At 40.4% G+C, this 142,875-nt stretch overlaps 9 protein-coding genes across 17 annotated transcripts in view; 5 read left to right on the forward strand and 4 right to left on the reverse strand.

Annotated features, from left to right (window-relative positions):
• The first annotated feature begins 1,940 nt into the window (after nt 1–1,940).
• On the forward strand, nt 1,941–7,744 carry tbxas1 (thromboxane A synthase 1 (platelet)). The gene is made up of 14 exons (XM_072385436.1): nt 1,941–2,003; nt 2,656–2,789; nt 2,915–3,008; nt 3,235–3,287; nt 3,415–3,511; nt 3,899–4,015; nt 4,404–4,492; nt 4,736–4,884; nt 5,126–5,256; nt 5,361–5,717; nt 5,823–5,911; nt 6,075–6,212; nt 6,887–7,049; nt 7,612–7,744. The coding sequence occupies exons 2-14, from the start codon at nt 2,689–2,691 to the stop codon at nt 7,723–7,725; spliced, it is 1,692 nt and encodes a 563-aa protein (XP_072241537.1). The 5' UTR covers nt 1,941–2,003; nt 2,656–2,688; the 3' UTR covers nt 7,726–7,744.
• Nucleotides 7,745–10,243: 2,499 nt separating this feature from the next.
• parp12a (poly (ADP-ribose) polymerase family, member 12a) lies at nt 10,244–16,695 on the reverse strand. Of its 2 annotated transcripts, none has more exons than XM_072385437.1 (11): nt 16,344–16,695; nt 14,956–15,091; nt 14,604–14,868; nt 14,351–14,509; nt 14,062–14,251; nt 13,811–13,985; nt 13,289–13,518; nt 13,109–13,196; nt 12,896–13,026; nt 11,769–11,920; nt 10,244–11,620 (listed from the first exon to the last, which is right to left on the reverse strand). In XM_072385437.1, the coding sequence occupies exons 1-11, from the start codon at nt 16,649–16,651 to the stop codon at nt 11,364–11,366; spliced, it is 2,091 nt and encodes a 696-aa protein (XP_072241538.1). In that variant the 5' UTR covers nt 16,652–16,695; the 3' UTR covers nt 10,244–11,363. The 2 variants fall into 2 exon arrangements, with proteins under 2 accessions (XP_072241538.1, XP_072241539.1); XM_072385438.1 differs by having other exon boundaries at nt 10,245–11,620; nt 13,811–13,973.
• A 454-nt stretch (nt 16,696–17,149) lies between these two features.
• Nucleotides 17,150–20,903, forward strand: cfap263 (cilia and flagella associated protein 263). The gene is made up of 9 exons (XM_072385172.1): nt 17,150–17,243; nt 17,819–17,954; nt 18,345–18,506; nt 18,597–18,743; nt 19,303–19,413; nt 19,675–19,773; nt 19,872–19,979; nt 20,123–20,278; nt 20,464–20,903. Exons 1-9 carry the CDS (start codon nt 17,152–17,154, stop codon nt 20,602–20,604), a joined length of 1,152 nt encoding a protein of 383 aa, XP_072241273.1. The 5' UTR covers nt 17,150–17,151; the 3' UTR covers nt 20,605–20,903.
• A 163-nt stretch (nt 20,904–21,066) lies between these two features.
• srgap1a (SLIT-ROBO Rho GTPase activating protein 1a) lies at nt 21,067–98,411 on the reverse strand. 8 transcript variants are annotated; one of them, XM_072385442.1, is made up of 22 exons: nt 97,777–98,407; nt 71,006–71,201; nt 64,574–64,736; nt 57,042–57,104; nt 53,090–53,269; nt 52,329–52,457; nt 50,189–50,410; nt 49,668–49,769; nt 43,899–44,096; nt 43,363–43,447; nt 42,411–42,438; nt 40,324–40,357; nt 39,057–39,117; nt 38,268–38,345; nt 37,974–38,108; nt 35,966–36,071; nt 35,569–35,793; nt 34,339–34,418; nt 29,643–29,823; nt 27,876–28,013; nt 24,429–24,789; nt 21,067–23,678 (listed from the first exon to the last, which is right to left on the reverse strand). In XM_072385442.1, exons 1-22 carry the CDS (start codon nt 97,838–97,840, stop codon nt 23,271–23,273), a joined length of 3,237 nt encoding a protein of 1,078 aa, XP_072241543.1. In that variant the 5' UTR covers nt 97,841–98,407; the 3' UTR covers nt 21,067–23,270. The 8 variants fall into 8 exon arrangements, with proteins under 8 accessions (XP_072241543.1, XP_072241541.1, XP_072241542.1 ...); XM_072385440.1 differs by lacking the exon at nt 40,324–40,357 and adding an exon at nt 40,992–41,097; XM_072385441.1 differs by having other exon boundaries at nt 24,429–24,792; nt 97,777–98,406.
• Nucleotides 98,412–99,381: 970 nt separating this feature from the next.
• On the reverse strand, nt 99,382–103,464 carry rxylt1 (ribitol xylosyltransferase 1). Its single transcript, XM_072385447.1, has 6 exons — nt 103,255–103,464; nt 102,917–103,099; nt 101,968–102,070; nt 101,510–101,824; nt 101,229–101,399; nt 99,382–100,387 (listed from the first exon to the last, which is right to left on the reverse strand). Exons 1-6 carry the CDS (start codon nt 103,400–103,402, stop codon nt 99,985–99,987), a joined length of 1,323 nt encoding a protein of 440 aa, XP_072241548.1. The 5' UTR covers nt 103,403–103,464; the 3' UTR covers nt 99,382–99,984.
• Nucleotides 103,465–103,703: 239 nt separating this feature from the next.
• Nucleotides 103,704–105,799, forward strand: LOC140306847 (cytochrome b-c1 complex subunit Rieske, mitochondrial-like). The gene is made up of 2 exons (XM_072385458.1): nt 103,704–103,909; nt 105,082–105,799. Exons 1-2 carry the CDS (start codon nt 103,798–103,800, stop codon nt 105,690–105,692), a joined length of 723 nt encoding a protein of 240 aa, XP_072241559.1. The 5' UTR covers nt 103,704–103,797; the 3' UTR covers nt 105,693–105,799.
• Nucleotides 105,800–106,466: 667 nt separating this feature from the next.
• Nucleotides 106,467–108,856, reverse strand: LOC140306837 (protein C19orf12 homolog). Its single transcript, XM_072385448.1, has 3 exons — nt 108,755–108,856; nt 107,326–107,486; nt 106,467–107,220 (listed from the first exon to the last, which is right to left on the reverse strand). The coding sequence occupies exons 2-3, from the start codon at nt 107,483–107,485 to the stop codon at nt 106,955–106,957; spliced, it is 426 nt and encodes a 141-aa protein (XP_072241549.1). The 5' UTR covers nt 107,486; nt 108,755–108,856; the 3' UTR covers nt 106,467–106,954.
• A 2,273-nt stretch (nt 108,857–111,129) lies between these two features.
• Nucleotides 111,130–119,282, forward strand: uri1 (URI1 prefoldin like chaperone). The gene is made up of 11 exons (XM_072385449.1): nt 111,130–111,512; nt 112,390–112,424; nt 115,307–115,385; nt 115,572–115,707; nt 116,724–116,815; nt 116,911–116,974; nt 117,139–117,334; nt 117,425–117,662; nt 117,736–117,887; nt 117,971–118,223; nt 118,547–119,282. Exons 1-11 carry the CDS (start codon nt 111,441–111,443, stop codon nt 118,733–118,735), a joined length of 1,506 nt encoding a protein of 501 aa, XP_072241550.1. The 5' UTR covers nt 111,130–111,440; the 3' UTR covers nt 118,736–119,282.
• Nucleotides 119,283–125,070: 5,788 nt separating this feature from the next.
• The window catches only part of LOC140306840 (uncharacterized), a 24,391-nt gene continuing 6,586 nt past the window's right edge, over nt 125,071–142,875 (forward strand). The window contains exons 1-3 of the mRNA XM_072385450.1: nt 125,071–125,307; nt 133,395–135,223; nt 140,227–141,162. Coding sequence (XP_072241551.1) covers nt 133,600–135,223; nt 140,227–141,162 — 2,560 coding nt within the window. The 5' untranslated portion in view covers nt 125,071–125,307; nt 133,395–133,599. The remainder of the gene's footprint in view (nt 125,308–133,394; nt 135,224–140,226; nt 141,163–142,875) is intronic.

The raw sequence follows: 142,875 nt of genomic DNA on the forward strand, positions 1-142,875 counted from the left end.
CTACTTCTGTAGTACTTCTACTTCTACTTCTCTCCATGATACAGATTCAAATCTGTCAAAAAAATGGTCATGTATTAATTACATGAAGGGTTTTGACCACTGTTTGTTACGGAATAAGATAATTACTGTTATTTTACTCAGTGTTTTATGTTCGGGGTATATATTTTTTATCTAAAAAAAAATCTGAAACTGTGGCACTGTTGTTAGCTGTGTATGTAGAGAGTGGTCGGTACACAGATAATATGATGTGTGAGTGCACTCTATAGACATGTTAAGGAACTGCAAAAGGCAGTTTTGTATTCCTGTTACAGTAAAGTCAAAGTCAAATTATTTTCATGCATGGGCTTTTTACACCAAAGTAACGCCACATGTGTCTTGTGTTACAGGCTAATTGTTATTTTTGCTTAATCTTTAACTGATATGGTATTCCATTTGACAACAACCAAGCCTCAAAAGCAGAAAACAGATTGAATTAGTCTTTTTTACATTTTTAATCCCAAACATTTCTCTTAGCTCCATCGCATTCTCCTCAAAACTTGTAACTAAATATATAAACAAGTGACCAATTGTAAGAATAATTCAGGAGGTTTGAGTGAATTCATATGAGAGCAAATGCTGATAATGTATCTATATTTTTCTTATGATACAACCAGTAAATCCATTTAAGATCCCAATGTGTTTTATGAGTGGTTTAGCAGAATTGCGCTGTTGTGAGTCAGGAGAAGCAACCTATTGTGAACTCCTACTTCAGCCTCATGTATGCCATCCATACAAAACAAAGCTGTTTAAACAGAGACACCATTTTAAATGATGTTCAGGAATCCCACATGGTTTATGAATTATTTATCAAAGAAGAACAACTCCCAACAACAGAAGCCTAAATAGACCAGAATGAAAACAATAACCAGCACACCTGTCCTTTGCAAAACTGAAACAAAGATTGATGGATAAATTAGAGGAATAAAAACCCAGGTTATCCAGATTAGGATCATCAGAGGGCCTGGAGTTTAGCCCAGCTGTCATTGGGCAATAGGCAGGGTACACCCTGTACAGCTTCAGAGTGTCACTGTTGACTTTTTTAAAGTATAGGCTTATCTTGTGTTTTCAGTTATAAGTTATGTTTTTATACATTCTTTTGATCAATTTGTATATCTGAAATCAAATTAAATAAATTATTGACTGGCATTGGTTAAATTGAAACTTTACATTTGTTGGTGTTTCTGTGCTTAACTGAGCATTTTTTACTTCATGCATATATTATTTTGGTTATTAGGAACTTTCTGTAAAGATATAATAACATTTAAAAAAAACAACTTTATTATATCTACAATGTAACTTTTCAAAGAGGGCAGCCATGAGAAATGATAAGTTAACTTCAGGACGTAGACATTTAAATCCCCATCACTGCTTTTTGAAGCACAGCACTTTTTGTCATATTGAAAAATCTTGGATGTTCAGTTGGGATGCTGACTCTTCCATATTCCAAGAGTTGATCTATCTTACGGGCTCTGCTGGATGCAGCTGATGAGAAGCAGAGCCCTCCCCCCTTCCGAGACCGTAAGAACAGACCATTCAGCCATATAAGATGAAAAATTACATTCAAGCAGCAAAAAGCGACTAAACTGAGCAACACAGAATTAAACCTGGATGCCAAATGATAGTCTGAGCTACAAAATAAAAAATGTAAGCAACAAAGATCAACATGAGACACAAATTACATAATATAAAATGCAAAATGACAACAAAGTGTAACAGTATAGCTAGAAGTTGGTGCAAAGAGTGAGATGAGCAAAATTACCAAAATATGTTGTGAAAAGCTGCAGAAGAAATACAAAGTATAGAAATGGAGAAACAGAACGTGCTTTGTGATTGACGTGTCATTCCGCTTCCGTCCAGATGGTGGCGCTGTGCACCACAGCTCTCAGCTGAGTGACGAGCCGACGGCCAGAAGAGGAAGACAGGTGTTCCATAATATTTACCCTGTGAGAGGACTGGAGTTTGAGGTGAGTTTATGTAAGGTTGTCCCCGAATTTAAAGATAGTGTAAATGTTTTTGAGATATAAGAATGTAGCAGACAGTGATACATACAACTGTTACACGACGTAAAACAGAGATTTAACCACCTGCTAGATTTAATTTTCCAGCTAGCCTAGCGTCAATGACCTACTGCAGTGAGCTTTAAATTTCTGGTGTTGTGTAAGAAGCAGCTATGTGGTTGGCTTAGATATTAAAAACATTCATATAATTATTTTTTTTCATTTTGCTGTGTCATTGAAAGGCTTTCAGTGCAGTTTACGTGCATTTAATTCAAGTACAAATACTGGGAATAATCCAAAGCTGATTTTAAATGCAAGTGGAATTAAACCGCATAATCTTCCCAGGCTCGATCCCTATTTCTTTAACAAACCTGTTATTTTCAGATTAGTTTCCACTCCTCCTTTTTAAGTTAACCATCTATTTTGTTATTTGATTTGTGATTAGGGCAACCCTTCTCACGAGTTTCCACAACATATGAATAGAAAACCGAGTAGGAAAGCACTTTTTGTCAGATTCCTTGAATGACCTATAGGGCCAACAGTGATAAGAAACATGGGGTATTTATTACTTAGGTAATAAAACAAAAACAAATAAAAAACTTTTGTGTTTTCCTTTAAGGAGCCTTCCTCTGGATGGAAGTGTTTTAACATCATGGAGTCTGTAGGTGTCCTTCTGAATGTCTTTAACATCGAGGTCAGCAGTTTTTCTGTGACACTCAGCCTCTTTCTCATTTTTTTGGGTCTCCTCTACTGGTAAGTAAGAGCCAAGCGCAATAATAAGTCATAGGAACGGAGCTGGTTTAGTGTTGGATGCATGTTGTTTACCATATTTTGACCTATAATCTTTTGATTAAATGTTCAACCTGTTTTGCCTGCAGGTATTCGGTCTATCCATTCTCGGTGCTCTCTCGATGTGGCATCAAACATCCAAAGCCGGTGCCATTCTATGGCAACATGTTCTTGTTTCGTGAGGTGAGATCTGAATAGTCAGTATAATAGTATAATACAGTATAATACTCAGTATTTTAACTTCTCTTTTGCTGATCCAGTCTTATTCATGTCATGTCTGTTTTATATGTGGTGATTATCTGTCATACTGCCACCTTTTCAGCCACCGTTCAAATATCTGGAAAGCAAAATAGTTTTAAGACTGATTTTAATGTTGCTTTCATGTTGCTTTTCTCAAAAAAATGTTCAGGGTTTTTTTAAACCTCTCAGCGATATCATAAAGACACATGGCAGAGTGTGTGGGTAAGTTCTCACCCGCATTTTCTAATCCAGACAGTTTACTGATATCAAGTCTTGCGTTGTATGAAATTAAATGAAGCGATTGTTTGACTTAATTCCAAGTTTTTTTGGTTTATATGTTATATTTCAGCTATTATTTGGGCCGCAGACCAGTGGTTGTGGTAGCTGACCCTGATATGCTCAGACAAATCATGGTCAGGGACTTCAGTAGCTTCCCTAACAGAATGGTGAGGACAATAATGTGAGATGACAGTTGTGTGAGAGTGTAGGCATGTGTGTATATATAGATAGATATGTGTGTATTGTGTAGATTTATGTGCATGTGTGCATGTGTTGGTGTAGGTATGTATATTTGTATATAGACTAGGGGTACGATTTAATAAGGTTTTTACTTCTTCCTACTTCTTTTCGAACATGATATGGAATGCATTTGGCATTTATTTATATATATTTTATTTTATTTTTTAACATTTCTATCCTGTGTTTTAAATAAAAGAAATCAATCAATCAATCAATCAATAACCAAAGAACGTTGCTGTTTATAAGGTGAAGGAAATCTCACACATCTTCTTTAATGTATTATGATTTTTCTACTGTCCTTTCTTTTCATGCAGACTATTCGCTTTGCCAGCAAGCCCATGACTGACTGTCTGCTCATGTTAAGGAATGAACAGTGGAAGAGAGTGCGGAGCATCCTGACCCCATCCTTCAGTGCTGCTAAGATGAAAGAAGTGAGATAACAGTCAATACCACATCTGTATTTTTCTTCTTATTGCTTCAATTAATATATGCATTGTGTGTTTGACTTTTAAGTTTAATGTCTGCAGCCATAAGTAACTGCACTGCATTCGAAGTACATCACATTATATTATATTATTATCTCTTTTTCATTTCATCAAGCAGTAAGATCCTATGTGTAAATATAGTTGATTTTTTTTAATCTACTGTTCATTTTTAAGCTCTTTCATGTGAGGAGTCTTGATTGTTGTGTCCTGTTTCCCCGTTTGTTTTATGGATCAGTAAAGACTCACAAAAGCAGTATTTTCAGGACATGTTTGTGTCTTGTTTTCCCAACGTCAAGAGCTGGCAATCATGACCTAATCTCTCTGTTTGGTGTAGATGGTTCCGCTTATCAACACAGCTACTAATGCACTGATGAAGAACCTGAATGTCTACGCTGAGTCAGGAGAGGCCTTTGACATCCACAAGTAACCATACACCAGACTGTGCATATGCATTGGTTCTTATTTCATTCCTTTTCTGGGGTTTCACATTTTAATCGTGTGTGTGTGTGTGTGTGTGTGTGTGTGTGTGTGTGTGTGTGTGTGTGTGTGTGTGTGTGTGTGTGTGTGTGTGTGTGTGTGTGTGTGTGTGTGTGTGTGTGTGTGTGTGTGTGTGTGTGTGTGTGTGTGTGTGTGTGTGTGTGTGTGTGTGTGTGTTCGTTCTGGTAGATGTTTTGGCTGCTTTACCATGGATGTTATTGCCAGTGTGGCATTTGCAACTCAGGTGGACTCTCAGAACAACCCAGATGACCCGTTTGTCCGCCATGCTCAGATGTTCTTCACCTTTTCCTTCTTCAGGCCCATCATGTTGTTTTTCAGTAAGTTTAATTTCACAGAGATTTAAGTTAGACGTTTAAAAAGCGAAACCAAATAAATAGTTTAAGCATAGAACAGAAACTGTACTGCGATGCAAAGATTTGAATTAATACTGTTGCAAACTTGAACGAGCACACAGCTTATGATTGTAAAGGCCTTCTACACAACGTGTTAAAGTTGGCCTCTTCCTTTGGGATCGCACCATTTATTCATTCATTTATTTATTTGCAATTGTCTGTACAGTTGCTTTTCCTGCTATCATGAGCCCTATAGCGAGATTCATTCCAAATAAAAGACGAGATCAGATGAATCAGTTCTTCATCAACAACATTCAGAGGATCATCAAACAGAGAGAGGAACAACCCCCCAATCAGGTGGATCTCACCGACATTAAACAATCTCACACGCTTTCTTTGCGGGACAATCTGTGACATTTAATGGATTTGTTTATCTCTTTTTATTTTTTTTTTGCTTGTAGAGGCGTAGAGACTTTCTTCAGCTGATGTTAGATGCTCGAACCAGCAAAGAGTCTGTGTCTTTGGAGCACTTTGACACGGCAAATCACACTGATGACACAGAGCACAGGCACCACCGGACACAGTCGCCAGCTCCAGATCAAGAAAATGGCCATCCTCCCCCGCATGAGTCACCCATCAGGCGTTCACAGAAAAAAATGATGACGGAGGATGAGATTGTGGGTCAGGCTTTTGTCTTCCTCCTGGCTGGCTACGAAACCAGTAGCAACACCCTCGGCTTCACCTGCTACCTACTGGCACTCCACCCTGAATGCCAGCAAAAAGTACACGAGGAGGTGGATGATTTCTTCACCAGACATGTGAGTGTGTTGACCTATTGATCTAATCTAATCTTTTGTTGCCTTTGATACATTTAACATGAGACAGCTGCTGGTTTAAATCAAACCACCTGTTTTTTTTCGTAGGATTCACCAAATTACACAAATGTCCAGGAGCTGAAGTATTTGGACATGGTTGTATGTGAAGCATTACGGCTCTACCCTCCTGGATTCAGGTAAAGGAACATGGTGAAAATATGAAAAAGGAAATGTTTTTTAAAAAAATGTGCAGTTGTCATCATTGTTATGATTATAGTAACCAAAACCATTAAAAAAAAGGGAAAATTAGGATTCAGAGTTTCAGAACTAATCTTTTCTATAACATTTTGTTCCATCAAGGTTTGCTCGAGACATTGACAACGACTGTGTGGTGAACGGCCAGTTTCTTCCCAAAGGGGCAACACTGGAAATCCCAGCAGGCTTCCTCCACTACGACCCAGAGCACTGGCCCGAGCCAGAGAAGTTCATCCCCGAGAGGTGTTTCAGTTGTGTCTGGCGTGCCTCTCTTTACTGAGAAATTATGATGTTGGGGACCAGTCAAAACGATCACATAATAAACACTGCCGTCAGCTCGGTGTCATTCAAACCTGCTCAAAACAGCAGACCATCAACCGCCCGTCAACACAGACATCAAATATCTGTGAATTAGCATGCTACCATGGCAGTGATTTGACATAATTACAGTCTGTCAGCTATGAATCTGCACCAAACAGAAAAAGCAGGTGCTCATTTTTGCTTATTGGTTTTGACATGATATGACTTGCAAATAACCTTTAAAATCACGACTGGCATTGCATCCACTTTGCTCTTCAAATACTTCCTCTTGAGAATGCTTGAACCTTTGGCAACTTGCAGGCAACCAGTTGATCTTGTTGTTAGACCCTGCATCAACACTCAGGCATTCTCTGTTTCCCTTTCGGTTCAGTGTTGGATGTCTTTCATAGTGAGGAGGGATTTTACAAAAGAAAGGGAGTGGAAATCTTGCACTGAACAAAAGCAAAGCATTTGATACATAAAGTGACTGATTGAAGTTATTTTGTTCAAAGAGAGTTTTAAACGTTTGTAGGGGAATGTGATACTTTACTTCCAGCAGTATTTTTTCATTTTTGAAGAACATCTACCTTAAAATCTAACTGGCTGTTGACCCACAGGTTTACCCCAGAGGCAAAGGCGAGTCGGCATCCATTCGTGTACCTGCCGTTTGGGGCTGGACCCCGCAACTGTGTGGGAATGAGACTTGCCCAAATGGAAATCAGAATGGCTTTAGTGCATCTTTTCCGCAGGTTCAGCATCGTGGCCTCCTCTGAGACCAAGGTGGGTTAGTTCAGCTAAATAGATAAGTTACAGTTACACAACTTCACCTCCATGAGTGTCTATGTTGAAGAAAATTTCAATTTCTTTATTTATATCTGTAAATATAAAGTCATTGTTTACATTACAATATATAAATGTATCATTAGAAACTATAAAACAATGATAACATCTGTATTATTCAGCATGAAATAGTTGCTTATTTGAAAATGACTTCACTTTCTGGGGAAATCCAATAAGAAACCACGGTTGGTAATACAACATGTGGTTTAAACAGCCCAATCTTGTTTTTATGAAGTTGACATTATTTTAGATATTTGTCATTAAAGTTACTGTAGGGATGGGCAAAAGCTCATACCTTGCTTACTTAGTATCTAAATGTTCAGACTGTCAATGTTATTGATTAACAAATAATTATAAGTGAGATTATTGGACCTCAGACAGGTACTATAGATTCCATATGCATTATTCAGCTGTTTCCATATCCGCCTGTAAACACCTTACATAGACACAAGAATGTTTGGAAGATGTTTGTTATAATTAGTGCATGTTTCTCATCTCTCAGGTTCCTCTTGAGTTGAAGTCATCGAGCACTCTAGGACCCAAAAATGGCATATTTGTGAAAATCGTAAGACGAGATGGAGGTGAAGAGGGAGGGGATTTGTCAACAGATGAATAGAAACTCAACTTTAATCCTCTTTGAAGGTGGAAGAATTCCATAAAACATTACAACCCATCTTGCAAGATGTGCTGGAATGTCAGTGTTTAAACTTTGCCTTCTCTATTTGCTGAAAAATATTTACGTTGTGACTGAAATCCTGCATACCGTGATTACTGAGCAGGTGCAAAGCAATCTGAGCTGATCATTAAGTTGCTGCTTTAATGATAAATCATGTGAGCACAGCTACTGTTTCTAATTAATCTTGATTTGTCTAAACAGGCAGTGTGGTGGAGAAATGCTCATGAGAATTGTTGCAGTTAAATCATCTTTTTTGGAAGGTTTTGGAAGTTTTTAACTGTAAAATTGGGGTCTCATCAAACAACCCAGTATGAACACACAATTCTTAATATCTACAGTAAAACAGGGTTTTTTCTTAGCCTTTATGGATAACATTGCAGTTTCTACTATGGCACATAAAGAAAGTCTACAGTTGCACAGTGTGGTGGGAGTGCAGTACTTATAAGTACTTATGTCCGGCAAGTACTTATAAATTCTCCTTCACGTCTGTCCTTGAACTCGACAGAAAAAGTCAAATAGTGCTCAGAAAAAGATATAGGACAGCTTGTTTTTCTTCTTACTAAACCTGTTTGACCTGCTAACAGGAATAAAGAATTATAGTGAACAAAGGAATTCTTAAAATATCCATCTGTGGCCTCTTAATATACTGTTCATAGCAGAAATATGAATTAAGGAATGGTGCCAAACAAGCACTGTGACTTATTTATTATTATTACTATTATTTTAGCAAATAACTATTTTTTTTGCACTTAAGATTTTTTTTTATCTATTTATGTTTGCATTTAAATATTTAAATAATTGTAGATAAAAGCAGTAATTGAAACTAGTCAAATTAATTTGGTAAAATGAAAAACTTGCAGAGCTGAGCAGCTACACAGAGCTGCACATCTGATCTGTTACCTCAACCTGATAATTTACCCATTCTGTCTCTAAATGCTTCTTTCAGTTGTTTAACTGAGCAGGTGCTCACTTTGCAATACATCTGCCCATAAAATGAGAAACAACCAGCATAACTGTTCCCACACTGACATTACTTACTATATACCTTTAATCCTGCATGGATCATATCTCCCTGTTGTTATTGTTGAGAGTTTGAAGGAATGCTGATAGGTAGTGGATCCAGTGTTTGCTTCCAGAAAAGATGTCTGTAAAAAAGATGTTTGATTATGTAAAACCTGAAATAATGAAACATGATCAGCCGGTTACAGTATAACAATGTGAATTAACCATCATGCAGCTATACATTTCCACTTGAAAGGAGTTGAACTTACAAGAGAAGGGTACATGTTTTTTTTTGCAATGGACCAATCATTTTTGTTAAGTGTTACTGACAAAAGAAAAAAAATCTTTCCTCATCAATCGCACAAGTCAGACTTATAGGACTCTTTCTCCATCTGACCCAATTACTTCTGTATTTGTCAAACTGTAACACATAGGAGCAAAAGCTGCAGCTGATTTAAACATAACAGTTTCTGACTTGTACCTGGGAGCAAGCAGAGCTGACTGAGAATTTATTTGAACTTTGAATGTACATAATGAGAGTGATTTGCTGATGATTCATTTAAATGTTTACACCAAGCATAGTGTAGCAACTGAGACTTTTTGAATGACAAATATCACTTGTAACAAATTTATGTGAGAAGCACTTAGGAAATAAAAGGGTTGAACTGTCCTGTGTGATGGCATTTCATTATTCATCTGGACACTAGATCGCTTGTTGCCCTCAGAATGAATGCTTTCTAACATAATCCCAGCACCTAATATAAGAAACTGATCTGAAATGACTTATACTTAAAAAATAAATCTACATTCAAAACTCATATTGTGATTCATAAAGAGCACTTTCTAGTATTAAACCAAAAAAAATCCCTGCCAGCGATTAACCATTGAAAAGCCAAGTAAAGTTAGATAAATATTACCAAGCGCCAGCTTCTTGCATCAGTAACCGAAAAATGAAGAGTTGGCATCTTTTTAACAATTGCATTTCCCTCACTGACTAATCTAACCAAATTTACTGAAGCTACTTAAACTACAATGCCAGGTTCTGTCAAATCTGCTACCTTGGATTGATAATAAGCAAATTTCGTCAACAAATGGGGAACCGTTCACCGTGGTATATTTATATGCTACCAGCACTACTGCTCTACATTCTGCATAAGCTTTTTCCTATAAGGGTAAAAAGTAAAGCTGGCAAGAAATGGTTCCTGTGAACACATGAAGTTCAAACACTTATAGAAATACCTAATATTGGGTGTGAGAAGAGCACATGGGATCATGCCCAAGACTTTATTTTCGATTCTGCATCAACAGACCCAGAATAAAAGCTGTTGTCTCAGAGTGATTAAGATAGTTTTGTTAAATGATAAAAAAAATTCTCTCAGACTTTCGTAGGAAACTCTTTTGAGCAAACTGAATGTCTCTGTGCTTAATTAAAAGCATTAAAAACATGGCCATTTTATATATCTTTTTATTTTGTAACAACTTCATTCTTGATATGAACGCTCAATCATGTGTTGACCTTATACTTCCCCATTTAGGTCCCTTTATAAACTATGATGCTTTGTCTTGAATCAAACCAATAAAAAGCAAAGAGATTTATAGAAAGTGGCACTATCTGAAATTGCTGCTTACTTTTTAATCCCTGATAAAGGTCCAATACAGTCATAGTGGTCATTTGCAATGTCATAGTGACCATTTCATTATCAACACTATTCCCAAGTAAATATTCCCATTTACTTAAAATAATGTAATTTCACTTTTGCATTTTACCACCACAATACACAAAAGAAAATGCGTCCCAGCTTTGGAAATTTTACAGGTAAGTGATCAGGAAATATGAGCAACACTAAGCAACAGAGACGTTACATTGATGTAAGAACATTGATCAACCATTATACCATATCGTCACGTAGAAAGTACTGTATTTTTCGGGCTATAAAGCACTACAGGTTATAAGCCGCAATATCAATGATTGACAGCTAACGGGTCTATTTTCATACAGAAAGCGCACCGGGTTATAAGGCGTATTAAATTAAACAAAACTCAGATAAGTCTAACTTTATTCAACTCACTTGTTGTACTGCGTGACTGATAGTGTTGAGTTTGAAATCCGCTTTGTAAGCATGTCTCTTAACAGGAGCCATTTTTGGTGCAGCAGGTATAGAAAATAAATTAATGAATGCACACACCTTAATGTTGAAGCACAGATCGTATTACTCCACCAGGCTCGTGACTACGGTGGCCTGTAATGCTCAATCCATCAAGCAGTGCAGCTTCGAAGCTTACCAAGGCCGTACTAAAACATTTTGACAGATTTTTGAGCGCCTAGTACCACATAAAATCAGTTCTAGGTCAGAAAGCCCAACAAGAAGGAATTCATACATTAGGCGAATGAAAGGATTTTAAGTGCGCCTTATGGTCCGAAAAATACGGTATTTGTTATGGACTTAAAACCATCCTGAAAGATATAAAATGTCATCAATTGCAACTTTTAAAATCTTAAAACAAAGCTGCCTCCACCAGTCTAAGAAGCGTGCCATAATACAGTTATTCCCCCGACTAAAATCTTGTGTAAATCTTTACATGTACTTGATAAGATACTCTGGATAAATCTGCTGTTTTTCAAAGACAACGTATATGCTGGGGTTGCTCTCTGTGTCAACGCAGCTGTCATACAGAGTTCTGCTGCCTCCTTTTGGTGGCGGTTTGACGTAGCTGCTGCGTCCCTTTGTGTACTGCCCCACCAAGACCAGAGCAACAAACATTATCTTGTTTGAGTTGCCTTTGGCCCGGGAATATCTGTCTGAGTAGGATGCATCTCTGGCAAAGTAGCTCCCTAATGAGGTTAAAAGAAAAAAGTGTGAATGAGTCTTCTCTGCTGTTGTATACTGAATTGTAAATACAGCCCAGTGATTTCATTGAAAACACACATTTCTATAATGGCTTGTCCATCCACTGTATCCCTAGAGGCTGCTTTACTGTACCTTTGCCGTAAGCTGTTCCATGGACACCACACATCCTCCAGTCAAAGTTTTGCTCACATATGGCATCTATTAAGGACTCATCTGTCCCATGAAACAAATACTTCTGATCAACAAGTTTCCCTTCATTCCTCTTCTGCATCTGCTCCTTCTGCCTGAACATAAAGCATAGAACATAATAAAATAGGGGCAACAATTAATTGAAACATGCAAATATGAATGGAAATACAGTAGATAAGGCAGAATAAGAGTTTGTACAATTCTAACAAGTTTGAAAGTCAGTGACCACCTTCATTCTTTAACACAGCCTGAACCCTCCAAGACAAACTTTCTAGGGATTTCTATGGGTCTCTTGAAGGACTGGGGCTCTGGGGAGTATCCATCACTCCAGAGGACCTGTTGCCACAGATTTTCATTTAGCAAACCTCTGTTTTTACTCCCTATTTGCATAATTTAGAATGTCTTCTTGACAGCTACCCTTCCATGGAGACCATTTCTGATGAGGCTTCAGTGAAGAGTAGATGGATCAGCTGAAGGTCTTTATGCATCTCTCAGACAAAGATTTTTTTTCTCTCAAGGACATCACTTTCAGATGATAGATAGTTTTTTAGGCCTGCCACTTCCTCTATTGTCCTCCACTTGTTTAGTGTCCTCAAATCTTTTTTAAGAACCTAAGCACTTTAAGCGCTGCTTGCCATGCTGACATTTTCAAATAGCAGCTCTTTGAGGAAATAAAACACTGTTTTGCTTTTCAAACTGCATTATCTCTGCCATTATTTGTAGATACAACTGAAGAAATAATATGCTTGAATGATTTAGGTTGTTGTTAAGAGTCTTAACAAGAAACAAATACTAGACTGAAAAGTAGTGCAAAAAAACAGCCAATGTCCAAATCAAATCCCCTTAGAAAGCCTGGAGACCTGCTGCTAAAGACCACTTAAATCTGGCTGTTTGGAAGCAAAATATAAAGAGATGAGGGGTAAAGTGCTGCTACTTGTACAGGTTAGCTTAATTTTAACTAAGCAGTAGTTTAATAATAAGCATAGAGTGGTATCAACTTTCCAGACTCCAGAGAATTTGTAATAAATTCTTTAATAAAAAAAGAAAGAAAAAAGTAGCCATAGATTTACCATTGAAAGACTTTCCACAAAGAAGGGTTCTGAATTCTCTCAATACTGCTAATTTTACCATGTGGCATGGTCTGCCTGAACAACTTCTCGATCATATTATAATCCTTTGCAGATCCCGAGAGAGACACGAGCTGCAAGAATGAGTAGAGCAAATACGTTGGCAAAGTTGAACAAAAATCAGTCACAGCAGAAAAGTTTGTTTAATAAAGATACCTTGTATCCAAACTCCGGCAGGGCATTCTTGTCCCAGTAGGATGGGACACTCTCTGCGCTGGAGGAGCTGGTGCCACGTGATGGCTCACTAGAGAATATGTATAAAGAAGGTGTTGTGTTGGTGATGCTAACATATCCTAAACCAAATATTAGAATCTGTATTGTGGAGCAATTATTTACCTCCTCAGCTTCATCTCCACGTCAGAAGCAGACACAAAGCGAGGCCTCCTTCTGACCTCCCTCTTAGTTTTGTATTTTACATTCTGCTGATACATCTGTTGGGTTCCAGTTGCATCTTTAAAGTGGAGAACATACTGCTGTTTTCCGGCTCCGAAAGGAATCTCTGTATCTCTGTCTGCCAGATACAGATTCTCCAGGGTTTGAGAAGTGACTGTGCTGTCACCATCACCCTAACGAGAACACAACGAGTGAGGAATAATCAACCAAATCGCTGATTTAAAATTTTCCACTGAAGAAACGACTTTTAAAAATGGAAAGAAGATGATGTTACTCTTAAATACTAAATATTTGTTTCCTAATAAACAGCTAGTGAGGATTGCAGGCTTTTACAACTACATTTTCCAAAAGGTCCAGATGTTGACTGTGAATAAAATCTAAATCTAAATCTAAATCTAGAGCAGAAATCCATGTTTTCACAATTAAGTATTGTTATGCTCTTCCTCTTCTGCATGTTCAACTCACCTGCCCATACTCCAGCCATAACCCACTGCCGTCCTTCCAGTACCAAGTCCACTGTGTTGTCAGAATGAAGTGGGGGGGCTTTGAGACAGTTGAGGCAGTGGACAAGCGACGAACTGGAGACCCTCCATAAGTCATTGTTTTGAAGTCAACATGTTGGTCAACACTGGATGCAGAGCTGAGATAGAAATAAATTCCCTATAAACTTGAGTCATCCTGAGTGAATTACGTCCTGGAGAATAGGAAATATCTACCTCTGTAAAGTCAAATGTCTGAGAAGCCCTAACGTAGCCGATGGTTGATCCATGCAGCTTGTGTCACAGGCTGGATCACAGTATGCCTTCTCGATATCCTCCATACTGGGCAAGTCCTTCCAAGTCTGGCCATCTTTTTCTAAAACCTGCCATCTGTAAGGTAGGTGCCAGTGGACACGAGCACACTTCTCTGTGAAAGAACGCACAAGGCATTCATAAACAAAGAGGGACACATATGACAAGTTACAGCACTGTACATGCAACAGGTCAGTTCTCCCAACAATGCCACCTTTGAAACTGCAGTGTCTGCGAATGAAAAAGAGGCAGATTTCATTCTTCTCAACATCACTCATGGGTTTAGTGGGACAGGTGGAACTGGTGGGAGATCCAGGTTTTTTTTTATAAGATAGCTGATGGGAAGGCTGATCAGTGCCGATCTCTGGAAGCACTGCAGGAGACACACAGTTAATTATGCTGTGTTCATTATCACTCTCATTATGGGACAAAAATTAAGACGTTTTTAATAATAAGAAACCCTTTACCTGGGAGAACAGGGGCTTGTCTGGTTTGTTGATCCATGATGATGTATTTACTTCTGTAAAACTTGTGAAAGTTTTGAAGATTCTCCTGACTAAATCCTCGGAAAAGATTTCTTCCTTGTGTATCAACAGTATGGGATCTCTTACATGTTGTGCCAAACTTACAGTCACCCTGGAGGAAGTGCAGGCAGATATGGAGCTTGGTGCAGGAGGTGGCGAATTTGCAGGAGCCAAATGGACCGTCCCCCTTGTTGTAATGTGGGCATACCTAGAGGGCATAATAGAGAAGGATGATTTTACCTAGAGAGTAGCAAGGGGATCCTAACTTCCACTTCTGTCCTCTACTGAAACCTACCTCAGGAAGCAGATAGGGATCATTCTGCAGTAACAGTTGAAACAGCTGCTTCTCTGTCAAATCACAAAGACCATGTCTTCGCAAAAGCTCTGCATTGTATGGATTAGCCAAGCTGTGTGGATTTTTACACTTTTGTCTAAAAAAGACAGCACAAACTCTCATTTAGAAGCGTTACTTTCAGTGAATCATTTAATCAAAATAAGATTTATCTAGTTTCTGTGTGGCCTCTCAATATTCAAAACTCTGCACAAGCTGTGTGGAATCTAGCTGGAATACATCCATGTGCAGGTTAAAATGCAAAAAAAAGGAAAAATCTTTATTTTTCTTAATATCTTATAATAAAAGTTTTAAATGACTCTAATTGATGGTTGGTTTGTGATCCTACATGTCGTCATACAGATTGAGCTCCCTTAGACAAAACTTATCTCAGGAGTCATTCTGCTCTATATATACAACAAGATGAGGATCAAGGTTTTTGAATACTGCCATCTTCTGGACAAAATCCCGCAGTAACAAATTTGTGTCTTTTAGCCTTTCTGCTCCGTGATAGATGGATTTTACAAGTCATAAAATGAATAAATGATTTTGAATAAGTTATAGCTTTCTCTGTTCTTAGTGTGGCCTGCTGATGGTTGGTCATTAATTTCAAACAAATAGCATTTTTATAATCTTGTAAAAACAGTGAAATATCAAAAATACTTTGTTGTACTGAATTAGAAAACATCCAAATACACCCATCAGCATGAACAGATTTACATAAACTGACTCTAGGTCAGGCTCTTTCAAAGATAATTTCATTAAAGAAACACCATCCAACTCTTACACGTGACTGTATTCGGTATAATAGTCACTCGACACTCCCACTCAGGCATTTTTATGTAATCTCTTTGGTGAAACTGTGGTTAGATACAGTAAGATCGGGGAACCTGTTTCATTAAAGGAAAGTTATCACTTTCCAATTAATCTCAATAGGATCTTTCCTCTAAATGAAAAACATTTGTGTGAGTGTGCGCAGTTTTAAAATTTAAATGTCCCTTAACTCCTTGTGACCTACATTTGTTTCTCTCCTCAACATTTTGTCTGCACACATCGGTTGATAAAGACTATAAAAAAGCATTCACTTGTACTAAAGTCGAAACAACAAGGCACACCCACAGCTGGGAGCTAATGCAAATGGACTCTTGCCAATATTTTTCCTTTTTTTTCATTTTGTCTCGTTTAAAAGTTTTCCCTTTTCTTTAGTTACGAGGCTCAAATATAATTTAATTATGGGAGCTCTATTCGGGATAACACTAGACTAATTATGGTTAAGTTAATATATTATCACTGCGACTGAGGAACTGTTTGTTCAAACAAATAATCACAAACTGTACAAGATGGTAACTTACCCAAAAGTGCAGCTGCCGCAAACATAATACCTACACAAGTGTAACCCATCGCAGCGCATACATTCCCCAGCTTTTTTCTGGCAGATCCTCAGTCTAGTTTTTGCCACTACCACACTATCTGGCCCGACAAGACAGTCTGTGGCCAGCTTTTTGCCCTCTCGAATGGCTATTTTACCGTCGTCAAAAAGAATAGACCGGAGGTCTGTTTTCGCAACTGAACTCAGTGAGAGCTCCTCGTTCAGCCGCTTAAAGTCCAAACTTCCATGGTTATCGCACAGGGTCTTTATAATTAATTTCGAGATTTCCATTCTGGAAACAATTTCACATGAGCTCTAACCAAGAAAATCTGATGAGCTATTCAGCTGACTTCTCAAATAATAGCGACGCCTACTTACACAGAAATGAAACCGAAACTTCTTCAGATTTCATGTTAAAAGAAACAGTTTCACCAAATGTCTGCTCTTAAATCATCACATGCTCATCAATATATATATTTATGCTAAATGCAAATGAGATCAGGGTTCCTTTAGGAATTATGATGGGGAGTGAATTTTGTCCCCGTATGGATGTTGTAACGTTAATGTAAGTTAAAACATCTGAAAACAGAAATATCGCCCTGAAATTAAAAAAGACAACAAAATGCAACAATAGATGTGAAATAAATTTACAATCGTTACTTGATTTTCCTACTTGAATGGGAATGTTTACGTAATAGACATATATATACATCTGTATGGTTTACGTACGTCAGTGAAGGCAACGCAAGTCCATAGCAACCACTGATGATATTAAGTGCACCTTAGCAACCATGGACCAAGAGCTTTCGTTGATCCGCGAAAAAGACAAGAATGTCACAGAAGAACAGAAAGAACTCCTTCACAACCGGGTTGAAGAACTAAGGTAATAATAATTCATATTTAGGACACTTTAGCGCAGATATTCAGTTTGTTAGACTTAACTTGTTATGTTCAACCTGCTAACGCTACTTGCTAATGCTAACAGCAGTTTTCTTACTGAGTCATAAAAGCAGCGAAATATTACTAAAACCTTACTTCTATATTCTTCGACCATTTTAATACATAATTAAAAGGTGTGAGGTTTTACTGCTCAGGTTAAATGAGAGCAGATTACATGGCTCACACATTTTATTACTAAGCATAAAATGTTAAAATAACTTAATTCAGTTTGGTTTTGTAGCTTCAGATAACAACAAAAGTAAACTCATGACATTTTAAAGAGAAAGCAAAGACGTTCAATACAAGTGCAATAAGATACAGTCCAATTAAAATTAATAAATTAAAATCATATTCAAATTTAATCCAATAGTCCTCGGGCAGCCTATGCTCGTATAACTCCAACATGGTCCAGGGTCATCAAAGCTTTAAATGCCCCGAAAAGAAAAGAAAAGTGGAGAAAGAGTATTAGGAAAGAGTATTGCTAGCTTATCTGCAATCCTATCTCGAATTTTACCCAAGGTATTCCAATGCAGCCCTCCTGGCAGAGACTGACATGTTTGCACGGTTCATTGGCCGCCTGGATCCAAAGGACCTGGAGTCCCAGTTTGGGGCAGAAGGTTCACGGGTAGCAGGAGACTCTCAGCTGGATGTTGGGGTGAGTGGGGTGCTATCCATGTTAGTATCAGTCAGCCATAACGATAAACTACTAAAAGGTGATGGGCAATGCACCTTTCCACATTACAAAAGCAATTTAGGAAGACTATGACTAAAAATAAGAACTACGTCAAGATTTTTTTTCACAGGGTTAGAGAATTATTCTTTTTAGGAGCAACGATGTCAGCATTTCATAAGCAGTTTGCTGTATCCATGATTTTAGGTGCACTGAAATGATCTTTTAAGAGTACTAAAAGGGTTTTCATGACCTTTTTGGGACGTACATGCCAAAACATTGAATTTTTTTGTGGTTCTGTTCCAACAACAAAACACCTCAACACAATGGCCTTGCACTTCTGACAGACCTACGTTATTCTGTGTGAGCCCTCAGGATGTTGGATCGAGGCAGAAGCCCCGCTCCAACATATCAGATCGCCCCCAGCTGTTGACCTTGGAGCAAAAACTTTATGTTGCACAGAGAGAAGTAGCAGAGACTCGGCAAGATCAGGAGAAACTCAAACAGAAATATGAGAGAATCCAGGACAACTACAAGGTTACAACCTGCTCTTTCAGAAACACAGACACTGCACTGATACACACAGATCATTTGTTAGATCGTCAGGGGTTCTGCTTTGCTTTCCAGGCATCAACGAATGAAGCAGAACTACGACTAAGTGAAATAAGGAAAGCCAAGAACAAATTCGAACGCAGATTTTTCAAATCTATGGAAGACCGACTGGAAGTGAATCAGCCAGAGAAGGTACTGCAGTACCTTGAAGACAGGTTAAAGGTAAAAAAAAAAAAATGGTCATTACATCAATTTATGTAAAGGAGTATGTTTGAATAGATTTTTAACTGGTCATAACTACTAATTTTGATTTCTACATGATTCTTCCAATAGCTGATGAATGTCTTTTAAGGAGGTGTTCACTGCTCATGGACTAAACACTTACATTTTATTTTCACCCTAGTGTTCTTTATAGCAATATATTTGATATATATATATATTTGATATATATATTGATATTTTGAATTGTTCCTCTTTGTCCATGTCACAATTAAAGTGGAAATGTCAGGGATTCTAACATGAGGAACAGCAGCTCTTTAATATTCAGGTCTCTCTTGCAAATGAGACCCTGGGTCTCAATGAGATTTTACCTGTATAAATAAAGGTTAATAAAAAAAAAATCCATTTATCTTTAAATGTGAAAGGTATATTGCTGAGATGTTGACTCCCCTTTAAAGATCACTGCCTGGGATAGTGTACATTCTTACCGTTTATAATCACCATTTCCCCTTTTCTCTTAATTTTGTGCTGTGTTTGGACATATTGAAACAAACTGAAACAGGTCACCCAGCTGGAGAAGTTTAATCTAAAGAATCAGGCACTAAAGGTCCAAGAGAAGAAGCTCCTGCAGCAGCTCCAACAGAAAAAAGAGATGGGAAAAGCAGATTATGAGGTAGAGCGTGGAAGTGAGGGTACTGACAGAGGCTGATAATTCTGTAAAAGAGGATTATTTTTTTAAATTATGTCTTAAAAGATTGTTCTCTGATTTGTTGTAAGGAAAGAGAGCAATGAATCAGTCAGCTTTTTGCTTTTTGTAGGAAGTGCTATTTGTTGTGAATTTCTGAATGTTCATCTCATCTTTTTTTTCACTTTATTAAAGATTATATTTTCTTTGTTTTTGTTAGAAATTGATTTTGTTGTTGGCTGTATGTAGGTATTTTTCCAGGAGCACAATGAGCCCATAATCGACAGAAACCTCGATGAACTTCAAGTCAACAGTTTTAAAGTACAACGGGTCCTCAGCACACACAAGGTCACCAGATAATATCGCTTGTGTTATCGTGTGTCAATTTGCAAAACTTTTAAGTTGATCAATATCAGTTATCTTCATGTCTGTGTCTTTGTGAGCAGGAGGAGCTGCAAAGGGTTACATTGGAGTCCGTGGAGCTGAGCAACAACATCGCGAAAAAGATTCAAATGCTTGCTAAAATTGAGGAGGAGATTCAGCATGCTGAGAAGGTGAGCTGTTTAGAAGCCTGAATCTCTATGACCTTCCAAACCAAAATAAAGTAGTAATTTAGAAATAGTTGATCATTGGGTGCAAAAGAGGAACCGAATTAGCTCGCTGCTCTCCACTTTTTCACCTTTTTTTCTGTTCTCAGGAACGTTTAAAGGCAGAGGCCCTCAACCAACATCTGCACAGACAGCTCACAGATTATCGGGTTCCTGATATCATTGAGTATGTGCATGCCAAGGACAAACACAGGAAGCTGCAGCAGAGCATTCACACTTGGGAGAGAAAGCTTGGGATTGCCGAGGTAAAATGATATCAAAACCGCTTTCCCCTAAATTAATTATCTCTCCAATTAATGTGGAGGGAAATGTTTTTTAAAGTGCTGTGTCCTCTTTTCAGCTTTAATTATGCAACACAGTTATCTGGCAGATGAAAAAAAGCAAAGTTTTGTTATGGTTTCCAAAACATTGCAATCTCTGTTTTCACTAGATGACCTTGAAGACCCAAACCAGAGAGCGGAGCAAATACAGAGCCACTCAGACTCCTGCAAACAGTGCTGGGCCTGGAACCAGGTCTGAGGAACACAAGGGTCCCGTGAAGTTCCCACATATAGCAGAACACAACACTTAGAAAAGCAGATAATGAGAACAAACACTGGAACTACATCAAGCTGTAGTGCAACAATAAAAGAACATTTCCTCTCTTGCAAAGGCTAATTTTCCCCATATTAGATAACCAGCACATCATTTCTTGTAAATGTGCTGATTTCTTGTAAATATAGGAACAAACAAAAGATTGTCAGGATAAGACTTGCATCTTTATAATGAAATTATCTGTTTGCTGAAAGTTTTTACTACTCAAAATCAAGAAGAAAGATGTAGAGTTTATATTAAATAAAGGCTAAGGTCCATCTGTCCACTTTTTGTTAAATACAGAGCTTGTACATGTGGAGTATCTGAAATAAAAAGGATTAAATTCAGTGCACTTGCGTGTCTTAAGTGTTCACGGTCCTTAGTTTATGTTAAACTACAAATAAACCGGAGCTGAGATTACTCATAAAATATGAGCAGAAAAAGAAAATCCACCACAAACTCAACAAACTATCTTGTTTATTCAAAAGAAATCCTTGAAAGAAAGAACTCTAAACATTATGATGTTAACATGCCGTATCTACAGTTATATACATAAAAGTGCAATGTCACAATGAGTAAGCGGTTTATTATTTATCCTGCTTTATAACTATTTGGAAATTGTCATAATGTCTACTTCCTGCACTGCATTTTGTCAAAAACACAGCATCTAATATGAAAATGCAACAGGACAGAATGTCTGAAGTTCCTCTAAAACATTTTCAAAGGCACTTTCACAAGTACATACTACAGATGTACATAACACCACAGAGTAGCTTAAAGCCTACAGACGGCAAAATTGAGTCCTATTGATGATATTATATAGTGACAAGGGCGCACATTCTTTTATACAACTGACTTCAACCTGCATCTCTAGATATTTCGTCTACACCAAAAGGCTCTAAAGTCATTTCTACCCAGAAACGCAACAAAATAAAAATGATTATAAAAATAATGAAAGTTAGTAATTCAAAAAATTAACTTCTGATTATTATACACACAATATTTATCAAGTCAAAAATAGTGTAAACCTGCTGTTAGAGAGCATTGCTTATTCATTGCAAACCAAGTATTTTCTATATGTCATAATTATGCTAGCCTTATATTCCAAAGACATGCACCCAGTTGTTATATGTCTACAGGACAGGGGCTAAAACAGACATACAACTGGAGCAATGGCACAAACAATTCTAGGAGGCTGTTGCGTCTTGAAATTGTTTTACACAGGAACAAATCGCCAATGGGCTGCTACTTCCTGTTCCACATCAGGTTGCTTGTTGTCATCCACACAAACCAGTAAATCCACTCAGAGAGCCTCACTGCCAGCCCAAGAGCAATATAAAATCATAAGTGACATTCTCACAAAAGAAAACAGGGCTCAAAGCAATTTGCTGTTTTCAGACCTGCTCACAGAAAGAAGCAGATGGAGCAGAGGGAACGTATGAGGAGGATTTTACACTAACAGTCATTAGGTCCATGGCTACTGGTAGCACTCCCACAGGGCGCCGCCTCGAGTCAGTACAAATGGAAATGAAGTATCAACATCCATGCTTTAACTTATACACTCATGTCTTTGGGTAGATAAAGCCAAGCAAGGCATACAGAAGGCTATGGCACGTGGCCCACACTCTATCACAAAACATGTTTGTCATCACCACTATTCACACTTCTCCCTATTGTTTATACAGGTGCAAAGGCATACATACAGTATTAGGTATTGATGCAGAAACTGAAGGATGCATCAAAATGTTCAAAGTTCAAAATAAAGTAGTGGTTTTATCCAATCATCATATGTCTTTCCAGGCAATACAGAATACTGTTTAAATAAATCTGAGTGAGCGCACGAATCAACTTTATAGATCGACACAACCGATGGTATGCATTGCCAAAGAGAGCAGCAGTTTACATGCTATATTAAAAAAGCATAGTGGTGTCAGTACTAATAATTTATTAACAGAGTACCGTTAATAAATAGATTGTATAGTGCTCTTCTTGCACCTTTTCAGTCCAACTTTCAAACCATTTCTGCCCATGTTGTCACAGCACCGTAATAGTAATGAACATTTGAAACCCGGTAAATCTCAAAGTTAATAAGGCCTTTGAAGCGATTCACAATACCTTCAAAGGCCCTCCCTGGTAAAAGCAAAAATCACCGTCTAGTTTTTGCCGCTTTGGTCACAACAGATCTACTCAATCTCCCTTTCAGGTTTAGTGGTAAACCGAGACTGCTGCACACAGTATTTTGTTCAAATCATTAATATCTCTAAACTAAACTCAAAGGTACATTTTCTACACTCTCGAGGAAGCCTTTGTGATTTGTTGTTCAAATTCAGTTTTCAAAAAACAACAAACGTTAGATAGCATTAACCGAAGCATATTAACACATAAATCTGCACATTATCGAAACAGGAGATTTGTTTGGCTTTTGTCTACGTTACCACTACAGCCTATAAAGGTCTCTCAGATCACTTCAGAGTCCTTTTTTACAATCTAGTTTTCAGCTTCAAAACACGACCAAAAAAAAAGTCTTCTCCTTTCCAGGTCCAAGAAGGTTTTAGAAATGATTTGAACTACATCTATAAACTGTTGACACTGGCAGAATTTCACAGCCCCCCTGGAAGCGGAGTGATATCTTTAGCTTTACATCTCTGCTTCCTGTCTCAGAGGCTACATGGTGCAGGACTTGTCCAGGGGGTCCTGAGCAGAGGCAGCAGGAGGCTGTGGGGCCTGGCTGGTCTTCGGCAGGACCATGGGTTTGGGCCTCAGAGCAGGCGGTTTGAGCTGCACCCCCATGCGTGGTGCCACCAGAGGCTTGAAGGTGCTCATGGCATCGCTGGAGGAGCTTGTGCTGCGGCGGATGGGTGGCTCAGTGTTGGCAGTTGACCTCAGCATGACACCGTGGATGGGGCTCAGGGACTCGCTGGAGCTGGCTGGCGTGGGACCCCCACCGCTGCTGCCGGAGGTCTGCCGCTGCTCCAGGGTGTCCAGCACCACGTCGGGGGCGTGCTTGGCTGAGCTCTGCCGCTCCAGCTCACGCAGCTCATTCAGAGCAGTGTTCATAGTTTCCTCTATGTCCTGCAAGACATAAAAACAGGGTGTAAGAGAGGGGAGGAAAAGAAGGATATCGGAGGAAGGTTGACTATAAAATAAAGGAAAAATAAAGAAAGAATTGGACACAGAAATGAGTGGTGTGAAAAAATAAGACAACAGCAACAAAGATGAGAGAAAGAGGTGAAATGAGGTAAGAAATGGATCACAGAGGAACACAGTAAACACTGAGCATGCATTATACATGCAGAGGGTTAGTATAAACATGACTTTACGCTGGCACTCCCTGCATTCTAATGAGTTTGGATAGCAAAGGATATGCAGAGATGGAAAAATATTAAAAGAGTTCATCTGAGCATGCTCCTAGTTGGCAGACAGACAGCCCAGCAGTTTAAGTGCTCTCTGTGACCTCTGCATGCTGGTTTGAGCCTCTGTACAGAAGCCATTTATGGCTTCACTCTTCATATGTCTGTGATAAGAGTCAAATTAGAGAGCTGCAAAGTGAATTCTACAGTCTGATAATAATATATTTTGCAATGACTTTTAGAGTTTTGGGAATTTCCTGAGCTAGTTTACAGTAAACATTCTGAGTCCCATTGTTAAGCTAAGCTCCCTGCTGTCTGCCTGTGAAGCTAGTCTTTTGCGTGTATTTAGCACACAGACACAGTTGCAGCCAGAGGAAGCAGAAGACAGGGACTGACTATGTTTTTACAGGGCGGGGCAGGGCTTTGATGGTGAAGGGAGCTGCGGTCGGGTCGCCGCTCGTCCCACGCTGACCTGTGCGATGGTCTCCGGATCCAGGGGCTTGCCACCGTGGTGGTGATGTGCGTCAGTAAAGCCTGAGTACTGGCCCGAAGAGGTGGAGCGCCGGATCGGTGGGCTTTCCATTTTCTTCAGGGACTCGTGACGGCTGATGTTAGTGAGACTGCCGTGGCCAGTGCGGCGCCGTCGCTCTGGGCTGTCCATGGGCAAATGATTGCGACTTCGCAGCATGTCACGTGGGCTGAAGTGGCCGAGAACTGGAGAGCCCATCTCCGGGGTCCCGCCGTGACCCTGATGGGAGGTATGCACCATGCAGTGGACATCACCAGGACGGGCGGGGGGCCGCCGAGATGGTGGGTCTGATCTTTTTCTGTGCCTGCTATGAAAGAAATGTTGGATAGAAAAAAACAACAAGGAGGCATATTTATTCACTGCATATCAGCTTCACAGTAACTTCTTTAAATATCAAATCCAAACATTGCACAAGTTACGCAACTAAAAAACAGCTTTCCTTTAAACTGACTGCTCCATTTAATAACTTTAAACTGCTGAATTTTCACGGCCAGGATTTCTTTTTCTTTATCAGGCTTGACAAAACCTAAACCCTAAGCCACAGATAATCATCAACTTTCTTTGTTGAAGATATATGTGTATTTATATACATATATATGAGTGTGTGTGTAAGAATGTGTGTACTCATGGATAGTATATTCATAAAATAATTGGCAAAAGAGTGGATTCTTTTCAAAGGTGGCTTTAGGCATAAGAAACCTCACTAACCCATCAATCTTACTTTCTAGTACACTCCTTTAATTTCCATTAAGGTTTTTTGGATGGAGGCAGTGAGGACCTGGCTGTTAGCCAGAGGAGGAAGGCCTGAGGTTCATCAAAGCACCAAAACAGGCCCTATCTGAGAAGCTGCAGCTGCCTCAGCAATACGCCTGTCCTCTTTCTGAACCTGGACCAGCTTACACCATGCGCCCCTAATCTGACACGCACACAACTGTAACACAGAGAAACAAACCTGAGCATCAACGCTCCTTCATATTGACACATACTATGCATGGTGCTGCTCCACATTAACATCTACTACCCTGACGCAGTTCTATTGCTCCATAAAAGGCAAATTGAGCAACACATCCTCCTAAATATGGCTCAAACCGGCTCTGTATTTTTATGACCAGCAATACAGAAGTCTGCGTAAAGAGCTGTAATGTTTGATAAAAGCTGCCATTATCACTGTCATCGCTTAAAGTCAAGCATCATGTTGACTGACCTAATTTAATAAAACATGACAAATGAATCAGAATTGAATCATTTTCATTACATGACTGTAAAAATTGAGATATCATTTCTACTCAAAAACAACCAAAAAAGTAACATAACGCAGTCCTCTTTCAGAAAAGAAAAAGCAACAAATTTAAAAAATAAATCAATAATATCTGGAACATGTCAGATCAATGATTTTAATTAGTGCTCTGTAATGAACAAAAAGTTAATTACTCATCCCTTAATCACTTCTCAAAGATAAATAGCTTCAATTTGAGAGTTTACATCTGCCTAATGAGTGCTGTCTGAGCCATAATCATTACTTTATTACTTCTCTACAGAAAAAGCAATAATGAGCATGGATGTAAAGGGCCACGAGCGTCCTGCAGAACATCATTTCTGCTCTTCCTGCAAAGCTACAGAGCTGTAATAGCATCCCAATCGTGCCATATGATTACACAGAGACTTGTAATCAAAATCAAGCAGGAAGTCTCAAAACAGACATTTGAGTGTGTGAAAGTAAGAAACTCATAGATGCAAGTACATACTTTGAAAATGAAGACGTAGAGACTTAAGGGCGGTTTCTCATTTCAAATTTAGGTCCTCTACCAGATGCATATATATATATATAGATAGATAGATAGATAGATATATTTTCTCTCTGGCTGCAGTGAGAAAGTGCAGGAACCACTCACAAACTGCAGGTGGAGCAGTGTACATTCATAGCACCACCTCCCTCTGGGACAGAGTGTACTACAACAACAACAAACTGTAGGCTGTCACCACACAGACAGCTCACCCTTTGCTTCTTATGGCTTTTGCTAAAATGTGATGAAGATACCTTCAGCTTCCTTTACATCAAACCAGGAAACCATTAAAAACTCATCCGGGTTCATCTTACCCACTAAGAGTAGTTTAGTGAGCTCTTCTAGATGTCCATCTAGTGAATGTAGATGTAGAGGAAACTATCTACACTTGAACACTTGTTTTTTATGGCTGGAAGGGCACAGACTAAGTGGAGGGTAGACAAAAGAAGAAGAGATGTGGCAATCACCTGGGACAAGACAACAGGATGAGTGTTGCAGACAGAAGGTCAGGGAGTATGAAGAGGTTCATTAATGTTAAAGAGATGATTCACTGAGCTGTGCACTTCATCCACATACGAATAGCTGCAGTGGTGTAAATATTGCCTCCAGTATGAATCATCAACATTTCAGCACTCAGGAAGAGGGAGTAAGTATGGCTCTGAATAAAATAGCAGTTGTTCGTGTTTGGCAGGAGTGGGAAGCAGTCAGACATTTCAAGGTCACTAAATCTACCAGCAGAAATCCAGCAATGAAGAAAAGAACAGGAGACTAAATACTGGCACAAAACCAAGGAAAAGCTGCCAAAAAGAAGTGTGATCAGATATGTCCGCCTCATCTCTGTATGTGCATTCTAGCAGATATTAAATAGTCATGGCATTATAAAAAGAACTGTCTGTGAAATTGAGCCCTTCAGTGACAATTAGGCTTAGAGAGGTGAGCCGAGGATACAAAACAACAGGTGGAAGATCAGGTGCATTCTGTCCAACTCTTTCCTGCTATCAAAGTGTTCTATTTGAGGTGAAAGATTAAATACCATACTGTTCTTTTCAGGGACATATCATAGTCACATTCAAATATACAATGTCTAAAAATAAAATAAAAAATGACAACAGCTGATGGGAGCTTTTAACAGCAAAAGAAAAAAGCAAAGAGTTTCAACCTCCCACTTCTGAAGGACAGTGAACACAGCATGATTTCAATTTGAAGTTGGGTGGAAATAAAAATGGGAAAGCAAATAATTCTACTCTGAGCTGGAAGTGTGACACAACAGCACCCTGCAAATCTGAGCAGCTAACTGAATTATATATTTCAGAGCTTGGTGACGCCCAAAAATGTGAGCGGTTGTGTTTTTTAATTTGTTGTCACTTCAGACACCAAAAAATGCTCCAAAGCACAACAAAATTGATTTTTTTTTGCATTTGTGATGCAATATTTGTATATTAGACTAGTTTTAGTACTTTTAAGTGTTGTGGCATTCTCTCAGATTAAGGGTAAACACTGTGAAGTGTATTTTAACATTGGAAAAAAGAGTTTTAACAGGAGTCTTTTTTTTTTTTTAAATGCCTACAGCCTTACGGTTTAGCTTCATAGCTGTTAAGAAACCCACCTGGAGATGTAGGCCTCAGAGATTCTGGTGTCACTGGGTGAGCTGATATCTTTTCCTGTGCATTTGTCCTCTCCAGCATGGCCGCTGCTGGCCTCGCTGTCAGCTTTCTGACTCAGGGTGTCTGAGAAGTTGTCATCTCTAGACACAGAGACAATGCCACTTTAAGACATAGGAAAAGGAAAAGGAGGCAGGAGACAAACCCAACAGAATAAAAAGGAGGAAATCAGCAAATCAGTCAATCTTTCATATTTGCACTGTTCTTAGATAACAGTCTTTGATGTCTGTTTCCTGCGAGTCAGCATGTGTCCTCTTCTCCCCTCCAAGGTCCAGAGACTCAGATGAGTCATGGTGCTTAACCTTTCAGTATTCTGGTGATGCACTGTGGCAGTGACATGTACACACAATCACACACAAGACAGCTGGATGGATTTCAGTGAGGTATGTAACTGGACATCGGGTACAGTTGGTGCCTGTCAGGTGGCAGTAATCAGACCTGCACTGAGAGCTGCTCTGCTGGCTCTGATCATGTGTAGAAGCTAATATAAAATACATTCACTTATTTAGTCCATCAAAAGGATTGCACACAGACAGCAACAGAGCAAGGACAAGCACGTCAAACAGTAAACAACTCTTACAGGCAAACACAAGGGGGTCTGAACAGCCTGACAGTTGAGTTTTGAGTGGAGATAATTTGTTTTTCAAATGTCTCTTTGCATGTTTATTCTGGGCTATTTTATGGGACAAGCAAAGATCCCAATCCTGTGTGCTCCCGCACTCCTCAGACTGCCCTGTTTAAGAAGAGAGCAGGATGTTACAGCACTCGGGTACAACCGGTACAGCTGTAAATTCCCCTGCACTTTCATTAACTAAGAAGACACCCCATCAGCAGTGCCCCTTCTGGTGAATTATTGATAGAGGCGCACACTGACGGGACAGCAGCAGGCTAGAGAGGAGGAAGGAGCAAGAAGGAATTCTAAATGGCCATTTTGTCAGCCAGCTACTAAGTGATTGGAGTGATTCTGTTCCACTCCTAACGAGACAGCGAATCCGGTCCATTAGGCACCAACAGTTACTGAGACAGGAGTGTACGCTTGTTAGGGTGAGAGCACCAGACGGTGACAGCAGGGCTGGTGAAGGACCTCGGAGATGGAGAACACTCCACAGCTGAGCAGGGATAAGGGTGGTGGGCAAGACAAATGAGGCTGAAGGTGCTCTATGCATGACCCTGTGGTCAACTGATGGCCTGCAGCCTCTTTAGGAGCAAAATAAACAAAGACAAGTGAGCTGTTTAACCCACTGGGATACAATTTTTTGTTCAGTAGAACTATGTAGTTGCTACAACAGCGTGTGTAGATATACATTTGCTGTGTTTTATAGGCTAAAAATCAAAACACTGTAAGGCACAAGATAATACTTGGTTATCTTACATTGAGGTTTTTACATTGATTAAATCAAACAAGATGTTTAATAAGACTTTGTGTTCAGTTAGCCAGCAGCTGGCAGCAGATTCATATATACAGAATGTACTGTATGACTTTTTTCTTTTAATCTTGGCATGAAAGCTAATATCACAAAGTCAAATTTTTCCTTTATAAATGCCCAAAGGAAGATATGTGGTCATTAGAGTTGACCTGACTAGTTAGTATTCCCTGTGTGTGCAACCTCTGTGCATGACGCAGCTCTTTGACTTGCATTCAAAACAAGAATGGGGAAAAACAGACTAAAATTCAATGATTAAAATCCATCTATGCAACTTAAATCACTCACATGTCCTGGACTACAATGTACTGGTGTGGCACCAGGCCATCAATGCCGTTGTGCCGTCCCTCCCACCAGTCTTCAGACGCCCGCTGATAAAGCAGTAGGGAGGCGCCCTTCTTGAAGGACAACTCTCGAGAGGAGCGCCCAACGTAGTCAAACTTGGCAATGGCTTCAATGGGCTCACCCTCTGTCAACAGAAAGAGGATTAAACAGGTCAGGTATCTCAGACAAGGCAAATACATCAAGTAGAGACGGCCACTATCTCTGGTGCAGACATTTAACAGTGATTGATCCCAGTGTTGCGGTCTTGCAACAGAAAGCAAAACATGTGGTTCTACAAGTGCGTGTTAGCTGGAAAATCCTGCTTGTTTGTACACATGTCAGCACATTTACAGCACATGGTGTTCAAGTGTTCTAAGCTAGTTGCCTATTTAAGTTGTGGTCAATAGTAACCCAACTCTATCAGACCTGGGCCACAACAGGCCCTGAGGAGCTTTAACAGGATATTTATAGATCCCTGAGAGAGAGGATCTATATGACTCAGGGGCACGTCAGTCACAATATGGATCATTAGACTGGCGTGATAACTACTCAATAATAGTACAAGTAGAGCCCTGGATCAGTGGGAACGGAAATAAACATAAGGGAGACCTGGAAAGAATACAACTAACCACTAAATTGGTAATGCTTTCTTTGAGATTATCTGCACAGTAAAGCTCCAAACTGAGCATAACAGTACCTCCAGTCGACTTTTGTATTCAAAAGGTACACATCGCCAAGCCCCTATGCACGCACTACAGCAACAGGGATCTAAAAATAGCATCTTTATTCCTCCCTCACTCCTACCTCTGCTCTCCTCCCAACACTCTTTCTCATTTCAAGTCAGACAGGGGGTCCCTGGGCAGACACAGCCACACCCTAGCACAATTTCTCTCTCTATATATATATCTACTGCTAGGAAGACGGCAAAGTAAATGGATGACACTTGTCTAAGGTGTGAGAAGGCACCGTGACATATCTTTCTCAGGAGGGTGAGATTAACTTCCAGATCAGTCCATGTAAGAAAAGAAAGAACGAGACTGGCTCTGAGCAGAGTGGAGATTTTTGCATTTCTGCGATTATCCTTTTTTTAAATTATGTATTTTTATTCTATTTTTTCCACCATTAACTTTCCATCGTCCTTGCATCGCTGGGTTGTCAGGATCGACAGTATGGATGTGATGTGGCTCAGATGAAATGTGACAAGCAGGAATTTACTGTCTGAATTAATTGGACTGCACTACAGCCGACAAGGCCGTTAATAAGGCTAAGGGCAGGCAGCCTGATCCATGCAGAGGAATTTTCTGCCTCTCTGTTTCCTTCAACCCTTTCATTCGCTTCAATATATCCATTTTCTGATCTGCAAATGTTTATCCAAGGCGCACACATGCTAGCACTGCAGTGACGTGACTGAGGCTCGAAGCAGAACACTATAAACTCAAATCTCAGTGCGGTAAAGGATCCCCCAAGTCATGCTATAAAATTATAACTCCTTCAGACTGAACCTTCCAAGATTGCACACAAACATACACACATGCAAGCTGAGACTGGAGGGAAAGAGAAGTTGGAACAGTGAGAGTTGGAGGCCTGTGGTGTAAGAGATATGAACTGTCAGACGTCCTGCACAAGCCAGTGGAGCGCAGTCTCTGTGGATGCTGCTGTACTGCAATGTTCATATATAGAAAGCAGAAACCTGGTGTGAAATGTAGTTGGGATCAATGCAAAAAAAGAAGGCATAAAATGCTGTGATTAACCCTTTTTTTCTGAATGCAAATATTAATCTTTATAGGGGTCACTGTGCTTGACTTGAGAAATAAATATGGCTTTTATGGGAAAAGGGATGACTTGTTCCTCACAGTAACATTTATTTCCCTTTAACACGTGCAATCCAATATGTACAGTATGCCTGTGAGGGAATCTGACAACAAGGACATCCAGATGGATCTCGCAAAGTGATAGATAATCAATATGCCAGTTAGTTCATCTCTGACCTTGCAGTGAATTTACCAGCAGATTGTACATCAAGGTATTGAGGGTGCATAAGAAATGCCATTCTAATAACAGAACGTTAATCTCCCTGCATGACAGCCATGCTCCATGACAGAATTATGCCAAGTCTCAGAGCATTTGTCTCTTGTGTATCAACTTCATTGTTGTTTTAATCAGTTGGTGGTTAGAGGAGGAAATAAAAATGGACAGCTGTGTGGAGGACAGTTGACTTTTAACCTGTTTAACAGCCACTCCCAAAACACAAAGTGCACTTGAGGATAATAGGAATACCAATAGCTAATCATACATCAAAGTATTTGCAAAAAATGTCCCAATATAAATAAAAACTTTGTGCCAGTACCAGAGGCAGGAAAGCCGATTGTGCCAGTGAACATATCAGATGGGAATCACTCTCTGGGGACCATTAATATCTGCTGGAAATCTCACGGCTGACAATTATTATGATAGTTCCTTTTAGGGAAAAAAGCAACACAGGCTGATACCATTACTTTCTCGGTTAAAATTGTATAATTATATATTTCTAATGATATTAGGATGTCAGTCTGACACAGGCATCCTGGCTTTGATTAAAAAAAAAGAAGAAAAAAAGAAAACCGAGGTCAGGGCACATATTTACACTTTTAAATAGTTTCAGAATAATCAAAGGCTCATCTAAATAAGAAGGTATTTTCTTTTTTTTTCAAACAAAACAAAAAGGAGCACAAAACAAGATTTTTAAAAAAGGGGTCAACCCAACGTAAAGACCAAGGAGAGAAAAAGCAGGTGGTGTGTGTCTGTTGCTTTCTGCTTTGCTGTGATCAACCAAACCATAAAATTAGAAAAATGTAACTTTTGATAGTTTTGGCATAAGAAGTTTTCCTCATAGCAGCTGCAGAGCAGAAGTTATAGAAACTACTGAACCATAGAAAAGACTCAGGACCTCCACTTTTAACCCAAATAGTTTCTCTAATGGACATTCCCTTAAATTAAATTAAAAAACAACCAACACCCCCCGACACCTGATAAAAGCAACATGACATATGGTTTGCTTTACTTATGGGGCTGTGCAAATCTGGCCTGTCCAGATCATCTATCTCTGATAATGAGCTCTAACACTCAACACTCATGTGTGCCAATAAGACAAAGACTTCCAGACCGCTAGTTAGACTCTTTCTTTCCCTGCCTGTGCTGTATTCACTTAATTAAAAAGGGGGAAAAGGAATAAGCACATCTTGAGCCTTGCTAAAACAGGAAAGAAAAAAGGATTCAAGTCTGCAGGAACAGAGCATTGGTAACTCAACAGGAAAAGACGTTTGCTTTTGTGTCTGAAATCCAAATGAGGTCATGGGGATCTAAAAATAACTGATGACAATCACTTGACCACAGTTCAAGACTCCACCAGGAGGGACCCGGTCAGTGAGAACATCCTCCTCCCAGTCTGCCCGGAGAAGCTTTTGGAACAAAACCATGGTTGAGAAAAAATAGTCTTTTAGTAATTAACAAGTCTATAGTTTCCATCTGTGTTTCACAGTGAAGATTTCAACATGCAGAGGTGTCAAGGTCTTGTCATGTAGTAGAACATTATAATGATGGCCTTAGCTTGAAAAAGAGTGGTTGACTGCTAATATCATGAGTTATTTTTCAAACTTTTCCAATGGAGACTGATGATGAGTGTTGATGGGGAGTCCCGAAGCCAGTCGCTGGGTGTGAAATGGAGAATCGCAGCCATAGTGGAGCCTGGTTAGGAAAGTCTGTCATAAAGTGTGACGACTCGGTTTAACTACAGGTTTTTCCCCCCCATCTTTAATAGTCTTTTTATGCTTTTCATTATGAAACAAATAGCAACTTTTGGCTGCCTCTGAACATCTGGTTTCAACTAATTCACTCAATATTTAAACCTGACCTGACTGAATGGTATCCATTTCATGCAAACAATGGACCACACGCATGCTCACACAACTTATCCCACATCCCTCAAAAGTCTACACAGGCCTGGGCTTTTAATATTTCATCATATTCCTCTTTGACATATGGAAATGTAATTAAGCACTGAGGAAAAATCCTTCATTTCTAAACACGCAAGGAACATCTGAAACTTTTGACAAATTCCAAACATTTCACAAACTACTTTAACACCGATTATTGTCAAAGAACTGAAAGAAGAAAAAACTCATGGGAACTTGGAAAAAAAAAAAAAAGAATCCAAGACCAAGACCTTTAAAAAACAATGTTTTTCTCCCAAGGGGCCAAGAGGGTGCAGACCACCTTGGATTTTATAAAATGTGGATGTGGAGATGTCCTGAGGCCCAAAGGAGAAGCAGAGCCATTAGAATATGAATGCTTGTCCATCACTCTGAGCTCAGTTCCCTGGCCACTCAATGTTAATGCATTTAACAGGCAGAAAGGGAGGATTAGCCACCCAGAGCTGAGAGCTGATGAGAACTTGGTTTAAACCTCCAAACACCACAGACAGGGATGAAAGCTGAAATTGGGACAAAGCATGGGGGCAGCGCAGTACATGTGAGTTCATGTCAGGAGCTTTTTTTAATCTTAATAAAGGTTTTCCATTAATGGCTTTGCTCAAAACTCAGTTCACTTGAAACGTTCAGTGCAATGGAAGTCTATAAGGACACATTTCTACACAGATCTTGCTGGATTATTATTAGTCACTCACCATCCTCGCTGGTGTGTGTCTCTGTCCCTCCCTCATTGTCCACTTCCTCAAGGGCTCCATGCTCACTGTAGGGGCTCTCACTGTGGGGAAAAACATGTAAAACATCAGTTACAACAGGGGTCAAATCAAGGTTCCAATACGCTTTTCCCCCTATTGTGCGGTTGTTACCGTCACTTCTTCTTTCACTATTTTTTCCTGTATCAGTTTTCCCCCTAAAATCTCCACAGTCACTGAAGATGACATTAATGAGACATAGAGGAAGTTCAAACAGCCATCATTATTAGGGCTCTGTGAGAGTCTTAGAGCCTCCGTCGATGATTGGCCCTCTTTTTTTTTTTTTAAAACGCTGCTCTTCTGGCATCGTGCTGTGAGAGCTGGCAGTAAGACGACAAACCCATCTCCACAGATTACCTCTGCCAGGAATGGAGCCTCTCCTCCCATGCTAACATGTCAGTTGCCACCTCCTCTTCACCAAGAAAGAGAGGAGAGGCTGCCAAGACAACAAATCTCTCAAGGGCTTCTTATGCATTGCCAAGGGATAAGGCCACGTTGAGACGGGTGATTAGTTCTAGCCCCCCCCCCTCCGTCACCAGTCAGCCTCGATAAAGACAGGAAGAAATATGCTATAAGTCCCACGTACAGATGTGGAGCTGGCAAGGAGCCTTGAGTTTCACTTGTTTGACTTGAGTATGTGCTGCATTTTGCTTAATCATTACTTCCTTGCCAGGAGACCTCGCTCTATTTCTCCTGCTGTGAACGACGTAATCACAGTGTTTGTTTCAGCCTGTCGCACCTAAAAAGATGTCCATCTAAAGTCTGTGCTAATACACATTATACAAGCATACTTCGTCATGTTTCTTAACCATAGCTGCCCTTTTAGTGAGTATAATTAGTGAGTATAACTAGTGAGAAAGCTACAGTGCTAACAACTCATGCAGACTTACAAGTTTAGTGAGACCCAAATGAAAAAAGTCTGGCTGCATGCCTTCATTACATTTACAAGAACAATAATGGAATAAGGACACCGCCATCTGTCAAACTTTAAACCATCTCGTCTGGGAATTCTGAGCAGCTGCATGATGTGATTTCATCTGAATGTTTTCTACCTTTGCCTTTAATAATAGATAATCTACTACTTGACTCATAGATAGCTGTGATGCACACTAACTAAAGCCCAACAATTATTTGATTTGTAATATAGTCAATGTAGGATGTTGATGCGTTTCTCACCAGTAGTCTCCCCCAGCCATGCACTTCTCATAGATGGGCCCATCCAGTTCTTTGGAATCAGGAAAGATGCTCTCGTGATGGATGATGATGGTCTTGATGATCTCATTCACGTGAGCTTGGCATGAGACCTGGTCTTGGCTGTCTGGCGTGGGCATGAGGGTGGGGCCAAAACATATGGCCAAGTTGTACGGATCCATCATGTTCTCATCACTATACTGGGACAGACTGGAAAGAGAGAAAATGGTGGAGGAAGAAACATGTTAGCAATAAACAGGCATCACAAATTGTAGTAGCAAATCATGACATCCAGGAGACCTCATAAGTTAGGGTTACATCTTATCAAGACTTGAACAGTGAGGGTTTCAATAAATTTGCTGGTTATTGTCTAAAGACTTACTGGTTGAGGAAGGCGAATAGATAGCGCATCACAATCAGAACTGATCTGGGAATGGTAAGCAGGATCTTACGGATGTACAGCGCCCTCTCATACAGGTTTTCTATTCCTATTAGAGCAATAAAAGGAAACATGTACATTATTCATCAAATAATAACGTTGTCTCGTAGACCTTCTAGCTTTATTTCTGTATATTTCTTGCAAACTTATGTTGAAAGCACTGATCTAAAGAGCTGATATGATTTATCAAAAGGTAAAACAATTTAAGCCTCTTCCATCGAAAGTGGCTGACTTGGTGTGTCACATCAGTTAATTCTTTGTGAATTAACAAAGAATGAACTGAAGAGCAGAAATGTAAAGTGTGTGTGTGTGTGTGTGTGTGTGTGTGTGTCTGTGGTTTTATGTCTGTTCAGGCAACAGGAAATGTATTTACCGTGCTCATACCACGCAGGAAGAGGAAAGAGAAAAGGAAGTTTAAACTCTTCGTTAGCCCCTGAAAAGGACACCAAGCAGTTTACCCTGCTTTAAAGTAAACAGCATGTCCTGAAACGTAATTCACAAAAAACCTCTTCCCCTTCTTTCTCACCCTTACAGAAATAAGTATGATACCCACAAAAAAACTTCTTTGCAGTAAACTTCACCAATGTATCTTAATTTGTCGGCCAGACATTTTGACTCTTTCTGCAGCTGCTTTTTTGCAACATGTAAATATTTGTGTCTTTCATTACCGTATCATTTGTTCCACCTGAAGCAACCCGTTTTACTTGGCTAAGCTGGGGCTGTGCAGGCTGCTAAAAATAGTCATATCACCCTCTCGCCACTCTGTGCCATCTGGGATTTAGGCTTCTGGGATACTTGTGATGCATTTCATTCTGCATGACTACCTAACTAGGATCTTGTTTGGCTATTGAGCACTTCAGAAGCTACTATTTAAAGATATGTTCTAAAATACAATTACATACTGTGATGAGTATGAAAAAAACAACAGTGACGTGAGAGGAGTTTAATGGAAAAGTGATCTTGTAGCTGGTTTGAAATGGAGCCTGCTGGGCGCTCAGCCCACACTGCAGTCACTGGCATGTTGAGTTGGGGAATGTAAACAGGGAATCCCCATCACTCATCCAGCATAAATGTGTGAAGGTACACCGAGGAAACACACACAGAAAATTTTACACACACTTTACAGTACACAAACGTTTGCTTCAACACACAAACTGCGCATGCAAACACACAGAAACAGGCACCGCAGCACATGTGCCCATGTGACTGTGGATATTCAACCGTTTGGTAATCAAACTGAACCCAAACATTTTGCACATTTTAGTTTAAAAATGCTGTAAAACACCAAAGAAGAAGAACAAGCACAAGAAGTAGGAGAAAGGTTAAGTAGTCCCAAAGTTATACTAACTTAACACTGTGTTGTTGTGGAGTGGAACTTTCCAGAAAGCACAACTTGATCTAATACACACGGTGTATAAAATATGCCATTTGCAACATATGGATAATACAACTAATGTGAAGAAACACCTTGGATGTTTCCATTCAGATCTAACATAAGCTGTTTGGAACACAGCAAATGAGGTGCTGTAAACTTTGTGCTTCAAATCTGAGAGAGGGAAGAGAATCACCAAATCTGTGGCAGCTCTCAAAGCTACAGTAGGAATCAATTGGCTCCTTGGATATGGACAACTCCAAGTGTTACAAGCTGTGTAAGACATTGGAGCTGAAGAATAAACTTCACTTTGCAGAAACAGCTGCAAAACAGCTCAGTTTTGATGGATGAAAGAGAAGGGGAAAAGGACATTTTTTTAGAATTGCTGTATGACTAAAGTTAATTTGCCAGCAGGGATGTGTGAGAACGTGTGAGAGCGTCTTAAGCCATACAAATTTGATTCATATGTCTTTTGAATGCAAAAAAACTAGAAGATTAAACAGCCAACCAATTATTTTATGACATGATAAACAACAAAGAGAGAATCTCAGACAAAGCGCTTCACTGATGTGTTCTTACTGATGCAAGAGAGCAGATCATTGAATCTCTCTTTGGGGAAAAGAGGGTTCTCCAGTCCACGGAAATACAGTTTGAGAACGCCAGCCACTGAATTGATGTCATGATTATTTTCATCATCTGTCAGAGGGTCGTTTCCTAAAACACAGAAATGTGATCAAGTCAGTTGGACATCTTGATTTATCAAAAATACGGCTGGTGTTTTGTGAAACAGAAATAGCTAAAATACAAGAAGAAGAAGAAAAAGTGGTTAAAATGGTCCATTTAATGGGTCATAGTTAGTTGTGGATCTGATACCTCTTTCAAATGAGTTCTTGATGTCATTTACTTCCAGCTGGGATCCGGAAACACGAAATATTCCTTGATGCTGGAGGCCTTTAGAAGCAAAGAGAAAGACAGAGACAGAGCACAATGACAAGGAGAAACAGGAGGACACAAAATGTCCACGGTGGCAGTCATGCATTTATACATATATAAAAGTTTCTTCACTTGGAGCTAAAAAGCACATCCTGTCCGTTAAGCGCCTTTGCTTTGCTAATTAAAGATAATAATGAGTCTGGGAGACCGCAATCAAGCTGAAGTGTGTTCCAGCTGGAATTAAAACTTAATGAGGGGTGAGGTCAAGAGTTAGAACAAAGCAAAATTAGTTTGCGGTTCGTCTCCTTTTAGTTTTCTCCCTGAACCTCATTGGTTGGCGACCCAGCAAACGCACAGCTGTCTTCACACCTTAGACTCAAAATTCTTTGGGGTGTCTTTTCAAATATCTATTAAAAACCAATTTCCACTTGTTTCAAGCTACTGTCAGCTGTCTGTCATGTATAAGAAGTTGGGTGGAAAAGAATGCATTGCTGTAAACAAAATGAAATCTGAATTTTCCCATAACACATTCACTGACTAAAGTGAAGCAAACCCCAGCTTAACAAAATACAGTATGAACACAACCAAACAATAAATGTCTCCTGAAGCATTACTTTTCACTAGAAATGGAAAGACTCCAAAATCCTAAAGGTCACAGTTAGGTTATGAGACTAATTAATCAACAAAAACATAGATCAATGATTGGCTAAGTTGTGGCAAGTGACTCACCATAAAGATTTATGTAGCGAATAGAGCTTTCAACCACACGGGGTATAGCTTGTCCAGAATCCTTTGGAGGCAAAGTAAACAAAAACATGCACTTCAGATTATGTATAATCTATTCTTTTTGTCACATGAATATGAGCTAGAGTTTGACCAATATCACATTACTGATAATGATTTTAGATATATTTAACAGCTGAAAACATCATTTATTTTAAAACCAGTAAATGACCAGTAATTTTAGCAGTTAATAATTTGAATGATTGTAAATCGAAACGGAATAAAAACAAATAATTAAATCAAAATAGTCTACTGCCATCCTATAATTTCCTGTTGCACACCTGCCATGTGTCTAACGAACATGGTGAAACTGGGACATTGTGATAACTGCATCGGGACCTGCTAATGCATTAGCTGGGCTCTAACATGTGATGATCAAGAAAGTCCCGCGAGTTTAAAAAAGCTAACATGCACATTTTCAGTGTCGGTACAGTCTGGATGTTTAAATCTGCCTGAGACAGACTGAGTTGACTTCCTCTCATTTGTTTTATTCTACCCAGTTTCTCATGAAAATGCAATAAAAAAATAACAAGCATGTACATAAACGTTTGTCAATTCATTTCAGTTGGTCTCCAGGGTTGGTAAATTCTGTCCGAATGCTTTAAACGAAGCACATATTAGGTTTCATTTAAATAAAAGCTTATGTAAAGATCCACACTTCCAAAGTCCGTGTTGATGAGAGGTAGATGTGCTTTCTCCTCTCGTGTACTTAGATGTGCACGGTTCTGTTCTTTCTCAGTGGCAGCTGCTCCTGTGAGTCAGTGCTGGACTGGGACTCAGTACATGCTTTTATTGTTACAGTGGATCTGTTTACAGCCCTCAGGGATGTACAATGGGCCCAAACACAACAACCATGCCAAAATTGACCGAAGTGAAGTTGTGAGGGTTGATGCACAGGTCTGGATGTTATGTAATGCAATCTCTTTCGACATGTGAGACCAGGCTGACTGCTTTTTAACTGGAAAATTCAATCAGAATTTGGAAATGGGAGTGTTTCTTCTTGGAAATTTGCAGAAAGAAACTAAAGATCATTTTGATTGAATATCTCTTTGGAAGGAGGGAATGTTCAATTCAGTCTGTCAAAGTCTGATTAGAGACAAACAAAATAACACACGAGCAGCATGAGGTGAAACTCTATTTAATGCAGGAGAGATAGAAGAAAAGAGTGAAGGCAAGCAGCACAAGCCCCCCCAACATGCCTCAGAGTGTGTACCTGATGTCGAGTGTGTGAGTTCCGTCGTCCACGGCTACAGAGGAATACCAGAAGAGTTACAGATGGAGAGAAGAGAGAAAGAAAAGAGAAAAAAAGCAAGATCCAGATTAGGACCAAAGCAGCTGCCCACCAAAGCCTTTACTGAGAAAAGCCCCATCATTCCACTATATGCCAGCACCAAACCCCAAAGTGAACAATGTGAAATGGACAGGACCAGGCAGGAATCGACACGGCCACCAGTGAGAGAGGATGAGGAGGCCGGAGGAGGGAGGCAGCGCACCTTATCAGTTTAGAGTTCTCTCCCTGACTGCCATTTATCTCTGGATGAGAATATCTCTGCCAGAGCAGCTCAGTGATGCCAGGTCAGCAGTGAGTCAGGGGAGCTGACGGACACAAATATCTATCCCTCCAACTGCTCCTCCTTCCCTCCTGCAAGCCTTTTAATCTATTAATGCCACCCTACATCTCAGACAGACTGCCAAAGCTCACTGACTCGTGAGGAAGGTTTCTAGAATCCATCTTAGCATTATGCTGTTGTTTGATGGCTAATGATAAATCAAACCTAAGATGTTTTAGAGGAACCCACCAAAATGGTCATAAAGCCAGAGCAAGACAAAGAAGTAGATAAGAGAGGGAACAGAGTCAAACAGCAGATAGTAAATCAGTACCTTGATAAATGATTCCAAATTACCATTAAATAATCTAACATTAAAGACAGAGCGGGGTCTAGCCCGCCGGGTGCCTGTGAGGGTTTTGAACAGCCCATTGGGATGTCTAGGATACAAAGAAAATATTAGAAAAAGCAAACAATTCAGTTTTCAATTTAAATATTCTCATCTCTTTGTGCCTCATCTTCAGTCATTGTCACGTCCTTCAAAAACCTGAACTGAAGTTGTGGCTGATGTATCTTTAAAACCCCTCTCTACTCCACATGATGGACAGGTGAATAAGTGTATTTTCAGGCATCTCTGAAACCCATGAATTCACTTTTTTTCATTTTATGTAATCTTTTTTTTCCTCCCCTTCCTCCACATGATATCACAGGCCACAGTGAAATGTCAGACCCGCTGGGAGTATCACATGTGTCAGCATTCAGCTCATGACAGGCCCTGCAGGGGACAGCCTCTTTTAGTTTGTGTGAATATGTGTGTTGGTGTGAATGACATAATGCAGTTTGGCTTCTTGTGACCTGTAGGACAGAGATGAAAAGAGCCCAGGACTTGGCTTGGCTCGGCCCTGCTGCTTAATCAGAGCGGCGAAACTTTTTAAATGGATTGCCTGAAGAGGTTTTTTTAAAAAAAAAATCCTATTAACACAGCAGATCTATCTTGTTATTATACATAACACTGAAATGAATTAACAAATGAGTTTCCAAAGTAGACCTTTTTACATAATTACAGATACAAGTCTTAATCCCTATTATGGCAGGGCTGCACCTAACTAATCAATCTTGCCAATGATTAATCTGCTGATAAATACTTTTTCAGCAGGGAAAAAAAAAAGACAAATGTTCAACAGTTTCCTAGAACACATAGTGACATATTTTATTGTATTATTTCTGTCTGAGAAGTAAAAATGTCTGTTGCACAATGTTAACAATCGCCCATAGCTGAAAACTAATGGTCTGTGCATGTTCCAGCTAATATCCAAAATATACATTTTTCACTGTTATGTTGGTCAAACATGCACTGACACGCCTCCAGACAGGAAAACTACAAATCATTAAGGCTGCAAACCTTCAAACAAAAATCAATCACTAAATTGGGCCTCTGAAAATAAAAACTTGTTGAATAATCCTGTTAAAGAATACTAAAAACACACAAACCAAATTAAGCAAATTTCTGGCTTGACAGATGGATATTGCTCTCTTTTTGAGCCCTGAAAGTTAATTTGAACATAATGATGATATACCTTAAGATGTGATAATATTTGCTATGCTATATTATTCCTCTGCTTTTATGGTCATGGATGAGATCCATTATCTCGTGTTTCGAGTTTCTGTCACTGGTAAAAGAACATTGAGTGTAAACTGAACATTCAGTATCCACAGGTGCTGATGTGTGTGCACGTAGCAGTGTGTGTTTTACCTTGTGGTCATGTAGTCAGCTCTGTGGCCTGCAGCAAGGAGAAAAACAGAGATGTGAGCTTGAAGCCAGACATGCCAGGACCTGTCTCTGAGGTCCCTGCGGTGAAATGTGCATACGGCTAGAGAAGCATTTGAAGCCTGCCATCTGTCCACAACCACTGGCCTCTTGAGCAGCACTAACAAAACCCATACACACTCCATCAAGTGCACCCTCGCATACACACTTTGCCTTGTAGCTTGCATGGAATTTAACACTATCTATATTGCAATTATGGTACAAACACCTCCTAGCATGTAAAACTACCATGCATGCAGACACAATAATCCTCACAGGACAACACAAAGATACACGTTTTGACAGGTAAGATTAAGTACAATACAGCTTTCACACAGGAGAAGTTTCAAACTGGTTGCCATCTGGTCCTATGAACAGGATATGACCTGTGTCTGAGTGACTCTGTACAACAATATGAGTAAGAAGAATGAGGGAGAAGCAGAAGGCTTTTCTCTCCCTCGTTCGCTCACGGCTCCATTACTTATCAAGAGGGTAATTTGACAGAGACCACCAGGCCTGGAGGTTAGTGCAATGACTGACAGATACTAACTGAGATCCCACCAATGTAGAACAAGGAGAGAACACTGAAATGACCCCCATCCATTTAATACATGGCAGTGCAGTAAATGGGTAGCAAATCAGTCACTAAGATGGATAATAAAAGTTCACAATCCTACTTAGTTTGACTTGACTGACTAAAACCCAGATTAACATCTAATGTAAGAGATTTCAGTTGTGGAAAAAAGAGGCAATTATTTGTTATGTTGGCTGTGTGAAAACAGATTAGGGTTAATGAGTCCTGGGGAAAGACTGGAGGACGAACCGTACCCAAAACGGAGCGAGAACAAGAACACTGAGAAGTCTGAGAGGAGAGTAAGTGAAGGGATTGTGACCGTACCGTCACCAAGCGTCCTCTTCAGCAAGTCGTGTTTGGCCTGCAGTTTGGAGATGAGATTACTGCCGTCCAGAAACTCACGGAATTTCTGTGGAGAATTGAGAGTAATTACACGGCGGCTCTGAGTGCCAGCCAGAGAGCCAGCTCTCAAGACAGCAATCTACAATAAGACAGCCCAGGGCAGAGGACGCACTGAGAGCCTTTTAAAGCCTTTATCAAAGCATGTCCATCATCCCGCTGGAACAAGATAGCACTTTGCTTTACAAAATGGAAACATTTTGGGGAGGGTAACCCCTTTGCCAGCTGGTCAAAGAGTTCACAAGTGTTGGGTGCATAAGAGTTGAAGTTCAAATCCAATTCACCAAAAAAAAACCAAATTAATTGATTAGAGAAATGCGTTTACACTTCTTTTAGAATGAAATCCCAGAATAAAAAGCAGAAACAGGCATCAAAGACATTTTGTGCAGATATAAAACACATCTATGACATCATCACTTTCTCTTTTAGCACAACTGAAGCAGTGCTCTTCCTGCACTCACCATGAAGTAGAACTGTTCCGTCTCTTGCTGGTTGGCCCTCCTCTTGGCGATGCTGGGTTTGCTAAGGTACGTCTCTGACACAGTGGACTTGACCGATTCGGTGGACCGGCTGTGGTGGAAGCACTCAGACACGTCATAGTCTTCAATGGTTACCATGTCCTGGATGGTGGTCAGGGTGGCCTCTGATGTCTTTTTGACCTATTGAAGCAAAGAGGAGCTTAAAAGCTTGATGTCATCTCTTCACTATCACGTAACCATAACACTATTCACACCAGATGTTTCGTTGCATTCCCTTAAAACCACACTCTCCATCCTCTGACACTCTGAAAGATTCAGGTGCTTTCTGACGGATCCACTGGCTGCTGAACATGACTCCCAGCCAAAGCAATCAATTAGCATGCACTCAAAAGGGACAGACCTGGCTGGAGATGGCACTTTCACTCAGAGGCTTTTAAGATTTGTTTTTGTATCTGCCTCTACCCTGTCAACTGTGCTTCTCCCCAAGCATAAACACATCAGGACTTGGCCTTGCTTGCGTGTCCGCCCCACCGACTACAAAAGATCATCAACCAGTCCAAGTGCAGCAGACGGAGACTGTTACCATTACTAATATTATATAATGACATAAGATGACACAGAGAATGACGTACAAACAAGAAAAAAGAAGAACAAAAATTAGATATGGACATGGAATATTAAAATAATTTTTAGAAGAAAAAAAATACGTAAAAAGTCATTCATAATAAGAATTATCAATAATGTATGAATTGTATTAGTGCTGCATTATAATGTACTGCTGCTACTGCTGTCCCAGCTTCATTCATTCTTTGATCTAGATTTCTACAGCAAATAAGCACAACATAATAGATTTGGATTTGGATATGGAGATTTCAAGTAGCCGGATACTAAGGTTTCCACCAGGTGAAAATGGTCCCTTATTATAAAAGAGCCACTGCCATAGTGTCTGTGCTCTCCACTGAGTACGGAGGCTTTGAGGAGGACATTCTGAGGGGAACTCCCCCACTTCACTCCATCCACAACAAACTGTCCAGCACTGCACACCTTTGTCAGTTAGTCAGTGATATTTGTGTTACAAGCTGTGCTTTGGTTTCCAAAGGAAACAACTTAAAGGCCTTGACCATGAGTTTCTCTGACAGGATACCATAATCAATAATTATTCAAACTGAAGTTTAAGATTGTGACTGTTCAGTCGGACCATAAGAACCAGCAAAATCATTCACAAACATGACTTTGGATGTATACCTGTATGGTAAAAGGCCCTTAGCAGCTTAAGGAGAAATAACAATGGAAAGAGAGGAAGAAAAAAGGCAGACAAGGAGGAGGAGTGTAGAAACTATCAAGTGTGAGTATGAGTCACTGATGTGGAAAAGCTGCAGCGGAAAAGAAACCCAGCTGATGTAGAAACAATAACAGGCACCTTTCTGGAAAAATCCAGCAAAATGCCTCTTTGACTAGTTGATATGGAGACACTGGTGGAAAATAAAGTGCTGTGATTGTATCAGCCCTGTTGTGGAAGCTCCAAAGATCAAGGAAGTACTGAGTGACATGAAGCTAGAGTTTCTCCTAATTATTCTTAATGATCACAAGGGAATCAAGCTTAATGGTAGTGATCCGATTTCTCAGAAATGGTCTAACCTCGGTGCTAATGAGAAAACAAGGTGGATTCCTGGTCAAAAAGACAAACTGAGACAACAAAGTCACAGTTTGTTACTTTTAAAACTGCTTGACTTGTGAGTCAGATAGCCATCAAAAAAAGAAAAAAAAAACACCCAAAACTTACAGAGTACTTCCATGTGTTGTTGTAATGGATTACATCGCTGACATACACATTTGGGCACACAATAAGGATGTAGGTACTATGTTATCCAACCTGTCATTAAACAGAAAAACACTGTGGGTCGGAGCATAGATAATGACAGCAAGCAGGAAGGAAGGAAATGGATGCTTCTACAACCTTAAAGTATATTTCTTTAAATAGCTAAATAAACACATTTGAGTGTCATGGCAGGTCCTTAGAATAGGTAACTTATTGTGACATTCAGTCACTAGTTACACGTTTTGAGTGTGTTTGGGCTCTTTTGCCCCCTGGCAGTCTCATCCCGGGTGGCCACATAGAGGCGAGAGGCCAGCTGTCATATGAAGACAGAAGCCATGCATGCAAGAGAACTGCTCCAAGTGAAAAAGCTGCTGAGTTTATCCATTATTCAGCAGACCAAAAGTTACCAGTGTTAACTTCTGGGCTCAATTACAAGTGAGCTCTCGGAAAAACCTGCCAGATATGCCCATCAGTTCCTGCATCTGCACAACAGACCTGATCTATGTCCATTGGGATGAAATTTAAGCAGATTTGCTTATTTTTTCATATGCAACTCAACTATTTCCGACGGTTTGATATCCATATTTCACCAGTCAACAGAAAATCAGTGTAAAATCAGTGTGAAAATCAAGTTTTTATCCAGCCAGAAAATAACTTCCCTGCTGTCAAAAGCCGAAACTATTCCCCTCACCACATGAATAAGTGTGGTTCAGCAGGTCAGAAGTAACACATCACTCAACAGTTATTACAACATTGATTATCACATCTCAGAAATCAGACTGCTGCCCAATAGTTTTCAACAGACCCTGCAGTTAAGTGAGTAATCTGTAGATTATCAAGCAATGAACATACACCCCCCACACACACTCAGAGGCTTTGATGTGCCTCCCTGATATTTATCTGGAGAAAAACAAACACTCCCTGCAAAGGAGATGGTATTAGATTGCCAGAGTTAAGTGTGAAGCATCTTGAGAATAACATCTCAGTGTGCTTGTATATTTGCTGAGAAGATGACAGACACCAGAGGAAGAAAATTAGTCAGTGTAAGCTCTGGGTCATAAAGAGGCAAATGGGAACTAAATGGGCAGATTATTAAATCTGAAAATGAGACAAAGCACACTGGTGGGCTGAGGACTTGAAACTAATTATGGGTTTGAAGATAAGACTTCTTCAATGTTACAAAAAGACAGCGAGGCCTCCAACAGGGGTACGTTGACCCAAACAACATAACCAAAAAAAAATGTAGTCATACTGGGGAAAGAAAATGTCAATTATTCAGTACGTTTTCTTTCCCATTTCATAGGAGTCAAAGACGTTCGAGGAAGCAGCTGCTCTTTTATTGAGCTCTGCCCTGTAGCTTTTCCTGTCCAGATAAAGACAGATCCCCCTTCCCTCTCATACGTTGACAGTGGAGCTTGTAGGTCGCAGCGGTGCTTTGAAAGTTCATTTTTCAAGGATGTATCTGGCACGCCATGCCCAGGAAGAGAGGCCATCTGGTGATCCTAACATGAGGCAGCAGCGCCCTCCAATTCTGAACCATCAGGACATCCGCTTCAGCAAGGAAGGCAGACAAGGACGTGAAGCAACCAGTGCTTGCCAGCTCACACACACACACACACACACACACACACACACACACACACACATATTGACGGGTGCATTTGTATGTGCTCAGAAATACTGTAAATACTGCAGGCTGTGTGAAGTGTGATGGCACCAACAGGACCCAGACCAATCTGCTCTACAACAACACATTCTGTGTTCCTACTATAACAGGGCTGCAGCTGATTATTTTCACTACTCAGTACTATAAAGTGGCGTAAACTCTGTCTGAAACATTTATAAAAGGTATTTTTTGATCTGATAGAAATGAACTCAGATTATTTTCTTTTTACATGCATAAACACCCTTATTGTGTTAGTCTAGCCAAAGCAAAACTTTCATACTGCAGGTTCAAACATGTTACTCTGACCGAAATTGTACAAGATGGAGCTTCTTAAAACCGGGTTAACACAAACAGACAATACAGTTGGAGTTCAAATCACTCGTATGCTAAGCTAAACTCAAATGGGCCTCAGTGCTTTGCACGTGCTCCAAAGTTATATTTTTCTGTAAAAAACAATTAAAGGGTAAGTGTACATTAGTACAGCTGAATTCCAAATAAAGCTGCATATAAATAAAGCTGCAATAAATAAAGCTGCAATAAATCTTCACGTATTGGTTTTATTTTTTTCTGAGCCCAGTAAAAATGACTTGTTGACTCGTGGTCACTTGAAGCACTCGAAGCAGCAGCAGAATGCCATTTTCTCAGACACATCGTCACAGCATCAAACATACTTTAGCCAGTAGCTCAAATCTGCTGCCATACATGTTTTACTTGGACAAAGGAGAGTAGTTAAATAGTCCAAGATTAGCTGGAAACATAGATCGTGGTACGGTTCAAACTCCACATAAAAAGAAAGAAACAGAACGTAGTCGTAAAAGTGATACCACCAGTGCATCCTTCTGCTCTCCTTAAAAACACAGACAGAAAAAATATGTGTAGGAAAACATGATTCATGCGTCCTTGAGCTTTGGACAACTGCCACACTGTCAGCATTAAACCCTCATTGGACCACGTTTAATAGTTACTGTACAAACCAATGCATATCAGCAACACCCCACAAGAGTTACCGTTTGTTTTCCCCCTGCTGCCACATCCAACGTGTCAACTTCAAGAGCTGATTGTTAACTTGTTGCATTACAGCTAAGGCTGTAATAAAATAACCAGTATCATTAACTTAATCTGTATGTGGTTAAAATGTTACTGTTGACTCGTGCATAACTGAGCATTACAGTTGAGTGTATCTCACCCACATCATGCTCCTCACTGATTATTCTTCCACAGCTGCATCAGAGTTGCACTAAATTAAATCAAAAACAACTGCTACTTCACATAAAGACCACTCAACTGGTGAAAAACCGAAGCATAAACACGACGGTTGCCAGTTCTTTGTCTACATCTCTCTGGCAGCTCTTTTAAATATTTTGGGGAATGACCTAACCAGAGAGCCAGAGAGGTTGATTGATTCGAAAGTTCGAATTTTGTATTTAGCATTTTAAATTATATCCCGAGGAACAACAATGATACATTTATGACAGTCATGATTATTTTAGGTTAGTTTCACAAAAGATCCGACAGTTCGATCAGCAAGGAAACAAAATCGTGGTGAATTTCAAGGGAGTTAGGTGATGTGTTTCTGCCTCTTTGTAGAAGAATAAAAGAGAAAAAAAGTGCAGCATGTCGGGGGGGGGGGAAGAAACGAGGAGAAAATCGGCAGTGTGAGCTTAAAGAGGGAAAACAGGTCAGATGTGATACAAAAAGCAGCATGATGGACGTGACTGCACTCTGAAACAGCAGCACTCACAGCCTTTCTTCCCATTGTTCCATAACAAATGTAGAGTTACTTGAGCATCCTGCAAACACATTAAAACAGTGCCACCTGTGAAGAAAGATGCACCTCTAATGTCAAAAAAGAGCAGCACGGGGCAGGTTTGTGCAAATAAAAGCAAGAAAGTGAATTCAAGCAGTGGGTGCAAAAAAAAGGTATCACAACGAGGATTTGAGAGAACCCCCTACAGGGCATGAGAGAAGAAAACATATGGTGTATAAAGGTGTGCGTCAGTCTGTGTTGTGTATATGCAACAAAAACTGGAAGATTTTCAAAGATAATCAACATCCATTTCATGTCTCACCATGGATGACTTCTGGGAAAAGTTAACTTTCTTTAGTAGCTTTAATTCTCTGCAGCTGTCTTCCAACCAACAATCGGCAACATAATTAAACTCCCAGACAACAAAACTGAAATGAAGAGATAAGTTTTGCATACCTAAACCGTCCTGCACCACACATACCTGAATTCTGATTTAAAATGTTTGTGGTATTATTTTACCTCTTCGTTTTCAATCTTCAGGGTCGCCAGGCGAGACTGCAGCTGCTGGAACCTCAGGATGAGCTCTCCGTTCACTGGTTGCTGCACCGAGATTTGACAAACCTGGAAAAAATAAGGGAAAACACATTGTCATTGACCAGAATTTGAACATGTTCACAGCTGGAACGAGGTCACGTAAGCTGCTCTTGTACGTAGGCATCCAAATTCTTCTTCAATTGCAGAGCAAACCACAGTAACGTCTGCCAACTGAGGGCAGACAGCCATGGAGCAACAGCCACTAAACAGACACGATATCAGGGAAGTGCCAGCCAAACAATAAAACTCTTCACATGTGTTGAGCTACATGATTGCAGGGGAAGAAACAACACATGATTTGTCAAATTCAGTGCCCCGTAAAACCTGACCCAGCAGCCCAGACACAATAAAAAAAATTGTATTGCAAAGATTCAACCAATAAAATGATGAAGACTACAACAACTCTAACTATCAGATGTGATCACTACAAGAAGTGCAGCACATACTTCGTCCCCCATGTGAGACTGGAACTCAAATTTTGTCGGAGGGCAGAAGGCCGTAGGGTACATCTCCATGAACCTCTGACGGTCACTTCGTGGGTCCAGACTGTCCACTGCATTTTCAATGATGTCGAGACCCTCGTGGCGGGACGTTTCCAGGTTGTATTCTGCTGACAGGTAGGTCCGCAAGGCCCGATTTAGACTAGCGTGGTAGCCCAAATCGCAGCACTGGAAAAAAAGAAAAAAGAAAGTTGATCAACATCAGAAGGGTGGATTTCAACACTCGACACATGCGGGTTTAACTGATGACAGTTTTTTATGATGTCTCCTGAAAAAAAATCACAAAGAAAGAAAATTATTACTATTTATTATTACTATAACAATTATTATTATTAGGTGGATCAACTGATGTAACAATACCTACATTAAATGTGAAAAATCAGCAAATGACCCATCTTCTCAGTAACTACCATCAGCCTTCAAACCATGAAGTTAAAACATGAAATCCTGCCGACAGATCATGGCCTTCTTAAAAGGATAAAACATCTTCCAGGAAATGGCAGAAAAAAGGGTCCAAATACTGTGTCTCATCCAGCAATACCTCAATAGCAGCATGGGCTCATTCATCTGCTCCATCAGGAGTCCCTCTCATTACATCTCTCCCGAATATCTGTTTTCAGGTACTTTGTGGCCCAATCTTGACAGCAAAGCTTCTGAATCTCATTGTTCAATCTCATGTTCCCGTTTCAGCCATTATTACTTTGTCTCTGAGCACTTAACACAACTTGTACATATAGGAAATCTAAGCAGATTCCAATTAGTAAGAATGTAGCTTTTATCATTTTATTGTCTGGTGCTGTTACATCTACTTGATAGTAGACTTTTCACTGCCAGTTAAATCTCTGGTTTTGGACCATTTTATCTCAAGTACTGAAGTAAAAAATCAACACATCCTAATGTACAGTGTTAATCACTTAAGGCCACAGCAAACACAACACAAATTTTCACATACTGTGAAAATAATACAATACAAATTTGAGTTTATATGGTTTGGAGTTGGATATGATGTAAAGAATGAATGAATACCTTATATTCACAAGGTACATGGTAAAAAATTCATATCTTGATCTTTAAATAAGTTAAGTTTCCATTTCAGTGCTTCCTGAGTGACTAGTATAACCTAACCTGAATGTTATCTTCAGAGTGATGCTAATTTTGAAAAACCTGAGAACAAACGCAAGCCCCGGACACAAAGTCAAACCCACACACACAAACACACACACACACACACACACACACACACACACAACCACAGCCCGAATGATCTGCAAACACAATGCAGCCACTGACCTGCTTTCACATTTTGTTTTCAGCTATAAAAAGTCTCCTCATCAATAAACAAATGTGTGTGAGTCTGCACATACAGCTCATGCAGAGTGCATCCCACACAGCATCACTCACTCACACGCATACACACACCCTGGAGAGATGTGAGGGCTTGTGAGCAAAGCGGGAAGAGGGGTAATTTCAGCACACAGCATGTCGCTCAGGAGAGGCTGCACGTCTCCCCCCTCCTTCAGACCTGCCTGGAATATAAACTCCCAAATTCTTGCTAAAACCCGACCTGCTCCTGTTACCTTAGAAACGCAAGTAAAATACCACAACTTTATTTCTTGAAACAACAATAACAACCCAGGTGAGCCAAATCACGAATAAGTAGTGTTTATTGGTCTAATGGCACAGAGGTCCGACCAAAACAATTCAACGTAAGGCAGATAAAAAAGGCATGAATGCTGGAGTCAACAGAGGTGTCCTCTACTCTTAAGTCAGATCATCTGGAAAATGTGGAAAAAACTATTTAAAAACAGTGACATAATCTTAAAAAAAGAGAGTATGGATGCTTCAATCCTGTCTGATGATCGAAAAGCTTTAAATTAGACCAAGCTGCAAAATCCATCAGTATCCTAGCTGATTATGAGATTAAATATCATCTAAAGGTCAGTTAAGACACCGGATTAGTTAAGACATAGGATTCTTCTGCATGAAGAGGACAAAAAAATATGACATCATTGGAAACTGACTCCATATGTCCCATATGTCTGAAAACAAGGCTGATGAAAAAAGAATCACATGGTTTCATACTTACATCAATCAAGTCAGGCAAGTCGTGGATGTAGTATTTGAAAACAGATGAGTTTGTCGCTTCTAGTGTCAGCAGGTACTCGTTCCGTGCTTTGATCGACTTCAGCTTGTTTTCAGAGTACTTGGCTTGACGCTGATGAGGGAATTAGAGGTAAAAATGAGAAACATCAGAGCGAGTGAGACAGAGTGAATTTAATGAGTGGTGAGTTGCCTTTTGACAAATGATTATGCTTTTATGTCTCTGCGTGCACACTGAGCCACAGAACCGGGGCTGGATTACTGGCAAAACAACATTTTCAAAACACTGAAGGAGAAATAAGATCCATTCCGTTTTAAATAACAAAAGAATAGTAAAAAGAAAGACTCTGTCCTTCGCTTTAACGAGAAATTCTGAGTATGAGCCATATGTCTTCATCCTACACCAGACCAACATGAGACTGTTAGTCACCATCCACAGACTGACCAGTGGGTCCTGACTCACACTTCCAGATCGTTCACGTTAGCATTTCCTAATGCATTCCTGGAAAAGTTGCGTTGAAACAATCCATTCCCCTAATATTGCATTATGTTCCACGAAATCTTAACAAATTTCAGGCCTCTTCTGTGAATTCAAAGCCTGTTCACTTGACTGTACAGTACACAGGTCAGATGCTTTTTAGCCTTTAAATTACTTAAAGACGCCTATAGAAAGAGTGAACAGAGGGCCATTGATTTCATTTTCATGCTGGATCAAAACATTTCCAGACTGTAAAAGCTGGTATTTACCTTCTCTTTCATCTTCTCAATCTTCTTCACAGAGCTGCGTCTCTGGTATTTGTCCTCCATGCGTATGCTGAAGACAGGGTCACCCCTGCCAATCTGCTTCTCCTCCTGCTTCTCAGCCTCCTTCAGCTTGCTCTCAGCATTAATGCTCTCTGAGTGGTACATGTGGTAGGTCTTCATCACCTGCACATGTGCAGAAGTTGACATAATGAATAGAAAACAATCTTTGAGGCCAGTCTGTCTTTATTCTATTTTCAAAGCCAGAAAAATGGCAACATCATGAAACTGGGTTTAGGTAAATCTTGAGTGACTGGTCAGTTTCTGTGAGGTCAAAGGTCAGAATAATCTATCCGCACAGTCGTGACTGACCTTTTACGACCCACAACTAAGGCTTCCGTCCTTTGACCCGCTCGTTCATCATGGCTTATCGATTCAACTCATCTTGCAGCTGTCTCTCCTTAAGCCAGCAACCAAAGACAGATTCTCTCCAGCCTTCTTATGTGAGGCACTTATATGACCATAATAACCACAAATCACTAGAAGCTAAATCTAACACACTGCCTATAATGATTAATGTTAAAAGAAGGCTCTGAAAGGAAATTAAGATGGAAGTTGACTGCTCCTTTTAGAGTGTTTGAGGTCGGCACAAATAAACTCGATATAAGTAAAGGGGTTCAACAGCAAATGTGATAATGAGTGTTAGAAAGACTTTCTGGCATTGAGGGTTGACATGATCTTGTATTTAGCATATTACTTTATTTCTTATCCCCAAGTTATTAAGCTTCATGTCAATTTATCTATTTTTTTCCTTTTAGTTGAAGTAATAATGTAAAAGGAGCTGAACCCCTCCAACTCTGCTTAACCGCATTGTAACTATTGAGAAACGCATCATGTCAGCAGCGGACTTCCTAAAGTTTGAGTCATCATGCTTAATTGAAGTGTACTCATGTGTTACTCATACTGCTTCACAGATCCATTAGGCAGTGACTCATTTCTAAGGAGCAGGTGAACTGGGGGTGGCTGTGGCTCAGCTGTAAGAGCGCTTGGCTTCTAACCGGAAGGTCAGCAATTCAATCCCCAACAAGATTAAAAGGGTGGAACTTTTACAAACAAAAGCAATGAGTTTAAAGAAGAACAGTGTTATAATGCAGCAGGGAGGCAGTCTCTGAGTTTTAAGGATGAGTCACCGGCCGTGGGAGAAATCTTGAGGCAAATTCGTAATACTAATGGGAGGCCATAAGTATAAGTCACCAACTGACCCATAAAGATGAGAATTTGGAAGGAAACTGGGGGAGTGGACAGACGGAACAAAAACGATGTTGGTGAAAAGATTAAAAGAAATGTGAAAAAAATTAAGCAGATTGGGGACAAAAAGAGAGAATGAAACAGGAGAAGAAGAGAGGAGATGAGGATAAACAAAAAGACAACATGATATAATAAGAAAGGTAGACATGGTGGAGACAGGAAGAGAGGAAATGAGCAGGGAAAATGTTTGAACAGAGAAGTCTAAAAAAATGTTTAAAAGCTCCATTTGTAGCTTCTTTAGACTCGTTTGCTTTGTGTGCAATATATCAGCTAAAAAGCCTTTCCTACAATGTGTAAATCTCTTATACGGTCCTAACTTTTCATGATACATATTTGGTCATCTATGAAGCTAAATAAGCTCTGGTTTATGGCACTGAAGTCAGTGCAAGGGCAGAAAATACATTCAAACGCCCAGGGGAAGACAGCAATATAGAGCACAAGTGGTTTCACCTGGAATGAACCTACTCTGGCAAATTACAGATCCACAACCTGTGTATAAAACGCGCTTGTCGGCACAAAACCTCAACTTCAGAACAAACAGACTCACCCAACTTGGAATCTAAACATCTTATCCCCAAACTGAGTTATTTCTGTATGACTGGAACAACAGAGAAAACCCTGATTTGTCTGGAGCTCTTTTTCCTATGGCGGGGTTTGGCCTAACTGGAACCAGTTTAGAAAAGGGCGACTGACCTTGGGTCCTGTACTCCTCACTTACTGGTCTGGAGTCTGCCACGGCTGTGTTTACTTAACTGCTCTTTTTAGAGGGACATATTTAGAGACGACCAGACCTGTTATTTCACTGGCAGAGGCCAACACTGGGACTGTGGCTGTCTGATGCAATAGCTACACAGTGTGTGTGTGTGTGTGTGTGTGTGAGCATGTGCAGCTTCTGTCACTGGAGGCTAAACCAGGTCAAATCAGCAGTGTGGACAGTGGTGAGAGTGACACTCTGAGAGTTTAGAGTAACACGTTGCAGTGCTTGGAACAACAGAAGCATGGAGTGGAAGTGTAAACACAGTGGCTCTCTACAGTGAGCAACTGGAGACTCTATGAGCGAACTGAAGAGCTTTTCACTCCATCTCTGGCGAAGGCACAACAACTGCCTCAACTTGTATTTCCATCAGTGTACATCCCAGGTTACTATGGCAATCAGTGGGGAGTCTAACACAATGCTATTGATTGTTAGTCAGGAATGGCATCATTATTGACTAATGACACAAAACCACACAAAAGCAGATTTGCTGAAACCTGATGGACTGTTTGTAACATGTAAATAACATGCTGTATGCTTTTTAAGAACAATCAAGCACCCACTTCTTTAATTCACCATGTCTGTGTAACGACTGCATCATTGTCCACAGCATGTGTGACGCATTAAACTAAGGTAGTGGACCAGTGGGGCTGATGGTGGTAGTTAAAGCTGTGGAACTAGGTACTGATTCATGATTGAGTTTGTGCACCAGCAAGGTCAGAGTTAAACACAGATGGTTACTTATAGAAAAGGCATTGGACATCTTAGATGGAACAGCTTTTATAGAGTCAGGACAGCAGATGTGCAGCCTGTCAACGTAGGAGTTTGATGGTCCAGTGAAATGTAACTAGGGTTTTAAAAAAAATGTAACCTCTAAGTTCAGAAGTTTGTTTCCACAAATGCTTTTGGTATTTTGTGCTGCTCAAAATATAGACAGCAGCCACAACATCAAAACCACTGTCAGATGAAGCAAATAAAACCGATCATCCTCTAACAATAGAATGTTTTGCAGGGAAAGCTTGAGTCCTGGCATTCATATGGGTGTTACTGTGGTATGTGCTAGCCACCTTAACATTGTGGCAGATCAAAGACAACCCCTGCCCCCACCTCTCAACAGCAGCAGACTCTCCCAGCGCGACAATGCCCCCGGCCACCAAACACCCCAGATCCAAATCTACTTGAGCATCCGGGGGAAGCCTGATCCACGGAAGCCCCACCCCACAACCCACAGGACTTATCTTGAGCCAGTATCTCATCTCACCACAGGACAACCCTAGAGGCCCAATGTCCATACCACGGCAGGTCAGAGCTGTTGTAGTGAAATGCTGGGAACTTGGATGATATCAGCATAGTGGGTTCAATGCTGTGGCTTATTGTTGGATATGGAGGTTACCATTGCAGACTAGTGGTCTTCAGTGGTACCATCCATGGAACTTTCTTACATATAACACCTTTCCTTCTTTTCCCAGGGTCCTTACTAGCTCTAACCAACGAAAAATTGCACAGACTCAAACACACATAATAAAAAATCCATACAGCAAGTGAGTATTTGGCTCAAACCTCCCTCTGTGGGAGCAGAGAGCACAGCTGATGAGGGCCATTAAAAACAGAACATGAACTCTAATGAGTCAAGCAAGCATGAACGTGATACTTTGCAGCTTTAACAGCTAGCTCATGATGGGTGAAGGGGATTCGCTTTGTGTGGCGGATTCTGTCTTCCTGAAAGTTAAGTATACAGAAAGATCTGTGACATAGCAGAGTTAAAGATGTAGCAAATGCTCTTTTAGCTCAGAATGCTGGTTAATCTGGTTATCAATGCATGGTCTCAAACACTGTCAAGATGAACGTACTTAAGAGGATTAGTAAAAAAAGAAAAGGGCAGTCATTAGTACTTACTGTGTATAGCTCATTTAGGACTTTCATTAAGTCTTCTTGGAGCTGGAAAGCTATTTCCTTGCTCTGAAAAATAGACAAAAGAGGAAAAAATTAGACAAAACAGAAACACTCTAATATGCTACAAGAAATAAGTAGAAAGCTTTTTTTTTCCCCAAATAGAGCTAGAAAGGAAGCCTGCTTTAATAAACATACATGTGTCTTCTCATTAAATACAAAATGTTTACTGAACATAGAAATGACCACAAACTGACCCGAAACTACAATCTGGTTTAAAAAGGCACAGAAACAAAACAGAACAGTTCATTTATCGTACTTTGTCAAATACAGGGTTTCTGTGTGAAAGTGGTATCAATGTCTTGGTAGTTTTTCCACTGAAATCATCGAACACAGCTCAAGTTTCACTGCCCACATGCTCAACACATTAACTGGCTAAAACGACTAAGATTTGTTCCCAGTATGTTAACTCAATCAGCCATGCCACAAGGCTGACTCAGTAATGCAATCACACACATGCCCACATTAATGCATCTCACGGTTGTGGGATACAGTTTAGCAGTGGTGGTGTGATGGATTTAGAGGAGCTTTTCCTATCAATTTAGTGGTGGCACCTCCATATTTCTTTCACACCGACTTGTATACAGCATTATGACTCATGACAATGAATTTTTTATCTCCCTGCTACAGTTGATACCATGTGCAGCTACTTGGATGATGTTACAGCTTTGGCCCACACGTCAGGTCTTTCTCTAACCCAATCATCCACAGACAAATCTCATTTTGGGAGCGGCTCACAGCAAAAGGCTGTATGACGGTTCTGAGGAGCATCAAAACTCCGGCTGTCAAATAATTTTACTCCTGATCGAGAAACGGAGCATCCTTTCTTTTTTAAATGACAATGTATCAAAGACTTGAAGAAAACATAGAACTGATGTAAAATGAAGGATTGAAATGATTTCAAATATTGTTTTATGCATTCAACTTATTTGTCAAAACTGAATTTGTAAAACTTCTTTTCTTTACATAATTTCACAGATCCTGAACAATAAGTTCTTAAAAGCAGTCGTAGAATTGGAATGAATATTGATTGCTGAACAGTTAGATTGTGCATAAAATATTAAATGCATATTTTACATGCATTAAACAGATTTCATGCATTAGTTATATAAGATCAATATTTCATTGTAATTAATTTATGAATGAAGAGTTAAGACATTTCTTCATTTGAAGCCATGTTTTTATTATGGAAGCAATTCACTGCAGGGGAATTTGAGTGTAGTTCATTTGCTGCCATTAACCAGGATCCAATGCACGCATACTGAATCTAAAACTTCTATTTAACATTGTTTTTGGTGGGTTTTTTTATATTTTTTTTACAAATTAATCAAACATTATGACAAAAGTACATAATATTCAGTTTACTGGTCATACACAGACATACGAAAAGGAAGTGGATCCTCTTTTCAATTTTTTATGTGTCACACCATAATACAAAAATATAATCTAGTCTTTACCATATTTCCCGAATTATTATGTAAACCAACCAATAAATAACAGCCCCGTCCAAACTTTTCTCCTCTGGTTTTATCTGCGATAACTCAGCTATAACTAAGTCGTTTATTTTCAGCCTCTGAGCCAAATGAATGAGAGAAAACTATTGAAAAGTCTCAACAGGGTTTTTAATAAAATGCAGCATGTTTCTTAGCTTTATAAGAATCTTTATGACAAAACAAGGTGTTGTAACAAGACTGTAACTGTAACTAGTGCTTTGTGTGTGTGGTGCAGCTGATCTGGTGAACACGGACAGTTCAAGAAGCTTAAAGAAGTCGAAAAGTGATATTTTCAGCTGTTTTACACAAGCACTGCACGCTTAGTGGTCAATGCCATCTGTTTGGGTGATACAACAATGATGTGAGGCATCTGAGGCACTATGTGAACTTTGTTCTTATAACTTACTTCATGTATCGTTCAATCTTGCCTGAATGGCAAACACTGCAAATTCATCAGGGCTCTCTCCACCATGTTTGCATGTATGTTTGAATGAAGCGTGAGGAAGATTAACAGGAATCTTCCTCACGGTCATCACGGTCTGAATGCTGTCAATTAAACTGAGTGACGAAGCCACTGATGTTATGAATATCGTGTCTGAAAAGGGGCTTGAGATCTGATGGCTTTCCTTATTGGCCTTTACACACCTGCATGCTCCAAACCAGCACACTGCCAAACCTTCTGCTTTTATAGAAGCACTCACACTTGCTGATGATCAATAAATCAAGTGCATTTGACTATCCTCAGATTTCATATTGGCATTTTGGCTTAGTTTTTGTTAAATCAATAGCAAGGTGTAATCTGTTATGAATTGTTGTGTATCATAAGCTGTATTTACCTGATTTTAGCACCTGGTGAGACCCAGTAGATCTTTTTTATTACATACATAACCTCAGAATTGAAAGAGATTGTACTTTCTTTCTCTTTTGCCTTGCACACGTGTGGTTTCTTGTTGCCTTAGTGATCCATGTGAGCCCAGAGACATGATCGTCTTCGCATAAAAAATAAATTACACCAATTTTATTAGCAAAGGAGCTCTTCTGAATTGTGAATATGCAACAGCCCAGCGTGAAAAGTGAACACACTCTTCCTCACGCACATGTAAAGCTGCAGAAGCATGTGAGCAGACAGTAAAGAGGATTACACTCTCAATTACCGTCTTCCAGGCTGGTGTCTGAAATTAAAGGGTCTCTCTGGGTGACCTGGACGATCAGCAACACCTACCAAACCACCACCTGGAGTGTAAGTTACCTGATTTGCGGCTCTTACTTAATCAGGGGGAAAACAGACTATAAGCCTGGATAATCAGAACCTGAAGGAACCATATCTGGCACAAGGTTACCTTGGGAATGTTTAGGAATATAGTGAAGATAAGGAATGAAAAAAAGTCCCTTTAAAGCTTTGGTTTATGCGAGCCAAGTAAATTGCATATAAACTGTAAAATTCTTCTGGGAAAATTCATCAGCAACTATCATTTAAGTGGACAAAACCTTTGACTATCTGTCAAATCTAACACACATCAGCTCTTCGCCGTTGAGAAGACTGGGAAGTGATCCAGAGCTCAATGAAAAGCTTTCTCAGGGATCACATGAGCTGCAGGACTGTGTGTGTGTGTGTGTGTGTGTGTGTGAGACACATAAAGACAGACGTGGCAGCACAAGAGCATTACATTCAAGGCAAGTTTACCATGCTTTTTAAAAAGGTACATTTAAAAAAATGCTTGGAGCTCGGGGGAATGGTCTCCCCTTTTAAGCTGCTGTTACACGTCTAACTCAGGGTACCTCACATTACGAGCTGTGATGGTTGTTTACCAAATGCTGTGTTATGGAACTAATGTCGTTGATTTAATTTACAAAACTCATCCCTTTCATTTGAAAGGAATCTTAGTTGGGGGGTTTCCAATTCAGTCTAATTCATTAAAAGGCTCCTACAAATGGGTTTCCCCTTTTAAAGTTCATACCATCTGTATTCCAACCACATTAGACAGATGAAAAGCACCCGAGAGGAGGGACCAAAGCAGCCTTAAGGCAGTGGTGGGTTTCATGTTGCCGCTGACATTAATCACAGAGTAGAAATGGCGACACCATACCCTGCAGTGTATGTGGAATTCAGTGCACATCACTGTCCCGTCACTGCAACACAGACTTAGATCAAATGACATATGTACTATATATGTAATACTTGTATTTATGTCAGCAGAATAGTTTGAATTTTTGAGAAATCAAGCAGTTGATCCAGCTGTTGTCTATTCCATGCAGCATCTGTGGATATAACTGAGGTCTTTGAAGGCAGACCTTGGTGTCAAGACAGAGTGAGCAGTTTGCAAGCTCAGCATGTCCTGCAATCTGTGATGGAGGCAAATATTCACACCGCTGATGGATTACAGAAAAGTGTCTCCATTTGATCAAACTGAAGGATCAACCACTATCTGTAGTGGAAAAGGTTGGATTTCACAAATGTTGGAAAACTTTGAAGCCAAGGTAGACTTTATTTACCGTCCCGGAAACACACGGGGGAACGCTCAGTGTTCTGATGTTTCCAGGCGGGTTCGGGGCATAACTACTTTACACGAGGAAGTTAAAATTCTGTTAAAGACTTTGGAAAATATAAATTCCCATCAGCACTTGTGTTGGAACATCCAATTGGACTTATTTGAGTCAGATTAAACAAAATATTCGTCAATCTGACCACAGCTGTATGACATATTGTGCAGATGTCATCTTGAGCAAAGATCAAACACCTGATATAAGCAGCCGTTCTTCACACCAGACTGTCTGAGTTGTCAAAATAGGAAATGTACAAGTGCTGCAATTAACATTACTGACATACCAGGCCCTGAAGCGGATGAATGGAAGTAATTCTGTTATTTACACATGTGCCTTTTCTATTATACACATTATATCATACACATTTTTCCTTTTGGAAAGGTTCAAAACTTCTGCAAGCTTTGGCAACTCCAGCTCGTGGCTGCGTCCAAAGAAAGTGACTTTCATAAATAAAACAGGACGGAATAAAACAAAGAGCCAGTCGTATGAATAATGAAAACTGAAAAACTACATTTGATAAGATCTTTTCAAGCATAAAGAAAACAAGAACGAAAGAAAGGTAGGTCCATTGTCTGACTCCTACATAAAAACAGAAAAAAAAAGGAAAATGGGGTCTCGCTAAATGAAATTTCGGTTGCTGTTGACATTAAAAGTGTCCACAATGCAGCACTGAAGACATAAATATGCATGCAAAACAGCAAACAGGTCAACCAGGGAATGGTGATGAAGACACTGAGGCCACTATGGGGTTCGTTTTGTGGTTGCAACAAACAGAAAGAATCCTGAACATACAAGGAAATAAAAGCACAGGTCTTTGATGTGCTGGAAGGATGACAACAGTACAGCTGTCTCCTCAACGCTGCGAGGGGGCCGCGTAAAGTGGGGGACTTCTCTGTTGTTTGTGCCTCATTATTGAAGCTGTGCTGAGATCAAAGGCTCAGGGAAGCTTTAATTAGAGGGTGAGCTGTGACCTCCCACCAGGCTGCTGCTTGCCTACACAATGTCACCTGGATCCGCAAAGAAACTGCAAACTTTAAAGGAACAAACATTCCTTGACAGTGGATAGATATTGCACATTCCACAGCAGTGGTGATGCAGGTGGAGTAATGACAGGACACGACACTGTTTAATGAGGCAAAGCTCCTTCAGAGTAAATGAACATTTAAGGAAGTTTATCATTAGGCTTATCGAGGAATGTTGAGCAAGAGAAGGGAACAAGGCTAACCACCAGAAACGTACTCTAATTTTCACATCTGGCTTCCTTAGAAGAACCGTGAGCCTTTAAATACTCTCAAAAGGAAATGACTGCAGCAGCTTCCTGTTTGTGTGCTGGGGGTTTGGGCGAGTATTAAAACTCCTATATGACCAGTAGAGACCACAGCCATCAAGAAATGCTGAAAGTGAATGAGGGAGCATAATTTGAACTTTTTTAAACATGTGAGCAAAATGTGAAGGAGTGTGGTGCCGCGAGAAAGAACAGAGAGACTGAAAGAGAAAAAGTTCAACTGACACAAAGGCACTCCTCTAAATAAAGGATACTTTGTAATTTAGCCCTGTGGTAAGTTCCTGCAGTTTAGGAGCTCATAATCTGTAAGGGAGTTGTCATCTTTGTGGTAGTAAAGGCAGCAGACTGGTTTTGGTCATGAAGCCATGGGAGTGGGAAGGCATACTGATCTGAAGCTATGGTGCCCAAGGTTCAACTGCATTACTTCAACACATTAAACTAAACCACCGGGGCTCAAACAGGGCTTAATCACATCAAACACAGACATGAATTCCCTTTCCTTCATATCATATGACTAAATATACACCACTGTCAAATGAATGGGTTAATTGAAAATAAGAGACTGTTTACAGAGCGTGAGGGACTGGAAGATGCTGGAGACTGTGACCAACATGAAAATCTGGATTGTGTTAGTGGCAAGTTCAGCTGTTTTGCTGATCAAAGAAAAAGTTGCACGCAACCTCTTCAAGTTAAGGTCAAACATCAGCATTTTTAAGAAGAACTTTAAAAAAAAAACCAAAAGCGCTCATATAGAGACTTTTGGGATTGAAACAGACAAGGAAATGGTGAACCTTTGAGGCAGGCTGCAGTCACATAGTGCTTGCTATTGGGAATTGCATTAACTCATAAAAGTAAATTTGTGCTAAATACAATACACATGACAGCAGAGAAAAAAAGGTTGAGATTTCTCATGATTTCCTCTGCAAATTTGCTGTCACCAAATAATTAATTTGGAGTTTTACCAGACTTCTTTCCATCTGTTGAACTTATTTATTCAATAAACCCTGTTTTTTTCCTCTGTAGAATCACATCACAACAGAAATTTAAAAAGAACCATCACTCACAAAAGGAGAGCATTTTAGTTGAGGAATACAGCTGCGAGTTCAAGGCCATAATGTGGGTAAATATGTCTTGGCACTTGGTACATTTACATAACGTAGAATAAATCAAATTATTGTATTTTCTCGACCAAGTCTGGGAAAATACTTGCTTTTAGTTGTGTGTCCGCATGTTAATGATGGCTACCATCTGTTGTGCACATCGTCAGAAATAATGCTACAAATACACAAGATGATGTTTGGAGATGGCTGGTTGAGAAAGTGCAGAAGGTGCGAGCACAAGGTTAAAAAGTAAGTATATTCTCAGACCAAAGCCAGACTTTAGGCTTATATACAACACATTTAAACACACCCCGATCATTTTGTTAGGAGTCGAATTTCTTCTCCATGTCTGCGTTTAATTGGACTCAAACAGGCCCAGGTGCTCCAACATTTCTGATCCCAGACTCTGACTCAGAAGAGGATAAAAAGTAAAGCATACAGCACATACAAAATTTACCGCTCAATATGGTACAAATTCGCTGTTTGTCAATTGTTTTGGTACATGGCATAAAAGGGGAACAGGCTCCATTCTTACACAGTAAAAATATGCTCAGCCAGTAACCTGTAGTGTTAACGGGTTAACCAACAGGAAAAAGCACAGGTTTGTGCACCCATACTTTAAAGTTACGATGCAACATCAAAGATGAGTCGATCTCTAAAACTTTTCAGTGTGGGGTTAGATTTATTTAGCTTTAGGCTTGTGTTTCAGCCAATGACACAAATAACATTTCACTAAAAGACAAAAAAATAAAAAGATGAATTTAAACATGACAAAATTGTGAGAGAGTGGATTCTACAGCATGATATTGATCTGAGTCCATTTTTAGTCACAACACCCAACCTACACATCAAAAGATGAGTGAAAATCAACCACAAAAGAGAACTGTAAGCAGATGACCCGAGAATCTAAAAGCCTTTTAAAACCCACTTGCTCCACTTCCTCCCCACCACCACAAGATTAAGTGTGAATAAATAATAACTTTTACCTGCTTAGCTATTCAGAGTACCAGATACTTTGACGAAACTCTTGCAATTCACAGTGTTTTGTACCCTCACCTTCTTGAGGAGCCGTGTAGAGTCCTCACTGATCTGCATAAACCTCATGATGACATTGTTGAGGTAGATGTCACTCAGAGTTGCATGATCCTTACTCTCCCTCCTCACCTGGTTCAGCAGCAGGTACCAACAGTTGACCGGTGACAGCAGGTTCTGGTCTTTTCTGAAGGGATGACAAGAAAAAGTCAGATGTCAAGAAATACATTTAATTTAATGGCTTTGAAAATTTTACAGGAAGTCTGTGCCTGCGTCAGCCTTTTGATTGCGACAGTTCTTTCACAAGCAATATGTTCAAATATGTCATGGCCACCAGAGTCTATCATAAAGCCAAGGGAGGAGTGTGACAGGTATCCCTCGGTGTTATATACCCCACATACATCTGTGCATAAAAGGTTCTCCATACCGAACAAAGACAACAAAGTCAAGTTGCAAATGCTTTGTATCAATGACATTTTTGGTTCAGAGCTCTTGCAGTGATCTGATCCAAGACGACTTTGTGAAAGCAAAAAAAGGGTGCCACAGAATTTGAACAGACATTGGGGAATAAAGTTAGAGAAGCCATAGATGTATTTTAAGATAGGCAGAAAAAAAGAATTACGCACAACCTGTGACAGCAGAAGACAAGGATGGGAAGAGAAGTTGCAGTAAAGGAGTAAGAATAGAAAAGCGTAGAAAAAATAGAGCCTGAGAGACATTTCCTGCACTGTGTGCAGGCTGCTTCCAATCTAACTGTAGGACATTGTCCAGGCCAGAGCGAGCTGGGGCCCTGTGTAAGCACTGGCCTGCAGGCAGACTTCCTCTGGGTTAATCTATAACATTCCTCCTCCCTGCAAAAACGTAGCAAAGAATATGAATGTGCGTGCGTGCGTGCGTGTGTGTGTGTATTTTGGAGGGGTTTTAAAGCTGGGTCTTGGGTTAAGTCCTGCAGGAACCATATGGAGATTCGCCTCTGCTCCCCTTCACAAAGTTAGTTTGCATAGACAGGCAGCACTTTTCAGCACAACAGGTGAAACCTTGCACTCTGCAACTGACCCAACCCTGAACTAATCTTCAGTACTACTGACACATCTGCTGGAGTAGCAAAAAGTGTAATAAAATAACAGAGATTCCAGACAGCTAAATGTTTCCTGAGACTGCACAAAAACAGGAAGCAAACTACATCTGATAAAGGCCATACACGCAGATATGAAAAACATCCGAGAGCGTTCATTTTTCAGACACCAGGAAAACAGCATGTTAAAAAAACTTATTTGGTTAAAAGCTGAATGCTGCACCCGCGCCACATGAGTAGGTGACAGGACATGAGGAAAGGATGAGAAAGCTACAGAAATAGAAAGTGAGTGAAGTTGTCCCAGAGCTGCAGCGGTAGCTCTGCTGGACAGCATCACACACACACTGTCAAAGAGCAATTACCATAATCCTTTCTGCATTATGTATCAGGAGAGTGCAATACTTGTCTGTATCTCGACATGTGAAGACTGCACGTGAGTGCATGAGATGCAGTGTTCAGGCAGTGAAGCTGGAGATGGCACAAAAATGAATAAAACAAGCTCCTGGACCTCAGCAGTCCTTTGCTTTTTCTCAAGGATCCTCAGTCCATGTTGCCACTATTGTACAGAAATGTACTTTTCTGTGATGGGATGCTAACTGGAAAAGCTGGTAAGCAGCCTACTGGCTAGATTTTTTAAAGTAAACATGACTGATTGGTTTTAATCTTTTGCTTTAACTTATTTTTTTTGCTCAGAATAAAACAGCAGGACAACATGTACACATGGCTCATGAATTCTGTGCGTCATAAAACAAACTGAAAAGGAAAAGGAGCAGCACTCCCCCTTCCGAGTCCAGGAAGGACCCAAAATACACATCAAAATTAACTTTGGCCTGAATAGATGCTGATTTCCATACATATATAAACAGTTCTATAAGTCCTTGTGTTTTTTATAAATAAACTGGCCTAACTAAATCCAACTATCAACCAGGATTAAAAAGAGGACAGACAGAGAAAGCCAGTGGGGGACTCACAAAAGCTGCGACTGCTTAACCCCCTCTGAGAGTTGCTTACCCCACATAATGGCAGGAAAATCTCTCAATGTCATCATTTCCTCCTCAGCCAGGGCAGGAACTGGGTCAGACAGACTCACCAAAGGATAGTCAGGCCCCCAAGAGGCTCAAAGACAGGTATGAAAGAGCAAAATAATGTCAAGGATAGGCAGGGAAGAAGATGACTGAAGCAAGAGCTCCTTAGCAACCTTTCTCCTATCCATGTGTGCATGTGTGGAGGTTCCATCCATTCATGCTGTGTAAATAAATGAGTAACCGGGTCAATACATACAGCTGATGGATGCTGACAAGGAAGGATAATTACCACTTAAGTATGCAGAGTACTGAAACAGGAGCTCTTATCAAGATGTAAAGAAAAGTCCTCTAGTGACGTGCTAATAATTACATTATTGTTAAACTGCAGTGGAGGCATCTATAATGACTGACTTACAATGTGGCCTTATAGCTGTTCCAGAAGCAGTTATATTAAACTCATCCACTGAAAAAGTTTGGATTTTCAAAGCAGGCAACAATCTGTTGTCAATATGCTGAGGAAATGTTGAATTCTTAATCATCCATGTATCACCTGTCCCAACAAAGTTGAGGTTTTGATGAAATAAAGACACTTTTTTTCTTCTCACCATTGAAATAAAATGATAGGACAGTGCAGAAAGTCATGTGTGCCATTATATACACGGTGCAGCCACAACCTGTTCCACAGCTTCTTTTAATCCTAAGAGACCAAGTGACGAAGTCCTGAAACCAGAAGCTTAATTCTTGACAAAAGCATCCTATTTAAGACCATCCCACATGTGACTTCAGCAATATAAATAATTCAATGGTTCTTCAGTGACCATGTCCCTTCCTGAACAAACTTTGCATTATACAATATCTGGCTGCTTGTGTGTGCGTTGAAGAGGGAGTGGAAGAGAAAGGGGAATCTTTGCCCGCATTTGTTCATTTGTGTGTGTCTGTTGTGCAAACCGCCATTGAAACACAAATGAATGGCTTCTGAACAGGAGTTTTTCTGTGTGCTGGGCATTGTGATGTCTGTCCTGCTTGTTTGTCTTCTAAAGAAATAAAAGGGAAAACACTAGTAGCACCAAACATTTTGTCTGTAAGATTATTGGCAACTGACTAATGCATCTATAAATGTTTATAGCCTAATGCAGGCTGCTTTGACCAGCTGTGTGTTATGTAGAGTTTCCAAACTTAACTGCAGAATCAATTATTTTGCAGTTTACAAGTTTTTTTCCCACTAATGCTTTTTGAGTATCTCTCTGGTGATGGTGAGGAGAAAGAATACATATGAGGCAGATGTCCTCGTTGACTACGAAGTGCAGAATGTATTGCAGTCATAATTGTACATAAGCCATAACAAAATTAAGCTAAAGCATGTTACAGAAGGGAGTGTGTTTGTCGGTGAAGCTGTGCGTCTCTGTAGCAGTTTCCATAGCTTTCTAAAGACAAGTGGAGAACATGAATTCTGAGCATGTGACACAAAGCTGCTCATGAACAGTCTGCAGTGGCTTAAGTGTTAAGGCTGCTCAGAAGCAGTAAGAGATCATACTGACCTGTTGCATTACAAATTCTTATGTCATAGCGAACTACTATCATTTCTGCTCAGGGGTGAAAAAAATCCATATTGCTACAGTCACCATCTAGAACTTCTATGATTACAAAGAGATTTATTTCTCGGTGAGCTATTTTTAATGTGCAGCTCGACTCTTTAGAGAACCTTTTGCATTCGCATCATCCATCTTCTGCGGCAGTCTTACCACCAGTCCTTCAGATTTTACACAAGTACAGCTCAGCAAGAGCTCCCCTGAAGGCAGATCTATTCCTCTCCAGCAGTGAGTCACTGCAATACCCCACAGGTAACAGAGTCTGCGAAGTCTCGCAAACTTCATTTCACTCTTGAGATGGATTATGGACTGAACTCCTACTGAGTCCAAATGTTTTCCTTACGCTTCGACGTGTGAGAAAGATGCAGCTTTAGCCCTTTATGGAAGCATTAAAAAACAGTTTAGGAACAATTTCTTGTCCAAGAAATTTTAGGAGGGGTGTGGGACCACAGAGGGATAAGCATCGGCCTCCACCTGTGTTTTGCCTTGTAACCCAGTTGCAACTTAAACAAACACCCATAAGAGGAGGAATACAGTAGCTGTCTAAAGGCAAAGTGGGCACATTCCAAATGTTGTCCAAACAAGGGAAGCATTATACAAATCCTGCATATTAATGCGGTTTTAACAAAGAGAAAAATGTCAACTTGTCTCAACATCAGTTCTGTAAAATTCTGCCTGACTGTCAGCTACAGCAGCAGCCCCTCGTGCTAAATGCAGCTCGTCTAAATTAATTACCAGATTTAGCTGCTCATTTTAATGCTATTTTTGCATTTTGGTGCTGTACCATGACAACCTGACATATGAAAACTGGCTCGAGGCTCCAGAAAAAACACGGAAACACGTTTTCACACCACAGATAAATCTGTCCAATGAAAACAACCCCCAAGAGTATGGAGGCCTTACTGTACTCGTGTTTATGTGAACCCAAACTATGAGCCACATGATTTAAAACTCACAGGAAGGTTTTCAATGTTTTTCCAAACGCCCTATATTTACTAAAGAAACACTCCCATTGCCACTTGACAAATGTTTACCCTGTGAAAGGAGTGACCAGACTGCACATGACACAATGAAAACCACAGAGCCATACTGGATCCTCGACAGCAGTTATACACATGGACGCACGCAGCTGTTAGAGCCATCGGGGCTTCAGCAGGAGAGCTGAGGCTTTTTTGAGGCAGCAAAAACGTTTTGCTCCCTCCACAAGATTAAACAATATGCTAATGTCTGTTTTTCCGTGAGCAGCCTTCTAGAGCGCAATAAGGCCAAAAACTGCATGTTTAACGGTGTCAAGATCTATAAAAAGGCTCCGAGTGGAAATGTTGCACATTTAACAGAGGAAAGACTGAGGCAGGAAGAAAGAGCCCAGGATGATTTTATCTTGTTTTCATTTTCCTCCACAGCTAGGAAAACCGTATATCAAATTAAATTCAATGTCTTCTAGTAGCATGTCTTCTATAATTTGTTCATGGTGACAGAACCAGAGAAAACTTTGTTGTGTAGAGGTACATACCCAACCCATATATCTCGACTACTGAAAGGTGGATGTCTCAAGTGTCATAAGTTGGATATGAAACCTACAATTTTGCATTGGCACAGGTGTCAAAACAATACCCAAGCCCAGGGAAAAGCCACCAGATAACACATATATTCATATTTCCACATTTTGTCATGTCTCAGACTTACTGGTCTAAACCAAATACTCAATAATGACAAAACCAAAATAGGCATTTGGTTAATTCATTTGGTAATAAATACTGAAATGTCATATTTCCATAAAGGTTTTCACAGCCATATTCTACTTCTTGGTTTAAACACCATTTGCAGTCCTCACCACTTGCAGTATTTTTTGTTTAAAATGTCTATTTCTCCAACTATCCCATCTCTCTTTCTGCAGAGAAAAAAAATCCCACTTAATAATGTTGCCATTGCCATGTTACAGTGGCTGGAGGGTATTAATGAGATGATGAATAGTTCCTGTGGTAATTCACACATGCCATTAAAACACAAGCTTTTGGGCAAACTCCCAGCAGCCTATCATGTGGCTTTTAGTGAGGAATGGCTTCCAACCAGCCAATCTACCATAAATACCTGATAGGTTGAATGGTGCATTGATGGCTGCTTTCTGTGTCATTCACCCATCTTTACAAAGGAACTCTGGGTCTCATCCACAGTGATCACTGACTTGCTGGCTGAGGTCTACTGTGCCTAATTACTCAGTTTACTTGGAGAGCCACATCTACAAAGTTTTTCAATGATCCTAAACTTCTAGAATTTCAGAATAATGGAGGCTGTTGTTCAGTTCAGTATTTAAATGCTACAGAAACATTCATATATCCTTACCCAGATCTGCTCCTTAACACAATCCGTTCTCAAAGGTGCAAGATCATTCTTTATTGCTTTGCTTTTACTCCAGTGTACCTTCTCAGCTTTGTGGCTTAATGAGCACAGGTGTGTGGGTTTCCTACATGCACAGGAGCCCCATCATGAGAGGCAAAACAAGGGGTCTAAATGCTTATGCAAATGGAATATTTTCATTTTTTGTGATTGCAAACCAAAAAATAATGTGTCTGAGCAAGTCAGATGAAATAGCAGAATGTAACCGTTTTGTCTAGATTAATCTTTATACAAAATGTAACTACTGGCTTGCTCTTTTGTTTTTGTTGGATTTAAGGCATACATGGCTGCCTGCGGCCGGTTACTTTCTGGCCTATATTAGCAAACACCCTGAGGTCAGAGCAACATTAAGAAGACAGCGTGTCCTTACTTGTACTGCTGATGATCCTTGGTGCTGCGAGTCTTTGCCATGAAGCGTTCAGCCAGTTTCTCAAGGTTTCTGGAGTACTCCATCTCTATTTCCGCCTTCTTTCTGAAGAAGTCCTGAAGGTCCTGCAGCAGCTGGACCCTCATTTCTGTCTGCTGGTCCAGACATTTCTGCTGCTCCACCAACTGGGCCCTGATCTCTGACAAAACGAAGGAATGAAAGAAAAAAAGAAATTAGGATGAAAACTTTAGGAGAGTTAAATAAGTAGAAAGCACAGAAAGATCAGCCAAACATTGACATCGGCCGATATTCAGCTTGTTGACTGCAGGAGGCCTATTGGCAAATAGAATAACATCAATCAATTACAGTGACTGACATAAGGAATACTTTGATATGCAAAGCAAGACAAAAGTTGAGATCAGTATTATTATTTTTTTGGTTTGACAAATCATTTCCATTTGAAATGGTCACAATCATTCAACAATTGAGAGTGTGAAATCCAGCTTTACAAATCAACATACAGACATGTGGAAATGATTGATGAGCAAAAAGGACGAATGATCAGCATGAAGGGGAATTTCAACACAGGTCTTATGCACAGGAATACGACTGAACAGCCCAGTGCAGCTTATTATTTCTTAATTAATCTGCCGAATGCCTGTAGAGAGGTTGTCAAAGTTGACAAAATTGGTCTCGGGTGTTTCAGTTATAGCTAAAATAAACTGACTCCAATCACCCTGAGTTAAAGCACAAACCTGAACAGCCACACAGATGCATCTATGAAGGCCTTATCTAAAGAAGCCTTATGAGCATGCTGCATTACTATCAATGCTCTTTTCAGAGGAAACACACCAGTCAGAGTGCTCTTCATTTAAATCTCCATGCTCATCATGATAAGGCTGATCTAACAAACACACACACACTCACTTGCATAGCAGCAGCCACTCACATATTGCTTCTTCTGTGTGCTCCATCTTGCCAGGCCTTGTATAATTGATTTCTACTAAAGGAAAGTACACTCAGTCAGACGTCTTGAGCAGAGGAGACAGATTAATGAGGTGATTTAGAGCTACACAGACACCAATTGAGGCAGGTGATTCCTCATTTTAAAGGTGAGGCTAAAAGTTGCAACATGCCTTCACAAACCATTTGTACAACTCACTGCACAAAGTCTCATTAAAAGTAACTATTTTTTTTTAGTTTAAGCTGTTTATTAGTGCACTGCAATGAAATCACAGAAACGGAACAAGGATAATCGTTTCCGGACAGTTTAATGGGCACTGTGTTTTCTCCACTAACAACTATTGATGTTAAGATAATAACAACATCAATACCTAAAGATCAAATTGTTAATATTGTATGATATCAAATCCATGCTGAAGAAGAATCATAATTGCAATCTAATCTGGCTGAGGTTTACATGTGCTGATTGTTGAAGCCATAAAATAGACGTATTAGGCTCCACTCTGTTGAGAGAGCGAGATGTGGAGCACTGTCGTCCTGGAATTAATGGGACATCGCAGCTGGGTAATCTTATTACTTGTTCTTTATTAAGAAAGAGAAGGAGCTGCAGTTATACGAAGAAAATGTAAAATGTAGCAATGGTTCAAAGCCAGTTCTATAATAATAAAGGGGGGAAACATACATATTGCAGGCTCAACACATAGAAACAATAAATACCCACTTTGGGTATTTTTCAATTGTCTGGAGGACAACAACTCATTGGACTAAGCTCTCCACTGTTGACTTAATTAACATTATATATAAAACGATCCTTGAAATCTAAATCACTAGCTGATCGTTTAATTCATCCAGGTAAACTTGAAGTACTCTTAGCAGTTGTTTTCCTCACAAATGCAGGAAGTCGGATCTTACACCATGTGCTGCTCGTTTGGGAAGAAAAAAAAAAAAGCACAGCAGTGTTTGAAGAATTAAATCGTATTTCCACTTCATGAGGAAAGCTTCTCGTCTTTTAAAACTTCAAAATTACACTTTTAAACAACAAAACAATGGCAACACAATCCACCACATCCCCGAATACATGAAGTCATATAAAGTGTGCCACTTCATGGCCGATCAGATGATACAGCTCATTTATTTTATAGCACTCACTGCGACCACCCAATGACCTGCAGAATGTAGGATTATTTATTTTTTGTGATCAAATTCCCTCCAACCAGAAACCATTAGGAAACCAGAGCTAAAAGCTTGAATCTTGTCAGCCTGCTACTTAATGAATACAGCCATTAATGCTGAAGTACAGTGGACTAAAACAAAGATAATAATGTGATGAGACAATTAAAGAGCAGCAAATGCCTCTGGAAAAAAAGAGACAGAAAGATCCCTGAGAAGTCTTTCAGGAGACCATCAATATTTAGTCAATCAAGCTACTTAATGGCCAGAAGAGGGCTGAGAGGTACATGTGGACAAGTGTCTTAATGTAGTGATCAAATCTTAAAAAGCATCTGCTGCATTTATCAGCCTTAAAGGTTCAAACAATCCAAATAAATTAGAGGCAATACTAAAGAGAAGGAATGTTTATCACAGCAGTTCGATTCTCAACCACAACAAAGCAAATTATCAATGTTGACAGTGAGATTTCTAAAGAACACATTAATATAAAGAACTTCAGGCCACTGTCAAACTGTGCTAAGAAGGAGGTTCTGACTCTAAATGTAAAGTCCAGGCTTTCTGATGAATAGGTGAAGTTTGTTTCCATCTCAAGAGGGTCTGAGGATTAAAACAAAGCTACCGTGGCTTTGACGCAATGAGGAGTACTGGATCATTTGACTCAATTACACTCTCGACTGCACAAGGAAACTCATTAAATCATTCATTTTCCAAGTCAAGCATTTGCCACAGGAGCTGCAGCACAAAGTTGACATATCAGGAAATTAATGACAGAAGGTAACCACCTGTCAGAGGAAACTACAGGACGGGTGCTGTCGACAACTGAGAGGTTTCTACCACATTAAGATATATATATATATATATATATATATATATATAGATATATATATATATATGTAGTTAAATGTATATACAGAAACAAGTGAAACTGTCACAAAGAAGAATATTATGGGTTAACAATAAGTTCACAGGAACCAAACCCACATCTCCCAAGCTCAGTGTCTCTGGGGGATGAGCTCATCAAAAGCCATGTTCACTCTCTGAACTCTTTGTGGGAGACAAGTTGGAAACACAAAGGAAAATAAATGTTGATGCTGTAAAAACTGACCCCGGAAAACAGACGGAGACATGCGGATGTTTCAAAACAATCCCCTTGTCTAGTCGTTTCATGGTGGTTCCAAAAAAAGAAGCTTAACTCTCTTTTCATATTGACATTGGAAGTTTATAGAAGGGAGAAAAAGTTTTCACGGTTATCCTTCCTATTGTGAGCATAATCTAAGATCTGACAGTTACACGAGAGAGAGTGAGTCATCTAATCCCACAGGCAAATATTTGAAATGAGGGACTAAGTTACTTTTGTGCTCGAGCCTCATCAAGCTTCTCCTTTTGATCATAGCGAGGCTTGATGTAAATGCCGTGCTAAGAACGACGTCAGGTGTCTGACGGTTTCTGTCAAAGCAAACAGAACGAGCAGAGGCACAGTAGCTCTTCAATGCATTTAAAAAGCCTGAAATCCAAAGTTTTACGAAAGCTTAGTGATTATTACATACTGCATTCCTGCCATTCTGAGGTAATATTGATGGAAAACACAAGTGGAGGCCTCAATGCTGGAGGGATATGAGATTAGGGGGATCTGTAGGGGGGGTGGGCCATCAAAGCGCTCTCTGCTCCCTTTCATAGCACTAAGTTCACAGTTAAAATATCAAGTCTGTGCTTCAATTTCTCTCTCAACATCAACAAAGCAAGCAAACAATCCACAAAGCTGCATAGATTTATAGGCATATCCAACCACGTGCTGGCCGGACTGGTAGCTTGCAGAATTGATGCAAAGCCTATAAAGTTGTCAGCAACAAATCCAGCTGACTGATGGACATCCAGGCAGTGTGGCCTAGAAAGCACATGGCGCTGATATGGACAATGAGAAAGTGCTTTGCAGCCTTTGTGGCAAACAGTTTGGTCCAAAGCCCTTTTGTTTCTCAGTTGGATGTTATCCAAGTGCTCCTTTGGAGGACACATTGCATGCTTCCCATAGCCCCATTCATGGTAACAAATATATACAAAGTTGCAGTTCAGAAGAGCTTCTGATTTGCCAGATAGGCCTGTTCTATTGTCAAAGAAAGTGTGTGGTAAGCAGGACAGGTACTGAGCCACAGTGTCGATCCTCTGAGAGAGAAACTAGGCTTCAGTATAAACAACTCTGCTGCTGTCAGAGAGCCAGAGAGATGCAAATGGTTGATTTTCTCTCTTGAACCCAACAATATTCAACTTTTCTATGGATCAATCTCTCTGTATCTGTCACCTTTGCTGAATGCATTTCTCTAAACTCTCAGAGTTTCTACATTTTTCCTAGTTGATTACAGTTTCCTTCAACAACTATCTGGGACATGCTGTACCGCATCAGTCCCAGGGCTGCATTTCTACATGCAGAGTGGCTCATCAGCAGCACCTGAAATAGCAGCTGAGGCCTGGGGAGGAATGATACAGGAGGGTGCCCGGCCTCACCATCTGCTTCAGATCTAGGTTTTGGGACTCGGGGAGTTGTCTGTGCCTCTTCTGGAGGCTGGATACAAGACAGGATAAATACCATCAAAGGTAATTACGAAAAGGCCGATCAGTTTTTAAAAGAGCACAGGCTTTCAATTACCGATGGAGCGGGATCACATGCCAGAAAGAGCTCAACGTCTATGGCATGTAATCTTCTGACGTTTTGTGTGGTTTGACAACCCAACAAGGCCCTACTGCCATACTTAATTACAGTGGGGCTATCACTCATAATGGTGCTTCTCTGGGAAATGCATACCATATGACAAAAATTACACACAAAGTATCTTTATTCAAGCAACTGAATTGCTAAAAGATGTGCCGGCCTCACTGTTAATTTTGACGAAGCATGACTCATCATGGTAACCCGGGGCTGCATGGTCATGAACAGATGAAAAACGGGTATCCAGGATGGACAGATGGAAACCTGGAGTTATCAGTTTAACTTCTAATTACTGAACACGTTTGGTCTTCAGAACATGATACACTGAATTTACATTTCTGTCTGTAAAGAACATCGACGTGTTTAAAGCTGCAGTACCAAGAGGATCTTGGATTTGAAAGAATTAACGCAAACTATATAACAAGGACATGTTCAGATAAGACAGTATGAGAAAAAAGATGAAAGATGAAAGAGACACTAAATAATGGAATATGGAATTATTAAGTTGGATTCATGAGAAAGGCACTGTGTTCAACACAGTCCAAGTCACTGTAAGTTGGATGTAAACCCAGATGTAAAATTCACCACAATTATCCCGCTGAACCTATTATCCATCCACAGCTCGTCATCTGACTCTCTTTTAACTGACTTCTCCTACCACAGGGTTAATGAGAAGCAGACGGATGTGAACAATGGGCCTGCAGGGTGACTGACTCTTCATAAAACTTGCCATGGTATGCAAGGCCCTGGACCAAATAGGATCACTTGAAGGACACCTACTACGTGCACTGGAAAAGGTCTGTTCTGTTATTTTTAAGAAATAGAGGAACAGACGAAACGCATAGGGGTGGCCAACTGTTACTGAATAAATTGAAAAACTGGTATCTGGACTTTCAAATTGACACATTTTTTTTCTCATGCCAGGTTCAGTGAATAAGTTCTTTAAAAAAGATATCACCCAACCCTAAAGACAAATGCCAAGGTTGACAAAAAAAAAAAAAAAAACAAGATTAGTCACAACAAGCATGATTAAAAAATACATTTTGGTCCTGCATTTTACATTTCTCCAACATTAGAGCCTGCCAGCTCAGCAGTTCAAGGTTTGATGTGTTATTCTCTCCAGCTATCTTAATCCCTTAGTGTAGAAACTAAAAGAATTTAGAGGAAGAAGTTTCTAAATTTGACAACTTGACTCAGGCCAACAAGTCATGACCCAGAGTGTCATACACAAAGCCCTGCGCACTTTAGTCCCTGAGAAGTGAGTCACTGAGGAGTGACTAAAGCTAAAGAAGTCACAAGTATTTTTGGGATGCAGAGCTTGTGTAAAGAATCGAGTTGGCTAGTGGAGCCAGTAAAGGTTTGCAATACTGTGGTATTTTATACACTGTTAGACCTCCAACCCTGTCTGCCTTCCACCTGGAAATGACTGCTGGAATATGTTGCTGTTATGTGTTACTGTTACTGCATTATTGATATCAATGTCTCCCTCTTCTTGTCATTACATCTCCATCTGTGATAAGTAGAAAAGACAGAAAATCAACTCTTCAGATAAAATAAAGCCATCAGGAATACAGGATAACCTGAGGAATAGTCAGCTCAGCATAAAGTAGAGACTTGCCAAAAAGATCACTTCAAGCACAGCCAAATTACACACAACATATTGCCAGCTTTGCTAAAGCATTTTATCTCAAAATAATACAGAATGTGGTCCCCATTACAACATCTGACTGACATGCTGGCAGTTTCCAAAACCACAGACGGGTTTCCAATGGAAGTACTGTAGGCTACTGTGATCCAAAGAATAGCTGTTCATTCAGAATGGAAAAGAGCCTCTGCTTCTTAAAAACATTGTAAGCTGAACCAACTCTACTGGGTTTTCTTTTTTTTTTGGTGGGGGGGCGGGTTGTTTTGTTTTTGAGGAATTTTATTTCATCTTCACGTCACGCTCCTGCTCATGGTTGGGTGCAGTTTGTGCTTAAATGTTCGATTTCAGAGCAAAGTTTGGATCGTTTTTTTTACAGCTCTGTCTTAAGGAAAATTCTCTTCCCTTCCTCCTTATACAAATAAAACCTGAAACATTTTCCTGAAGCTCAACTGTATGAGAAAAATATTATTAAATATGCACAACTTGCTAACTCCCATAAACACACATGAAATGCAGTAGGAGTTGTGTTTTCACATGAGACTGTGGGGTACTGCGGCAAACCCAATGAGTTAAGGGACCTATATGTGCTTTTTATAGTCTGATACAGAAACAACTCAACCATGAAGGCTAACTGTTTGTGCTGTTCACAAAAAATCCCAGAGGTCAAAAAACACATGTTGGAGTAGAAGATCCTAACAGAGAAAAAATGACCCTTTAATCTGTGTCGGTCCCATTCAACGAGGTCATATTCTAATGGGCACTTTCAATAACTGAAATGTAATCATCGCTGCCAATTACATTCAGCTCCACTAAAAGGCAGATGAGCCAAAAGCCACAGTTGCTAAGGCAACACCCCCACAGAGGAGAGGCCTACAGCAAGCGGGAGAGAGATCAATCATGTCTGACTTTATAGTGGCCAGTGAGGACCATCATTCTGATCCAAACAAAATAAAAGAATGAGGAGCTCGGTGCTGGAGGAGGAAAGCAGATTTTAAGAGTCAGAGCTGTGTGTTCAGCTGCTGGTTAACATCGAGACGTTTTGTTTGATCTGGACACCGGTCTGGTGTGTTGGTCTGTTAGATGGACTGGCTGAGATTTGTGTGGTTGAATTTCTGCTTGTGTGTGTGTGTGTGAGAGTCATTATTTGTTGTTGTGAGTGAATGTGTTAATACATGCGTACTTAAAATAATGTCCCACCAAAAATATCCAATCCTAACGCAAGATTATGAAAAAATAATAGAAATTCAAAGTTGTTCAAACATCGCAGAAAGTAATATTTGTTTCTCTGTATTTCAAGATTATGTAAAGAATGTTACAGATGCTAAAAACACTTCTCATTTGTTGGCTGTTGCCAGTCTTAATGTCAGTGGCTGGGTTTCTACCCAGTGGCGAAGCCAATCTGAGGAACATTTTTAAATGTTCTTCAGGTTTAGCTGGCTCTGAATAAATAAACAAGTCAGAATTACTTTCTATTGTTGTGACACACGAGTTCACAAAGCTTAAACTTAACACAAAAATGTTGAGTCAATGTTCATTTCCCCTGCGAGTGAATCCACACAATGCAGCGAGTTACGATATAAAACGCTGGTATGATCAAGCCTGATGTTTGGAGAGAATCCTGTAAATCAAAGGCCCTTCTGCCACCCCCCTCCAGAGGAACACACTACAAACACTTCACATTTTTGAAGCCTACACAGATGAGCATTTGACACTTTAAAAAAATTCCATGTTCCCAAACAGAAAGATTCAAAGTAGACAAGCAACGCTACGGACTGGAAGCTGCTGCTCAACATCAAAGAGAGGAGAATCTGTGATAAATACATTCATCTCTTTCATTCTCTTGGCAAGATCTCGCCCACTTGTCTTATTCATCTTCAGAAAATACCCAGCTGCTCTGTCTGCTGCCCTGGGGGACCAAGACCACTACTTTTGGTTTTTTTAATGATATGAAGACAATCTGTTTGCTGAAAACCGATCCAGGCGAAGCTCCTCAACTTGCCTGGATTTAACCGATAACTTTGACGAACATACAACATAGACAAGTTCTAACTTTTGTTTTGTGTTTTCTCAAATGAAACATGACACTCCACCTTGCATCTGGTATGCCTTTGTGCTTTTGTTTGAGGATATTAGTGACGTGAGAGATAAAGGAGCTAAAGCTCTGGTGTCAAGGAAGCCACTCGTTCTCAATAAAGCTAACCTCAGGTGAAAGACTTGGCTGGGCATGCCTACCTGTCTTACAGCTGGGATGTTTGTTTGGGGTAACAATACTATGAAAACTATGTGGTCAGAGAGCTGAATGGTTGGTTTAGCATCAGAAAGATACACCTGCACAAGCTTTCATCTCCAGTAATATATACATGCCCTTGCAGCAAACAAAGGTAAACTACAGCATGCTAGCAGAGACTTGAGTAATACTAATTTTTAAAGATGAACCTAAAGAATGGCAAAGGAGTTGTGTGACCGAGGAGTTGCTTAAAGGTGACTGAATCAACTCCCTTTGCATGGGCCCCAAGGAGCTGTGAAGGAAAGGAAACACGCAGGTGGGGCTTCTTTCACGTGTGGTTTATTACATTGTAGGTACGGAAAGACCAGACACACAAGATAATCTCATTGGGACACGTTTTCCAAGTATGTCAGGAAAATATACAGTGACTTTGATTGTGATAAATTCAAAATCGCAAAATGCCTGCTCAAGAGAAGGGGTTTGGTTGGTGACTCATGGGGTACTGTTTAAACAAGGCAGTGCCGCCTGGCAGAGGTGGACGGACTCGTCAGGACCCACTGACTCGCAGCAACTTTGAATAGAAATTCTACATTCAAACTTAAAGAAAATAATAATCCTTTTGTTAAACCTTTAAATGAAGCACTCTATATTATGTTCATTTGAGAAAAACAGCAGCTTGATAAAGATCCAAAGTGATCTTTTAATGAGCTGCATATCGATTGACAAACTAATCTAACCGGGAATATGTCTGGTGTGCAAACATTAACGTATTAAAACATTGCATTTAATAAGTAATTGCACTCAAAGCAAATTCCCCCTGATTCTGTGAATGTTTGTCCTCATACTGTCCCTTCAGCCTGTTGGACCGGGAGAGGCGGGGAGCCTCTGTTGGCAACAGTTTTGTTGTTCTCGGCCCAGAATCTATATCGGTGGCTTTCTAAGCCTTCCGTTTATTCGTCTGTCTATTGACCTGATGCATTTGTACATCTGCCTTCCTTCATCTTATGTAAACCCCAATTTCAAAGGCCTTTTGTAAAAGTGACTTTTGCTACAGGAGACATCAGAGCTGGGTAGGGACACCAGATCTGTGTCCCAGAGCCAACAGGAGCTGCAGAAGGCTTGGGTTAACAATGAGTTCCCAACGTCGGGACACAGAGGAGAAGTGAAGGGGGAAGAGGAGATGGCAGTGCATTCTAATAGCTAATGTGTCATTGATATATGCTGAAACACTACACCAAAATGCCGAGCTTAACCAGAGGAAAAAGGTCAGGAACATAACAGAACTCGGACAGAATAATTGGCTATTTGGACATTTATTCATTGGTAACTATATGGTTTGAAAGTTTGGCAGTAGTCAGGTCGGTTGCTACCTGTTGTCAAGGTAGCAAATTTCTTGACTTAGTGAAATAAGTGTTTACACAGTTTTGTGCAAGAACACATGGGATAAAATATAAGATGGTCCACTATTTCTGAATTTCTGTAATGCAAAAATGTTTCTTGCAAAGGAGCAAATTGTGACCAATTCCAATTCAGAAGGTTGCGATTCAATTTGATTTCTGATTCGATTCAATGTTGTTTAAAAAAATATTCAGGTTTAGTACAATTTTGGCTTGGTGGTGAAAATGGTTTTCAATGGTTGCCAACGCAGGTGATGCAGAAAATGGAATAAAAACAGATTCAAGGATTTTAGTTTTAATAGTGTGTTTATAAAAATCTAAATTGGAAAATTGATTATTTTGTTTTGAGTCTAAATTGTGACATAAATTGTTGCCATGCGAGAAACTAAGAGCGTACAGGATTCATTACTGTGTGCTGGGCCGTGTTCAGGTTAGAACGACACCTCAACTCCAGAGATTGGTAACATTTACACAGAAGTTTCTCTTTCAGTAAACCTCCATATGTCACCTCAGGCCATTTAGAAAGCTTGAGGCCCTTAATGTAATTTTTGAGGACTGCTCGTAAATTAATTCTTAAAACAAGCACAGGAGAGGAAGGGGAAACAGACCCGGGGGTGATTTTCTGTTTTTCATCTTCGTCCTCATGCTCAAATAGCTTCCCTTTCAACCTAATGAAAACAAATACCACCGAGAAGACGAGATGTTATTAGGTTAATTTGTTTTTGATGATTACAAGAAAAGATGGGGGTGGGAGACTATATGCTGCAAAATGATGTCAAATACAGGAAAAAATTGAAATCTGGGAACAAACCAACATTCAAAAATACAGAAATGCAACTCGAGACACAAAACAAAATGGACAGCATATTCCAAGGTGGAAACTCTTTGAGTCTTGGTGATAAACCAAGGAGCTAAACTAAATGAACATAGAAGCCTGATGACATGGCCTCACCAAACTGTATGGTAGATAGTCTGATAGCTTTGGAAACTCCTACGCATTTCAGACAGTCAACAGCAGGAGCATCATCATTTTTCTGAAAACAGTCATTTGATATCCGTACCCAGTTCACATAATGGTTCACTAGGTGTGTAAAGAAGTATGGTGAAGTATGGCAAAGTATGGCGGTATGCATCAGTTTAGCTTTCTAATACAGTGCATATACACACACACACATATCTTTCTGTAATGGACAGCATGTCTTATAAAAAAGCCCTAAAAGACCGTGCCAAAACATTATGACCACCAATGGAGTGAGTAGCATTGTCCATCTTTTAACCAGCTGGAATTCACATGGATTTTACTTTGACACATGCCACCTACCTTAACAGCGACTCCCCTACAGTAGCATCCTCCCCCAGAAGGGCAGCAAAGGCACTCACAAAAACTGCTTAGGGCTCAGAGAACACAAAAAAGACCCTGGCTCCATCCGATGGCATCTGTGGCAAGCATGCCCCAAAGACTCCCCCGAACACTCATAGGGCCAAAAGGACAAGAGGACTGACTCAAAAGTCTGCAGGTGGTCATAATGTAATGGCTCTTATGTTCATTTTACAGGAAGAAAGAAGAGGGGCGTAGCATGAGAAAAATCCCAAAAAAGAAAGAAAGAAAGGGCCATTCGTTTGGGATTTGTTTAAGATTTGAACAGTATCCACTAAACAGCAAAGAAGTGCATCATCTTCTCATCTTGCGTTTCCCTTCTTGTCACTGACCATGTGTCACCATACCACAGAAAATAGCACCTTGCAGGACGCGTGGTTTCGGAGTCTTTGATTGGGTTGAGCCTGCAGAGGAGTTGGAGGGGCAGCAGAGGAACAACCCTACTATTCAAGACCAGCCCTGTAATTCCAAAGGGAAGGACATGCTATCCCACAGGGAGGAGAGAAGGAGCAAGAGAAACAGAGAGGGGAAGCAAAGCAGGAGTGGAATGAGGCTGATTATTAGTTGAGAAAGTGCTGCCAAGGACAGCTGAGGGCTTTTAAAGCTCTCAGACAGAGAGAAGACTTGTACGATTTGTTGGGAATGCTTCAAGCACTGTTCGAAATTCCAATAAGATTAACTCTAAGACGGAATAAACATTTGATGCTACTTTTCTGTTGGGGAGACATTAACATTCTGTATAACAACAATGCAAACTAACAAAAAAAGACATGTAGGGAAGTTTTCCATGAGCAAGAATCTGTGCTAAAGAGCTCAATAGAGCGTTACCAGGACTGCACATGTTAACGTTCACCCACAAGAAACAATGCAGTCTTTTCTTGATTGTACACAAAGACTTCCATCTGTTGCTCTCTTTTAGCTCACGTGCAAATCCGAGGATTACTCTTTAGTATACTTTTTTGTTTGGTCTTCGTTTGTCATCACGCTTATCTCCTCCTTCAAAGCTATGGCTTCTTGAATGAAAGATTAAATCAATTTAATCAATTTAAGCCACACATCCTTTTCAATTAGCTCCAGAGGAGAAAAACAACACACACATGGATTATATGAAGATGACTTTCAAACTTAGCAGCTCTAGTGTCCCACTAAGCTCTTCCAGTGGACAAAAGACTTATTTTAAGGTCCAAGACGATGGATAACTTGTCTTATCTCCAAGGAAGCAGCTGGCTGAGACAGAGGACAAATAAAAGTTTGTACTTATGTGGATGTTCTACACACCCCCACCCACACACATACCCATTCAGTCTTTTCTAAAAATATCTTTACAAACCCTACTGTGTGTACACACAGGCGGTATTGATTACTAGGGTAATGTCTTTAATGAAATTCTAAGTAGCACAGGGCATCCTTGTGTGCCAGTCGAGAGAATGTCAATAGATGTGTTAATGTTTGTGTAACAATGTGCTCTGTATCCATGGGCCATTTATCTCTGCTTCTTTGTCTGTATATGCCCATCTGTCATCTTTTCAATCTTTCCGCTTGATTATATTACTGGTGATTTGATCTAAAGGCATTTACAGGTCATGACTTCAAACCTAAAGTGGGGTAGTGTTGGTATATCCCCCCACTGCCTCTGCCTGATTGTCTTCATCCCATGAAGCAGCTGAATTCATGTAAAAAATGTGAGTACACAATCAGGATAGAACCCACGATGCCAGGCTCCAAGATATCCCTTCTGTGGCCAAACCACAACATTTTGGGACCAATCAGCATCCTGTACTAGTAGCTATGGGCAGGTTTTATGTGTGGTAACAATCAACAAGGCCTCATCATATTCACTGGCTGGTTCTGTTCGGTTAATCTGACTGGTTGGGGTTTGCTTCTGACTCGGAGAGGCAGATGCTTCCTTTTTTCAAACAGCTTCTGTCGAGAACTACTAGATGGATAGTTCTGTGGGTTGTCAAGTTACTGACTATCCACAAGGTACATAAGAAAACACAATTTGTCAGAAGAGACCACATTTTTCATTGGTCCACTTGTTATTTCTTTACCAAGCCCACAGTAGACACTTCTTACTGTGGAAAGGTGTCAGTCTGGCTCTTCTATTCAGCCCAATTTGAAACATGTTATGATGGACAGTGTGTTCCATTCGGGGTTTTCAGGAGTTCTTGTGTGGGGCCAGAACACAGAGGCCAACCTTTGCTCCCCCCTTGCCTGAATTAGCCTTAGGTGGCCATGACCCTGTCACCTGATAGCCAGTTGTCCTTCCTACTTTTGGAAGGTGCTAACTGCACAAGACCTACAATTTCAGAGATGTCCCACTGTTGGCACATCAAACAGGATTTACTTCAAGAACGTACGGTTTAGTTACTGCCTAATTCCCACAGTATAACAGATTAAACTGTAATTATATAGTAGTTCATAATCATTTCACATTCAAGTGGTTTCACTGTTGTGGCTAATTGTTTTAAATACATATTCACTAATCACATAATGATGTTCATTAATCAATCGCTTGATAATACAAATTAATTTCTACAGGAGCAGGAATACTGCAAAAAACGCAGTATTTAATACAATAATCTCATATAAACTTAATATCAAAAAAGCATTTAGTTTAGCAGTTAAAGGAAGTTAATATATAAGTAGAGTCCTTAATGCTCCATTCCAGCTGATGGACATTACTTCTATTGCAAGAAGCAATTCTGCAGAGACAGGGTGGGACAAAAAGACAACATCATAACTTTGACTCAACTGAGGAACTGTTTTTATTTCTGAGGCAGTGAACATAGTGGACAGGACCTAAGCTGGAGCCTGTGCCTATCTCAACACTTTATAAGTAATCTAGTTACCTCTGTCAGCATGCTCCTGACAGCTGAAGCTAGAGAAAAAAAGTTGCCGCACACATACATTCCCACAACAACTATGTCACAACAAGGTTAGCCACAAGGCCACCTTCTTCAGCCAGACTGAAGGCCTTATAATTGAATGTGAAAGGACATTATAATGAACAAGATAAATGCAAAACCATCTGCCGTCAAGTAAAGAGGTGCAATGTAAACAGGAAAAGCACTCCCATGTGCAAACCCACACCAGAAAAAGAGAAACAGAAAACTATGAAAGCACAAGTGGCGCAAACTTCATACAAACACCTCAGAGAAAAAATGTTGAGTTTTTTTTCCAACCTGCCACTCACAGCAGTGACAGCTTAAATAATCCACAAAGAGCATTTTATCCTCGTGTGAATACGTCCTGTTCTCTTGAAAGTGGAGATTTATCTCCAGCACGAAGATTCAGTACATTCAGTGTTTCAGATGTCCAAGTGCAAAGACATTTTGTTACTGAGATTATACTGAAGCAACCTTCCACAGATAGTCAAGTGAGAAGATCTAAAGAAAACATAAAAACTCAGGCGCATCTAAGGGTTAGAGACGTCTGCTTTTTTAATGATCAAACTGAAGACCTGAGTCTGCTTCAGTACGCTGGACCCGTTTACAGGTAACACCATCTTCTGAAAACAACTAAAAATGTTGGACTTCTACATCAATTCCCACTGAGGTTACTTGTGTTACAGGCTACATGGTCATCCCAGCACACAGGAGGTAAATCAAACACCAGATAAACCTCAACAGCTGACATGCCATGGGGAGAATGGTAGCTTTGGAGCCAAAGTCCCAAAAGCCAATTGAGTCAAATGATGTTGCTTTCTGTTTATCTATCTCACTCTCTTAAGAGTATCTTTAAATGTGACACTGAAGTCACAATGCTTCAACAAAGGAAAATATACTCATTGCATTACTAGAATTGCAATGTTGAGCTGTACACGACATTTGTCTGGTCTTTATAAGTGCACTCTAGGTTTATTTGTGCTGTGTTTGACTGCATACATTAACGCAGAAGCCCTGTAAATGTGCAACAGATGCAAATGTTATCAACAGCTGTTGAAATAAGTACTGCAACATGCACAGTCTGGTCAAGAAATACAGTACTGAATTGTCCATAGGTGTAGATTTCAAGAACACTGTGATAAGTGTGGACGCATGACTAGTTTTTCATTCCAAACATTACCCAGCCTCTACACAGTCAACTTCTATAGTCGTCCGAATTGCTGGTTCAACAGCTCAAGAAATCATCAAGAGCATCAATGTGACCCTGGCCTTCAGTTTGGCTGGTCTCAAGCTAAAGATTGAGGGCATCGGTTTGGGGCTAAGCTGGGCAGGCTGACTGTTAGAGTGATGGATGGATGGTGCATGGATGGTTGCGCTAAAACTAGGATTGAAGATTGAGGGTAGAGAATTAAGGGCAGGTGGAGGATGAGGGGGGTCTTTGCCTAAGAGCTTGACTTTAAGCTGAGAGGAGATTCATTTTACATCCACATCTGCTACAAAGTTCCCTTGCTCTCAAAGCCAAATGATCTCACCGATTTAAACAATGATATCACAAGCCAAGGCCCCAAATTTACATAGCGACATAAAACACAAAGTCGTTTTGTTTCATTTCAAGACATTAAAGTTATTCATGTTAGTGATGACAAAATGGAAATCCAAGAAAGTAACTAAAATTTAAACTGAAGCCAGTTCCCACCAGCATGCCATTTGTAGATGTATTTTCCTGCAGCCACAGGAAACTGCATTAGGAATTTTGCCAAGAGCCAAACTTCAAAGCAAAAGCTTCATCAAAAATCACAGAGTTATAATTATGCTGATATTATACACTTTTCCAGTTTCATCCAAAAATGCACACATGTATTTTTAATGGCTATTTAAGGGCTGTGAATGAATCATCAGAGTGCAGAAGTAAAAGGTCCAACTTAAGCCTACAATCATTATCAATTTATCATCATGCAAGTTACAAACATTCCCAGAATTGAGTAAAATATTTTGTAGAGCCTCATGTCTCTTAAGCAGTAACTAACCAACCTGACAGCTCAAAGCAAACACTAAAGGAGAGCGGTAATTTAATGCTATACCAGAGGTTTCAAATTATTTGCTCCGAGCCTGATGCAACAAAATCTGTTAGGCCAAAGTCGCACTGCTAGGGCATAATAATGAGGCTGCCTTGCCTGAGAAAGTTCTCTGCATTGCAGTTGAGTTTGGATGTTTAAAGTGGGGCACAGACAAATATCTCCTCCACTTGCTTCTTCCCAAACCAAAATACAAACTTGAGAAATCCTTTCCTGGCAAAGGAATCAAAATAGACGGGTGAGAAGAGACTGAAGACAAAACACTGAAAAGTGAGCAGAAAAATTCTCACTTGTACCCGTTCCATTATTCAAGGAAAAACTGGTTATGCCTTTGTCATTGTCTTAGAGACACTATAAGGCCGAAGTTTAAGATGTTCTTATACTAATGTTCCTCTAAAAAGGAACCTAAATATGTGACTTAATGTTGTCTCAACATCCGGTCAAATCTTAATTATTTCATGGCCAAACATCTCATGTCTGAACATCTGATAACATAAATGACACTAATGTTGGAAATGGTGTTGTAGCAAAACAGTTTTGTGCATGTGCACATCACTAATTCCAAAATATGTGCCCTCGATTGTCAAATCACATCTTAATCTTTCTCCTCGCTCAGGGTTCAACCGGAACCTCCTCACAGAGTGCCAAACTGTAGCCTGAGGACCAATCAGTTATCTTGTCACGGTCCCAGTCACGGCCAGCAAGGACCGATTTGCTCCAAGGTATCTGGCAGTGAAAGCCAAGCTGTGAAGAAGGAGGAAATCCTCATTGACCTCCACCCCACAGGGCACTGAAGGCCAAGACAGGCTAACGTGATCAGCTCCAACATATAGCAATAGAGGTGAAGACGAGCAAATGAGGAGGCCTTGCAAAGACCACATAATTATAGTGGAGGCCAATATGGAGGAAGTGAGAGAGTTACGTGCTCTTATCTCCTGAAACTCACCCTCAGGCGGGCTTTAACTGTCAGTCCACTGCAACTTTTCTAAGTGGCAGTGGTTGACTCTGAGAGCGGGCTCTCAGTCTAGCTCTCAGGCGCTGAGATGACATGTCTTCCACTAAAAAATGTCCGTCAGAATATCTAATTAAAAGCCTTTGTTATTTTCCTGTGTGAAAGAAACATTGACATGTCTGGACAGGTGAAACCAAATGCCAGTTTAGCCTGCAGGAGGCAACACCAACAGGAGCCACCCAATGCTTTAGGATTAGCACACGAGCCCTGATCTGAGAACAACCAGTGAATGTGATGGACCTTAGGGCAGCTGCTCAGAGAGCCACAGCAAGGGACAAAGAGAGTGAGAGAACAAAAGAAGAGACAGATCAGCTTTCACTGCTCTTTGTTTTTCTACACTAGAGCAAGCAGGACTGGGGCTTTCTCTTTTCTATCTCCCACAGTGCCGGAAGATGGAGGCCACCCTTTTCACATGTAAGAGATGACAGTCCGGCCAAACATGTGCCACACACCCAGCCAGGTTACTATGCACCGCATCCCTCTGACACGCCATTAACCAGGACAAATCACATGGCCCCAGGGCAGAAGAGCGCTTCCTCCACACTGCCTGATTAAAAAGTAAGACATATGAGCCATGTCCACAGTGTGGGTGTGCATGCTGAGCAGCTGACGGAGCAAATTTATGCAGACATATAGAAACACACACAAACACACTGATCTTATTTCCCAGCCATGTTTGCTTCAGCTACTTCTGTCATTGTGCTCCATCAGCTGATCACTATCTATAAGTATGGAGATTTAAAGCTTATTCTGTGGAATTTGCTCCACTATGAGAAACAGAACGGGTCAGGACAGTATGACGCTTGTTCCACTTCCAGACCAGCCTGATCTAAAAAACTAACTTTGCTTTGCAGCTCACCCCGCTCTTATTAAACTATAATAACATGGGCTGTCAGGAATCTGCGGGGACTTCTACCAGACAGCAACGTGCTCCATTTCATCCTAACCTAAAAAAAAAATCAACCAGAAAAAGAAATGGCATAGCAGAGTCTTCCAAAATAACAGGAATAGCTACCGACAGTTCTGCGCTCCGTCAGGGGATATTCTCATATAAGCATCATTAAAACAACTGCAATTAGAGAGCTTTAATAGCTCAGTAGTGTGAAAGATTAGTTTCAAGCTTAATCGGAACAAGCAGTTATTTCAGGTACTTAACTTGCATTTTGACCCAGGTTTCGAGTTGCTTTTCCATGGTTCCAGTTGGCAAAAACACCCCGATGCTGCCAAGAGCTGAAACTCTGGGATTTTTAGCAGTAAAGTAAATCTAAATGTTGCTGACTGGTGTAACACAAAACTTGTGTACAGCTTAATGAACAGCCGGCAGCTATGAACCCAAGCAACTGATAAAAGAAACAGACTTTTCTCATTTTTTCATTAGGACAAATACAAATGTTTAAGGATTTGTTCTTACATGTATCCAAACATCAGAGTAGTTTCCCAATGACTAAAAAATATACATACTTTTAAAATTCTTTCATTTTCCTTTAAACAGGTTATCCCAAAGATATCCCTGACCTTTGCAGTTCTTTGGATGTGGTGGAAACAAACAGGACAGCACAAATGACAAAGCAGTTTCTTGTTTAGTTCCTGCTACTTCCTGGAACAATATGGTTTAAAAAAAAGGTTCCCATAACTTCTATAATTAGGTTTGTCAGTTTCAAAATACAGCGTTAGTCATATGGCCACTAGGAGTCCACAACCCCTGCAGACCCCTGCAGACTACAAGACAGGCACCGTGCAAAAGAGCTGGCACGGCTGAGACTCTAGTTTTTCAGGTCAGAGCAGAGGTTAGTGGTTTGCTGATCAACAGATTAGGTTGTCCTCAGACAGAAAGCTGCCAGCTGAGGGCTGGTGAGAGAAAAAAGGGCAAGTCTCGATACCCGATGCATCCTAGGCCGGCCACAATAATTTCATTGTCATTTAATGTTGATTATTTGAAAAGATCTCATTCATTTTGCGTAGTCGTAACAGTGGTGTTCTTTCATCTGTGTAAAAACCGCTGGGTAAAGCCTCCATCCTGCACAGCTGAGCTGAGCCTGGAGTCTTCTCTTCCATTTGACTGTAAACTGCAGGCAAGAAGAAGCTACAGAGAAATGTTTATTTCACTTATTGCATAATAACCGCATGACGTGAGGCCTCATGACAATAGAATAATTGTAGTATTTATGGAAAAAGCTGACCAATGCTGGAGAGAATCAAGGAGACTTTTCATAGGAAGAAAAAGCTTCAGAACTGTCAAAAAAGGATAAAAGAGAACTATTAATATAAATTCATGTCCATCTATCATCACTTTAAGTTTATTGTATTATCTCACTTTAGATGGCGTCTATGAAGAAACTCAATTGGAAGCTTTGAAAATCTTTCTTCATGTGACCACCGACAACACCGTCACAAGGGGCAAGAGAGATCTTTATCCGTAAATGGCTTTATTATATGCTTCTTTTTTTTTTTTTTTTTTTTTTAAAGCACTGCATATATCTGTGGCTGGAGCCATAGTTGTGGCTTCTGTTTCCATCTAAAGTTAGGGTGACGAAGAGTTCAGACTGGAGCTTACAAGACCTGCCTGGGGCTGATCACACAGCAGCCCTGACTGCTGTGCACTCAGTTCGGACCGCCGCCTGCTGCAACTGACAATGGGCCTTTATTGTGCAGCTGATAAGTTGAGAGCTGAGACCATGGGAAACTCTTTCTAGCACTCTGCATTACACTAAGCATTACTAAAAATGACTAAAACCGAGCCCACTGAGGAAAATATAGGCAGTGAGAGGGGTGACCACATCAAACGGTGTAGACATTTTGTGGTGTCCACAGCAGCAGAAAGACTCCATTACGCAGCATTTTGAAATACAAAATGGAGTTGGCTTCTTGACTTTAAGCTATATTCAATCAGACCAACAGATCCAAAGGAGACTGTAGATGACATTTTACACACCATTGTTTTTTTTCTTCTTTAAAACTACCCCCACATGCCCAAATATCTCCTTCTGGCAGTTGTGCCTTAAGAGGTGGTCTTTGGCTATTGATTAGGTGGGCAGCAGGCTCAATGGCTGCTTCCCCAGGTCATGAGGTTAAGGCCAAATAAAAGAAAATGGGGGAGGGGACAAGGAGGAGCTGTGAGATAAGTAAATTAAACTTCTCTTTGTCTGTGTTAAGGGTGCACAGGAAAGACAGGCTTTGACAGCGGGTGAAGGGAAGAACTGTTTAGGAAAAATGTCAAAACTTACACAATGAATGCTACATTTTTGCCTTCCATTTATCACACTCACCGTTTCCTTTTGTTTAGTATTTTTTTTGTCTAACCCCATAGATACTCCTGAAAAAAGGTCTAATTGGTCAATCCCTGATCATCATCAACAAATAGTTAAAAATGATTTAATAGGTGGTCTCTAAAAGGGCAGTTTGAAAAAACAGCTTCACAATCTCTTCTTTTCAAAGTTTTGCATTAAGTTTGCTGTAAATCAAGTTCAGATCTGTAGCATCACAGAAAGCAGCATGTAGACATGAAAATCAATCACATTTGAACTGAAGGAAAATGTTTTAATGTTTCAGCTTCGAGAAGCAGGGTACACCCTGGACAGGTCGCCGGTCCCTCACAGGGCCACACAGACAACCATCCACGCTCACACGCGCACAATGTAGAGTCACCAATTAACCTGACATGCATGTTCTTTTGGGACAGTGGGAGGAAGCCGCAGGGCCCATGCATACACGGGGAGAACATGCAAACTCTGCTGTAGTTCCTCACGGAGCCTCATCCTGTTCATTTAGAAGGTGTGCTTGCCGTAAGGATCACATCAATTATCAAACAAGTGCAACTTGCTCACATCTAAGTGAGAAAAGGTCTCTTGCTTGCTGTTAACAATGCCAGTCAAGGCAGCTACAGGATGCTCATGCTCGCCTCCAAATGCTGACTCGTGCTACTAAAGTCTCCCGATTTTAACAATGATATAAATTAATGTCGCCCTCATTAACACATCTGGCTTTATGATTTTAATATTGTGCTTGATAATATTGCAATAAAATAGATTTTTCCATATATTGTGTAGCTCTACTTACGATTACACACCTAAGATGAGTAGGTTTGACTTGAAGTTACAGTGTGTAACAGTAACAAAGATCTATGAGAAAAACCTTGATTATATTATTCAAATTTCACTTAGCAGGCTATGTAATTGTTTTGATAAAAGGATGAGTGGAAGATACCCACAACACTCAGCTGCAGTTGCTAGAAGATTCAGAAGTACCTGTGCCTGACGGAAAACCAGCTAATTAATAGATTCAATATGGTCAGTCAAACATTTGACAAAGAAAAAAGTGAATGCAGGAAGCAAGAATGAGCAAAAGACTTCCTTTGGAGAAAGTTTGCACTCAGCTTCAAACACTTTAACTTCCACAAACTACATTAACGACTTAAATCTGGCAAAATTGTCTGAACACACACAGTCACAGACTAAAACAAGTCAGAGCATATCCATGTTCACTTGTTCCTGACTGACCTCCTGCCATCCTCTCCCATCCCCCAATCGCTTTCCTCCTAATCCAGTCCTACTTGGAGGCTTGCAGCAGCATGGCCTGATGGTCAAACTGTGCCTGTCTGCCTTGCTGTCTGTCCATCTGGGCCACAGTAGTGCTTCAAAGGAATTAAAACTGTCCCGAAAGAAAGCCGAATTCTTCCCAAATCCCCTTTCAACCTCCCTCTCATTTCACTTTTGCCCCTCAGATTTTTTATTACTGTCCTTAAGCGCGGCCCAATTCTATTTACACCCTGAGCTTCCTATTAGCTAATGTAGTACAGCTACACAGTGAATCTCATCCAGCTCATTAACATGCACCCAACAGAGATCCTTCTCTATGCCTCAGCATTACCAACAGAGTGGGGGAGAAAAGAGCAGCAGAACGTGGCAAGTGCAACAATTTAGCTGAAAACTTCACTTTTGAAGCCATGCATGATTCATTCACAGTCTGGACCGCTACAGTCGAGTTCACGCTGCTGTGGGTTGGGTTTGATCCTCTCTGGGAGGAAAATGAATCAGCCAGTGCTGGGTACAACTGGAAACAATACACCAGACTTCTTGTTTGTTTGTTTGTTTTTGGGGATACAGGGACATGGATACAGGGATGCTAAGGGTTGGGGGCTGCAGTGATGTCCTTGTGGCCTTTGTGGCTACAATGAAAAGCACGGCAGGGAACGTGAAGCCTTGCTTATGCTCAGCACTGTTTATTAAAACTGCAAAAAGGGTGAGTGGGCCACAGATGGTGCTGTCAATAACAATTCACCCAGCCATGCAAAGGCACACTCATAGATAAACGCCACACCCCGTGCTATACCGCCGCATGGAAGCACAGCACAGACCCACAAACAGTTAGAAAAGGAGTGGGCAGTAAAAACAGATGGCAAGTGTGTGAATGGACGTGAAGCAGTGCTCCAGAAGGCGTTAGAATTCCATTAGTCTTTCAAGCTCTAACCTCCATCAACACTTTGAGATGCCAGCTCGAATGGAGCATCACAGCTCCACCAGGTTCCACCCTGGAGAAATAGTTGCAATTTAACTGAAAAAAAGCTTGTTGTAGTGGCAAAAATGGCAACATCTGTTTATGAGAAACTGTTTATGATGATTAATGAGCAGAGGTCAGCGAGGGAAGGCAGACATTTAGAGGGAAGTGTGTAGTTTGAAGATTGCAAATTGACAGAGATGCACTCCATCACAGGACTCCTGCGAGGTGTGAATGGGACAAAATGTCACATCACAAAAACGACATTATCATGACAGCTAGCTTCAAATCGCTCTCACACCTCTGAACCCACAACTAGCTCGAACTCTTACAACACCAGAGAAGCAAAGGAGCATGACATGGAAATCTGACAGCTGCTCTAGTTTTCATTCGTCTCTCTTATCAATCTATTAGTAAAAGGACTTTTTTTAAATGACCAAGCGATTAAAGATTGGCAGATTGAATCTGTAGCTGCATTCGGACATTAGGCGCATTCATGGTTGCCTAAAGCATTTCCGTACCGTCGCTCTGCTCTAATGAACGCCTGATTTTTATAACTGCAGCGTCATCTGACAAAATTATCATTCCAGTAACTCAATGACAACATCTCTGCGGTGTCCGTCATGCTGTTAATGACTCGATTCTCACCCTGTGCATGGACACTGGGACAGAGACGGTCGTCCAGCTACATTTTTCAGGTCAAAATCTCAACTTTTCACATCACTTTACTGTGCATTTCTTTTCCAGCAACAAAAACACTGAAAAATATTTCTAAATAAAAAGATGACAGTTTCAGAAGACAAAACTCTCCATTCTAGCTTATAATACAAGTCTGGTAACATACTGCAATTATTTAAAAATAATTTAAAAAACAGCAAAAACAGAATTCTAGCAAGAGTTTTGACTCTATATGATCTGCTCCAATCACATCTGGATCGTGTAATGGACAGACATCTGTGCGTGCGCATTTCTGTCTGCAATTAGACTGCAACAATGTAGCTTTAAATAAATAAATGTAAATAGACCAATTATACCTCAAACCACAAGACACACCCCACTCATTTGAAAGATAATCAGACCGTATCACCTCAGAGCAGTTTTCTGCTTTTAATCTCCAAGTGTGCAAACATGATCAGACTGCTCTCTTTGAGTATGCTGAGGGGCATTGCTCTGATTTCAAACAGTGATGAAGGGAGGTCAAGGGCCAGTCTTTATAACGATCCGAGAGAGAACGCCTGTCAGAGGCTCAAGGCGTCCTGCCATCGGAGTCACGACTCCCAGTGCACAAACATGAAACCAACACCTCCACTGAGGAGAAAAAAGAAAGCCACGGCAGCCGTGACCTTCCCCTGGCTTGTTCGAAACAGCTTTAATTGACTGCAACTGATGTCCACAATAAAGTGCCAACAAATTCCACTGTTATAACCAAATCCTATATTAATGAATACTTTCCTTCACATCCAAAATGACATCCATGAGAAGTATGAGAGGGCTGCAGGAGAGTATTTAAGGAGTGAATGTCAGCTGAATGACAAGCGGCCAGAGAACAGTAGTGTCAGCCACGGTAGAAAAGCTTTCAGACAGTCATAGGAAACTGCATTAAGCACATCACACCTCCTGACTTGAATTGCAATCACTTAGCACAACGATGTTGTTGTAGCAAAAATCAGAAAGGAGAACATATGTAAAAGTGATGTTTCTCATGGAAAACAGGAATTATTGGTGTAAACACTGTGTGCTGTTTACCTGCCGTCAAGATCAAGACTGAAAGCTTCTCACTACATATCGGTGCAGTTATGTAACAAAAGCAAAACTGGCTGCCAGATATTTGTCAAAATATTGTGAAGATTAGACAAAGTTTTAAGCTGTGAGACAAGGGGAATGCAGGGTAGAAGATCAAACACCGGCTCCGGCTGCTTTCCAGGCTGCTTGTTGTTGAACTTCTTGAGTAATCAGTGTCTGCTCACCAGAATCTGCCTCTGGCTGTCCACTGCAGATGTGATCCCACGCATTATCACCACAAACTCCACTCATAAAAAGCTTTATAACTGCAATATCAGGAGCTGATGAAAACACAGAACTTATTGACTGCATGCAAATAATGCCCCGCATGTTTTCCTAATGAGTCTGGCAGCTAGCATTCCAAAACAAACAGGGTTTGCATTAAGAGTTCACTGACCTACAAACAAACATAACTCAAAAGGAACTGGAGAGATTATTCAGTTATTCAGTAAAATGACCTCATGTTTCTCTGCAGTTAATCACACTTAAGATTAACATTTGCAATACTTTCCTCAAAACCTTTTCAGCCTAAACATATATTTGAATGATGAGAAATAGAGCAACTCTCACATAAAATGCCTGCAGGTTATTTACAACCCATAATATGTAGAGTGTTTGATGCAAACAGCGGGGGACTGCCTGTGATGTCAACTCCCTTACAGTCGAATTCTGCATCCTCAATAAAATGCATTAACACAGCTCTACTAAAGTCCCAGCTATCCTATCAAGCAACAGCCATTCTCAGCATCAGGTTGCTTTGTATCATCCCTCTGGGTTCTGCATGGCAAATTGGAGCCTACTTCATGTCTCATTCAGCACCCCCCATGATGGAGCATCATCATCCATTATAGGTTGAAAGCCCTGAGTCATGCTCACTGGGAAAAGAAAGAACATTCCTTGTAAAATGAGAGCTTGTGCTCAGCCACACGTAATCTTGTAATTCCTCATGCAGCACTGGTCCCTTCTTTTCACAAGCCCCCTCCTTAAAACCCCACCAACCTCTGCTAACCTCCCCTCTTTAAGGTTGGAAACACGGATGTGAATAGGTGGTATTTGAGCATACTAAGGGCACTGAAGAACAGAGCTGGTTGGCCAGGGGCCAAATCCCCATGGTTACTCTGGAGCAGCAACTGCCTCTTTCCTGTGTGTGTGTCTGTCTGGGACTAAACCACCTCTGCTCTGCATGCACAGAGGACTTGAGGCAGACTGGATAAGTTAGGGTGGCATCATTGCAGTGTCTTGCACATCTCTAAATCCCCTCCCTAAATCAGTGCACGAAGCAGATTTATGCTTAAAAAGTGAGTGTCCGCCTGTGACATTAAACAGGATACACACAGGGTATAGAATAGAGAGAGGGACCCGAGCGCAAGCCACTGGCTCTTCTTAAGTGTCCCTGAGCAAGATGCTGAGTTTAGATGCATGTGAGCTGCCAGAACTTGTGCTTGTTCCCTCTTCACTTACGTAATCTTGCTGTGATGCTGTGGTAACAATCCTGTCACTAAAATCTCACGTCAGCTGTGTCAGATGGAGAAAAGCTCAGACACCTAATAGTAACAGGTTGCTCAACACATCAACATAGCCTGAATACAAAAGACGGCCTTTGCTTTAGTCGTTTATTTGATTTAACACTGGACATCAACATGTTGGCAGAAGTATTTGATAGATTGGGATCTCTTCTTTGGACCTTAGACAAATCTGATGAGCACTTTCACTAGCTTAAAAACAACGACAACGAAATTGACAATTAAATATTTTATTGAGCAAATCATGCTTAGAAGTTTGATATAACTGCAACTCAACTGACCGGATCAGCGTTTCAAAGGTCCTTATTATTTGCATACCGTGTGCTTGTTTGCCTTGCAGTGTATGCCAATAGGAGGTCATATTTTAACAACTTTTTTAGTCCAACGCACAGCCATCGCCGGCTATGACTCATATACAGGTTGAGATGAACTAGCTTGGTCCCATTTAATCTTTTCTCGGCGCTCCCAGCAGTTCCAACAAGCCCAACAAACCCCAGCGACACACTTCTCCCGTCCTTACCTTTTACTTGGCTCTCGTACTCCACGATTATCTCTTTATCCTTTTTGAACCTCGGCGTGGACATTTTCTGTCTTCCTGTGCCCGAAGCTCGTTGTAAACTTCTTGCAGAAAGTGTTTGTCAACAAGCGGGATCCTACAGCAGCGGACGCATCCCAAAAACGGTCGAAATGAACGCCAGATGACGAAGAAGCGCGACACACATCGACCGATTAACAGGATTTAACTCTGCAACAAGACTTGGAGCAAGAGGGAGAACGTTTACTATTTCATTGTTCCCGTTCCCTCTGGATACAAGGTGGATACACAGCAGGGCCAATGCGCAATCCTGCTCCAACCAATGACTCTCCTCAACTATCTGAGCAGTCGGCACGGAGCAACAGCACCGCCGCTGCTACCACAGAAGAAGAAAAAACAATCTTTCAAGTTTGAGGGTCTCCGGAGCGGCTTTCACAGAAGTACTGCCAACAGCCCGGCCAAATGGCATGGACGTCGACTTCTGTCGTAAGTATGTGTGCTTTCTGGAAGTGGTTTCCAGATTGGGACACGCACACACGAACCCCCCCGCCCCCCCTATTGCTAGCTCTCAGCTCCACGGTTGCTCTCCCAGAACTCTCAGCACGCTCCGAAGCCGACAGGGCCGGCCGACTGCAGCACAGCAGCTGGACGGAGAGGAGAGGAGAGGAGAGGAAGGAGGGAGGGACCTGCTCGTCCTCAGCTAGTGGACACCAGTGGACTGACACACACGCTCCCAAATGGTTTTTTTATTTTAAATCCAGAGAAGGTCGCTGCTGGGACAAAATTAAACCGAATCGTCTCCCCCCACTATACTTATAATGAAAACAGTTCATGCGCAGGAACAGTTACTGACGCCCATGCGCCTATGACTGAAGTCACTGTGAATATTTCGAAGGGACTAAAGACGCAACGATGGAAAAGAGGTGCAAAAGAAAGGCAAAAAAGAGAAGAAACGTTACATGTTCATAAAACAACGTAATTTCTTTAAAGACATGCAAATGTAATACAAAGAGACTAAATGAACAGTAAGAGATTAAAACGACAACACAGAGAAGAAACCCCACCACAAAGAAGTGGCTTGATTCAACAGACTCATGTAACAGCAAAAAAACCCACAAAATAATCACCACATGGCCCAGAGAAAATCTCAGTTTTGTAATACTTAAGGGACAGTTGTCTCATAATCTGAAAATATTAAGCAAAGAAGATTTTCCCTTAATCTATACAGTTCACTGGGATGTTTTTGGGATAAAAAGTTGTTGCGTCACAGTTTTAAAGGGACGTTGAAAGTTTAATTTGAAACACAACCAGAAAACCCCAAATTCCTGGTTCCACTGTACTAACTGAAGGCTAATATAAAGGTATAGCTCATTCCTGCTCCCTATTCATTGGCTCTTTGAGTTCCAAATGATACCATAAATGCATTAGCGTTTGTTGATATCATGCTTTGTGTGACCTGATGAAGTCAAAAGTTCCAAGTTTTCTCTAACAGCCTCTGCATCGCATTCCAGCTGAGATCACTGCATCCACTGAAATTTAACTGTTCCACAGCGCCATCTGCAGGAAGAAAACAAGCACAATACCACCACATCCTCTTCCAGACAACACTCCATTTTACTTTATTGCACCGTTTTAAAAAGTGCATGCAGGACAGCACTGAAATAAATAGAACAAAAACTAAATTCTCAGTCAGGATCTGAACAGAAAAGCAGGACAAATCACACCAATTACATTTCTAAGCTGCTCAAAATACAAAATTGATTTGCTTGACATACCGTTTTCAAACAAAGCCTTAAAACACATTTTCGTCTTATTCTACTCATCATGTCCAATGCCGAGCAGTCCAATCGTCTCTTAAAAGAAAGATTTTTTTTTGTGTGTATAAAAACAGAGGTACAAAACGTGCTCAAAGTAAATGTGGGATTCAAAATGTAAAGGCAGTTTATAATCTTAGATCTTTTAATGCCTGTACATTCCATTGTTGTAAACGTTTCAATGAAAAACATCCAGAAATGCTACTTAATAATAGCTTCACAACTTGACTACATCATTAATGGTTTTATAATAACCTGCACCAGAAAGTATTTCACTGAACATCACCAGGTTCACTATGCCAGCAGTACGTCACACATTTCCACAGACCACTAAATAAATTAAAGCAGTGTTAACTGTCTTGATATTTGAAAGGAAAAGTTAGCCGCTTTTGAAGAAATTCTCCTCGATGACCTCAGTGAACCTCTCCTTCATCTGCTGTCTGAAGCTGGAGTACCACTCCAGCAGCCTCCTCCTCCTGTCCACCCTCAGCTCCTGGCTCATCCCTCTCTCCCTCTCCAAGATGGCCGGCAGTTCCTTCCAGTCGCTGATGAAGATGAAGGGTGCTCCTGCGGCTTTTAAGAGACGCAGCGGGGAGCTGGGCCCCGCTGCACAGCTCCCGGGTGTCAGAACATCTTCCACCACAGGCACTGAGCCGTAGGAGCAGGCCTCATAGATGCGATAACACTCAGTGTTCACCCCCACAGGGCTGAGAGTGAGCTCGCTCTGGGCCAAAGCGCTTTGATAGCGTTTTAAACTGTCGGCTGTTTCCTGAGGGAGCCACCTGTGGCAAAGAGTGAGGAAAGAATCCTTAAACCAAGAGGTCAAACCATCATAAGAAATAGGCAAAGTGGAGTCAAGTGTTGTTTCTTTAAGATATAGTTATCTCACCTGTCACATTTGAACTGTAACAGTATAAAGCACAAACTGAAATTCTGTGCTTAAAAACGTCCAACAAATTAAATATAGCAACTGATAATGCTGGGGATATTTCTACGAGTCACTGTTTATTGACTTGTACAAGCTCTGGCAAAGCTTGTAAAACAGTGTTGAAATACTGAAAAAGTAAAAACTCATTTACCACATAAAAGAGTAAATCTAGCTCTAAGAACAGAAGTTACCGACAGCATCATGGAAAAGTTCTAAAGTTACTTTTTAGGATAAACTTATCTGAAATTATAAAATAATTTATCCCAACAGATTAGGTCACTGACAAAAGGGGATCCAAGAAAGGATCAATATTTCAAGTAAACAGCTGAGGGGTTCACCTCTGTGTGAAAGATTCTGTGGGCGAGAAGCTCAAGAACATCATTAACATATTCAGAGAGTCCAGTGAAATCTCTGCATAAGGGGCAGTATTAAAAACTAGAACAGAGAGGCTGTGATCTTCAGGCCATCACTTCAGTGGAAATCACTTCCTGAGCTCAAGAGAACTGCTGAGAACCATAGTTAGCAAACACAGATCTCTACAGTGTGAAGGTACCATTAAAGCTAAAGCAAATAAATAGGTTTTAGAGCAACAAACTCCATGCTGCCATCGAGAAAATTCATTGTCAATAAAGGCTTTGCTTATTTCAGGTTATTAAAGGTTTCATTCCTCAATAAAATGGTTAGCAGAGACTTACTTATCCCTGCCAGCTGTGATGCATTCCTTATCAAAGCCAGACTTTTTCAGCACGTGCATTAGTGTTTCTCTGGAGGAATTTTTGTAAACAGTCCCCAAGAAATTGCAGAGGTATGGCCGGTTAGATGTAATCAGCTCCGTGTTAGGCCTCATCATAGGAAACTGTCTGTATCTGCACAGAAACCAAACGAAACAGCGGTAGTTTAGGAAGCATTTTTCAATTCTGCCTCATACATTTGTGAGGCACACACTCATTAATAAGACTGATAAGAGGTGACATACGTGGCAACACCAAGAGGCCACTGGAAGACGTCCTTGTCGTTGACCCACGAGCTGTCGTAAACCAGAAAGAGAAGATCTACAAAGCCACCATTTCTCTTTAAGTGTGGGGCGATCCAGTCATTATTGCATTGCTCATTGCCCAGCAGGATCACAGCCACATGAGACACTGTGTGGGACTGAACCAGAGCTTGGACATGCTCCAACCACCGTGTGGAGTAAGAGACCTTCTGCTGCTCGCGACCATTGAGAACCAGAACAAGGCTGTTCATTTCAAGAGGGACGTGACCCTGAACCACAGCAGGACCAGTGTAGAAACTAAAGAGAGAGAGGCCAGCAAGAAAAGAAGCAAAAATGAGTTTCATAGTCTGTCGTCTTCAATAGTTACAATACAAACTGCCATTTGTCATGGAGTGTCAAATGCAGACTTTATAACTGCATTACATCTGTTACCTAGTTACCTAAAATCAATTTTTCCTGACTGCAGCTCCCCTTCTCTCCATTGTGCTACCTTGTCAGTTGGGTTCAGGGGTCCTTCTAAAATATGTTCCCAAAGATAGAGGCCTGGGGAGAAAAAAAAAAGTTTCATTGTTGCATTTAATCCCAATAACAAGACTTAATCAAATGTATTGTATCCTTAAGTTGTAACTAAGGCTGTCAAGATATCAGATTTTCACATCTACTATATTACCGAGGCCAAAATAATTAAAAATAAAATAAATGTGATGTGATCTCAGAAATTCTCCATATGAATGCCATCATTAAAAACCCATCTTTAACTTTGTGTATTATTTTTCTTTGTTTGCAAACAATGAATAAGGAGATTGATGTTAAAGCTAATCATAATTTATTTATGGACATGCCACTAAATCACTGAGTGAAACAATTATCTTTTCATTTCCCCCTACAAATAGTGTTTTACAATAAATGCTTACAAATTCTCTTTTTAATAAATATCAATAATGCCTAAACAAAGAAGGTTTTTCTTAAGTTTTGTGTTAAGTATGCGTTGATTGATTTTCATTTTTACAGAAAATATTAATTAGTTCCAATGATCAGATACAGATCCTTTGATTGCTAATATATTGAGAATGACTAACAAAACAAGGACAATAGAAATCAAAATTTGTATGGCCAATAGTCTCAAGGACAATTTTATAACAGTGTGTGAAACTGTAAGTAAAAGCCAAACAAAGCTGAACTCCCTTACACATTATGATGAGCTCCTATTTTACTTTAATACATCAAGTAATGTAGAGCCCATAAAACGAAATCCTTTAAATTAAATCGACATGTTTTGATTCATATCACTTCTTTAAATAGCATTGTCATTTTGTGATGACAGCACAGACTTATTCTGCTGGCTGTAACAGAATCATGAAATGTTTTAGTAATTTTATCCTAACTTACCTATGGCAGCTTTCCCCCAGATTTGGACTTTGTATCTTTTGGGTTTGTTCTTGTTCATTCTGTCCATGTACTTTTTGAAGGCATCTCTCTTTTTGTTCAGAGCAGAGTTGTACTCCACCTCCTCATCTTCCCACGGATTCCAGTCATCTGCCAGAAATGGAGCGCCGCCATCTCTGACACCACCTGCAAACATATCACCGTTTCCACTAAGCTCATTGGTACACCCTTTATGTATTAACAAAACACCACCAAGAAACAAAAAATATCCATCGGTTAATGTGTCTTCGGAGACCTTCCTGTAACGGAGATAATATAGCGATTGTAATGTGTGAAATTACCCGATGGTGCCCCGGTTTCCTTCTTCACCACCCTATGAACGCGGGATATTACTTTGTTACTGAAGAAAACATTATACGCAGCATAGAGTGAAAATGCCACATATGCGAAAATAATGAGAAGAAATAGTTTTCTTTTTGGTATTTTCATTTTTCTTCTCTTATCTCAGGTTACCATTGTGTGGCTTCTCCCCTTATATTTTCTACGAGGACCCTTGTTTACATCAGATGGACCCCGAGACACAGATGACTTTGATATTTGCCTGTTTAAATTAAACTATTTTACTGGTTTTTTATTTTAATATCAAATTATCATCATGTTTTGACATTGATATTCGTCGAAGGCACTGTCACTAACCCATAAGAATGTAATTTATTTAGGGAAGAAAAACACGGGAGGCGCTATGGTCAGACCCGCTTACACAACAGGAACGTTATAAAGTTAGGGACAGTTTCTCGTAGGGCAGATTAGAGTAGTGCGCGCAAGGTTTGTACACGAAAGGTCGCGTCCCCAACTGCGGGGTTGAGGTTTTAATTTGGTCAAAGATGATGTCTGCAGTCGTTCGCCCCGGGGTTCTTTCCCCGTACTATCAAGCATCGAAGCACACAGTTAAAAGCTTGGTCTTCCCCGGAGCCAAGGAGCTGTTGCCTGCTGCCGGTAAGGCCGAATAGCGGACATGAGCAACGTTAGCCAGAGTTGCTATGTGTGGCTGCGTGATGTAACAATAAACCTGGAGATATTGTCTTCTCACTTAATATTTAACTCCATACATTTATTTAATGGGTGCAAGCGATATTTATTTAATAGAAGGTTGCGTATTGTCTATAAACAGACGCTTCATAACGGCCACATGTGTCTGTCTGGAAGTCAATGTGCTTTCGTAAGTTAACTCTGTGACCTGACAGAGAACGTAAACAATGTCCCGAAGCATAAGATTGAATAGAAAAAAGTTCAATAAACGGGTCTTATCGCTGCTGTAGAGCAGATTACATCAAAAACGTTTTACTGTGTTATACATTAACTGTACAGAGGCTTGGAAGTCTAAAGGTACGGTATGTAACCGTCATTATGCAAAGGTTTGCATCGGCATGTCGGCACAGGAGACTCTCCTTCACAGGTCAAAGAAGAACTCCAGTTTTAAAAAGCAAAGGAGGAAGTATCCAAAGTCGCGATAATCATCATTATCCAACATCTGTCTTTATTACTGCCAAAACACCACGAATCAAATTGTTTTCCAGATTTTGAATTTCAATTTATCCAACTACTGCTGTAGGTTGTGTTGCTGGAAAAACATAATTTTAGTTTGATTTCGTTTTCTGAGTCACAAAACAAGCAAACTTAAGATGTCAGACTGGAATTTAGGAATTAATAATTACAAAGAAATTTATTTTTAAAATCTTATTTCTTGTATGTGTGTGTATGTATACATGCTATTGTTTATGTCCATATATATATATATAGTTAGTAGCATATATAGAGGCATAAAATTAACTTGAAGCCTGATCTGATACCCCAATATGTAATTCTTGATTTTCATTATCTTTATGAAAGTAAAGTATATTTAGTGATTCGCACAGTATTTAATCAAAAATAGAGAATATTGTCCATGCTTGAAAAAACGTCCTCCAATTTCAAAGGTCATTTAAATGTAACAGAAAATCAAAGTCATAGGGTCATCTTTTAAGTTTCTAATAATGGAGAGAAATCATACAAACACTTTAAAATTAGCTAAGACACAGAGATCTGAAAGTCTATTTGCTCCTTCAGTTTGCAAATCTACTCTACTGCCCTGTCTCCAGAAGGTGCTAATGTCTCATATCTTTGCTCAGCTCCTGCAGGAACCCGTCTTGCCCATACAGACATCAAGATTCCAGACTTCTCAGATTACCGTCGGCCTGAGGTGTTGGACCCCAACAAGTCCTCCCAAGACAGCAGTGAGAACAGGAGGGTGTTCTCCTACCTGGTGACTGGAGCGACCACTGTGGTTGGGGTCTATACAGCCAAGACAGTTGTCACCCAGTTCGTCTCCTCCATGAGTGCGTCAGCTGATGTCCTGGCTTTATCCAAGATTGAGATCAAGCTGGCTGACATCCCCGAGGGAAAAAACATGACCTTCAAATGGAGAGGAAAGCCCTTATTTGTCCGTCATCGCACAGAAAAGGAAATCTCAGCAGAAGGGGCTGTGAATCTCGGAGAGCTTCGTGACCCCCAGCACGACAAGGATAGAGCGATCAACCCTAAGTGGGTCATTGTTCTCGGAGTGTGCACCCATTTGGGTTGCGTGCCCATCGCTAACGCCGGAGACTTCGGGGGCTACTACTGCCCATGCCATGGCTCCCACTATGATGCTTCTGGAAGAATAAGAAAGGGACCAGCTCCCCTGAACCTTGAGGTTCCATTCTACGAGTTCCCTGATGAAGACACGGTTGTGGTGGGATAAATACAGGAGCTTTTTCAGTTCCTCCCTCTTATGTGTATTTCTGGTTTAAGAGTTTTGGGGGGGACACTTCATGTTTGCTTGCTAATAAAGATGTATTTACAACTGCACTTTTGAGTTAAGGCTTATTTTCAGTCTTAAGTGAGTTTATGTCTTCTGCTCTACATTTATCTTGGCTTCTTTGAGTCATTGCAATTGCATCATTGAGATAAATAAAGCACCTTATCCATCCCAATATATTTCTCTCATTTCTTGCTGTATCTAGTTGAGTGCTTCACAGAAGAAGGAAGCAAACTGAACCAAATGGCTAAAAACAGGAGCACAGCTGCATGACGGGGGGGAAACTGAAAAACCATAAATTACCAGCGTGGGCTTTCATACGTAGTCATGTACATATTAACAGTGACAGGCAAACCATTTAAGGGATATTTAAGGATGCAAAAATCTTCGAAGGTAATGGGCTAAAGTGCATGTGACCATAAATTAAAGCAGGACTAAAAAACAAATATGAATCTAACAGACTGGAGTCTGTTAGTTAGATGATAGAGACGCCAACCGTGTTCATACACATGTATTTACCAAGAAGACTACAACATGCTACAGACTGGCTAACTGCCTAATGTCTCCTACTCAGTCATCAACGCCAGGTGAGTGCAGTTAATTGTAACTGGAGTTCATGCTCAAAGTGCCACAGAAGTGTGAACACAACAGCAGAATGAGCAAATATAAAACAACTTCTGGCGTATATGGCTGCAACACGACGTAAAACGCAAGCAGTAAGATGTCCGCCTTTTTTTATTGATATGATCCAACACTCCACTGTACACATGTTCACGCTACAATGCAGACAAGCTAATATTTCACATTTTTGTATCAAGATATACAACAGCAATTTGGCTTGTTCAGCTCATAGCAGGTGCAGTTTTTAACTACATTTTTCAGTTTGGCCTCAAATGAACCAATTTATCAACTTTTAAAGCCAGACATCATCACATTATCAGTACTATTAACCACAAAATGTATTTTAAAAAACGATTCAACTGATAAATGCACTTCCATTGTGTGACTGCAGTTGTACATCTGCTTTTAATGATATGTTTAAAGTGCAAACCTGTTTTTCCTGTTAACAGGATTGTGATGGCACCTTTGTGTTTTACAAGGCATGATCGCAGTCTCTCCAGTTTCACAAGCATTGATCATATTGTCCTCAAAGTTCTTTTGAGTATGGGGATCTTTGACCCAGGTTATTCACTTTTTACCCAAATTTAATCCACATAGTGCACCTCAGCCTGGAGCTCCTTAGTGATGTACCCCAGAAGAGCGGCTGTGAGCTGCTGCTTCAGTGCGACGTTGCCCATCACCAGAGCTGTCAGCTGAACCAGATCTGTCCACTGGACGTCTCCCAGGATGGCCATGAGATCGTCATAAAGCTTACGCTGCTGCTGGGGGTTCAGCTCCATTATGATCTGAGGCAGCGGTTTGAATTGTCCGCTGGTCATCCAGCAGCCCAGGAGCCCTCCCACTGCACCGCCTGCAGGGGAGGAGAGATTCAAGGTTGTGAAATGACGATTCAGTACTGATTAGATTACAAACGGTTATCCACAAGTAAGAGAATATGTTGTATTTGTCCACTCACCCACAGCAATACCCAGGGGACCCCCAATCAATCCTCCAGCAAAGGCAAGTCCTCCAGCGGCTGCTGCTCCCTTCCCCGAGCCTTTCACAGTGGCCTTAATCTGCTGATTGGCAGATAACTCGCAACAAAGCTTCATGACATCATTAATTCGTTGGCCCATGCTGTGAATCAGAGTTAATATTTTAAACAGGATTTAACTCTCTTTCTGTAACAGCAGATCTCAACAGCTCGATGTTGGACAGTGAATGAGAAATGAGTAAAATAGTTTGCTAATTGGATCAGTTAGTGCCAACTCAGCTGAGCAAAGTTCACAAGACCTTGTAAAAACCGAAAGTTCTACTTCAAATTAACTTTTAGCCATGATTTGGCTGCCACAGATCTGGTCAAATATAGTTTTTGAAATCCTTTGTTTTTATATATACATACCATTTTAGTAGAGTATATGTCCACATATTTCCAGAAATAAATAATATTCTAAACTCCATGAAACTTTTTCACGTTAAAGTTTTTCTTTCACAGCAAACACAGATTTCCAGAACATTATATTTCTCTTTATTTCTTTTTCTGTTTTTCGAGAACTGATTTTTTCCCCCAGACTAGTTGTAATATTAAATCTATTTCACAGGTAGGTTTTTTTTTTCTATGTTTCTATGTGCTGCTGCACTGAACTGCAGAAGACATCATAGGTATGTGAAAAACTGTAGCTGATGTGCAAAGGTGCAGCACCCACCCATTAAATAAAAGCCTTTTATTTTCACTTTCATTTACTGCCAGGTAAAAGCAGACAAAAAACAGTCATCAACAAAGGTGTAACTACAACTTATTTCACTCTTTATATGTTGTCAGTGACTAGCAGTCCTTCCCCTAACCTTTTTTCTTTTTCTTTTGAGGACCATATAACTTATAGATGTGATAAAAACCATGCTGATACTACACAATTACATAAACTACAAAACAATTCAATGAAAGCGGTAAGAACTTGCTGAGATAATCATTTTAGAAAATTCAAGGTCTTCTTTTAGGAAGAAAACTGTTTAGGGGATTATGAATTTGATAAACAATGTACCGTGAAAAAGAAGCGATTAATGAGGTTCAGAAGCAAATGAAAAGGTAATTAACTTTGACTCAAATGGTCAAACATTATGTCTACAGATCTCTCATATCTCAAAAACAAGCTAATAAAGATCACTTTGTGTTATCCACAGAGCAATGTGTAAAAGACATGGGACTAGTCATACTGCATATATCAAAATACAACGCACTGAGATCAATTCTAATGTTAATCTACTAATAAACAACATGTTATTAGCTCTTATTGCATCAGAAAACATTTCAAAGGCTAACTCAAACGATTCTGCAGCTTCTTTTTACAAAGTAACACTGCTAGTTCAGAGTGCGGTAGAAACCAAAGAAAACTATATTTACATACCTTATTCTATAACGAAATCCTCATCGATATCTAAAGAGCTTATTTCTTGTATATTATTGGAAATTTGACTCTGTACTAGCGGCCGAACATGATTTTTGAGCTTGTTACCTTTATCAGGGTAACATGCCGCAATGCCTGATGGGAGCAACTACAATGCTGCATTCATGGAAATCTGACTATTTCTAAATTTTGCCTCAGAGCCTTGATGTGCATTAGCGCTCAAGTAATAAGTTGATATTTTTTTGTTCTGATATAACACAACTTTAATCTTATATCATAACAGCTGTAACTGATCAAACTCATTCAGCCATTTGTTTTCACCTGTATAACAAAGGCTTTACCTTTTGTTAAAGCCTAATGTGTTGCCTGAAGTGCTATATCGGTGTTGAAAAGTAGATAAAACAATGAATAGTTAATCTTTTTAAAGAGTATCTAAGGCTTTCTATCAACCCCCTTCATATTTACCTTTACTTTTATGTTGATGCGTTGAATGTATAAACAGAATACAAGTACAGTGAATGTCATATGTGAAAGTGAAAGTAGAAAAACAGGAATAATGTCAGTACTCTCACACGCAGAGACCAGGAAGATCAGTGATTTGTTTTAATAAAAGAACACAAGATAAAACTGTCCAATAAAGACAAGCCAGTTAAGACGTTTGTTTTCAGGATGAATTAAGAATGAACTTGAATTAACAAGTTATTGTTAATTAATCAATTAATTTGTATGTCTTCTTTTGATATATAATATGAATTTAGAGTTATTGACTGATAGCTTTGGGAATCAAGAGAGACATAAAATATACATATTTTCTTTGTAAACTGTATGTTAAAGGCAGTATCTGAAAATGCAACTCCAAGTGACCAATGATGATTTAAAGTTACAATTATTACTAATATGTTGATCAACATTTTCTGAAAGATTTTTATTTTAAGAAACATTTGATTGCTCTTGACTTTCTTATAGTCATTTTAAGATCTCTACACCACAATAAACGGCCAATTGTTGGTATGTCTTAAAGGGTGTATTTATAATAAGGCTGACATTTTTTCTGTTTAAAAATCACTCGACAGATCTCGTTCACTCACTGGGTTGTTTATAGCCTCTGTGCGTGATATTTCCGACGGCAATCAAAAGCAACAACAACAGCCAATGAACATTAAACAATAAGGGGGCTGGACTCATGGATGGTTTTTAAACTACACGAGCTTGTCACAACGGTTCAGGCTTTTATTTTAAGGGTTAGGCTTATTTTAAACTATGCTTCTAAACATTGTATGTGACCCATTTTGTGTTTATATCCTTAAATATTACCCGTAAATGTTTGTGAAGCTCACAGGGCAAGTCGAGTCGGACAAATTTAAAGCCTTCTCAGTGTTTGCTGACGGCTAAAGTTTACGGTGATTGGCACCGTGCGTAACTGCGTGTGTTGGTTTGTGCAGGTTTGAATTCACTAGAGTGTTTACATACGTGCAAGCGGTCACATTTACCCAGGGTACACCGGGAGACACAGAGGAGCAGCGGCGTCAAGCTCTGCTTATTACGTTGTCAAACGGAAATGAGTTTGGTGTTTTTTAATATAAAATACGTAAAGAGAGCTCAAGTGTAAAATTCTACAAATACTAATCGATAAATTCATATATGCTCTATTACATTAATTTGGAAGCTGTACTCATTATGCAGCACTATAGTTGGTTAATTATCAGGATTTTGAAAATATAATGGCATCAATTTGTTTTTCCTATTTCACTGTGATTGGAATTATGTACTTTATTTTGTGATGGTAAGGCTGCACATTTAAAATTAAGTCTCTAAAGTATCCCAAATCCATCAGCTTGAATGGCTCATGATATATTTAGGCTCATTATTGTTGTTTCCGTCATGATTTATATGAAATTTTTTCAAGCATCACATTTTAAAGGTTAATGGAAAAAGCATGATTAAAAGAAAATCTCCAAAATGTTTTTAAAGTTGAGTGGGGGGGACCTTCTGTAAAACATGTTAATCATCATTACGGGAGTGGCAATATCTTTTGGGGAGATATTTCGGGGGTGGCAACTTCTGAAGTATGGAGGCAATGGCTCAGGGCCAAATCACGTTTCCATGTGTCAACAAGGGCCACTTTCATGGTATCTTCATCCTCTTTCCTTGACTGGGAGACTCCTGTGAATCCCTCTCAATGTGCATGCACAGTTCAAAGTGTGCATATAACATCTGCTCAGCCAACAGCTGTCAACACAACACTTTTTTTGCAGCATTTCAATTCAGTTGAAGTGGTTTTAGTTTTACATGACATACATTTTTTTTGTTTATTCAAAAACGAGATATGAATGTTTTATTTTGAAAGTGGTACCCGGATGTATCGTTGCTGCTGTTGTTGTCTTGGTGACGGACTGAGGTACATGGCGCAGCGAGAGTGACGAGGAGCATTTGCTAATCTTTGGATCTTGAAACCGTGGATATTTTTGGAAATCATGCAGAAATCCTGAAATGAGAGTGTGAGATGATATCACCTTCGGAAGTGTGGATAACCATCACTGCCCCATTGATGAATACGTGCAGAACGGGTCTCAGGAATAGCTGCTGTTGCATTCATAAACACTTCTTTAGGACTCACAACAACCCCTGAGCTTTGTTTTGGGGGTCACTAAACACCACATAATACCGTTGTGCACGTGGGCTGACAATGGCTGAAAAAGGTAAAATGAATACGGAGCATCTCGGTGGAATTGCAAGGCTCCGAGAGGAACACAAAAAGGTAATTTGAATAGTTGACACAAGACATGTTTGCCTGCAAGTGAAACCTCGGATGTTAGCCACAGTCAGCTACTCGCCACGCGGTTGGTTCAGTTGAAGACTTTGAAACACGACTGCTTCTTCTGAAGTGCTTTCCGGTGCATTTACACACGCCTGTACACTAACTGTGGCATATGTCACATTTGTGAATTGTAAGCTTTGGTTGTTTGACTCTGTTTTCCAGAACAGCCCCGTTGCAACCCCTCACGTGACCTAGTTCTTATTTATATGTAGGAGGGCTACTTTTAGGTTAGTTTCGTTTCTTGTTTGCTTGTAGGTACCATTGACTTTCAGGCTAAAGGAAACGAACGTCTTGAATAACTGGTTAATAATTCAGCAGCCAGCGAATGGAAGTTGGATAAGGTTGTAGCCTGAATTCTTCAAGTCTACGCCCCCCACACGCGTGCTATTCTGACCGGAAGTTGAAAGATTACGATGGAGATTATGATGAAAAAAAGTTAGAATATGTTTCTGCACTGCTCACTTTTATTGTCCAGCATTCACATGATCACACACCTTGTGTGTTGATCGAGTTTGGGGACTACAGACAGCCTGTAGAAACTTATCAACTTCACGTTCCCCCTTTCGGGCTTGATGGCAGATGATGTTGTCACGTCACCTGTCTTCCTCTTCCACTTTCCTCCAGTGGTTGGACAAATGATCTGCCGAATGTATGATGTTTTTGTGTAAGTAATTCAGTTTTAGTCAGGTGAAATTAAATGCGAGGTAAGAATGCGGCTGACATTTGCCCATGATTTCCTGAAGGTGTTTTATTGTTGACAGAAGATTGTATTGACTTTAATTTTGATGTTAAGCTGAAATTGTCTGTCCTAAAACAGGTGGTGACAGGCTGCGAGAGTCGGATTCAGCACTGGTAAGCGTCACAAAGTCTTAAGAGTTGTTTGGAAATGTTTAAACATTTTTTTGTATCAGTACAAAACTCAAGTCTAGTACAGAAACAACATAAATCTGTCATTCCAAAAAATTCTGAAGCGTTCAATTATTCACATTATATAAATAAACTATAACTAGATAATATAAATAATAACATGTTTTAGACATATTTTTTTGGGGGTTTTATTTGTACAAAAATCAGCATCCACAAAAGGCTGAGTCTCTGAGGAGCAAAGATCTGGGATCTTCAGTTTGTCAGTAAATGAACAAGGAACTTAATAAAAGGTTTATCAACAGTTTTCATCTTTATTTGTTGTTTTTTTTTAAAAATATTTTCCATTTCGTTCCATCTTTTCTGCCCCTCCCTCCCATTAGACGCCTTCTCAGTTTACCAAAAGGCCTCTCTTTTTTTAAAGAATATTTTCTTACTTGACATTGACTTGACTTGAAACGATGAGCGATATTGTTGGCATTAACAGAATATTTAAGACGACATTGTGACACAGCGCAAACCTGCAGGAACTGGAGACTGCTGGATAGAATTCAACCATGATTAATTTGGTTATCTTCACTTTTGCTTTTCTTGCTTTGAATTGTCAAAAAAAGGAGGATTAATGTTGGCAAAGTTAACAGAGTGATGGGTAGATGTCACTCAGGCACAGTGTCTGCATCTTTCCTGTTTCCTTATGTGCTCACAAAGCTCTTATTTCTGAGGAGCAAAGAGGGAGCTCTCAGAAGCCGTGATCATAATAAGCAGCAGCATAGTATCAGACTCCTGAGCCCTTTTATCAGAAATCTGTTATTGGATGCTGCCGTGATTGCACTGTTCTGACTTTACATCAGCACATTGCCACGGTTTTCTTCCTGGAAAAATGCAGATACTGCTGAGGTACAAGGTCCAAGTTTAGATTAATTTGTATTCTGATTCACAGTTTTGTTCGACTTGCTGGATCTGTACTGAGCGTGCATCTGGTTAATTAAGGAGTCGGAGCTTTTCAATGAATGCACAAACATTCAGGTTGTTTGCTTTTGTGGAGGATTGACTGTGCTGGTATTGGTATGCATGTATCCCTATTATAGAGTACAGCACGCGCATTGTGATGCAAATCCAAAGAACGACAACAAAAAAAAACAAATCATATAAGCCGTTTGCTAACAAAACAGTGGGAGTCAGCTCAGAGGAAAGGATGTCTCGATTCCTTGCAGACATATCTCATCGTTTCCTCTTCCACTGCGAATTTTCAATCTTTGTGCCCTCGGTTGGAGGGAAACAGGAAAGTGACGGAAATGTGGACGTGATTAAGACACTCGAGATGAGCCTTGCGTCCAGAGCTCCTTGCTCATAGATTGAATTGAACCACCAGTTTGGGTGAAATGTGACTTTGAGGGAACTTTACAAAAGTGCAACCTTATTAAACTAAGTACATTTTTTATTGAGTGCAGTGGGTTCCATTCAATAGTCTTAGTAGTATTGATCACACGGTGGGGTGTGTGAGCAGTTGTTTCAGGCAGAATATTAGCTCTGACTTTTTCTGAAAATGAAAGGGAATGCAGATAGAAGTGATAAATGATGGTCAGTTGTGAAAAAGTCTGTTTTTTTTCAAACGGATGCTTATAAAATTTGATCTATGTTCGAGTGATCCAGAGTGTCTTTGTAATAGCTGCCCCTCTGTTTGTCTTGAAGGAGCCAGTCATGGGAGGCCCACACAGGTGATTTCACTTACTGCTGATTAGAGCTCTTGTTAAAGACTCTGTGGGTTTGCGCAGACTGTAATTGAAATCCTCCCCACTCTCCAGTTAACTTCGCTCCACCTATTAGGGTGTGACAAATTACACCTTTATTATTCCAATTTCTAAATTAATGCGGTGACTTTATTTACTTGTTTTTATCCTCCTGTAATGGTCTAATTTGTTCGAATAAATGGAAAACACTAATGTGCTTGTGTGTGCAGAGCTCTTAATGCAGGAAAACCGAGCAGCAAAATGGAGTAATATTGCTGTCATCGGTTTATGAATTAAACTGTCATGATTGTCAGGTCGTATTATTGGACTGTGTGTCATGCTTTTGTATCTAAACTCCACACTTGCTGTGCAGCACAGGCTGGGCTTTTGATGGACTATTTAAGCCTTAACAGTGTGACGTTGAGCAGCGGAACAGAATAAACTGTTGTTAGTTATTTATTATTTAGTTATTATTTACACCTATGTTTTTTTCTTCTGTGACTACCAGAATGTTCTCAGTGAAACAGACAGAAGTGTTTGTGGCCCCCTGGCCTCTTTTGTATTTTGGGTATGCATGTACAACAGGTTAGCATTGTTCTTTTAAACGCTACAAAACTTGCATAAATAGATTTCTTTCCCTGCTGCGGTAGCTCTTTAATGATTGGTTTTGAAAGGTACCATTGATGTGTTCTCTTTCTCACCTTTACAAAGAGTCTGTAAAGGGGAGGAATAATGGAGATTTCCAATATTAACTCATCTTAAGTGCTTTTCGATGCATTGTTCTTTGAACCTGATCCTTGCTGTAAAAAGCCGTGAAACTTAAGCCAGGCTGAGTAGTTTATAAGGACAAGGCTGACGACAGCTGCGACTGATGGAGAGAAAACTTAATTTCCGTATTGCTCTTTTCTTTCATTTAAGAAGCGTTACTCTGTTGTTTGAGTTTTTGTTGCCTACTAATAAATAACAGTGACATCTTGTGGCTACACTGGGTTTTTCTTCTTTTGTTTTTGTGCTTCCCATTACGAACTGTCACCAAATATTGAAATCAATTGAGCCAAACTGCAAAGCAGTGGTTCCTGAAGAGGCCTTGACTTTAAGTGATGAATCATTCGTTTGACTAGTCGTTGAATTGATTTGCAGGAAGAAGGTATCAGGCGACTATGAAGCCCTAAAAGACCGCCTCAAAACTCTACCAGATCAGTTGTCTTATGACATCATGGTGAGTGCTAACGTTGTTTGAAATATATCATTAGCTTAACAGAAATTTGAGCTTAAATACTCGCCTCACTGAAAGTTTTATTTCTTCTATTTGCTCTACTTTCACGTCCACTTTCTGCCTCCTGCTTTCTTTGACCTATTTCTCTTTTGTTCTGCTTCCCACCCCACCCAACTGTACCATGAGCAGGTGCCATTTGGCCCTTTGGCCTTCATGCCTGGGAAGCTGGTGCACACCAACGAGGTCACAGTGTTGCTGGGTGACAACTGGTTCTCTAAGTGCTCTGCCAAGCAAGCGCAAAAGATCGTCGATCACAGGATGAAGTGTGAGTGTGGTTTCCTGTCGTCTCTGAAAAGACATCATTACGTGATTTTTAAAGAAATCACTCAACACTGCGGTTCATCCAGCAGAGGGTGGTGGTGCATCACGTCTCCATGGCTTGTCTGAATACTGAAGGAACAAACTTGCTTCATAATGCTGTGATTTACAACACGGGTTTGCTGGAACACAAATGATGTTTGGAATAACATATGGCACATCTGGTTAAAGAGTTGCAAGCTGCACAGCGTATTAACGCACTCAATGGCTGTGCTTCTCCTGCATTCATATGTCACCACCGTTACTGCTTTGGTTATAAACGTCATGATAACAATTCATGTCTGTTCCTGCTCTTTGGATAAATCAAATCCCGTCGATGCAGCACTTTTGCACGGTCTCACATGGGTTGTGCACAGCTTTGCTACCCAGTGCTGCTCATTCTAGGTCTGAAAAATTTCATATCAAGTCAAATGGGCCTAAGCAACGATCTTTGATGTGAACATTATTAGAATGTTTAGTGAAGCAGAAATGTGCTGCCACAGCCCATCCAAGCCCCCCTCCTCCCCGTCTGCTGACCCTGCCCACCCTGCTATTACGGAGCTAAGTGCTGCAATACAAACATAGCTAGCTGAAATGTGTCAGACAGCGGCTGAGTTGTCAGGCCTTCTGTGTTTGACCTTTCCTCACTTCCAGTTGATGCACTGACTGGAGGGGCTCCCGATTGCCATGGAAACAAGGGCCCTCTGCTGCTATTAGTGAAAGGGCTTAATTGTTGTGAAGATTTAATGATCCGGAGTAGTATTCAGGGCAGAAGATATTATGAACTGTTTGTGTCATCGTTTTTCTTTTTTTCTCCTCTCCCCAACTTGTTTAGGATTTTAACTCTTTAGCAGCTGCTTGTCATTATGTTGAATGTTTTATTGATGTCTCTGCACTTGCCTGCATCCAGCTTTTGCACATTTTGTTTTGCCAGTCTGCTGTCTTGAATGCTCATCGTCTTTGCAATGCATCTGTTTTCTACAGACGTGAAGAAAGAATTAGATGACCTATCTGTGACGATGAAAAACTTTGAAGCAAGAGTTGGGTTTGCAAAGGATTTGGAAGCCATGTCAGCAGTATGTTTCATTTTTTCAAGTTGTCTCACAGATAAGATGTTGTGTAAGACATAAGTGGCGACAAATGTGTTGACTTTGGCATTCTTGTGCTTTAGGGTAAAGGGGACTATGTCGATATCAGAGAGGAGGCTGGAAACAATGACTCTGTTGTCACCAAAGGTATCTTTGTTAGCCTTTCTACTGACCTCATTTCACTTCTTCATGGCTTGTATGTAGGCAAAAACAGCCATTAGCATATTGCTGGATTCAGTACCATAGTTAGTGTGTTTTTTTTAAGCATAAAGAATGAATGGATTCCTTTTGTGTCTTGGATGATTTAACAGGAAAGCAAAGAATAGCTCACAAACCAAATTCTAAGCCCAAGATGGATGTGGTGTTTGATCTAAAAGAGGAGGATGAGAAGAATAATGAAGAGAGCGGAGACAGAGGAGGCAGAAAAGGCATCATGACTGAGGAAGAGTTGTGGGCTCATTTGGATGAACTTGAGAAACTGGAAGACCAGCAAGATGAGCAGGACAGGTATATGAACACATATTTGCTTCCTAGCCTCAGTCATTGCACTTTCCTTCAAGAAACCTTAAAATATATTTTTGAAATGGTTTCCCTCAGATTATCAGATAATACAGACATGAATGGAGAGGACACATCATCATCTTCCTCAGAGGAGGAGAAGGAGGCGGATCCTACGTCACCAGAAAATGGCCTGAGCTTGAAGCCAAGCTGGACTTCTGCGCCTCACAGTAAACCGCCACTCACAGACAGGAAAGAGGAAGAAGACTATGAGGAGGAGGAGGAAGGCGACACTTTGCCTACCATCTTCTTCTCTCACACAACCGAGCCCAAGAAGGTTTGTGGGATTTTTAAAATGACAAAAAAATTGAAATGTAGTCGAATATCAATTCATCGATCCTTTGTTTTAGGTGAGGATAAACACAGGAAAGAACACCACATTGAAGTTTAGTGAGCGGAAAGAGCAGAAGGAACATTCAAAGAGGAAAAAGAAAAATGGCCACAGTAATGGACACTCTCATCATGAACTTCACAAAATCACCACTCCAGCAGACATTTACAGGTAAAAACAGCCCTTCCACCAAAGTCATTAGATCTGCCGTGATGAGTTTCAGATTGATTAAACTGGTGTTTGCCTTTTTTCAGGTTGTTTGTGGATGTGAAGAACGGGGAGCCCATCCCAAGGAAGTCCATCCTGAAGTCACGTAGTAGGGAGAACAGTGTGTGCAGCGACACAAGCGAGAGCAGTGCCGCCGACTTCGAAGAGCGCAGGATGATTGGACGCAGCTTTAGTCACGATGAGGCAACGCACAGCGACACCAGTGATGGGATTACAGAGGAAGACAGTCCCACCACCGTGCCGCTGCATACCTCCAGCCGTTTTGAGATTAAAGAGAAGGTGGTTATCTTTTTGTTTCTTTGCTATTTCTTCCCTCGAAATGCCTTGTCAGGTGTCTTAGTCTATGTAGTCCTGTGAAGAAAGACTGTTAAACCCATGTTAACTAATTTAAAAAGGGGGCACATTTACACTTTAGATTGCTTGTTTACAACTTAAAGTTTGATCTTAATGTGGCCGAACAATGATTAAATGCCAGCCACAAGAAGCACAAGCATGAGCATGTCAACAGCAGAAACTCTCTGTTCCAGGTTAGTTACAGTGAGGTGAAAGTGACACCAACACCAGTTTTCTCACATTTATTTCTGTCTTTGTCTCTTTCTTAGGCATTTTCAGGTACAGTAGTAGAAAAGGACCCAATGCCTTCATCTGTCCCCCATCTGACCATTGTTCCACCAGCTCTGCCAACCATTCTTGAAAGGAAACAGGAGGAGGTAGTGCCTGATGTTGCCCCAAGTCAACAGGTGCCAAAGAAGGTGTCGAAGTTCAAAGCTGCCAGGCTGCAACAAATGTGACTTTTAATGAAGAAAAACATCTTTATCCAGACTTTTTTCTGTCGTCTTTTAACTGGTTAACAGAACAAAAACAAACCACCCTCACCTTTGTTTTGCTTGTCTTCCCCCCACTTACACCTCTAATTGCAGAGCGTTCCTTTCATTCATTCTAAGAAAAAGTACAGTAGCAATATTAACAAATCAGCCTTCTGTGTGCGTTTTTAAATGAGCTGCAGACCCCATTAAACGCCGTCTCTTTTGCTTATGTATACCCTGCAGTTGTTCACGGTTCTGTTTGGCTTGTTTAAGCCTTTTCTTGTCTGTCATCAGTTTACCTACTTGCTGCTCCTCTGTTGATCCATGCTGTTGCCAGGTGAGTTGGGACTGTAGGCTTTGCCATTTAGGACGAGTTGCCTTGTTTTCTTTCTCTTACAAGTAGAATCAGGAGCCACTAGTTGTGATTTGCCGTTATTTCTGACCTGCCTAATGAATGTATGTATTTTTTGTGGCAAACTATGTTAAGAAAAATATTAATGTAAACTACAATAAAGTAAATGATTTTTAATCAGAGTTCGATTTCTTTTTTTTTTGTGTGAGGACAGTAAATATTCCCACTAGATGTGGATGTCTTTATTGTATTTTTCTGACAGTTTCTGACTATCTTACAATCATGCTGAGAAGGTGTGCTGCAATTTTTACATACTGCACAACAATGATGGTTCATTGTAGAAGTTTTCTCTACAAAGTTTTGGTCTTTAAACAGCGATTACTGACAGCTATTACTGAGCTCAGATTGGCATTTCTGATTTATTGCTGTTTCTTGTGATTTTCCGATTGTGCATTAAAATTTTAAGAGCTAAAGCACCAACTGAAATTGCAGCCAAACTCTTAGGGGGCAATAAGGTTTCATCGATGTTGGATGCCAGCTAAACACGAAATGCCCTCTGCAGTTAGTAAACATTCAAAGTGCTGTCTTAATGAGAGAGAAGGAAATTTCAAATCAAATAAATTTGCTGTGTTGCGAGCGCACCCCCACAACTACACTGCAAAATAAGTCTTGAAAGCAAAATCGTTGCATAAGAAAAGCATCAAATTTAGCACCATTACATGATTTGTATGTCGCCATGAGTAGCTTCCCCTTTGTAGGGTAGAATAAACCCATTTGTGACTAGAAGTTTTACTTTTATTTTTTCTTAAGACATTACAATCCATTAAAGACTAATTACCTGACATATTTATGGTTCATATTCTCAGATGTAATATGATCTGGGAGTTACCTGATAGATAAGTGGTAAGTGCACAAATCACACAGGCAAGTTCAAGCAGTCACCCTTAACATAATCACTTCTGTCCTCTTTACTCCAACATTTCCTTTCTCTCTTTTCACTGTGACTTCGCATAAGATACTGAAAATGCCCAATAAAAGTCCTCAAATAAAATCTTGAACTAAAAGAGACCAAAAGTGGTTAAATAGTGTAATAAAATGAATCTTTTTTGTAGATCTAAATAACAAAGTAACAGGTAACAGAGATAGTATCAAGCAAATAGGGGTTCAAAATTATACTTCAGGACAGTAACTGTTTGATCTGTTTCACTGATGAAGGGTGCAATAGAAGCCAGACAGAGTTCTAAGGTCTCAGAAGTTGTTACTCAACATCACATGACCACATACCAATGGATGTGGCCTTGGTCATAATTAATAGAACCCCTGAATTTTAATTACAGAATGTTGAATTTCTTTAAAAAATGAATGCATATTAATCAGTTTGCTAAAGTCCAATTTTTAGATGAAATGTCCAAGGTCAACAACTGAACAAAGGAAAAAGAAAAAATAGGCATAGACATGAAATAATATGAACACAAAATGTAACCCAGACACCAAATTTGAACATTTAGAACGCACCATGGAAGAAATTTCGGCAACAATACCACCTTCCAGGTGTTTTTGTAGTAATCTAGAAACCTCTTGAACCATTCGTTTAAGTCAGTCACCGCTGACCAGTTTAAATCAGTATATCTTTTTCTTCTTCTTCTGGAGTGTCTGTTGCTCTTTTGGAGTATTGAGATGGATTGTTTGTTATGTAAGGAGAGTTGCATTGTTGCAGTATGCAACATACTGCAACAATGTACTGTTGGAAAGCTGATTGCGTATCAGAGAGAGTGGTGTGGTTAAAATCTCCAGAGATCACCATAGATGTGTTGGTAATGTCACATGCAGGGTTGGCAGGTCTACAGGTGAAATCTTTCGGAAAACAACAAGAATGGAAACACTCAGCCAACAGTTCAATATTTCGAGCATCTAGATGCTCCTTCTCCCTGTCATGTCCAGAATTACCCCCTCTGTTGTTAACAAGCACTGCACTCCCTCCTCCTTTATTTCACTGGTCTGTCTGTGGTTTCTATCGACACATACAGTCAGAGAGCTTTGTAGAGAGGGGCCGAGTCCATAATATGTTCCCGCAGCCATGCCTCAGTGAAACACATAATACTGCATTCTCGTTAGTTGTACTTTGTCCTCATCAGCACTCTAATCTCTGCACAGTTCATCCACTTTATTTGCAAGTAATCCCACATTTCCATCAAGATCGAGGGAAGAAATTGTTTAAACTTCCTCCCTCTTTCTCTCCATTGTCCTCCTGCTCTTCGTCTACTCTTAAACTTGTGTGGATTTAGTGTCTTATCTCAGGCATTAATTGGGCTTTACATGGTTACGCATCATAACATTTAGAAAGCGTTGAAAATACAGGAAGAAATCCCCTAAGTAGCACAACATCTGAACAAGTGTAGAAAAGTGGTTTTAAAAATCTGCATTGTCACAGAAGACTGCTCAGTAGAAACTCTCAAGGAGATCCTAAGAACGACCAGAGTTCCTGCAACAGGCTGACCCCAGTGCAGTGCCTCTGTAGACCATTTGTGCTGGTGGAAATGTGCTTCAGGTTGTTGTCTTGCTAAAAGACCAAGCCCTTCGCCTCAAACAATGTTTTCTGACATAGTGTAGCACATTTTTCTCTTTTTTTGTACTCACTGTGGTCACTGTATTGTAAAACAGTATTACAAGCACCCCTACACAGCACTGCTGTCTAAAACAGCTGATGACCCACCGATTGAACAGATTAAAAGTTACAATATTTGTGTCTGTATCAGCAGAGGTATGCTGACAGTGAGCTCAGTAAGATCAAAAAGGATTTCTTTTATTCTTCTTACTATTTTCATGTTGCATCTGTTGTATGACCTAACTTATAAATCTGAAAGGTGTTAATGTTCAATTAATTATATAGTTCAGGCCAATTATTGTCTTCCTGTTGCACAGAAACAGTAGAAGTGCTGATATCCTGTTTGTGTTGCTCAGACAACTGACTGTGTGACCACTAAAAGTGTTACATTCACTGCAGCTAGAGAGGTAAACACCACAGCCCTGCAACATAATAGATATTCTACCATGTTTTACTGTAGGCAGGGTGCTCTTTTCCCCAGGAACTCAGTGTTTATATATGGCCAATAAACAAACTGAATATAGTTCTAAAGAGTTTTCTTTTGACTATAGAAGATTATTTCAGAAAGACTGTAGCTTATCTGTCAACATTTTTGTAAACACGATCCTTGCCTAATTTTCCCTTTCGTTCAGGTCCACAGTTAGTAGGTTTTCAATAAGTTTTTAAAGATTCAAAATGCTTGAGAAAGCTTTTTTTCTTTACTATACATTTGTATAGTTTAGGTACTTGTGTTTCTTGACTGCTGACACATTGGTACAGTGTGTGAGCGCTCAGTTGCTTACAACAATCACAGTTAGCTCAGATAAATTTGCAGGTAATGGAGGGCATTCTCTTCTTAGTGGACTCTAAAAGACCATCATGTGTAGTTGTATTTTTGTCTATACTTTGAATATCAACAGGCCAAATGACACACACAACTATTCTTCAGCTTGATTAAAGCCATGGCTTATGGGTTGAAGGGCTATCACTCCCTATTTAGTTAAAAAGTGGGAGTGCAGTTTCTGATAAGACGCTTTTAAACAGGTCCTGAGGTGACTCCCCCCCCTCCCACCCTTTCATCAGGATTAATTCTCCAATATGAAAATCCAGGTAGCATGAGACAGATTAGGCAATGCTTAACATTAGAGTTGTGTTGGTGAGGTGCAGATCAATGGACTTATGTGGGTTAAGCTGCAATGGTATATGCTAGAACATAGCAGAAAGTACATTTCAAAGAAATCTAGAATACAAACTACGTAATGAGCTGGAACACACTCAAGATCTACATTTCAGGGATTAAGGGGGATTTTAAGAGGTTTGTGATGAAGGATTCAAGCAGGTATTGTTGTCCAGACAGGTGTTCGGGTCTGAGAGGGGGAGAGGAAGAGTTGCAATTGGCTCCATATGACACAAGAAAGGATTAAACAGCAGTCAGTATATCTGCTTCGGTGCTATGTTAACATTTGATAATGCAAATCCAAGTATCAACATCATGTACACTCATGGCCTCTGCTCGTTCTCACTTATTACACTAATTAACGTGGATGTAAAGATGAATAAACAGTTGTTCAAAAGTAACTTTGTGTCAACTAAACAGAAAGTTATCTCTTTCTTTAGATTTAGTTTCTTTAAATACGTTTTACATGCAGTCTGTTGCAAAGACACACTATTTGTTTTCATTTCTTTAGCTGCATCTATGCAAAATGCCAAAGATAGCACAGCTCCATGGGGATAGAACAGGATTTTTGCTCTAACAAAGTGAATCCCAAAGAGATATTATCAAAAAATGAGGAAAGTGTTGACATGGTGTAAAATGATGATTTAAAATAATATATATATTGATAAAACTAATTAAAATGAGAGGAATCTGGGCAAGTGAAAGGCAAATTAAGTGGCAGTTCAAAAAAATGTACTGGAGATGAACAAGTAATATGTGGAAGCGATGTCCTTGAGAAATGTAAAAAAAAATCTAGCAAGGACCTGCCACAGGACTTGGGAGCTGCATCTGGACCTTCGGTTGATCTATCTACTGTTGGCTGAAACCTCATCAGAACTGATCTTCATGGAAGGGTGGCTGTCAAGAGACCGTTCTTAAGAAAGGGAAACGGAGCAAAGTGCACCAAAACTGTACTGAAAATCAGTGGCAACAGATCTTATGGAGGGATGAATCCTCCTCAGAGCCCGGACCTCAACATTATTGAAGCAGGGTGGGATCATCTGACAGAGAACGGAACAAAAGGCAGCCCACATCCAAAGAAGAGCTTTGGGATGTCCTTCAAGAAGCCTGGAAAGGTATATCTGAGGACTACATAAAGAAAGTACAAGAAAGCTTGTCTAAGAGGGTTCAGGCTATGTTGAAAAATAAAGTGGTCATACCAAATACTGATTTCCAAGTTCTTTGGAATTGTGCAGTCTCTGTCTTTGTCATATATGCTGTATTTTCAGTTATTTTTGCACTTTTTTCATTAAATTGCTGCACCTGTTTCCTGTATTCCTGGCAATACATAAAGAGGAGAGAGGTAGCTCATGAGATCTGCACAGTACTGTGTATTGACAAAAGAAAAAAAAGATTTACAAAATGTTAGAAAGATTAGTCAGCCATATCATTAAATTAAAGTTTTTATATGTCCTTTACAAAAAAAAATGTGGACTTTACAAAATTGTGTGGTCCTCTAACTTAAGGAGAAAAATCAGTCACCACATCTGTAGGTAACTACAAATCAAGGACCTGTTGCTGTATTTATGTTTTTGTATAGTTTTAATCTTATTAAGTCTTTATTTTTCTGGGAGTAATATGTCTTGAATGCATAGACATGTTTATACTTATCGTACTCGTTGTCTGGGAGGATAATCAACAGTGAAGGTCAGATAGTTGATAGAGGTGTGATGAATGCTACAAGCATCCAATTAAGAATCATTTGCCGACGAAAATGCTAAACCACTGATTTATAAACCTTTGCATTTTCACATAGCAACAAACAGTTTGTACACATAAAGAAAGACAGCAGCTGATCAAGACAAAGCGGCCAACAGATCACAACACCAGCCTGTTGAATAACATCTTTATAAGATCATGACACGCTTACATGCGAATCAGTGTTTTTTTCAAAGAACTTTTTTCAATATGTTACTCTTGTAGGTAATCTCCATAACGAATGCGACATGCATAATATGGCATAATGCTTTCAAATGCCTGTTTATAGAAAAAGGATTGTCATAGTCTGCGTCCCGGAGACGCCAGAGCACATTTTACGCACGGTGCCAGACAGTCTGTTACACTTGCATACCAGCGGCCAGATGAGGGAGACATACGGCTTCGGGACATGTCGAAGTATCCCGAGTAATTTTTTTTTTTTTTGAAGATTTAATTACCTCTTTCTTCAATTGGAAATACTACAGAGCGGAGCGCACTTCGACTGGCGAATGCGTTTAAGCGTGTCTTGAAGAGGAAGAAACGGTAGTTCGAGGGGAAATCTGGGTCCTACAGTGTGCTGGGCGTTTATGATAAAGCGTGCGAAGCGTGCGGTCCGTCAGTCAGCAGTCAGTCATCCTGTTCAACATCACTCTCCACAGAAGTCCATCTGTCACATCGCCTACTCTGTGCCTCACCAAAGTGACCAGGTAAGAGCAATCTCAGCCTCTCTTCAAGAATTACTCAAGTTATTTGTGAAAAGTTTCTGACGAGTAGGAATCTGACAGACACGCGTTACCCAGAGATGCCACTGTATGGTTTCTTTTTGCTTGTGAAGTGCCCTAAGTAATGGCGAGGGCTGAGAGAAGATGAGGTATTCTGGCGAAGTTGCTATAAAATGAGGCAAGAGTCTTTAAAACGAGTGCGGAAAACAGCAGGTGTGCGTTTCTTTGGTGTTTTTGCGCTTATGATTTCGATACAGTAAGATCGTCTTAATGTTTATTTATTTATTTATTTGCATTTTTTTTATTTCGATCTTCCATCATGTCATACCCTTCCATAACGTTTTTGAAACGTAACATTGACGTGTAAGACCATAACAACGAAGTTGTGGTTGTGGCTGACAATAATGATGCAAGGTGTCTGCATTTCAATGCTCAATTTGCCTCCTGTGTTTTCACAACGAATAGCCTGCTTTCTGTAGCAGCTTATGCTGCTCTAATAGCACTTTTTAAAGATAGTGTAGGCTTTTTAAATTTTTTTCTTTTAAAAAACTGTCACCTGTACAGAGTGGCATAGCTACTTTCAAAGCCACCCTCACCCTCTGCACCCCCCCACACCACCACCTTCCTCCTGTTTCCAAATGCTCTCCTTTGAAGCGATGATGCCCCATCTGTCATATGTGAGCAAAGAGAGACCATGCTCTGCTCTTCTCAATTACTGAATTCTCCTCATGCCAGCTCCGGTGGGACAGGAGGAGGAGCAGGTGGGTGGCAGTCAGTACGATCAATCAACATGAAATATTCAGCTTTGAATATACACATCATTTACTGCTGCTGCTGCTGTTCTTGTTAGAAACACCACTCCATGAAAAAAAAAAAGAGTTGAGGCGTTTGTCTGAGGTGTTTTGTAACTGTGATCTTGTGTGAGCAGTTGCATAGCTCCTGATAAAAAAAAAATGGGCGAGAGTATGTTCAGGTGATAACCTTTTCTTAAAAAATAAACTTAGATAAATAAACTATAGCTCATACCAACACTGGAAATCTAGGATATCTGAAATTATTATGAAGAAATTGGAGGAAGGGAGGGTGAGTGGATGAAACTGTATTAAATGTAGCACCACAGCCTGTTTTCTCATTCTGCTGCAGTAAATTCATACAGCTTACATGACAAAGCTCTGCTTGGCAACTTTCTCCCCTGATAGAAGCACTTGTTTGAACATGAGGCACATGATTTGAATATCTGTAATCCATGGTGAAATCAACAGGCCAGATGAACTTTTTGGCACCCCCTTACCACCACACTGAGTAGGATTTTCTCCTCGCAACAATGCCTAAGCTGTTTAGACTTAGGCTTAAAATCACTTGAAAAAAGCAAGGCAAAAGTTATTTGTCGTGTCTTTCCCAATGCAGAAATCCCGGAACTTTGAAATCGTATCAGAGACAAATAGGATCCTTTCCAATCATTCAAACTCTTCAGGAAACTTTTAATCTCCTAAGTGTATGCCTTGTGATAATAATATCGCTGTGATGTTGCCTCATGAAATTTGCCTGAGTACCATGGCCCTAAGTATTTGAGCTATGAGGCAATACAGTGAAAAGCATGGCCCCCTCATATGAGAACACAACAGTGAATAATTAATAACCTTGCTCCCAATTCCAGGAAAACAATAGCATATTGTAGGAACACTGCGCTAATTTAACTGGAGGAGTAAAAAAAAAAACGCTCTTTAAGTTTGACAGAATCTGGAATGCACTACTATTGTTATTAAGAATGTCTGAATGAGTTTTGATCTAGTTTCTTAGCCGCTGTCGCTTTGCACACTTTCTATATTGCTGTGCCATATATAATGTGGTGTTGCATGCTGTATAATGTTGTATTGTAATGTTGTTTGCCTTTGAAATTAATCAGAACCTATTAAATACCCCTCTCTCACCTGCTGGCAGTATGTGAGGTGGAAGTGCACATGCAGGAAGCTATTTTCCACAGGCCTCCTCTCTTGGCTGTCAGCTCCCATTAAGGGGGAAGGTGTCATATCTGTAACACAGCTGAGTGCAGATGGCAGAGTGGAGGGGATGGCTCACCGATTTAAACAATGATTAATGAACAGAGATGGAAAACAAATTACATTGGACTATTGGAGGCAGGGAATTGTTTTTATGAAAATGTTAATTGTGTCTGCCAGGCTGATACCAGGCGTGGGGGAAGGGTGGAGTGAGGGCAAGGCAGCGAAGAAACTGAGGGGCCACTGATAGGACGTCTACTGCTCCCCTGGCTCAGATTATCGGCGTGTCTCAGCACGCAGTGTTTAATACCGTACCTTGGCTTTAAGACCTCTAATGTGCCATAACTTTCAAGGTTTGGCTTTTTATGATGAACCCCATGAAGAATTGTCGCCCACCACTGCACCAATTAGCGTTATCTCTAATAATAAGTGGTTGTAAGTGACGAGAGAAAGCGCCCTGTTCTAGTTGTAATTATTGCAGGCGGGTGCAGCTGCACTACTTAGGGAGATGATGATAATTATTTTTCTTTTTTTTTTCATTGCGGGTTGATTATTTAAGAGCATCATACACTCATCAGAGTAATCAGGAGAGAGTGATTAGTGAAAATCCACGAGGCTAACAGCTGCCACATTAAACACTTGCCTCTGTTGCCAACACACAGAGGTAGTCAGAGCCCTTCTGCAGGACAGAGACGAACAAAAGCACTTCACCTTCCTTTCCTGGACCACATGTGTTTGTCAGAAAGTCAAGGCTCAGGGCATTGAGAAATACAGTTAATAGTGCTCCCCATGAAAAGACGTGTTGTTGTTCACCAAGGTCGATCTTCAATGCTTCAATTCGCAAGTACAGGAGGGAGCTGAAGGGGAGTGAAAGTTTGATATGGGATTTTTGGAAGCGTGGGAAAAGAGATAGTTACAGTGCAGTATCTGTGCTCTGTGTCTCCAATTGTACTTGAGCAAGTGAACTCTGAATGCTCTACTGAATCATCACAGTCTGATAATGCAAGTGAGCTAACACCCAATGTGACACACGATCCAAAAAAACTGTCTCAAATTAGAGATGTGTGCCATGCACGGCCATGTCCGGTGTTCATGCTGCTTTGCTTGCCACTGTGTAAGGCCTGCTAAACTAAGGGCTAATTCTCTTAGCCCAGATGTTGCCTGAGCATAGTCCTGGGATCCCACTGGGTTGATGAGCTCAATCAGTGAAATGATGAAAAGATGATTTTGTCCCTGTAATTACAGTGTGTAAACTACTTAGCTAGGATTGCAAAGGAAGTCATTTTCTAATTACGCTGGTACCCCGTTGTCTAATGGTGGATGTTTTTTTTTTGTTTTGTTTTTTTTTTAGAGAGAGAAAGTGTGTGTGTGTGTGTGTGAGAGAGAGAGAGAGAGGCAGAGAGAGGTAAGGACTTCATGAAAGGTTTGTGCTCTGCTGCTGCGGCTGAAAAAAGACCATCACAAGGGCAAGATGGCTGCCAAATGAGAGTTCATTGAATTATCAGCCCAGTTAATGTGCCTTGGATTATGCTCTTTGTTTGTCAGTTTTTTCCTGTGGATGCCATAGCTTAATGAGCTACTGTAAGTGGCATTACCAGAGTCCTGCTGTGATTTTGTGATGACTCGTTTAATGACTTTTGTTTTAGTGCCTTCAAGTGCTTTTGCAACTCAAAGTAGATCTAGTTTCTCTTTCATTCTTTCCACATTTGCAAATATTGGGTGATGGGAAAGACGAATGTAAAAACAAGATTATCCTCTCGCAGTCAGAGTCCTGTTGAATTAAATGATATGGTGACAAGAGTTTCCACAGACAACCCTGCGTCTCTTTCATCGGGGGGAAGTTGTACATGCCCGTATGTTGCAGACTGAAGGAGCTTCATTCTTTGAGTTCTGTGTGAGTTTATGTTGGAGCTGGCTGCTGTCACGCAGGGCCCAACCATCTGATGCAGCCTACACCATGTGGATAGGCTTCTCTCGTGCAAGGCATCCCCTACGCACCCCACACTGTTAACTCACCCCATCATACGCCAAAGCTTTGTTTGTGTCCAGAAAGAACAGGTGGTCTGTGCAAACAAGAGCAACTGTTTACACATTAGTGATTTAAAATACATTCTATATGCACGTGCCTGTGTGTGTGAGAGAGAGCGGGAGAGACAGCATGTGAGAGTGGGAGTTTTTGCATGTGCTTGATGAGGAAGACTTAAGTGCATATTTCCGTCCCTATGAAATGTGTGAGAGCTTTTTAGAACAACAGAGGAACCTTATGAATGCAAAGTTTGAATACGAAACACGTGCCCAGTGACATGATTCTGCACGCTTCCTTCACTTCACCTGCAGGTACCACAACTTCGCCTTACAGACATCATCTGTGAACTGTTTGTTATTTTCAAGACTAAAGAGTATTGACATGTAAGACCAAAAAATTCTACTAACTCATACAGGTACACACACAGCTGGGGGCCCCTTAGCAAACCTGCTGTTTTCACTCTGACTTGCAGATGTTATACCCTGTAGCTTTAACTACGTTGCCACAGGAACTTATTTTCTCTTTGCCATGCATTCAAGACCACTAATCTGCATTACTCCCTGGGACAAACAAAATTAATCAAAAGCCTTCTTTCACAGTATGTATGAAATAGCTGACTCCCAAATAACAGCACATCACCACTGCACCACATGCGTGCCAGATTTATTTTTACAGGGCACAAGCCAGATTTTTGATAGTCATGAAAGGAGTGGCATAGATTTACTGCATCCACAACAAATGTGTATGTATTCCTTTATGAGTTCTTTAGCTATTACTCACAAGGAGCTAGTTTGTCAGTGCTGTGTGTGCTCTTTCTGTGCTCTGTACTCTTGCAGTAATGAATGGGGCTGGTTAGACTATTCTGTCTCCGTCAGGCTTTTGGGGGGCCTACAGAGAAGCTCCTTTAGGGTTTCATTAATCTGGCTGTCAGAAAGTATATGGGCGCTATCTTTTGTGTGGGTCATGGCGGGCAGCTGTGTTACCACTGCCCTCTTCCTTGTACAGGCTCTTCATCCCCTGACAGGGCAGTGCACAGGATGATTGGCTGGCTGCTTTGGTGGGTGGATGCGTGGGTTGAAGTGAGATTCAGGGGGGCATAAAGCATGGCATCGGGCTTTTACTCTCTGTACATAAGCCTGCTCTGTAATAATGAATAAGACAGTTGTCTTCGGCAGCCTGGGAAGTCGTGGAATTTCAGGAATTTTGAATGTCATAACTCGACATGTTTAATTTAGATGGAGGCAGACCAATATCAAAAGTAAAGTGAGAAGATAGGAAATTCCACACTAGAATGTTTTATAAATTTTTTAAGTCACTTCAAGTCACTTTACTTAAAACATTATAACAAGTACAATATCTGAGAAATATTTTGATGTATATATTTACATATAAGTCTGTGTTATGAATAATTTGAATCATCAGATAGTCCTTCGGTACTTTATATTGTCACAATGCCCTCTATTTGTATAGCATCATCATAACTAGCTTTTAGATTATTTTTTAAGTTAGGTTACACCAGAAAGCCTACTGCGACTGCGTTAGAGGTTGTTGTTTGTAGTACATTCATGGCAGTTTTCATTTGTAAGTCGCTTTGGATAAAAGCTAAATACATAAACATAAACAGTTTAAAAAAATTAACATACTTCGAAAATAGTATCAAATGTTGCTAATGAAGAAAAATGGCATTCACTGAGATCAAAAAATTTCATTCATATTATCCATTCCAGTATCACCTCTGTGCATTTACAATACTGTCCACCCACTCCAACTGACAATATACTGCAAAGTAAAAAGATTATATTGCCATTCTCTTCTCGGTTAAATCATTTATAGAATCCTTTGGCTGACAGCAGTGGAAACAAATGTATTGTTTGATCCAAAATCATCCTGAATGCACAGCTCCCATGGCTTGTTTAACAGTGTGTGTATGTGTCACATTTTTGTTTCTCCTTTATTGCCTGTGTTAAATCACACCTGCTCCTTTTTCGTCTATGTGCAGCTACACCTAAGAAGCGCTACTGTGACACAGTGTTTCATAACAATCAAGTATTTTCTCAATTTCCACCAAAAGAGTCTAATCTACTCTGACAGAGAAAACACCTTATGATCCCACTCCCATCTACACCTATTTCTACAAAACCTGCCCCCCCTGAAAGACACACACACACACATGTGATGGCAGTTTTATTCCCCCCTGCTTAGTTAATCATAGGGGTATCACTTTTGTAAATATTAAGCAGATTCAGTGTATGCTAATATCATTCACTTACTTTCTCCCTGTCAGATATGATTAGGTCAGCCTCATATCCTTACATTGATCTCAGCTCGGAGCAGACACAACGCTCAAACCAGCCATGGCTGCAGGCAGCTCTTTATCTGTGTGGTTTTATGTGTAACATTTTCACGACTGACTGAGGTTGCTACCCAGCAGCAGGTGGCACAGACTCATGGTCAAACAGTTTATTGACGAGCCCTTTAGTTACAGTAAATCTAGCGTCTTGATTTAAAAAGTTTATAGTTATATTTAGTTGATATTTAGTAGGGGTGTTGGGGTGAGGGAGAAGCTTTAATTAAGGCACATAGAGAGTGTTGGATGAGTACAACATCAAGGTTTGAAGCCATTAGTTGCATACTGAGATTGGATTATTCTCCTGTATTTTGCTTCAGTAACTTTTTCTTGTAGCTTAGTGTAACAGTCAGATAAGAAAGTGCACTTGCAGTGCTCAAAAAAAGAAATACAAAGTAATCTAAGAAAAATGCTGCAGATGCACAGTCATTTGAAGCTGAGTTTGATCAATCATTATTGACTCGCTGCAGATTCCAAATTGGATACAGTATACAATATTACACATTCAAGGCTACAGTGCGGTAATGACATCAATAGGAGCTAATGCAATAATAGTTCTAATGACCGTAATACTTGAAAGTGAGTGGGAAGTGGGAGGAGGGTGGACATACCCTCTGCTTTCTGATGTTGGAAAGTGCTGAGGAGCACCAGATTAACAAATAGACAGTGAATCTCTAATGTTTTACCATTTAGATTTTTTTTCCTGTCAAGTGTGATTAGTTCATTACCTCATGGTTACATTGACTTCTGATTTGCAGCTTAAAACAGCTGACATAAATCGTGTCTTCCAGCCTGCTAACTTTTTATCTGTGTGGTTTTGTGTACATCATTTTCGTGACTGACTGAGGTTGCAGTCCAGGGTGATGTAAGCCTGTGTTAATTCAGGGTGGACAGTGCAGCCTTTGTTCTGTGCCCTTTGGTGCTGCACTAGAGCTGTGCAGGGCTCGACTATGTGACCTCTACCATTGTAGCACGATGTGAATTTGAAGCTTTGTTTTGTTGCTACAGTTGGATAAAAAAAAAAAAAAAAGAGCTGGTAAAAGGGGAGCCTTTGCTTTTGGATATCCTTCCTTTAACTGCAGTTTGAATTTTTGCATCTATCATTAATTAAGTAGCTTATTTTCTTTATTACTCTTGTGACATAATTATTCTGCTAAAGGTTTTATTCAAATATGCAGCAGACCTGCTGAAAAAAGGCTGAACTATTTACTTTAATCTTTTCTTTAAAGTGTTTCAAAGATTTATGAAATGCAAAGGAAGGGCAAGTCAAGGCAGGCAGACTTTGATGTCTGTGCTGCCTTATTGTGTCATTACAAACAGAGATCTAGGCAAGATTTTCACCTTACTCTTTTGTAAAGATTGAGATATTTGTTGAGGAAGCCTTTGTGGTGAGACATATTCAGCATTTTTACAGTCTCCAACAATAATCTAAAACCACAGGTATACTTAACACAGGATGAGAGAAGTCAGAACCTACTTTGCTCTATTTCCTGACCTATTTGTGGTGCATCACTGGCATTATACAGCAGTTGCAAAAGCACAGATTTGCATATTAAATTGACAGCTTATAACTGTACTGATACTTCAGTTGACAGTTTTCGGGTTTCTGTTCTGACTGGCTTTTTATGTATCTGAATGTTATATACATAACTGTGGCAGATTTGAAATGAATTTAATCTTCCTTTTGTTCTCTCCATAGGTCTGAGCAGCAACACACAGACGTTTCATCTGAACAGCATGAATCCACATCCTGTTTCAACTGAATAAGTGCAAACTCTGACTTCATTTCACTGCTAACCTTCTGACTGTCCCAAATAGATAACCCTGACCACCATACTGTAACAGCACCCAGTCCCTGAGAGGACAGCTTCATTACCCCACCCACCCACCCAATTAGTAGCCAGATGGCACTTCTGGCCAATCAAATCATGGATGCAAGAATTCTCAGCAGTATGAACGGGAGAGTGGAGCTTTCTCAGTTCCTGAGAGTCACCAATCAAAGCATCATCTCCCAGGTAAATTCTGCACAGGATGACAACCGCAAGAACAGGAAGTATCCATGCCCATTGTGTGGGAAGCGATTCCGCTTCAACAGCATCCTCTCCCTTCATATGCGCACTCACACTGGTGAGAAGCCTTTCAAATGCCCATACTGCGACCACAGGGCTGCGCAAAAGGGCAACCTGAAGATACACCTTCGTACACACAAGCAAGGAATTCTGGGCAAAGGCCGTGGGAGGATTAGGGAGGAGAATAGGCTGCTTCATGAGCTTGAGGAAAGGGCGATACTTAGAGACAGGCAGATACGAGCTGCTCACGTCAGCCAGCAGCAACCACAAACATCTACTACAAACCATCTTCAGAAGCCTTTTCTGCACCCTGTCTCAACAGAGCCACAGTTATTAAACAACTCTGCAGCAGGTGTGCAACCACATGCATCCACCTCTCCTAAGATTACTACCATTCCTGATGAGCCCACCCAGTCCCAAACTACCGGATTCCGCTGCTCATTCTGTAAGGGAAAGTTCAGGAAGCAGCAGGAGCTTGAGCGCCACATCAGGATCCTACACAAGCCCTACAAATGCACTTTGTGTGAGTTTGCCGCTGCACAAGAGGAGGAGCTCATTGGCCATGTTGAAATGACACACATTACTGCTGATTCAGGCACAGGACAGAAACCATCACTTGGGGCTAGTGATAAGGGGAAGCCCGGAGGTGAATTCCCCTGTGAGGTGTGTGGCCAAACCTTCAGCCAGGCCTGGTTCCTGAAGGGTCACATGAGAAAACACAAGGACTCTTTTGAGCACTGCTGCCAAATTTGTGGCCGCCGTTTCAAGGAGCCCTGGTTCCTCAAGAACCATATGAAAGTTCACCTCAATAAGCTGGCTGCTAAGAGTAATATCTCTGCTGAGCGTGACTCCTCTGTCGACATGAGTAGCTTAATGCAGGACCATCAGAGTAATCTCTACTCCCAGTACATCTCTCGCATCCACAACAGGTTTTTCACGTCTGAGAGAGCAGATCTGTCAGATTATAACCACATGATGGCCACAGCAGGGGCCGACATGAAGGTCAGAGAGATGTTAGGGAGGATGATTTCCTCAGGTCCTGGCCCTCTGACAGATGCAGAGAGTTCTTCTTTATCTAACCTAAATCATATCCACCCTCCACTGAGCTCTACTAGCATGGAATATCTACAGAAAGTCATCTCTAGCAGAGATGCTCTCAACAACAGCAGCAGCTATGCAGGTTGGCAGATCATAGGACCTGGCCTGCCTATGGAGCAGCATACATTCAGCCCTAAAGACCAACAGCAGCAGCAGCGCTCCTCCTACCTGCCTGAGAGATGTCTCCCTGCAGATGAAGGCAAAGTGGGTCTCAGTGACCCACACTCCAAGGCCACCAGCAGACCTGGGAGCCCAGGCAGTGTGAGACACCATGGGCCAACAGAGATGATCACAGAGACAGGGAACCCCCTATCTGGCAATGCTCTTGACCATAGACCACAGTCTTCCTCTCCAGTTTCAGGTAAATCAGAAAACCAAAGCTTGTTCATTTTGATGAGGAACACAGCTCAGACTCTATAGAATATTTTTGCTGCTCTTGTTGAAGCTCTCCAAAGTGTAATATTTCCAAAACAGAACCCTGATTCTGACATAATGGTCTAATCCTCGATTAAGTTTGTTCCTTTTTGATATTTTTTTATTTCCAGTCGAGCAACAAATGATGATATCACATAATCTTCAAAACCCTTGTATTGTATTTTTCAGATATTTTCTTTTCTTAAAAGAAAAATGTGTGCCACAATTTTTCTCCTACTTGGACTAAGTAGACATGAAGTACAGGGTCAGCAGCACACCACAGATATTATCATCCACAAGGACTTTGTCTTCCTTTTAAAGATAATGGCATCATGTTGAATTGTGGGGATAATTAGTACCCTCTATTTTATATCTGTCACATCCCCACCCCTTGCCTACGGGGGCACAAGATGTTAATGCATGCCATCTGGTGTTTTTAATGATTTGATATATACCACCCAGTGATTTTTATGATTTGATCTACCACCTGGTATTTTTATTGATAGTGTTCTTTTTCCACCTGGTGATTTGGATGATTCGCCTCAATGGGTAGATGCCTCTCTCGTCATGGCATCCTGCTAACATGTTATCATAAGTCAAAGTTACTGCTTTAACAGTGTTGTTAAGAAACAACGAGATAAATCCAAACTTTGTTTGATTTTTTCTTGGCTTATGCTTCTTTTTTTTTTATTCCAGTGTTAAAGTAGCACTGTTATGTACATCTAAGTCTGTTGCGCTCCTGTGGGATTTGATCCAGCATCCTCTTAAATGATGTCCGTATAGCAGAGATAAATGGATCAGGTCTAATCCCATTAGATGTTTTGTTTCCATATTGTATACACATACTGGTATCTGCATATTTACATGTCAATGCTTGCAGTTTATGGCCAAATCCCTCTCCGGTTGCTCTTTAAGAAACATATTCAAGCTCTGTTGTTTGTACTTTCCCTCCTCTCCCCTATCTCCAAGACCATACGGTGTCACTTGCAGAAACATTTATGATAGTTGGCTAGCTGAGGATTTGAGTGTGCAGAGTTCTGGGATGGCACATTCAGTATCAGACTCTAATTTCAGTCAATATTAAGCATGGAAACTAATTCATTGTAAAGGTCAGGCGTCATTGCTTTAGTCAATGATGGATCCGGCAGGCTCTCTCTCCCCCTCTCCTCCTCTTCTCTCAGTTCTTAGTCCTGTGTAATGGTAGACTCACTCTGGGGGCTTAGCACCGCATTGTTTAGCTCTGACAATATATCCCAGAGACCTCTGCAGCTGCTCCCTGCGCTCACAATGACAGATTAATTAACACAATCACACGCTGCTGGCCCTGGCTCAACGCACAGGTCTGCTGCGGGACAGATAGGTAAATCCTACACATATGGAGAACACGCACCACTTGATGAGGGTTTAATAACAGGGATAAGTTTTTTTGGAGATGGGGGGTTGTAACTGATCAAGTCTGTCTGTCTTGATGGTTGGACATGGAGGAAGCGAGAGAGAGAGAGTGTTTTCTAATTCAGGAGAGCGGAGATGCTGAGGAAGAATTACCACTGCCAGATGTTCAGCTTGAGGAACATTGATTAGTCCAGAATTACTGGCTGCATTATTCATAGTCAGCCTATGGTGGTCTTGAAGTTATTGATGTTCTCAATATGGATAGCAAATATAGTACAGTCATGGTTGTCAGAGCGAGAGAGCCATTCTTTCCTTGAAACATTCAGATACAGATTTAGATTTCTAACTACAAATACCCCGCATAAAATTAGAAATCTCACTTTGATTTCAATAGGAGGCATGTTATAAATTACTTCTCTCAATATCTAATCAGGACATATTTCAAAAATGCAGTTTGGCTTTAATTATAATTTGAGATTAAGAATAACGACTCTTAAAATGATAAACTCAGAAAGGGTACATGCAGCAGGCCTCTGACCTACATTAGACCAGTTAGATCCCAGATCTGAATAAAAACATGCCTAACAAATACAAAATGCGCTGACAGTTATTAATTAGTCCCATTCAAAACTCTTAACCTCAAGGTCAATGAGCAGACACCATGTAATGATGCTGTCCCCTTACGTGGTTTGTCCCTTATTTCCTCCTTTTATGCTACTTTTACTGTCAGCATTGCAGCCAAGAGAGCCTGAAATGATAAGCATGTGTAAAACAGGGAATGGTAATATGAGCTCTGGTTTACCCAGAAACACAGATAAAGCTGGTTGCTGCACAGCATATCACTTTTCATTTGGCTGTTCCAGCTACATCAATCTATTCTTTGTAACTGCTAACAGTAAAAGCATCTTTATACTAAATAGGTCCTTATCTAACTTGGTCATGGCTTTAGAAAATCATGTCTTATTCAGAGATCTCTCGGTCTGACTGGTTAGTCTAAACTGATTACCTGTTGGCTTTTCTGTCTACCTCTCACTTCTGTCTTTTAATCCTCTTTTTAATTATTATTGCAGATATGAGGCTCAAATTAAGCTCAAAATGCTTGTTTTCCTAGCATGCAGATAAAAAGATTTACCCTGGGAGTTCTGAACACCTGCCTTGAAATATTGTTCCGCCGTCTCCTGAATGCCATTTGGCTTAATTGACTTGGAAACGTCCCAAATGCGTCATTGACTATGTGGTCTAATTAATATTAATAATATATGCTATTATAAACATCAAAGAACATCTGGTGCCCCTGTTTTTCTCACCAGTCTTGTGTGTGACTCTCACTCTGTTTCATCTTAAACCAAACCAGCCACCATGTATTCCTGTTTTGCATTTCAGGTGCTTGATTACATATGGAGAGAGCCAAAAGCTTCACTGTATATAGAGTTTGATATCTACAATATAACTGCCAAATGCCCATATAAGCAAATAATATGTGAGAGTGTGATTGCATTGATGGGGATATATGGTTGTAAATCTTAAAGCCTATTTCCATATGAAATGAATCACTTGTCCAAGCCCAGCTGCATGCTTTTCAATTGACATGGCTCACTTGAGGCATTTATTTATTTACTTACCTTTTTCCTCCAACTTGCACATCTAGCAAGAGCAGATAAGTCATACGCATCACTTCATTAGATGCTATGTGTTAGGTGAGAGAGGCTGGGGCTTGTAATGATGCAGTAATTGGAGTTTTGGTTGATAAATCTAAGCTCTAAAATTACTCCCCTCACATAATGTGAGCCTCGGCACTGTAAGTAAATCTTAAACTGATTAAGTTAGCATGAACCAGGCAATCACAAAGATGGCACCCATCCAAAGGAAGAGAGAAAAGGCAGAGTCTTCAGTCTTTGTGTTGTTTTACCGCTCTCATGGAGGCTGGCAAATGGGTTTAGGAAGGTCCATGCTGAAAGATGAGGTCAGATATATGTGTTTTCTGCATTTGGAGCTGGCCGGTAATGTCATCGTAATTTAAGCCACAGAATAATTGAGATATATAGCGTGTCTGAAAGAGTTCCATTAAGCTGTTTGTATTTTTTTTGACTGTTACTGGAGACAAGGGTGTGGCCCTGTTGAAGTCTATTTCCCGCTCTTGCACAACCACGCACATCGCCACACACTTTTGTTGTACGCAAACATTAAATCAAACATGCTTTATGTACTGTAGACATACACAAACACTTACAGTGCAAAAGAGAGGGAACTGACTTTAGTTCAAGGGCACAATTTTTCCATTTCAGCTGTGACTTCTCAATCTCATTAGGTAGAGCTCAATTTAATTAATACGTGGGTGTTATTTTATGGTTTTTGTAAATTGTTATAGTAAAAAACAGTCATCCTTTTACTACCATTCAGCTCAAAATTATGGTTTTCCTATTAAAGTTGGAAACAAAGTAAAGCTACTACTACAGATCATTAGATTTAGATTTACCTCAGAGAATTACCTCAGGGTCAGATCTTGAGGTGTATGAAATTGATATTTCTGTGGCGGGGATGAATCATTGCTGTAACTCAGGTATTAGTCCATTAAAGAAGAACAATAAGGCATCAATATGCATAGAATTAAATTAATGGTGGTGGGTTTATCTCCCCATCCCAGACGCATCCCTAAAAGACACAGTATAATGTATGACCTGACCTTCAAATGCCAGGAGAGTGTTGGGCAATAAACTGCCAATATTTGTGGCTTAATGGCGTCGGATGACTTTTACTGTAATTGGAATGGCAGCGAAACAGCTGGGCTGTTTAAAGACAGTGCAAGGCAGAGGTCTCAGACAATCACTAACTCAAAATGGTCACAGAGAGTATGTTTAACCCTGCAGGGTGTTTCTGTGATAGCTATAGGGATGAAAGTGTAGGTAAACAGAGGGAAGAAGACATTTAAATTACCTTTATTTAAAAGTTATGGTGTATGGGATCAAGTCTTGTATCCAGATGGATATTATTCACTGGCTAAAAGGAGAAAAATTACCCTTTGTCATTCTCCACAATAACACACTTTGTACTTTTTGAATTATGATCCCAACATGCCATTTTTCAAGTATGAAGCAAAAATAAACTCAGCTTACAGTAGATGGTGTGGTTAATCAGAACTGCTCACACGTTGGACTTCGTTATTTTTGACTGTGAAACCCACTTACTGGCTTTGATGGAATGAGGCTATTGTCTGCAACATCTGCCTTGTTCTAGTTGCTTAACAATTTCACTGTTTATTATTTCTGGAAGAATCTTGTTTGGTGTTAACATCTTTGGGTGTATTTATTGCACATGGTGGTGGCGTCCATACTGTAAGATGATGGATCACTGGAGCTGAAAGCTGATTACAAGCTTGATTTACTGCAGGGCAGCACTTAAATCATTCAACTCAGCCTGGTGTGAGATTGCAACATTTTTCATGTTTAGACAACTGGTCTTGGTGCATACAGAGCAAAATGCTCAGAATGCCTCATAAAAACATGGTTTCTTAATTTGATTGGGATTCTATCATGTTTTTGCTGTTATTGTCTGTGTTAGGTGAAAAAGTCTACAGGTGTCCACTCTCCAGTGACTACACCACTACACAGCCAGCTTCCCTCAGCTTTCATCTGGATCGCTACCACTTTCCTCACTGGCAGAACAACAGAGATCTTTCATCTCCTCTGCAGCCCAGCAACAGCAGTAGCTCTAGCCCCAACCCCAAGCCCAGACCCAGATCTAGGGAAGACTGGAGCCCAGCGGCTGATCAGTACCATGGTCTGGAGAGCCAAACTGAGAAAGCTCTGCTCATCAACAAGCAGTCTGACTTCGCTGACAAAGATCCAGTTGAAAATGTCTCTTTATCTGGTCAAACTAGGAAGTCCCAGTATGAGCCTTTGGATCTGTCTGTCAGGCCAGAGTCTGTGCCATCTCATTCAGCCATGTCTCCTGCTGTACTGGTGCAGATGTCTGGCCTTTTTAGCAATGGACTCTCGTCCTCCATTACCCGCCGGCTACAAAGTTACTCTAATGCACCAGCTGAACTCAGTATGAAACCCACATATCAGTATGACCTTTTGGTGCAGGGAAAAAAAGAAGAGATGAACTCTCAGAATGCAGGCTCCATAGGTCATGATGAAGAAGGCATTTTTGAGAAATCTGAGCGAGAGATGGAGGACAATAATGATGATGCTGCTAAGTGGAAGATGCTGAAAAATGATGTCCTTGATTCAAAGGAGTTGGGACAGTCCAGTGTTGATTTTGAGGGTCTTGGCGAGAAGAAGCAAAACAAGCTTGGACAGTGGGGAGGAACTGTGGCAGAATCTCCCATCTCTTCTCTGGAGAGCTTGACTCCAGGACAGGCAGATCCGCTCCAGCACCAGGGTGTCCTGCTCTCCTTTCTCAGATCCCAGGGGAACCTGAACAGCACACCTGCCAGTGCGCACAAGGCCAGTCTGAATGGTGGAGGAAACATGGAGAACGATGTTGCATCAGGTGAGGATAAGCTTATACATCACACGCAATGAAAGTAGCTGTCAGTGTTGTCAAGGTATAGCCGGTACTGTCTCCATATTTGAAGGTATATATTGCCATCTAGTGGACAAACACTGGCTGGTCATCATCTTCTCATTTAGTGACAAATGCTTTTCTCCACACTGTATGAGTGAAGCGGCTGACTAGTATACAAACTTTAGGTTGTGTACTGACACGTGACATTGTGAGCCATGAGGTTTCAGTTAAAGAAATAAAAAATAAAAAAAGAGTTTTTGGCAGTATCTCAGCCCTCATCACCCGCCAGCAGGAGTGTGAAGAATGAGTGTGAGTGTGTGTGAATCATGCCAATTATGAACAACACACTTCCCTTATACTTATAGCACTTGAGCTTTTTTTTCTTGCCAGATCTTATCTCTGATCTCAAATAAGGGACAAATAAGACACAGGTGTGTGGTACTGATTACCTCTACACTTTAAAGGATGATATAATCTCCTTGTGTGATAGGTTACAAATCGCCAAGCCGATGGAGCCTACTGATGGAGAGGCTTAAGCTCTTGTGCTGGTGTGATATGCTTGCTGAGTGCAGATTTAATAATGCTGTCTCTCAGGAGAGGGAATCCAACAGCTGGGGTCTTTGATATGCATGTATTATGAGTGCAACATGATACACCTTCCCTCTGATCCCCCTCTTATTCAGAAACTCAATATGTTCATGTGAAAGACAGGAAAGTGCCTGTCAACTCCATTAGGGATTAACATCTGTTCCCTTTCTTTATGATTCTAACAGCAAGATGTAGTTTTCTGTTTGATTGTACAGATGGTTATTATAATATGCCGAAAACCACCCCTCCCCTTTACCTCCTGTCATAGCCATCGCACTGTTCATGTTTTTTCTTTCCTTTTATTGTGTAGATGCCAATTGGATTAAAAAAATAGATAGATGGGCTGACACATTTTGGGTTGCATGGTTGTTTTTTTTTGTCTTTGAATGCCTTTGAATGTGTTGGAATTACTTAGCTGCATTTTCTTTACATACAGCATATTCTTCTGCAGCTGTTGCCTGTGTTTTTCAGCAATCTGATCAATGCAAGGAGTTATTTTAAGTATGCCCTGCCTTTTGTTCATTGCGTATTGATCTTCCATATTTTTTCCCTCCCTAAGGAAGCAGATGTCAGAGAGACAATAAACACCTGTCAGTCAAATTGGACACTGAGATGAGTAACTGACATTGAGAGTTCATTGAGTGTCCTCTAAAACTGAGCTAACCAGGTGGCCCAGCAGTCTGTCCTGTCTACAGTGATGACCAGGTGGCTTTGTCACGGGGCTGTCTCCTGTTGCCCCCGTCCTCTCCATACTGTATGGCACATTGAGTGGCATGGTGACATATTGCTGGGCAGTTTGGACATGGAGTGATGTGTTTGTGATGACAGTTCAGGTCGGCTCCAATGTGCCAGCAGTGGTAATTGGCCAGATGGTGACCTCTGGTTGAACCTGTCTGCATGCTCATTAGTCTCACTGAGCCCTCCCTTGCGACTTGAACGCTCTCTTCATGCTGCACTGGTTAGACTTAACCACTAGATGGCAACATTTACCACATTAAAGAGTTAAGCTTCAGCACAGTTTCAAAGTATCTCCCCAGCAAGTATACATACATATTTCATAAGCACAACTTTTATTGAAGGTGCCGTCATGTTACTTAAAGGATGCCTTGA

This window comes from Leuresthes tenuis, unplaced genomic scaffold (assembly GCF_036924035.1).
Source record: "Leuresthes tenuis unplaced genomic scaffold, fLeuTen1.0.hap1 SCAF_5, whole genome shotgun sequence".
Lineage (NCBI taxonomy): Eukaryota > Metazoa > Chordata > Actinopteri > Atheriniformes > Atherinopsidae > Leuresthes > Leuresthes tenuis.

What these genes read in the sequence shown, in the direction of transcription:
- tbxas1 (XM_072385436.1), top strand. Translation starts at nt 2,689, where the DNA reads ATGGAGTCTGTAGGTGTCCTTCTGAATGTCTTTAACATCGAGGTCAGC. An exon ending in ACACATGGCAGAGTGTGTGG is followed by an intron (nt 3,288 to 3,414) that starts GTAAGTTCTCAC and finishes GTTATATTTCAG; the next exon opens with CTATTATTTGGGCCGCAGAC. An exon ending in GAGAAGTTCATCCCCGAGAG is followed by an intron (nt 6,213 to 6,886) that starts GTGTTTCAGTTG and finishes GTTGACCCACAG; the next exon opens with GTTTACCCCAGAGGCAAAGG.
- parp12a (XM_072385437.1), bottom strand. Translation starts at nt 16,651, where the DNA reads ATGGAAATCTCGAAATTAATTATAAAGACCCTGTGCGATAACCATGGA. An exon ending in ACAAGCCCCTGTTCTCCCAG is followed by an intron (nt 14,510 to 14,603) that starts GTAAAGGGTTTC and finishes TGTCTCCTGCAG; the next exon opens with TGCTTCCAGAGATCGGCACT. An exon ending in TGCCGGAGTTTGGATACAAG is followed by an intron (nt 13,027 to 13,108) that starts GTATCTTTATTA and finishes TCATTCTTGCAG; the next exon opens with CTCGTGTCTCTCTCGGGATC.
- cfap263 (XM_072385172.1), top strand. Translation starts at nt 17,152, where the DNA reads ATGGACCAAGAGCTTTCGTTGATCCGCGAAAAAGACAAGAATGTCACA. An exon ending in ACCTTGAAGACAGGTTAAAG is followed by an intron (nt 18,744 to 19,302) that starts GTAAAAAAAAAA and finishes AAACTGAAACAG; the next exon opens with GTCACCCAGCTGGAGAAGTT. An exon ending in AGATTCAGCATGCTGAGAAG is followed by an intron (nt 19,980 to 20,122) that starts GTGAGCTGTTTA and finishes TTCTGTTCTCAG; the next exon opens with GAACGTTTAAAGGCAGAGGC.
- srgap1a (XM_072385439.1), bottom strand. Translation starts at nt 97,840, where the DNA reads ATGTCCACGCCGAGGTTCAAAAAGGATAAAGAGATAATCGTGGAGTAC. An exon ending in TGAAGATTGAAAACGAAGAG is followed by an intron (nt 44,097 to 49,667) that starts GTAAAATAATAC and finishes TTGCTTCAATAG; the next exon opens with GTCAAAAAGACATCAGAGGC. An exon ending in CGGAACAGTTCTACTTCATG is followed by an intron (nt 43,448 to 43,898) that starts GTGAGTGCAGGA and finishes AATTCTCCACAG; the next exon opens with AAATTCCGTGAGTTTCTGGA.
- rxylt1 (XM_072385447.1), bottom strand. Translation starts at nt 103,402, where the DNA reads ATGAAAATACCAAAAAGAAAACTATTTCTTCTCATTATTTTCGCATAT. An exon ending in GGAAACCGGGGCACCATCGG is followed by an intron (nt 103,100 to 103,254) that starts GTAATTTCACAC and finishes ATATGTTTGCAG; the next exon opens with GTGGTGTCAGAGATGGCGGC. An exon ending in TCAGGAAAAATTGATTTTAG is followed by an intron (nt 101,825 to 101,967) that starts GTAACTAGGTAA and finishes CTCTCTCTTTAG; the next exon opens with TTTCTACACTGGTCCTGCTG.
- LOC140306847 (XM_072385458.1), top strand. Translation starts at nt 103,798, where the DNA reads ATGATGTCTGCAGTCGTTCGCCCCGGGGTTCTTTCCCCGTACTATCAA. An exon ending in GGAGCTGTTGCCTGCTGCCG is followed by an intron (nt 103,910 to 105,081) that starts GTAAGGCCGAAT and finishes ATCTTTGCTCAG; the next exon opens with CTCCTGCAGGAACCCGTCTT.
- LOC140306837 (XM_072385448.1), bottom strand. Translation starts at nt 107,485, where the DNA reads ATGGGCCAACGAATTAATGATGTCATGAAGCTTTGTTGCGAGTTATCT. An exon ending in TCCCCTGGGTATTGCTGTGG is followed by an intron (nt 107,221 to 107,325) that starts GTGAGTGGACAA and finishes CCTCCCCTGCAG; the next exon opens with GCGGTGCAGTGGGAGGGCTC.
- uri1 (XM_072385449.1), top strand. Translation starts at nt 111,441, where the DNA reads ATGGCTGAAAAAGGTAAAATGAATACGGAGCATCTCGGTGGAATTGCA. An exon ending in CAGCAAGATGAGCAGGACAG is followed by an intron (nt 117,335 to 117,424) that starts GTATATGAACAC and finishes GGTTTCCCTCAG; the next exon opens with ATTATCAGATAATACAGACA. An exon ending in ACTCCAGCAGACATTTACAG is followed by an intron (nt 117,888 to 117,970) that starts GTAAAAACAGCC and finishes GCCTTTTTTCAG; the next exon opens with GTTGTTTGTGGATGTGAAGA.